The sequence below is a fragment of the Piliocolobus tephrosceles genome, chromosome 2, assembly GCF_002776525.5.
Source record: "Piliocolobus tephrosceles isolate RC106 chromosome 2, ASM277652v3, whole genome shotgun sequence".
NCBI lineage: Eukaryota > Metazoa > Chordata > Mammalia > Primates > Cercopithecidae > Piliocolobus > Piliocolobus tephrosceles.
Genome location: NC_045435.1, coordinates 175,717,099 through 175,861,277, shown reverse-complemented (window position 1 = coordinate 175,861,277; position 144,179 = coordinate 175,717,099). Strand labels below are relative to the sequence as shown.

Here is a 144,179-nt window from a genome sequence, read left to right as displayed (position 1 = left end):
CATGGTGAAACCCCATCTTTACTAAAAAAGAAAAAAAAAATACAAAATTAGCCAGGCATGGTGACGCAAACTCCCAACTACTTGGGAAACTGAGGCAGGAGAATCACTTGAACCCAGGAGGCGGAAGTTGTAATGAGTCGAGATCGTGCCATTGCATTCCGGCCTAGGCAACAAGAGCGAAACACTGTCTCAAAAAAAAAAAAAAAAAAGAATATTTGAGCCAGAGAATATTATTTTGTAAAACCCACAATTTTATTATTTTGTATTATATAAGCTCTGGCTTTCCAGAGAATCACAATACTACAAATCCATAGATTACTGAGCTGTTGAAATTGTTCATATGTGAATATGACATCGTACAATGGGTAACAGCTAAGAAGATTATGATCGACAATTTTTAAGTTGTATTATATCCTTGATTATACCAAAAGTTGTTTTATATCCTTCATTGTTATAGTTAAGGATTCTATCCTTAACGAAACTGAATGTGTAATGAGTATAATATGTTCTTTAAAAAATGTCTAGCGGAAGTGTAATTTAAACTCTTGGGTGATTCTTTCTGAGCAAAGGCAATGAATTCAAGAGTCAGGGTCAGAAATAGTAGCAGACTACAAATAGTAAGCGTACAGAAGAACTCTTCCTCCATGCTTAGGATGGAAAGGACCATCAGTTACTCTTTCAGTTATCACTATCTATAGCCTTTTTCAAATGCAGGGAGCCATATCATAAAAATTTAAGGTAAAATTGTTGCAGTTAACTTTTTTTTAAGCCTAGTCTCCTTTATTCATCACAAAGCTTTTGCATAGACCTTTTAAATATCCAAAACAGTGGCCAGAACTCTGCTTACAGACTACCATCTTTCATTTATCACCATATTACAGTTGACTTTATAAAATTGATTCACACTTAACAATTTCTTTTCTCCACAATGAATTATATTTAACACACTTTTGGGGATAAGGGAGAAAAAGAATGTGAGTTTATGTTTATTTCAGGTAATCGATTTGACCCTCCCACCTTTTACCTCAACTCCCAAACAAAATGAGTATCCATTTCTTAAGTCAAACATAAAGAATTCATAAAAGTGACAAACTCCTTAATTAATCATCCCCAGACCTTAGGAACATAGAGATGTGAAACACATAGCCCATGCTCACTCTCTTTTATATAAATATTATCCCTGTTGCTAACATCGTGTCAGGTCATAGAAAAGAGTAAATATTGTTTAATGGTGAGTTGGTGTCCTTTATTCTCTTTCTTGTAGTCAATCTGGTATTTAGTTGTTTGCTGAAAGTAATTATCAATTGCATTCAACAAATAACATTGTTGATATTGGTATTTTCTAATCAGAACATTACCATTTTCTAAATAGTCCATTAGAGTTGCTTATATTGTTCACAATCAAGGTTATTCAATATAAGCAAACTCTAATGATTTACTAATTATTCAGAAATGGACCAAAAATATATACTTCTTTGATATAAAAATAGAATTACTAAATACGAGACTGATAAGATGCTGTGGTTAAATTGTTAATTGCTTAAAATACTTAAGTAAAAAGTAATTAAAATCTGTAGTTTTGAATTCAAATATATTCAGTTTCAATGTTTACCTTATTATGACAGTGCATCTTAAATGTTTCTTCATAAAAGTAAAAGGAAATGTTAAAAGTGATATTTTAAAATTTGGTGTTTTGTTCCATACTTGGAATTTTTAAACTTTGGTATCTTATTATGTCTCAAGGCTAAAGTTATTTCATTGAAAATTTACATCACAGTATATTCAGATATACTTTCTTAAACAATATCTGTTACTTGGTTAAAAACACAAAGGTTAAAAGCTAGCACTTCCTGGCATGCAGTTTTTTCAAGAATACTACCTTTCTCTGACATCTGTATTTGCTAACAATATGCATATTGTTAAGTAAATATGTATAGACAAGAGGATTTTGAGGTTAAATGGTTTTGGCATCCTATACCCTAAAAAACATTGATTATGTAGTATGAAAGTTTATAAATATGTAGTATGGTCCAGAATTTTCTATTTGGTATGAAACAGGAACTGTGAATCTTCTGAGCTACAAAAATGTAATTCGGATTGGGCAAGTCTACAAATAATAACTATGTTACCACTTACCTATTGGAGATAGAAAGCTCAGAAGCAGGCTGGCAAATCTGTCAACCTTAATTCTTTTTTTTTTTTTTTTTGAGACGGAGTCTGGCACTGTCACCTAGGCTGGAGTGCAGTAGCATGATCTTGGCTCACTGTAACCTCTGCCTCCCGGGTTCACGCGATTCTCCTGCCTTGGCCTCCCGAGTAGCTGGAATTACAGGCGCCCGCCACCGCGCCCGGCTAATTTTTTGTATTTTTAGTAGAGGCGGAGTTTCACTATGTTGGCCAAACTGGTCTCGAACTCCTGATCTCGTGATGCGCCCACCTCAGCCTCCCAAAGTGCTGGGATTACAGGCATGAGCCACCGTGCCCAGCCAAGCTTAATGTTTAATCATAAATTATTGTCTCTTCTTTAAGCCTCTCAACTCTCCATATGAGCATCATATATCTGATGACCAGTATTTGGTTAAAATACTGCATGTATTCACAGGATGTTACTTCTTCTGACTCCTTATATGTATAATCTCAATTTTAAAAATTTTTACAAATTTGTATTTATCTTATACTTGGAAGTAGTTGGATTTATTAAAGGACATTGCTTTGTCCTATCCACTGATGGAGTTCAAAGTGAATGTACTCTATGTTCAAGATGTGGATTAACTTTTTTATTGATGGAAAACATTCTGATTGTAGGAAATAAAACCACCTTGTTAAGCTTTTGGAAACAGTATTCAAGGTTACTACTTAAATACTTAAATATTTGTTTCAGACATACAGTCTGAGGTAGAGTCTTCGCCAAATTGTCACAACTTGACTAGTTAATATTCTCCCACGTATACCTCTCATTCTAAACATATTGTTAATAAAAGTAGCTTGAGAATACGCAGCTAAAATTTAAGTTACTGATTTCTCAAGGTCCCGCTTTATTCTAAGACCCTGAATACCTACTGTGAAATTACCTACTATAATTGTTCTTAGGAATATTTTGATATATAAATTTCTTATAAATGAACTTTGCAAATTATAAGATCATATTTGACAGAATGACACTGTAAGCCTTGAGTTGAAAGGATTACTAAGGTATACTATTCATTTGGGGCATTCTTTGGTTCATGAGGTAAACACCACTGAATTAGGAGCCAGGGAGCACAACATGACTAGGACATGGTTGCTTGGTCAAAAATGCCATACAGTAGCATGTACCCAGAAGATAATGCCTACTTGTGCCAATTAATATTGTAAATATCCACGAAAAAGGAGCAAAATATTTATAAAATATCAGAGGAGCATAATCATTTCCACAGTTCTTTTGATATCAAAGGCTTCTGCCACACCAACACTTTGAACTTCAAGACAATGGAAAAATTGAATTGCTTAATAGAAATGTAATTCATTCTTTAAGTATTTCTTCAGTTTCTACTATAGGCCCAACCCTGTGGGTTCTCGTTTAAATTTTTAGATGTCTTGGCCCCTACCCTCAAGAGCCTTCTTTAAATGTTACATGCATTATTTCTAGTATCAAAACTTGGATCTTCTGTTCTATTTTCCTTATAGACCTCATTGAAACTAGGGAACATTTCTTTACGATCAAGAGAACCATAACCATCTGCTGGCTAAGCTTTTGCCACTACCATGTATAATGGAAGGGAGGAATTTCCCTTAATGAATGAGCCTGCCATGTCAGTTATCTGAGAACCTTTTATCTGAGAACCTTATGTCATAGGTAATGCTCTTTACTTAGAAGCACAAGTATCTTTATTCTTACATAGATGAAAGAGAAGTGTAACTTAGGCAGAATAAGTGTGTGTGTGTGTGTGTGAGAGAGAGAGAGAGAGAACGAGAGAGAGAGAGAGAGTTTTAAAAACATTGTTCTAAAGGAAGACATTAGCAGCCCTTAAACACACGTACGTACGTACATACACTACGTTGAAATCATTCCCAAGTGACCTGGAATCAATCTAAGAGTTAAGACATAAAAGCTTTTGAAGGGGAAGTAGGCAACAATTTATTTTTGCTAGCTCGTGATATATGCTGCAGGTAAGTAATATAGAATAGAAAAAGTATGTTTGAGACCAAAGTTTATCCAGTTTGGTTGTGGTTTGTGTCAGCACTTCTAAAAGAGGTAGTATATAGTCATTATCATAGTAAGTAAAAGTACATTTTTCTTGACCTAAATGAAAATACATCCTCATGGAAAATCTGCAAAGTATGGAAAGTTTGGTAGCAGAAATAATACAACTCATTATTTTGATGTATTTTGTTTCAGATGTCCACATGTGGATTTTTATTTTCCAAAATTTCGACCACACTTTATGGTTAATTATTCAGTGCTTTTCTGCAACATATACCATGAACGTTTTCCTAGTCTTTAGATATTCACTAAAGCGTGACTTTAGAGTCTGCAAAATATTGCATCCTATGAACATACAAAGCATATTTCTCACATAAATGTTTAACAACATTTTCAAATTATTACCTTAGACTCTTTTGTGTACAAGAAATGACTAGCTTGTATAGTATGGGCTTTTTAAAACCTATTTCCAATTTATTTTCCTAGAAGAATGAAATGTTTATTTTCAAAAGAGAACATTATGAATGGGCTAAAATTTTTCATTTGAGAAGAAAAGCCTAGGTTAATTTTAAAAATGTTAAAACAACTCTGTGCTACCATACAGGTTTTTTTAGCTTTGATCAAAGTGAATTCAAACTTGGACAAAAGAAACATTAAAGCCGTATCTCCAAGCAGCTGCTGTTCTGGGTAGACAAGAATTAAATTCACTAGAAATTTCAGCCAGATTTATTCCTGAATGGTTCAGACAGGTGCAAACACCAAACTATAGGCTCACTTTTGTTTAATGCATCTTCCAACAGGCAGTCATTTGTTTATGTCACTCAAAAAAAATAAAATTTTTAGCATTTGCTGAACATATGCATATTCAAATAAACATTTAAATATTCCCCTACCTCTATATAGAGAAAGAAAAACCTGGGCAAATTTTAAATGAGCCATATTTAGTTGATTAATTTTTAGCCCAATTATAATGCAATGAGAAAAATTGATTTACTAAGTTTTGTTTCTGTAGAAAAGTAATAGCTGTTTAGCACTTCCTTATTCAAAGAACAAATTTAGTATTTCTTGAAATACTTTTCTTCATTGTAGTCAAATCACATCCACATATCTAAAGGAAAAGTTGACTGGTTTTCTTAAGTAAGTGTGTATTAATGGAAACAAGCATTTTAGTCTCCATACTTTAACCATACTCTAAGCTGTAAATGTCCAGTGAGTTTGGAGCTCTAAGCAAAAGGACCTCCTTTTGAAATGCCTATTTTAAAACATCAGATGATATGAAATCCTTTAACCTCATGCAGTTATATTTATTATGAAATATTTCAAACATACTGTAAAGGTGTAACAAATGCTTTAGAATAATCTGTTTTTTTGAGGTAGGAGTTAGAAAATGTTCCATAGGTAACTCATTTATGCATCTTAGAACTACTTGAAACTCTGTACCTTCAAATAGAAAGTAGAATGGGGAAGAGGGAGGGAGAGCATTAGGAAAAATGGCTAATGCATACTGGACTTAATATCTAGATGATGGGTTGATAGGTGTAGCAAACCACCATGGCACATGTTCACGTATGTAACAAATCTGCACATCCTGCATATGTACCTTGGAACTTAAAAAAAAAAAAAAAAAAAAAAGGAAAAAGAAAAGATTTTGTGAGGTGGAAAAAAAAAAGTAAAGTGATACATACACCAAATTTTGAATTCTTAATTTTAAAGTAACTTTTGTTCTTCATGATTTGATTTTGGAAAACACATAACAGCTCCCTTTCTGCCTTCTAGTGTGTTAAAACATGAGCTGCTCAGTGTGTACTATTGATCTGTACACACTGAGATTATAAATCAAAATTAATTTATAAATTGTCACAACTTCTTCATAGTGCTCATTGCATATAATTCTGCTAGAAAAGTGATTCTCAAACTTTTAACAGGTAGGAAATCTAGGAATGGTAGTCTTAAATTTCCTTTGCCTCTCAAGACAAAAATTCATATTAAAAATCCTACAAGAGTCTGGTATGTGGCTGGGCACGGTTGCTCACATCTATAATCCCAGCACTTTGGGAGGCTGAAACGGGCAGATTGCTTCAGCCCAGGAGTTCAAGACCAACGTGAACAACATGTCAAAATCCTGTCTCTACAAAAAAAAAAAAAAAAAAAAATTTCCAGGAATGGCTGTGCATGCCTGTAGTCCCAGCTAAGGAGGCTGAAGTGGGAGGATCGATTGAGCTTAGGAGGTCAAGGCTGCAGTGAGCCATGAACATGCCACTGCACTCCAGCTAATAGAATGAAACTCTGTCTCAAAATAATAATAATATTCAATGTAAGAAGCTTAAGGTTACCACTTCATGCTAGTAACAAATTAAAAACTGAACAACCTGAGAAAACAACAACTTTTCTTGTATCTAGCAGAGAAATGAAGTCACAGGGCAAATCTCTGCCCCCATAATTGGAGATAGGCAGATCCAGAGAATCACAACTTAACTGGTACAGAAACCTCCTCGTGAACCAGTGCGAGGGTAGTAGGAAAACCTGACCTGTAGTTGACAAATTACTGGAGACTCAGAGTGGACAAGTGTCAGAGTTAAAAACTCCATGGTCCCCCATAATTTTGTGAGTTTTACCTGCAGGAGCTCTAACACGTTCTCACAGTGAATATTGGAGAAAATCTTCTCATGCTTCCAGCAGAACAGAGGGGGATGGAAAGTAACCATTAAATATGCCAGAGCGTTTTATTTTTCTTAGCAAGGCCTGCAGTCAAGAGAAACTTTTTTACCAAAGCCCAGTCTACCTGGGGGAAGGGAAATACCCAACTCCAGCTTCTCCGGCCATCTGATCACACTGGAGGAGGACTAAGGCACACTGCTGAGGTTTACCACCCAAGGTCAGGCTAAGCAAAAGACTGTGAGTTAATCTTATGCCTACAGAACACTTTGCCTCCCCCAGCACCTTATCACTACATTACTAAAGGTCTATTTACTGCAGTTCCCTTTACCCAGTAAATATGTACTACTTCCAACAAAAGATTATGAGGCATATTAAAAGTCAAAAAAAACAGTTTGAAGAAACTGAACAAGTATCCAAACCATATTTCTAGCAAGGAATATTGGAATTATCAGACCAGGAATGTTTTTAAACTATGATTAATATGCTAAGGGCTTTAATGGGAAAAGCAGACAACATGCCAGAACAGATATAAGCAGAGAAATGGAAATTGTAAAAATAAAATAAAATGCTAGAGACTAAAACCATTGTAACAGAAGTGCAGCGTGTGGTGGCTCTCGGCTGTAATCCCAACACTTTGGGAGGCCAAGGCAGATGGATCACCTGAGTTCAGGAGTTCAAGACCAGCCTAGTCAACATGGCAAAATCCTGTCTCTACTAAAAATACAAAAATTAGCCAGGTCTGGTGGCGCATGCCTGTAATCCCAGCTACTCGGGAGGCTGGGGCAGGAGAATCGCTTGAACCCAAGAGGCAGAGGTTGCAGTGAGCCGAGATCGTGCCATTGCACTCCAGCCTCGGCAACAGAGGGAGACTCTGTGTCCAAAAAAAAAAAAAAGGGTAAAAGAAATGAAGGATTCCTTTTATGGGCTTATCAGTGGACTATGAACAGCTTAGGAGAGAATCTCTGAGCTTGGGCATATGACAGTAGAAACTTCCAAAACTGAAAATCAGAGAGAAAAAAAGACTGAAAAAAACCCCCACAATATCCAAGAACTCTAAGTCAACTACGAAAGGTGTAACAGGTATAATGGGAGTACCAGAGTACAAAGGAACAGGAGCAATATCTGAAGAAATGAAGACTAAGAATTAGCGCCAAATTAATATCATACACCAAACCACAGATCTCAGAAGTTTAGAGAACACCAAGCAGAATAAATGCAAAACAAACAAACAAAAAACAACTAAGCCTAGGCATGTCATATTTAAACTGTAGAAAATCAAAATTAAAGAAGAAATCTTGAAAGAAGCTGGGGGGCGGGGGGGGATTGGAAAAACCTGTAGAAGAACAAAGAAAATAATTATGTCTGACTTCTCTTCAGAAACCATGCAAGCAAGAAGAGAATGGCATGAAATATATAAAGTGTTGAGGGGGAAAAAAAAAACAACCCACTAACCTAGAATTCTGTACCCTGCAAAATTATCCTTTAAAAGTCAAGAAGAAATAGACTTTCTCAGACAAACAAAAATTTGGTGAATTTGTTGACAGTAACCTACCTTGCAAGAAATGTTAAAAGAAGTTCTTCAGAGAAGGAAAATCATACGAGTCAGAAACTCTGATGTACATAAAGAAAGCAAGAGCATCAGAGAATAACTTAAGGTAAAATGAACACGTTTATTTTTCTTATTCCTAATGGATCTAATAGAGAACAGTTTGTTCAAATAATAATAGGCACACACACTTTAATGGATTGAGTGCCAATCGACCTCTTATATTCTTCTTCCCTTTCCCCCAATTGTATCTCCCTTCCGGCCTTAAGCCTGCTTAGTAATTTCCGGCAGCAAAATGTTCTTTTCTCCTTTGTGTTGCTAGTTTAAAGCAGTAGTTGAAAATGGCTGTATATGACAGGGGAAGAACTAATTTGCAGTCACTCCACTCTTCCCCTCACTTCCCTTTTGGATGATAGATTATTGCCCCCAGGTGCTATTTTGCTGCAGGGAATCTGAGAAATAAAGGAACCAACAGAAAGGATAATGTGAGGACACACGGAGATGGTCACCATCTGCAGGTCAAGGAGAGAAGAAGCCTCAAGAGAAACCAACTCTGCTGACACTTTGATCTCAGACTTCCAGCCTCCAGAACTGTGAGACAATAAATGTTGTTTAAAAAAGAAATAAAAGGGAAAGAAACAAAGGGAAGAACAAGAAAATTAGCTAGAGAAGCTAATTTGATAGAAAAAAGATGTAAGTCTATTCGCCCTTATAATGTAAGGAGTTTGGGAAGCATGTAAAAGCAGGAAAGCTACTTAAAAAAAAAAAAAACAAACAAACAAATAAAAGGGCAATACAAGGTCTGAGAGACAGAGACGGAAAATGGAAGTCTCAGATACTGAACCAAACTGTAGGACCAAGTACACATACAGCTACTCCCCCCAATTCATATCTATGGAAGTAGCTTTACTTTTATTCATTTCCTGACATTCATGATTTTATTCTAAATATATTATTTCAAACATTTTATAAAAACTGACACCATGAAAGACAGAAGCTATGCTAACCAAACAGAAGAACCAACACTTAAGGAATCAAAGTTAATGAAACAGAAGATTATAGAAAACAGTGTAATTAAAATCTTGAGGAGACTTTTCATTTCTGCTGTGACCAACAGAGCTCCAACTGGACCAGCTGTCTTGCAGTTAACTTTATAAGCCCAGGATGAAATACAAAAACAACTTACTGGAGAAGACATTAGAGAATGACCAAAAAGCAGATACTTGCTGGAGAGGTCTCAACAGTTGAACAAAAGGAAAGACAAGTCTAGCCTAAAGGCAGGCCCCATCTCTTACGTGTAGAGTGACTAGAACTGTTTGAAGACCTTTAAAGTCTTTTTGACCTAACAACCAAAGACAGAGTTCAGTATAACCACAGTCGCTGGAAAGGGAGGGAGAGGAGTCCCCAGAAGGAGAAAGCCAGAGAACAATGAGCACCAAATACTGTGAATAAATTCTGTACAAATCTCTATCTAAGGCTTAACCACATACACATAAGACAGACTCAGAGCAGTTCAGCTAATAAGGATAAATGAACTAAATGGAGATTTGAGCTACCACACGAGAGACAGAAATTGACCTTTAGGGACAACCAGATTAATTACCTACTTTAAAAAACACTCTGGAGGAATATATCAAAATCCAGACCCTATACAACATAATATCCACAATGTATGGATACAACCCAAAATTACTTAACAGGAAAATGTCACCTATTCTCTAGATAAAAAAATAAGACACTTATCCTGAAAAGACCCATATGTTAGAATTAAAAGACAAGAATTTTAAAGCAGTCGTTACAATTTTGCCCAGTGAAGTAAAGGAAAATATGCTTGCAAGGAATGAAAGGATATTGAATCTCCATAGAGAAAGAGAAAGTGTGTGTGCGTGTGTTTATGTATACTGTTTTAGGTATATACCCCCTTACCCATAGAAAGTCTAACAGGAATATCCAATCTTTTGGCTTCTCTGGACCACATTGGAAGAACTGTCTTGGGCCACACATAAAATACACTAATACTAATGATAGCTAATGAGCTGAAAAACAAAATCTCATAAAGTTTTAAGAAAGTTTATGAATTTGGCTTGGGCCGCATTCAAAGCTGTCCTGGGCTGCATGTGACCCACAGGCCACAGATTAGACAAGCTTGGTCTAGAATAATACAGTATTTGAAAGAGAAAATTCACTGGATAGGCTTAACAGCAAAATGGAGATGACAGGTGAGTCATTAAAATTGAAGATAGATAAATGAAAGTTAATCTGAAAACCAGAAAATAACTGGGGGGAAAACCCTTTAGAAATCTATATGAAAATATTGAAATGTCTAATGTTTGGTGTAATTGGAGAAGAGGGAGAGAAATGGCGTAAAATTAGTTGAAAAATAATAATAGAAATTACCCAATATGGTAAAAGATAAAACTCTCAAGAATTAAGAAGGTGTAAGTAAACCTAAGCTGAATAAATATGAAGAAAACCATGCTTACGTTCATCATAGTCAAACCTCTGAAAGCAAATGATAAAAAGAACAATCTTGAAAACAGTCAGATAAAATGATACATTGACTAGATACAAGAGGAAAACATTTGAATTACCTTTGACTTATCACCAAAAGCAAGAGGCCAGTAGATAAAGCAATAACATCTGCAGAAAGAAAAAACAAAAAACAAAAACTGCCAACCTAGGTTTATCTTGTGAAAATTTCCTTTAAGAATTACGAATGAAATAAAATATTTTCGGGTAAAAGAAAACAGAGAATTTATTGCAATCATATCTACAGAACAAGAAATGTTAAAGTTGTTCTTCAGTGAAGGGAAATTAGATAGCAATTTGGACACTAAAGAAGGAAAGAACAACCTTGAAAATGTTAAATATGTGAATATATGAGAAATATCTTGCCAGGTGTGGTGGCTCACACCTGTAATCCCAGCTCTTTGGGAGGCCAAGATGGGTGAATTGCTTGAGCCCAGGAGTTCAAGACCAGCCTGAGCAACATAGTGGTACCCATCTCTACAAAAAATACAAAAATTAGCCAGGCACAGTCATGCACATCTGTAGTTTCAGCTACTCAGAAGGCTGAGGTGGGAGGATCACTTGAGCCTGGGTGTTTAAGGTTACAGTGAGTCGAGATCATGCCACTGCTCTCCATCCTGGGCGACAGAGCAAGACTCTGCTTCAAAAAAAAAAAGAAAAAAGAAAAAAGAAAAGATCTTGCTGTAGCTCAGATATTTGACCCTCAAAATGTCATGTTGGAATCTGATCCCTAATGTTGGTAGTGGGAGCTAATGAGAAGTGTTTGGGTCATGGGAGGGTGGATCCTTCATTAATAGATTAATGCCCTCCCTGGGCGGTAGGGTGAGGTGGTAAGTGAGTTCTCGCTTTATTGCTTCCCCAGAGAGCTGGTTGTTAAAAAGAGCCTTTCACCTCTCCACCCCTCTCTTGCTTCCACTCTTAACCATGTGATCTCTGCACATACTGGCTCCCCTTCACCTTCCTCCATAAGTGGAAGCATCCTGAAGCTCTCATCAGAAGATGATGCTGGCTCCATGGTTCTTGTCAGTCTTCAGAACCATGACCCAAATAAACCTCTTTTCTTTGTAAATTACGCAGCCTCAGGTATTCCTCTATAACAACACAAAAATTAACTTAAGACATACCTTCAGAGTTGGGAGAGGATAGGGTAGTGCAGCCATTTAACGAAGAACCAGAGATACAGAAAATTAAATTTATTTAGAAAATGAGTTAAGCAGAATGTTCACAAGCAACGAGTAAATTAATAAGCTTGGAAATTGAGCCAGGTTATTTCTTCCAACATTCAACACAGAATCACAGAGGATGAGAAAAATATGCTTAAGAAAAGTTTGACAAGGAAGGCAAACAGATAGAAACAAGGTAATAGTAAATACTCAAGGAAGTAATTTAAGAACAATTTCTAGAATTAATGAAAGACTGAACTGTTTTGGAACTCAGATTGAAAAGAGCAATTTAAGCCAGGCGTGGTGGCTCATGCCTGTAATCCCAACACTTTGGGATGCTGAGATGGGTGGATTGCCTGAGGTCAAGAGTTAGAGACCAGCCAGTCCAACATAGTAAAACCCATCTCTACTAAAAATACAAAAAAAAAAAATTGTATGGCGTGGTGGCAGACGCCTGTAATCCTAGCAACTAGGGAGGCTGAGGCAGGAGAATTGCTTGAACCCAGGAGGCGGAGGTTGCAGTGAGCCAAGATCGTGCCATTGTACTCCAGCCTGAGCAGCAAGAGTGAAACTCCGTCTCAAAAAAAAAAAGAAAAAAAGGGCAATTTGGTGGTTGTTGGGATAATTGTTTTTTAATCTACACTTGGACCCATGAAAATGCAATTTTGATACATTTAAATATATATAAACAAAATAACCATAAAGCATCCAGAGAGTAGATGTCTTAGAAAGAATGAGAACCAGATTGTTATCAGATTTCTGTTCAGCTACACTAGATGTAAGAGGATGATGGAGCAATATTATCAAAATACTGAGAGGAAATAATGGAGATTTATATACCCAAGCAAGCCATTGTTTAAGTTTGAGTATGAAATGAATTTAGACGTAAGATACTAAGAGTTTACTGTGTACAAATTACTAGATGTTAGAATCCAGGAAGGATTATTATTATAAGATACAAGAGGCCAGGCGCGGTGGCTCAAGCCTGTAATCCCAGCACTTTGTGAGGCCGAGACGGGCGGATCACGAGGTCAGGAGATCGAGACCATCCTGGCTAACACGGTGAAACCCCGTCTCTACTAAAAAAATACAAAAAACTAGCCGAGGTGGCTGGCGCCTGTAGTCCCAGCTACTCGGGAGGCTGAGGCAGGAGAATGGCGTAAACCCGGGAGGCGGAGCTTGCAGTGAACTGATATCCGGTCACTGCACTCCAGCCCGGGCGACAGAGCGAGACTCCGTCTCAAAAGAAAAGAAAAAAAAAAGATACAAGAAGCAGTGGCAATTCAGAAGTAAACCATCCTCAACTTTTCTTGATGGAAAGAGACTGAACTCTAGAGCACTATCTCTTCCCCTATTCTTTCAATGGAATTGTTTCTCACCATTTTTCCATTTCTTGGAGCTAGCACAGGACAGATTAAAAACTCCCAAATAGCTCATACCTGAAGTTTTGAACCTGGATGACTTGGAGTATAATGGTTGTGCCTTTAATGGAAATAGAGACATGAAAAGGAAAAGCTGACTAAGGAAAAAATGTGGAACTATAATAAGGTTTCGAGTTACTAGAATGTAAAAAGGCAAATATTTAATCATAGCTTTATCATTATTTGTAATTTATATTCTGAGTACTTTGGAAAGTATACCAACTTCTTGACCAATAGGACATTGAAAATTAGCTTTAGACCTCCAAAGTTCAGGGCTCTATCCCCACTACCTGGAACTGTGCCTTTTACATATGTGTTCATTAAGTGTTCGTTAAATAAAGGAGATAGTTTGCATTAAAACAAGAAGAAATTGAATGCAGATTCCTGACAATATTGTTGAATAGATTGAATGCTTGCTAAAATGGAGATTAATGGGCCATGCTTAGTATATACTGAATCAAAATTCCAGGTGTATGTCTCAGAAATCTGTAATTTTAATAAGTACCTCTAGTGATTTTTTAAGCATGTTCAAGTTGAAGTAGTCCTTAGAGGACAGGGAAGAGAAGAGATAACGGATTAAAACTGGAGAAAGCATGTCTTTAGGGGGCAGTACTTTCAACATTTTAATGTCATTCATTTTTGTACTTGGGGTTCAAGAAGGGACAGACACTGATGGGAGCTTAAGTAACCAGCTCCAGGGCTCAGTCCTCACTGGCTGCCCCAAGGCTGAGAGTATCAACGTTTTGAGACACCAGACACCTATCTGTGACACTCAGAAGCTCTGTAAAGGGCAAGAAGGAAAAGGAACAATTAAGAAGTTTATCAGTCAGAGTTCAAAGTTAGAGATACATCAGAGTTAGAGATACATCAAAGTTAGAGATACATGCTGCTGAAATTCAAGGAGGAAGAGGAATGACCTTTGGGTTTCAGTAGTTGGAAGGTCAAGGGAATCCTTACAGTTTTAATGCACAGGTGAAGGGAAGGAAAAAGGCATCATCACATCATTCTGACTTTCATGCCTCCTTCTTCCAGATTTAAAGGATCTTTAATTAAAGGAGCCCTCCTGGATAATCAAGGCTAATCAAAGTTACCAGAACAACAATCTTAATTACATCTGTAATGTTAATTCCCCCTTACCATGTAATGTAACATATTCACAGGTTCTGGGGATTAGGACATAGACATCTTTAGGGGAACCATTCTGCTTACCACAGATATGTTCCTTAAAAATAACAGTATTTAAAGCAATTTCTAGAAAAACCATCCAGCTCTTACTGCCCAGTCTACATAACATAGTTTCAGAAGTTGGCAGTGCTGTTAAAATAACAGCTTTTTATTAACCTGGCACTATTATGTTGAATGGTATGTCTATGAATGATGATTAAGAGTGATAGCGTGAAGAATACAAGCTTGAATTAGGACAAGTCAAAAAGAGATCTTGAAAGCATCAGCACTTGAAGAAGGATCCACCCCAGTGGCAGCATTCTCTCTATACTAATGGGCTGATTTGTAACTATTATTTCCTGTTGTAATTCAAGGGAATGTTTGAGTTTTTTTCTGAGACTTTTGAAAGATTACAAAATTAAATAAATAATCGGAATTTATGACATCTATGCCAAGGAGAACTGTTTTAATCTAGCGAAGAAAGGCTTCTCATACACGTTACCTCCCTCTTCCCAAAACTTTCCTGATACGCAAGCTATTATCTTTTTTCCTTTAGCACTGAAAAATCTTTAAATAGTCATCTGTATGTGTCTTTTACTTCCTTGTAGCTCATTCACTTATTTCTTTACAAATTTTAAAACAGAATAAATTATGTTGATTATTCTAATGTACCTTCTGAATTTCCTGTCTGAAAGTTTGTTATCTTAATATCATCTGATATCAATATTTGTTTATGGCATGCTGCAAAATATACTGATATTGTTGAACTTAATTTTAATTAAGAATATTATAAACTTGATTATATGTGTCTCTGGTAAGCTAATGAACCCACAAATTTATGTGTGGTAAACAGCTACTAAGATAGCTTCCAGTGATCCCCACTCCCTGGTATTCATGCCTTTGTGTAATCTCCCCTTGAACATGGGCTGGGACTTACTAATTTGTTTCTAATAAACAGAATACAAAAGAAGAGATAAGATGTCACTCCCAAAATTACATTTTTAAAAGAGCATGGCTTGGCCAGGTGCGGTGGCTCATGCCTGTAATCCCAACACTTTGGGAGGTCGAGGCGGGTGGATCACGAGGTCAGAAGATCGAGACCATCCTGGCTAACACAGTGAAACCCTGTCTCTACTAAAAATACAAAAAAATTAGCCAGGCGTGGCGGCGTGTGCCTGTAGTCCCAGCTGCTGGGGACTCTGAGTCAGGAGGATGGCGTGAATCTGGGAGGCAGAGCTTGCAGTGAGCTGAGATCGCGCCACTGCACTCCAGCCTGGGTGACAGAGCAAGACTCTGTCTCTAAATAAATAAATAAATAAATAAATAAATAAATAAAGCAGCATGACTTCTGTCTTAGGTGTTCTCTCACACATGGTGGCTTACGCTGGAGAAAGTTACCATGATGTAAAGCAGCACTGTGGAGAGGTCCACCTGAATGAGCTTAGAAGCACATTTTTGAGACTAGCCAACAGCCGTGTGAAGGAATTTGGAAGTAGATTCTCCACCAGTCAAGACTTGAGATGACTAAAGCTTCAACTGATAACTTCATTGCAGCCTACAGAGAGGTCCTAAGTCAGAACTACCCACCTAAACTGCTCCTGATTCCTAATCAATAGAAATTGTGACATAATAAATGTTGTTTTAAGCTAAGTTACAACAGCAATAGATAACTAATACAAGGATAACACATTTAAAACTGCCCTCATTCTAAGTCATCAGTTTTGGTGGTTTCATCTAAAGACAGGAAAATGAACTACAAATCTACAAAAAGTTTATACATCTGTTTCTGCATCATAAGAAACATATTTATAGATATTTGCAAAATTTTGAGACCACATTCAGGATGGCCTCAATTAAGACATAAGCTTCTATGGCATAAACCTCATTTGAGGGTGTAGTTTCTCAGATATACAGGTGGTCTTACTCTGCAGCAGCTGAAACCGAAGCACAAGAAGCCCTTGGAACTATTGTCAGGACATGTAAGTCCCATGTACTAAAATACTTGGGCCAGAGAAAACCAAGTATAGTTTAAATAGGAGTTTCCCCTCCCCTGAAATCAAAAGTCACTAAGGAAGAACTTCAAGACTGCAGGTATTGGTTGCAGTGGAGATTTTTCTCTGTAGAAAGCACCAAGGTGAGCCTTTAATTAAGAATAGTTAGTAATTTTGCCAAGAAATGGTAGGGGGACTGTCTGATACATAGGATGGTTCAAATTCCATAAACATTATTTATTTATTTATTTTTAATGTTTTTTGTTTGTTTTTTGAGATGGAGTCTCACCCTATTGCCCAGGATGGAGTGCAGTGGTGCGATCTTGGCTCATCACAACCTCTGCCTCCTGGGTTCAAGTGATTCTCCTGCCTCAGCCTCCCGAGTAGCTGGGATTACAGGCACCTGCCACCACACCTAGCTAATTTTTGTACTTTTAGTAGACACGGGGTTTCACCATGTTGGCCAGGCTGGTCTCAAACTCTTGACCTCGTGATCCATCCACCTCGGCCTCCCAAAGTGCTGGGATTATAGGCGTGAGTCACTGCACCCAGCCCTCCATAAACATTTATAATGTATACTGTGTGTCAAGCACAGAGGTTGGTAATATGAATGAAGATACAGTTCCTAGTCTAGAAGAACTTATACTCTAAAACAGGAGTGAGACTTTTGTGTATTTTAAACTTAAAATTTAAGAACTTATATTAGTTTCCTATTGCTGCTATAACAAATTACCACGTATTTAGAAACTTAAAACAACAGATTGTCCTACGGTGAAGATCAGAAGTCCAAAATGGGTTTCCCTGGGCTAAAATCAAGGTGTTGGCAGGGCTACATTCCTTCTGGAGTTTCTAGGGGTGAATCTGTTTCCTTGTCTTTTCTAGCGTCTAGAGACTGCTGTGTTCCTTGGCTTTTGGCCTCTTCCTCCATTTTTAAAGCCAGCAGTGTAACATCTTCTGATTATGACGCTACTATCTCCTTCTCATAAGGATCCTTGTGATTACCTTGGGTCCATTGGGATAATCCAGGATAATCTTCCCCTCTGAAAATCCTTAATCACATTAGCAAAATGTGGTAAAAACTGAAGACCTGACAAAGATTCATGGTTGTTTGGCTGAATACATTCATGTTAAGGAATGAAAAAGGCAAGTCCAAGACTGGGAAAAAATTTAAAACCTGTATCTGATAAAAGTCTGTGTCCAGAATATATAAAGAACTCTTATAACCTGATTTTTAAAAATGGGGAAAGTATTTGAAAAGACAGTTCTATCAAAGAACATATATGAATAACAAATAATACAAAATAAAACCACAATGAGATGTTATCACACTACGACTCAAATGGCTACAGTTAAACATCTGACTATCCCACCTTTCAGCAAGAATGCAGTGCAACTGTAACTCTCAGTTCACAGTTTTTATAAAATTTACATACTCTTCTAATACAAGCCAGCAGTCCTTGCTCTTAGGTGTTTACTTAAGACAAATTATCTATACACAAAGACTAGTACATAAATATTCATAGTAGCTTTATTCATAGTAGCCAAAAACTAAAGACAGTTTTGTGATTATGATATTGATGTATGTATGAACTTAGCAATAAAACTGAATGAACTGAAATAGGGAAAAACATGGATGAATTACAGAAGCATTATGCTAAGGGAAAGAAGCTAGACACAAAAGATGACATACTATGTGATTCCATTATATGAATTCTGAAAAAGACCAAATTATAATGACAGAAAGCCTATTCATGGTAACTGGGGCTCGGAGCAGGTAATTATCTGCAAAGAGATGAGGGAACTTTTTGGAATGATGGAAATGTTCTACATCTTAATTATGGTGGAGGTTATGACTGCACTTTTTAAAATTCATCAAACTGCACAACTAAAATTGGTAAATTTCACTGAATGTAAATTATGCCTAAACAAGGCCAAATGAAAACATCTGTCTATACACACAAGCACAAATCCAGTTAAGCAGTTTGCTAATCTTAAACTCACACTTGGAACAATTATACTTTTTTTAACCTCCAAGGTAATGTATGAGTAAATCTGAGGTCTTTTGGAACAGGTTTATGTATATAAATACTATGAAATTCAGAGGAAAAGCTCTTTCTACTTAGACTTACGAGCAGAAGACAAAATTTTTAAGCTTCTTCTGAGCTGGAGCTGCAAGGAAAATTCCCTTTTTTTGTTTTTTGAGACGGAGTCTGGCTCTGTCACCCAGGCTGGAGTGCAGTGGTGTGATCTTGGCTCACTGCAACTTCTGCCTCCCAGGTTCGAGCGATTCTCCTGCCTCAGCCTCCCGAGTAGCTGGGATTATGGGCATATGCTACCACGCCCAGCTAATTTTTGTGTTTTTAGTAGAGATGGGGTTTTACCATGTTGACCAGGCCGGTCTTGAACTCCTAACCTCAAGCAGTCCACTTGCCTCAGCCTCCCAAAGTGCTGGGATTACAAGCATGTAATCCCACCATGCCTGGCCAAGAAAATTTTTTAAAAAACTTTCTAGCTTCTTTATGATGACATCAGAGGATTGAAATTAGAAGGGGGAAGGGTGACCTAAGAAGAATGTAACTGAAGTGGAGAATCTAAAAGGAGGCCAGACTATTGGAGAGGGGATTCCATTGGACTGCAGGAAAGCATAAGATTGCCTTGGTAAAGTGAGCTTCAATCATGGTGTACCTTAAGTTCTAGAATAAGGAATAAGGAATTGATTAGTGGGTCAGTAACTGTCCAACTGGAACAAAGTTGGAAAACCATTGTGATAAGGTAAAAAAAAAAAAAAAAAAAAAAAAAAAAAAAAAAAAAAAAAAAAAAAACATAGGTTCTTGAATGAGACTTGTGACAAAAGGGTAAACATCAGATTATAGAGTGTTGATACTTATTTTTATGCAGTATGGGATAAAGGTGTGGTTTTTATTATGCTTTAAATGAATTATATTGGATAAAAACAGGTTTTCATTAATTTTATTTATAACTACAGATGTTTCTCAACTTATGAGAAGATTACATTCCAGTGAACCCGTCGCAAATTGAAAATATTATACGTCAAAATGCATTTAATACACTTAACCTACCGAGTATCATCAGAACATATACATTAGTTTACAGTTGGGCAACATCATCTAACATAAAGCCTACTTTATTATAAAGTGTTGAATATCTCATGTAATTTATTGAATACTATACTGAAAGTGAAAACCAGCATGGCTGTATGGATCCTTGAAGTACTGTTTCTACTGAATGTGTAGTGCTTTCATACCACAGTAAAGTCAAAAAACCTTAACTTGAACCATTGTAAGTAGGGAACCATCTAATAGTGGATCTTTATGAGATAATTCTATATCTTGTATCTAACAAACATGTTAGCCCAAAATAATTCTTTGTAGTATTTAACTGGCTACTTACTATTTAAATTCCAACACTGAATCTTTCATGATTATGTATATTTTCAACAGTGAGTCCATTCTTGCACACCAAGAAAATATGCCACAGATGATGAGAAGTTTATCTGAACCCTTTGGAAGAGACTTGCTCAGTATCTCTGATGGTAGAGGGAGAGCTCGTAATCATAGAGGACATAATGATGGTGAAGATTCTTTGACTGTAAGTTCTTTTTTTTAAGACAGTTAGTGAGAAGACCCTGTAGGAATTTGAAGAAAATTATTACAGAAGTATATATCTATAATGATAGGATATGACTAATATTCTTGTTATAGAAATCACTATTATATTAAAGGGGGGAACTTTGGAAAGGTGAATTCTTGAATAGTGACTTGTCAGCTATATAGAATTCCACTGTGCTAACCAAAACTTTTAGGTCCATAGGGTTATATATTAGAAGCAAAACTTAAACCATTATTTTTTTATATTTATGTATATGTTTCTCACCTTGTAATTTCCTCCAGTATCTGAAATGAGAAAAGGCAAGGAAATATCCTTTCTCTCCCATACTCATTGTTTTAATACTTGAAAATCGTATCAAAAGCTACAAAGGATTGTCTTTATTGGACCAGGAAACACTAATCTTCTATAATCTTACCTATGGACCTTCAAAGCTTAGATTAACCTTTAATTGTATCTCGAAAGCCTTACAACTGAAATATATTTTCATATATCTTGCCTTAGAGCAAAGCTAGAGGTTACAAACATACTCAACTAGAAATTTTTAAAAAACAGGATATTTATATATCATAACCGTTTTCTTTTTTCCCTTTTTTATTTCTGTTGCTTTTTCAGCCTCAGGAATAATAGTTCTAAGATAACAAGCCTTCAGGGATTTCTATAAAGATGAATCTCAGCAATTGAAATGTAGATATTTGAAACTCAGTAAACATTTAATTGGTAAATTGAGAAACTTCTGTATAGTAAATGTCATAATCAAAATGAATTGGATATTATTTTTCCAGGCAACGAGTTCTCTTGTACCTTTTGGCAGTTTTGGTGGTATGGTTCGTATCCTAAGACACAAATCATTTTAGCAATATTTTCTGACAAATACTTATTTTTCATTAACTCAAGCTGACTAAATTGGCCTGCAGCCTCACTTTCATAATGGCTTTTTAATATTTGTACTGAAAACCTCTGTTTCAAGTATCAAACTTACCTTAAAAAGTTTAGGCACATGTTTCCTGAAGTAAGTCATTTCAACATATATAAAATTCATCTTCAGAAATAAGAAGTAGATTTTATTGGATGAATATTTGATTTACAAAAGTGATCCTCATAGTTGTGTTTGAAAGTTGGGGACTTCCACATGCTTATGATTACTTTCTAAAAGGTTTTTTAAAAAGTACTAAACTGTAGATAGATAAGCACAACATTTGGAAAAACACAGATTGACTGCTTTCTCTAGGATTTTGTTGCCACCTTGCCTGTGCAGCTTTTTCTTGTCTGTACTTAAGAATGGCTACTCTGCAACCAGCATTTCTGTCACCTGTTTCTTAGGGTTTTTGTGCTGTGTCTGTGATGCTAGCTTCCAACACACTAAAAGCATTCTGGGGAGTAGCAGAAAATAACATGAATTTGGAACATTTGTATCTACAGTCTCATGAAACGAGTTTTTTTTTTTTTTTTTAATTATTATTTTGTGCTACAATGGAATCATTTGTTTCCTTGAAGTTTGACATACAGGTATAACATTCGTCCCTCCTGACCAGTGTACTTAGTAAGACAGATGACAAAAAAAGCAGTTATAACACAGAGTTATGAATAAAATGATCAGGAAGTTCAGCATGCTATGGGAGCACAGATGGTAAAAAGCACCTTTTGAGGTGGGGTGGGTCAGTCGAAGCAGACTTCCTGAACTTTAAGGATTAGTAGAAGTTAGCCTGAAAAGGAGGGAGGGGAAATGAATACTGTTCAACAGAGAGGAAACAGCATGTGCAAAGACCTGGAGGCTAGGGAGCTAAAACATGTTTAGTATCACTTAACCCTGGAGTATGAGTTGAACAGTAGATATTGATGAGGAAGAAGAGGTATCCAGAGACTTCTTTGGGCCATAGTAAGGAGAGTAAACATTATCTTAAGAGCAGAGGAAGCAGTGATGACTTATGACAAAGTGGTAATAGAGTTCAGATTCTTGAAAGATTAGAAGAGACCATAGTGGAGGCAGAGAAGCCAGAAGGCTGTTGAAGCATTCGTGGTAAAGTATTAGTGATGGCTTACTTCTACTAGGTAATGTCTGTGGTGATAAAAATGAATTACTTCATTTGAGAGAGTTAAAAGGGCAAATTGATAGAATTTGGTGATTGATAGGGTTGAAGGAGCAGTAGAGAGGGAGACCGGGAGTATCACACCCATTTTTCTGGCATGAAGATTAAGGTAGATGGGAATGCCACTGAGATAAGGCATTGATTCAGTACAGATATAGGAGTGAGGTGGTCAAAACGATCATTTTAGTTTTGGGTGTTTGGCATTTGAGGCATCTGTGGGTTTTCCAGGTAGATATATCTGGTAAACTGTTGGATATATGGATTTGAGCTGAGCTAGAGATAATTTGTGCATTCATTCATTCCACAAATATTTATTAAACCCTCTTAAGTGCCAGGAATTATTATATATATATTGGGGATATTATAGTGAATAAAATAGACAAAATTGCCCTGCCCTCAGAGAGATTATTTATATAAAGTGGGAAGACAGACAGTAGTACACAACAAAATAATTTCAGATAGTCACAGTACCCTGAAGGAGATGAAACAGGGTAATGATATAGAGGTGGGGTAAAGTGAAGGAGGGATTAGACAGGTGAGTAGCAGTGGCCTTTCTCAGGTGATGATACTTGAATCATGAGAAGGAACTAACTAGGCTAAAAGGAGGAAACATTTAAGGCAGAAAGAGGAGAACGTATACAAAATTTTTGAAGGCCTTAAGGGCCCACTGAAGTCTCCATTTTGTACCCCAACTTTTTGTCACTCCAGTGTGTTGGGTCACCCCAGAGCAAGTGCAGATACATCTTTTGATGGTTGATTTGAACGTGAATTGAGAAGAGGACAGAAATACCCAAATGCCTAATCTTTTCCTCTCTCTCTTTTTCTCCTTCTTTGGGTTAACCCTTCCATATCTCATGATAATAAGAACGGATTCTCAATCTAGTGTTAAAGCAAATATTCAGAATATTTCCTGAATTGCGTTTGCCTCTCTGAAATGCAGAATGAATTCTACTTCAGTCTTTTTTGTACCCAAATATATATTAGTGTTTCCTAAATGTGCCTTTGTTGTTCCCTACTATATTAAGTGCAGGTTCTAAGGAGGAATTTGGTTTTCCCACCTATTTTACATTATTAATATCTGTAAAAATCCAATAGCAATAGAAGGCAGAGACACAAACAGAACTTAGAGGATTCAGAGCTCCGCTTGCTTGAACAGAGAAGTTCATTAAACCAAGCAACTCATTCTGTTTTATAACAGGTGATTTACTGGGTAATACATTGGAATGTGTGCTTGACTTTTATTTTCTGGTGAGTCTTCCAGTGATAAAACCTAAAATCAGTGGTAGATTTTAAGACCTAAAATCAGTGGTAGATTTTCTTAGAGCAAAGTTTCTGAACCTCAGCACTACTGTCATTTTGGGCTGGGTAATTCTTTATTCTGGGAGACTGTCCTATCCATTGTAGGTTGTTAAGCAGCATCCCTGACCTCCACCCACTAGATGCTAGTTATATGCTCTCCTCATCTGTGACAGCCAAAAATGAGTATAGTTATTGCCAAATGTCCCCTGGGAATCAAAATCAATCTTGGTTGAGAAACTACTGTTTACAGGAATTCTTAACTGTTTTTCTGAAGACACATACCTCATACTTCAAGGGTGTAGCCTACTGACCCTTCAGTAGGCAGCAAATTGAAGGCCTATTAGTAAAGTGAATTGACTTCTGTCACCTGGATCCTACTATGATGAGAGGAAGGCTGGCTACTTACTTGAGGGGCAACTTCTATCAGCCATGTGGTACTTCTGGAGGTGACACTGGCATCTTATACCCAAGTTTTATTTATTTGTATGGTGGAGTATTGAGAGATAAAAAAGAGAATTATGAAAACTATCATATGCTAAAGAATATATCACTTAGTATTTAACATACACCAAATTGTGTTTTGAAAAAGTGAGTAATGAGTGATTAGGTGTGTATGTGTATTTATGCATGCACATATATGTGTATATATACACGTGTGTATATATTTATAATGTTACAATTCCCTAATTATTTGTATGCTGTCTCTTTGGGATTTTGTGTATGCTTCAATTTTCTCCTTAACTAATCACTGTTATTATATCCTCTTTAAGTTATCTTTGTCTGGTTGATTACTGCATGAGATTTCACTAAATGAATTGGAAAAAAAAGTTTTAGCTGTTTTGGAAGATATATTTGCATCTTTTGTGTTGTTACTTATAGTTAATAACATACTTTCTGATATTCTGTAGCATACAGATGTCAGCCCTTTTCAGACAGTGGACCAAATGGTGTCAAATATGAGAAACTATATGCAGAAATTAGAAAGAAACTTTGTAAGTACTGAAAACAAAGCATTGAGAACATTGTGTATACTTTGGTATATTCTATTTCATAGTGGCTTTTAAACACATTTTTAACCATAGTGGTTAAAAAAGAGATCTTACATGATTAACCCAGTAAACAATATTTGTATAATTTGTAAATATATTTGAAACACAAGTTTCATGAAGAAATGACTATACTATTTACAGTATATGCAGTTATTTTCTAGTCTATTTCATGTTTTAAAAATCCTGGTTACGACGCACTAAATTGAGTTCATAACCTCCAAGTTTGAAAAATAATAAATTGAGTTCATAATCTCCAAGTTTGAAAAATAATGTTAACTTTCAAAATTTTTTTAAAAATTGGAAAAAAATTGACCTCAAAAACATTGATTCTATTGAAAGTCACTATTGTAAATGAACATTTTAGATGAATTTGCATAATTTTATTAATAAGCTGTCTACTTAAAAGGATTTGTAACATCTAAAGAGTTTTAGGGTTTCATAAACAACTCTGAAAACAGAAATTTTAGGAATGATGTTTAGGTATAGATCCCTAATAGTCCAAATACTTATAAACTAGTACTATAACAGTACTCTCTATATTAACATCAAAACCAGTCACTTGATTTGATCTGAAGAAGACCCATATCATTCTAGTCATCCAGTTTGAATTCTTTGGATCATTTCAGAATGCCCAAATAATCTAGGGCATTATTGGTTTTAGTAATGTAGCAATCTGGTACCTACAGGAGGAGGTATGAAACTTGATGTATAACTAACTGATTGGCTTGACGTTGGCAAGATTACGCACAAGGGTCAACCACTGACTATAGAAGTATCACAGGTTTGGGGGCATAGCATCTTCATTGAAATCTAAGCCACAAGCACCCAAAGACTTAAGGATCTCTGAATTAGTCACTTATTAGTCTTTGTAATAAGAGTGAGATGATGGTACCTAAAATGGACAACCATCAGGACCCTCTAGGGGTGCCTTTTTTTTGGGTGGAGGTAATTTTTCAAGTCACTTCTCACTTGAGAACCTGGATGTGCCCTTTGACTATACTATATTGGTAGTTTAGTATCCTTAGTAGAACTTAGAGCTAGTGTTGAACTCTCTGGCAATAATTATTTATATTTGACTCGACTGAACTTACAATTTGTTTACCTTTAGGGTCAACTTTCACTGGATCCAAATGGACATTCATTTTGTTCTTCCTCAGTTATGACTTATTCCAAAATAGGAGATGAACCGCCAAAGGTTTTTCAGGCTTCAACTCAAACCCGTAGAGCTCCAGGAGGAGTAAGTTTTCTATAAGCATTCCTAGAGCTTTATAAAGTTAGGGGATGATAGACTGTCTAGATCAAATTTTAACTATTCAAATTTAATCTGGTACATGATGGCGGGGGGACAAGAGGGAGGTGTGGGGGTCGGGTGTAAGGTAGTCCTCACTGTGGAAACCATTAAAACTCAACTGTATTTACTCAGTTTGTGGCGATTTTTCGTGCCCTCACCCCCGTGAGGGTGCCTTTTTTCATGTAAATATCTATGGATGTTTATTACCTTTACTTGTTGACAAGGTAAACAAAACATGAAAAGAAGCCTTTGTTTCATGAAATAATGTCTGTCTTTAAGTTTACATTTGAAGTGAACTAATTTTTTAACTCATGAAATATTTGAAATGTACAGAGAGGACATAGAGAATAACATAATAAGTGCCCATATTCCTGCCACCCAGTTTAGTCATATCATAACATTTTTCTCTATTTGCTTCAAATTGTCTCTTGCTTTGTTTTCTTTTTAAGCAAAAATGTACAGAGGCAGTTAAAGCTTCTAATACATTCCTCTGAGGTCTGTTTCCCCTTTCTCCCCTTCTCAGAGATTACCATTTTCCTGTATCTGCAGTTTATCATTTTCATGCATGTTTTTACAATTTTATTACTTATCTTTCTATCATAAAAAAATGGATTATTTTCCAGATTTCCCAACATTACATAAAGGGTATCATATTGCATGTGTCCTCTGCAACTTGTCTTTGCTGAGTAATATGCTTCTGAGATTTATTCAACTTGATACATGTGGCCCTGGTTTCTTTATCTTGTATATAGTATCCAAAATATGAATATACTATGATTAATACGCTTCTGAGATTTATTCTAGTTGATACATGTGGCCCTGTTTTCTTTAACTTCTACGTAGTATCCAAAATATGAATGTACCATTATTTTTAAATCATTTTCTGTCGATAGATATGTAGGTGAGTCTAATCTTTCACTAATTCATCTTTATATACGGCTCCTTATACAAAGAGTCTAGGAGTGGTATTGCTGAGTTGTAGGATATGTGTACTTTCCTCTTTACCTAGCATTTCCAAGCTACTATCCCAGTGATTGAAATTGTTGGCTTCCACAAACTGTGACTTGTGAGTTTCCATTTCTCTCCTTCCTTGTTAGTACTTACAGTAAAAATTTAGGTTTACCAATCTAATGAGTGTGAAGTAGTACATATTTTAGTTCTTACATATAAAGATAAACCTTTTTATGATGCTTTTGCCGTAGTTCTGCTAATTAACCTCAGACATTTTAATTTTAACTTTCTAAAAGTGACAATCTTAAATGTAAACAATATAACTGTAGATGTCCCCCAGTAAATCATGTTAGTAGCTATCATAAATATTCTAGTAACACTTCCATAGAGTTGATAGGCGGGAATGATGAGATTCAAGCCAATCAACATGAAAAATAATCAGTTGCCCTTATTTGTAGGAATGCTATATTACATTGTCTAAAACAGTCTTGAAGGCATTAAACTATAATTGCTACTTTTGTTTTAATATTTGATTGTAATTTGGAAACAGGTTAAATTGTATGGGTTCTGTTTGTTCTAGACATTTTCATTTTAAGGAGTTCAGGAAATATCAGAGACTTATCACCACAGTTTTAGCACAAGTTAATAGTGGAACTGAGTACACATTATTTTTAGAGTGGTAGATCTATGGCCATACCTCAGTAGGTAAGCTGGCCCTGAGAATTTTAGAGTTATATACATTCTATATATATTTAAATAATAATAAAATTTCTTTATTTTTACAGATAAAGGAAACCAGGAAAGCAATGAGAGATTCTGACAGTGGACTAGAAAAAATGGCTATTGGTCATCATATCCATGACCGAGCTCATGTCATTAAAAAGTCAAAGAACAGAAAGACTGGAGATGAAGAGGTCAACCAGGAGTTCATCAATATGAATGAAAGTAAGTTATCACAAAAAAATAGTATCCTTTCTCATAAAGTTAAAATAACGGTTAAAGTTGACTAATATTTTTGTAGAAACATGTTATAAGAGGTAGTTTTTGAATAATGTGTAGAGAATACCTTGTCAAAGTAATAGGATTGTGTGTTCATCCTTTCATAGGAGAGCTCTTTTTTATAGTGATTTTTGGCAACATGGGATATTACTTATTTTTATTTTATCCTTGGAAAGTGGAATCTTTTGAATTGTTATTAATATTATCAGTTGGCAAAATGCTTCTTTAAATATTTTTTCTGATTATCAAGAAAGTACATTTGAAAAGTGTAAAGACAAAAATCATCCACAATCCAAAATCAAAATACTAGTGATGTTTTAATGTATTTCTTCCTAATCATTTTATATATATAAACATGCTTTTTCCTCAAATTATTATTTTACTTTTATATAGTTTATATTGTGCTTATTTTAATTTACCATTATAATTGTAAAGTCACTTATGATGCTATTTTTCAAACACATTTTAAGTGGTTACCTAAAAGTTTTATTGTAAATAAGCCATAATTTTTACTTAAATCATTCTGTACTCTTCAGTACTTAGGCTTTTGTATAGATAAGATTTTAATTTCTGTTGTATGTTGAATTACATGTATGTCTCTCAAGTAAATCTTTTCTTTTTCTAGGTTTTATATTTATTCTTCAATGCATTTACATCCTTCTAGTGTCTTTTCTCCCTGTAGTTTTTAATTATATTACAATTTATTAACAAATTTCATCATTAAATTTAAATTATTTTTATTAATTTTTAAATCAGTATTAAGCTTTTATATTTAATTAATTGTATTAATTCAATAATGAAATTATATTAAAATTTACTTGGATTCATCTCCTAGTTTCAGAAACTAGTTTGAATAATGTTTTTCCATAATAAAGTGTTTAAATTTTAAATTGTTGTATTAAAAAAGAAATTCTGGCCAGGCATGGTGGCTCACGCCTGTAGTCCCGGCACTTTGGGAAGCCGAGGCGGGCAGATCACAAGGTTAGGAGTTCAAGACCAGCCTGACCAGCATGGTGAAACCCCGTCTCTACTAAAAATACAAAAATTAGCCGGGCGTGGTGGCTCATGTGCCTGTAATCCCAGCTACTCATGGGGTTGAGACAGGAGAATCGCTTGAACCAGGAGGCGGAGGTTGCAGTGAGCCGAGATCGAGTCATTACACTCCAGTCTGGGTGACAGAGCAAGACTCCATCTCAAAAAAAATAAATTAAAAAAAATAAATAAAAATGCAAATCTCAGCCAGGCATGGTGGCCCACACCTGTAATCCCAGCTACTTGGGAGGCTGAGGCAGGAGAATCACTTGAACCTGGGAGGCAGAGGTTGCAGTGAGCCAAGATCACACCATTGCACTCCAGCCTGGGCAGCAGAACAAGACTCCGTTTTGGGTTGGGGGGAGGAAGAAATTCTATTAACATTGGGATTTGATAAAATTATTCCTTTTTTTTTTTTTTTTTTTTTTGAGACGGAGTCTCGCTCTCTTGTCCAGGCTGGAGTGCAGTGGTGCAGTGGTGCGATCTCAGCCCACTGCAAGCTCTGCCTCTCGGGTTCATGCCATTCTCCTGCCTCAGCCTCCCGAGTAGCTGGGACTACAGGCAGCCGCCACCATGCCTGGCTAATTTTTTGTATTTTTAGTAGAGACAAGGTTTCACCATGTTAGCCAGGATGGTCTCGATTTCCTGACCTTGTGATCTGCACACCTCGGCCTCCCAAAGTGCTGGGATTACAGGCGTGAGCCATCACGCCCGGCCGGGGTTTGATGAAATTATTCTTATGCAATAAGATAGAAGCCATGATATTGTGACCTGTGTTTAATTGTAACCTCTGTAATTTTATCACATTTATATATATACTGAGTATTTCACAATAATCAACATTTTGATGAAAAATTTAGTGAAGGAACATAATATTTTAAAGCAGTCTTAAAGAAGAAGTACTATCATTCTCTATTGTTGCTACTATGGAAGTTAGATTACTTACTTCATAACAGCATGAATTGACATTCTAGCTGAGTAACCTGTCTTAGGAAATTGACAACAGAAACTTGTGAGGTCAAGTTACATAGAAAGATGGTTAGGTGAATAGAAGTGCTAGTCACAGAAGTATACAGCATACAGGAAGAGCATATTCACTGTGAGATGACCCAGGAAAAAAAAACTGTTAGTTATTATAATTGGGTCAGCTGGTCCATTGGGTAAAATAATATGATATCCAGGCAGGTGAAAAAATAGATCATCAATAACTAGGTCATCAGTAGGAATAGGAGAGGAACAGACAGGAAAAGAAATACTACTCTTATCAAAGATCCTTATATTTGAAGCAGCTTCCTGCCTCTATATTGAGGTTACACTAATGAAAACACCAGACTAGACTGAAATATGTGGGAGCAAGGCAATTACTGACAGTTGACACCTTAATACTTATTCCCATTATTTTTCTATTTAACACAGATGATGCTCATGCTTTTGATGAGGAGTGGCAAAGTGAGGTTTTGAAGTACAAACCAGGACGACACAATCTAGAAAACACTAGAATGAGAAGTGTTGGCCATGAGAATCCTGGCTGCCAAGAACTTAAAAGAAGGTAAAAGTTGTTTCTAAAATAGTTTAGTTTTTAAAGAAGAATTTGAAGTAAAGTTACATATTTTTATTTCTGTTATCAGAAAGTTTTGATGATCATCCAAGTTGTATCCACAGTATCTTTTGTGAAAGATGTAATAATTTTATACTAAAACTGAGTATTCCACACAAATTTAAATTTATATCTAAAAATCAATAATAGTTTAGGATTGTATGGTTAGTAATTCACTAGTAAATTATGCCTCAGAAGACAGAGACCAAAATCCTCTTAAGGAAAACTGATTTGCTATGGAGTATTCTTGTGAAACAGATTCTAATATGGTTATAGAGTCATACATTTCACACTGGTAAAGATACCTAGAGATATGTTAAGGGGAGAGGGACTCTATCTGGAAGACTTAACAACTTCCTTAACAAATCACAATTTATCATTTAATTGTAAATGAAATTTCAGACACGGGTATAATATGTAACAGTACATGCAATACCATATTTGATGTGTTTTAGGTGTTTTGGAAGAATTTTGCAAGAACATTAGCTTATTTTACAATTCCCTTTTAGTATAGCTGAGAAAAATAAATTTGCTGAAACCACATATTAAAGATTATAGAGATTTCTGGCTGGGCATGGTGACTCATGCCTGTAATCCCAGCACTTCGGGAGACCGAGGCAGGTGGATCACTTGAGGTCAGGAGTTTGACACCAGCCTGGCCAACATGGTGAAACCCGGTCTCTACTAAAAATACGAAAATTAGCTAGGTATGGTAGCATACACCTATAATCCCAGCTACCTGGGAGGCTAAGGCAAGAGAATCGCTTGAACCCAGGAGGCGGAGGTTGTGGTGAGCCAAAATCACACCGGTGCACTACAGCCTGAGTGACAGACCAAGACTCCATCTCAAAAATAAACAAACAAATATTATAGAGATTTTAAAATACATTTTGTACATACGCTGGAGCTACAGTTTAATGTGGTTCTCTGGGGGATAATGAATAATAATATCTAATTCCTATGAAGTTACACTAAAGAGAAAGGCCTCACCAGACCTTTAATAGAAATCTGTTCTAAGCTATAAGAAAGTGGAGAATTGCTGCAGAAGGTAGAAGGCTTCACAGAACTAGCAGTGGACAAGTGAGTATCAAGTAAATCAGAAGCTTTATGGAGAATTTCATATGCTAGGATCTTTTCTTCTAAAATACTTGTTTAGGAATTTAGAGCCCTGGTATTTTCTATTGAATTGCTTGAAAACTTGCTCCTATATTAATTACAGATATTTTTCTCATTTGAAAAATGTACTGATTAAAAACCTAGCAGTGCCAAGTTTGAATAGGAAATCCAGGTCCCACTTAGAGAAGGCATGCTCTTTATGGGTGACCTATAAATTTCTGGCCCTAACAGTGGCATTTTCTCTTAACCAGCAGTGTCCAATGGCATTTTCTGAAATGACTTCGGTAATGACAAAAATGCTATATATCTATTCTGTCCTGTGTAGTAATTACTAGCCACATGTGGCTGTTGATTCACATTTGAACCACTGCTGGTAAAACTGAAGTATTGAATTATTTTAGTTTAATTCAAATATAAATGTGGTTAGTGGCTACCATACTGTTAACATTAAACAGTGTTTAAACTATAAACAGTTAAATCTATCTCAGGAAAACAGCTGTTGCTGTTTTAAATTCACTGAAATAGTCTGCCTTGTTTTTCCTGTTTTATTGTTTGTTTGTTTGTTTGTTTGTTTTTGGTTTTTCAGAGGGGGAGACAGTCTGGCTCTGTCACCAGGCTGGAGTGCAGTGGCGCAATCTTGACTCACTGCAACCTCCACCTCCCAGGGTCAGGCAGTCCTCCTGCTTCAGCCTCCTGAGTAGCTGGGACTATAGGTGCACGTCACCACGCCCAGCTAATTTTTTGTATTTTTAGTGGAGATGGGGTTTCACCATGTTCGCCAGAATGGTCTCGATCTCCTGACCTTGTGATCCGCCCACCTCGACCTCCCAAAGTGCTGGGATTACAGGCGTAAGCCACCGGGCCTGGCCAGCCTTGTTTTTCAAAGCTATTAAGGAGCTTTTAAGATAAAACTTTTCTTATGTTACAGTGGTTTTTAACATGTTTATTGATTTATAAACCATTGGCCATTTTATAAATCATATTAATATTCACATGTATATTTCTCAGGGAGAAACCTCAACAAAGTCCAGCCATTGAACGTGGAAGAAGATCAAATGTTTTGGGGGATAAACTCCACATCAGAGGCTCATCTGTGAAAAGCAACAAAAAATAAATAGCCATGCATTTGATTTGCTTAGTTTTGGTTGTTTTAACAGTTAATAATGGTGCTGGGTAATAAGCATAAGACCAATCTCTTGCTGTTAAATCAGTTCTGTCCTTGGCAACTTTCTTCTGATACCTGAATGTTCATGAAGGTCCTAGCTTTGTATTGTCCCTCTTTTAGGAATAAAATTTTGATTGTCAACAATGTGAGTAAATTGTGAAACAGTCTATTTAATATAGAACTCTTTAAAACATACTAATTTTTTAAAGCTGATTTCGCTTCCCCAGCTGTTTTTGTGTTGGCTAGGTATTCTTTTATATTTATCAAGATTGATTGCAGAGCAGTTCTATCACTTATAATTAGTTATAAGAAATTATAATGTTAAAAATTTCTCAGTTTTTACTAACACTGTACTCAGGTGATATTAATAAAGGTTTAAATAATTTATCTCTAATTTTATAATGTGTTTTACAGCCAGCTAGATTAAAACTTTAAAAATAATAAAGCAAAACTACACTGTTACTCTTTTATGAGAAAATAGTTATTATTTTGATAAAGGGCAAGAATAATCAAATAGTTCATTTTCAGAGAAAAATATTTTAAATTGCTAATGTACATGATTGTTTTGGTTATAATTTCTTTATAGAATGTATCTTTTCTATATTACATTCTTAATATTCATCAGATACCATATTGACCATTCTCTTTAACTTCTTAATGTGGCATATTTCTGCTCTCCTTTCCCACAGACAGCTTCATCTATCTCCAAGGCTAACATTCTAGAGCTGGAGAGTCCTTGGAGAAACTCTGCTCAGCTTTTTTGGGACATTTAGAAAAATACATTTGGTATTCTCCAAACCAGAATGATACATTGTCTCAAAATTTGTTAGACAGCTGATGGGTGTTTTTGAGCAACATCTTAATAACTCAGTTGTTTCTGTTTTAATTGTACCATTAAAAATCAGCTTTAGTATTTTTATTCTAGAATTTAAGCATTAATCTGTTTTTATAAAAGTTAGGTTTGAAGTTTATAAGAATATAAAATCTTAACTCACATCTGTTGTTTAATATTTCTATCAAGGAAAAAAGCCGCCAAAATTTGCTATCACTCTATAATCCTAAGTATTTTTCTTTTCAGTTTCACAAGTAAAATTATATGACTATGCTCATATTTCTCTAATTTCTTATATAATATTTTTGTTAATTTTAGTAGTTTATGTTTTATGCCTTTAGTCATTAAAATAAAATGCAAATGTGTTCATTCATTGTTAAATTTGAGCATGTATTAGTTAAAAATTTCCTTTTAGGCATACTTTAGTATACTACTAACATACCATAACACATTGGGAAATTGTCATACGGCACAAATTTTAAATAACATCTTTATATAAATTAACCTAATAGAGCAAAGTCTTAATAAAGTACATACTTTATTTTCCTTTTGCCTAAATCATTACACTGATGTTAAGTTGAATCATTGTAGTCAAATCTAAAAGCACCCTTTAATAAATAATTGTGTTTAACAGTATAATTCCTGTACATCAGATTACAGTTAAGAGATTGTGGTGGCCGGGCGCGGTGGCTCAAGCCTGTAATCCCAGCACTTTGAGAGGCCGAGACGGGCGGATCACGAGGTCAGGAGATGGAGACCATACTGGCTAACCCGGTGAAACCCCGTCTCCACTAAAAAATACAAAAAACTAGCCGGGCGAGGTGGCGGACGCCTGTAGTCCCAGCTACTCGGGAGGCTGAGGCAGGAGAATGGCGTAAACCCGGGAGGCGGAGCTTGCAGTGAGCTGAGATCCGGCCACTGCACTCCAGCCTGGGCGACAGAGAGAGACTCCGTCTCAAAAAAAAAGAGATTGTGGTGAGGCAAAATTTGAGACGGTAGCACTGATAAAAGTTCTGTTTCTTTCTTAAAAGTCAACTCTGTCTTTGCACCATAAAAAAAAAACTGTCAATATCTATATCCCAGAATGATATTTGTTTGCAACAACTTCTTATGATGGGTGTTTAATACTGTTAGTCTGTAAATTTAAACTATTTAAAACTATATACATGCTGGGCACAGTGGCTTATGCCTGTAATCCCAGCACTTTGGGAGGCTGAGTCAGGTGGATTACCTGAGGTCAGTTCAAGACCAGCCTGACCAACATGGCGAAACCCTGTCTGTACTAAATACACAAAAATTAGGCAGGCGTGGTGGTGGGCACCTGTAATCCCAGCTACTCAGGAGACTGAGGCAGGAGAATTGCTGGAACCTGGGAGGCGGAGGTTGTAGTGACCTGAGGTCGCACCACTGCACTCCAGCCTGGGCAACAGAGCAGGACTCCATCTCAAAAAAAAAAAAACATCTGTATACACATACTAGGTAGGATGGTTTATTTTTAAGATTAATATTTTATTTCCACTCCTTTTATGAGCCAATGATTTACGTGAGTTTACAAGGTTTTTTAATAAAATAAATAGAAATTAGAAGCTTGTTTTTCATCTGTATATTCATTATTGTTAATTTCATGAGAATGCCATTTGTTTTTATTCTTGGAAGTCTTCTACAGGAAGAACTATGTTTTTTTTTTTTTCACTGTGCTCTGTTACAGGATGTTTTAAAGTGATTTACCTTGTGCCTACTTTAAAGAGTCTGAAGACTGGGTGCAGTGGCTCAGGCCTGTAATCCCAGCACTGTAATCCCAGGAAGCCGAGTCAGGCAGATTGTCTGAGGTCAAGAGTTCAAGACCAGCCTGGCCAACATGGTGAAACCCCATCTCTACTAAAAATACAAAATTTAGTTGGGCGTGTTGGTGGGCACCTGTAATCCCAGCTACTCAGGAGGCTGAGGCATGAGAATCTCTTGAACCCGAGAGGCAGAGATTGCAGTGAGCCAAGATCACGCCATTGCACTCCACCCCAGATGAAAAGAGCGAAACTCCCATCTCAAAAAAAAAAAGAGTCTGAAAAGTCAATGTGTTTAGATCTATGAAATTACTTTCCACATAATTTGCTGATTGTAAAAAAAAAATCCAGACTTATAAAACATGAATGGCTAATCTTTTGGGAAATGTTAATACTAGTATTAAAATAAGGAACAATAGATATAAATTGGAAGAAGATCATCAGAATTAAAATTTTCTAAGGTCCTTGTAGTCTTAAAGTTCAAGGTAAAAATAAATGATTAATTGATGACTGTGTTAAGAATGCTTGTCAAAATAGGGTAGCCACTGAAAGAATAGACTATCAATAGAGTGTATGCCTTTGAAGGAGATAAAATGAATTCAATCTCAAGGCAAGAAAGGAGGAAAAAGGTAAATACAAAACATAAAAAATTGATGAGAAATAAATGTAAATATGTATATAATTTGTGGCAAAACATTAAAAAGCAAAAATTTTCAGTTCAAATTTTTTAAAACTCCAGCACTATACTGTTTCCAAAAGTCATATTCAAAAGACATTAAAAGGTTGACAGAGGATGGAAAATATTAGCCATAAGAAAATAATAATGGCAAATATTAGCCATAAGAAAATTGGTATGTCTATATTATAATGAAACATTTAAGGCAAAAAGTGACTACTAGATAATAAAGGGGGACCCTGCTAAATAATAAAAGATTTGACTGATCAGGAAGATACATCAATTCTAAGCCTATGTATACCTAATAACATAGCATTAAAATATATGAAGCGATATTTGAGAGAAGTGACTTCTGGTTCTAAACAAATGGAGCATACATATTTTTTCGTATTCTTCCCACTAAGTACAGCTAAAAATTCTGGTAATAATTCTTAAACATTAGAGCAGAGAGAAAAAGACTAGCTAGGGACTTTGGTACTTGAAGAATGATATGGTGTGAAAGGAGTGGAAATAAAATAATCTGAAAAAAAAAAAAGTTACGTTGTGTATATAGTCAAAATAGTTTATAGACTATCATAAACATACATACAAATATGATTGTGGGATATAGACATTATTAATCCTCTTTCTATGGTGCATAGAGTTAATTTTTAAGAAAAAAACAACTTTTCATAATACTCCAGCCTCAAATTTTGCCTCACCAGCATCAGTGTGTTTTCAAGAACTGGAACTTTCTCAGGTTGTTTTCATTCTTTAAAATGATCGACTTTACTATTTGATTACATTTATTATGGAAAATGTAAAGATGCAGAAGAATGCTAAAGTAGAAAATACCCATTATCCCATTATCCCCCAAACAACGAAAGATTTGCATATTCATTTCTAGTCCTTTTATGTGGATATATAGAATTTTAAAAACAAAATACTGTAAAATTATATCCTGATTTTTCACATTTTGGAGTAACCATTCCTTGAGGACAGTAAGTATTCTTTGAAAACATGATCTTCAGTTTCATTGTTTACATCAGAGTCTAATTATAGCTGTACCATACTTTATCTCCAAATATTTGCTATTTCAGATTGTTTTAAATTTTTGCTATTGTAAATTTTTATGAATATAATTTTTATACGTAACTATTGCTAATAATTTAAGATAAATTATGGGAACAGAGTTACCAATTCAAAGAGTATAGCTATTTTTAAATTTTTGATACATTTTAGTAAATTACAGAAAGATTGTACTTATTTATAGTCATACCAATGAATGTCCCAGAAATGTCCATTTTTTTTCATATCCCTTGCCCAAAGAGAATAGTAGATGTTACCTCTCAAACTTTGATTATTACGAATTTTAATAGAGGTAAAATATTATCTCCTTATCTTAATTTTGGACTTTTTCTCTGATAATTAATGAAGTATGATCTTTTTCCATATGTTTGCAGCTGGTTTGCTTTGCTTTTCTGTATATTTTAAGCAGTGCAGATCTTGTAGGAGCTTCCAACATAAGCAATTTCTCGTCATATCATTAGTTCTTCCTAAATGAGCAAGACATGAAACTGTGTGTATTTATCACATTATTTCAAGTTAAGTATCCCAATGTGACTGAAATTATAATATTTTCTCCTGGGCAGCCATGTTATTTTAGTCTTGTAATCTAACAAAATTAGCTCTTATTCTTCACATAATAAAGAGGTTTTGAATATTCCATGAACCCTATATGTGATATGATAGTGAAGAGTAAATTTAAGATCTTACTTGCATTTTCTATCAGGGTCTTTAAAAACTCTATTAACTACATATTCATGCTCCTTATAGCAATCCCTATCTGTAGCCATGGCGATGTTGGTATAGTAAATTCCAGCTTATCACCTTTAGAATTCCACCTCTGGAATTGTAGTCATGTAATATCCACCCCTTCAGCATAGAACAAGAATATTTCTGCTCAGGAGCTAAAACAGAGGCCTGCATTTGTGTCCATTGTCCCCTTTGAGTGACATCACAGTCCTAGCTTCTTGGCAGTTGTAGAGAACCTCTTTAGTTTGGGGGCAGCTTCGTTTAGTCATCGGAATATGTCATAGGAATGGCTCCTGTCATAGAAGATCTGAGAACTTACGATTGTCCTGTCAATGAACTGATCAGTAATGATATCACCAGGCTGAAATTTCTTCTTTTACATATGTATAGAAATCTCCTCCTTCAAAGCCCAGATGTTTGCTTGGATGGTAACCAGGAGACTACACCTGGCTGGCCAACTACAGGGGATTTTAGTTGACAAAGGGGTTGACTGGCTGTGGTCTGATCCATCTCTGCATTTTCTCTGAGAATGGTCTTTCCATGGGCCGCTCCCAGTCAATGACTAAGTCCTGCAGGGATACAGGTCTGTTCCTGAGAGTGTCAGACTCTGATATCTGACTTTGGCTCAAGAACTCCCCAGTGGCCTTGCCAAAACTTCTGGAGAGTGAAAGGCAGTATAGGATGCTTTCACCAACTCTTCTTTCCCTCTCTTTTTCACTCAGGATCAAACTTGTATGACTGGTGGCCCTCTCAACCTTACCTAGCTACCTCCATTTTCTCTCTCAGGTGTTTCTCCTAATAAAATCTTTGATCGTTTAATCCTTTCTTGGCATCTGCTTCTCAGAGAAACCAGACTAATGCAAGTTAGTAGTTGACTTTGAAAAACAAAATGGTTTTCTGCCTCCCATACTTTGCAAGAAGAACGTAATCAACATTTTATATTTTCTCTAAAATTAAGGCACTGGATGGCTTGCCATATGGATGGCCACATATTTTTCAGTTCTTTCTCTAAAGTTTCTGGATCATCCAGGCCCATTCTACCAATTATTTTAGTCCAGGGTCATGGTAGTAACATCTAAGTTACATACAAGAGACAGTAGCTGGGACTAGAGGTGCCACCATGCCTGTTTTTACTATGCACATGGAGGCTGACACTGGGAGAAGGCTGTGGTCAGAGCACAGGGAAAAATGTACAAAAAAGTAGACAGCAGTTGAAAATGCAGTGGGAGGTAAGAAAGGCAAAGTCTAAAGGAGCAAGTTTCTTGTGCCCTGGAATAGCTGGATTGTTTGGTTACATTCAAGTTCATTTTTAAATTTTGACAGTGTGATGTTTTGATACATGTGTACATTGTGTAATGATCAAGACAGGATAATTAGTATACTTATCACCTCAGATACTTATCAATTCTTTGTGGTGAACATTCAAAATCCTCTCTTCTAGTTATTTTGAAATATACAATCTGTTATTGTTAACTATAATCACCATACTGTGCAATAAATAGAACTTCTAACTGTAATTTTGTACATTAACCAACCTGTCCCCATCCCATCTTCCCTACTGTCCCTAGCTTCTGGTGACCCACTATTCTACTCTTTTTTTATATTTGAGATGGAGTCTCATGCAGTGGCACAATCCTGGCTCACTGCAACCTCTGCCTCCAGGGTTCAAGTGATTCTCCTGCCTCAGCCTCTCGAGTAGCTGGGATTGCAGGCATTCACCACCATGCCCAGCTAATTTTTATATTTTTGGTAGACACGGGGTTTCACCATGTTGGCCAGGCTGGTCTGGAACTCCTGACCTCAGGTGATCTGCCCACTTCAACCCCCAAAGTGCTGGGATTACAGGCATCAGCTACTGTGCCTGGCCTGTAATTTTTTTCTATGAACTCATTTTTTTTTCCCTTGGACTTCTATCTGTGGGAATCCTTTTTTTTTTTTTTTTTTTAATTTTTTGTCACCCAGGCTAGAGTGCAACAATTGAACCTCTGCTCACTGCAACCTCTACCTCCTGGATTTAAGTGATTCTCCTATTCTCCTGCCTCAGCGTCCTAGTAGCTGGGACTAGAGGTGCCACTATGCCTGGCTTTTTTTTTTTTTTTTTTTTTTTTTCCCCACATTTTTTGTAAAGACAAGGTTTTGCCATGTTGCCCAGACTGGTCTTGAACTCCTGGGCTCAACTGTTCCACCTGCCTCAGCCTCCCAAAGTGCTAGGATTACAGGTGTGAGCCACTGTGCCCAGCCAATAATTCTTTAGTCCTGTGTTGAAGGTTTTTTTTTTTTTTCTCTCTGTCTCTCTCTCAAAAAGGATCTCTATGTTGTTGTTCTTCTAGCTGCAGTTGCTTGGGGATAGCAGTTGGTCAACATGGATAATCTTAAATTCAATTATCTGCATCCTTTCCAGCACTTGTTACTGTTTGTCTTTTTAATAATAGCCCTCTTAACAGGAGTGAGATGATACTTTATTGTGGTTTTGATTTGCATTTCCCTCATGATGGGTGATGTTGAACTTTTTTTTTTCAAATATTTTTTGGCCATTTGCGTGTTGTCTTTTGAGAAATGTTTGTTCATATTATTTGTCCATTTAAAAATCAGATTGTTTGAGTTTTTTGCTGTTAAAATGTTTGAGTTCCTTATGTATTCTGGATGTTAATCCCTTGTCAGATAAGCAGTTTGCAAACATTTTCTCCTATCCTGTACATTTTCTTTTCAGTCTGTTTCATTTGTTGTGCAGAAAATTTTTAGTTAGATATAATCCCATTTGTTTACTTTTGTTTTTGTTGTCTGTGCTTTTAATGTTTTATTCATAAAATCTTTTCCCATACCAATGTCCTGAAATGTTTCCCCTATTTTTTTTTCTATTAATAATAGTTTTATTATTTAGGGTCTTAACATTTAAGTCTTTCATCTGTTTTGAGTTGATTTTTAAGGTGAGAGGTGGGGGTCTAGTTTCATGCTTCTGCACATGGATATCTGGTTTTCCCAGTACCATTTATTGAAAAGACTGTTCTTTTCCCAATGACTCTTCTTGGCAGCTTTGTCAAAAATCAGCTGGCTGTGGGTATGTGGATTAATTTCTGGATTCTCTATTCTGTTTCACTAGTCTATATTTCTATTTTTATGCCAGTGTCATGCTGTTTTTGTTACTATATCTTGTAGCAAAATTTGAGATCTGGTAGTTTGGCACCTCCAGTTTTATTCTTTTTTCCTCAGAATTGCTTTGGCTGTTCAGGGTCTTTTCTAGTTCCATAATGAATTTTAGAATTTTTTTTCTATTTTTGTTAAGAATGTCATTGGTATTTTAATAAGAATTGCATTGAATCTGTAGGGTACTTTGGGTAGTATTGTCATTTGAACAGTATTAATAATTCCAATCCATAAGCATGGGATGTTTTTTCATTTGTTTGTACCCTCTAATTTTTTTCATCATTGTTTTACAGTTTTTCTTATAGAGGTCTTTTATTCCCTTGGTTAAATTTATTCCTAGGCGCTTTATCTTATTTTTTATATCTAAATGGGGTTGCCTTCTTAATTTATTTTCAGCTTGCTCACTGTTTGTGAATAGAAATGGTACTGATTTTTATATATTAACTTTGTATCCTACAAGTTTACCAAATTCCTTTATTAGTTTTAAGAGTTTTTTTGGTAGAGTCTTTAGGTTTTTCTGTATATATAAGATTATGTCATCTGCAAACAGGGACAATTTGATGCCCTCCTTTCCAATTTGCATGCCCTTTATTTCTTCCTCTTGCCTAATTGCTCCAGCTGGGACATCCAGTACTATGTTGAGTAAAAGTGGTAAGGCTGGGAATCCTTGTTTTTGTTTCAGTTCTTGGAGGAAAAGCTTTGAGGTTTTCCCCATTCAGTAAGATGTTAGCTATGGGTTTGTTGTATATAGCTATTATTACATTAAAGTTCTTTCCTTCTATACCCAATTTGTTAAAAGTTTTTATCATGCAGGGATGTTGAAGTTTTCATCAAAAGCTTTTTCTGCATCTATTTAGATGATCAAATAGTGTTTGTCCTTCATTCTGTTGAAGTGATATATGGCATTTATTAATTTGCAAATGTTGAACCATTCTTGCCTCCCAGTTCAAAGTGATTCTTCTGCCTCAGCCTCCCAAGTAGCTGGGATTACAGGCATGCACCACCATGCCTGGCTAATTTTGTATTTTTAGTGGAGACAGGGTTTCTCCATGTTGGTCAAGCTGGTATCGAACTCCTGACCTCAGGTGATCCATCCGTCTCAGCCTCCGAAAGTGCTGGGATTATAGGTGTGAACTACTGCACCTGGCCCTACTTTTTCTCTTAAAAGGGAGAACTGAGCTGTGGCTTAGGGTTTTGTTGTTGTTGTTGTTGTTTTGAGATGGAGTTTCATTCTTGTTGCCCAGGCTGGAATGCAATGGCTCAATCTCAGCTCACTGCAACCTCTGCCTCCTGGGTTCAAGCAATTCTCCTGCCTCAGCCTCCTGAGTAGCTGGGATTACAGGCATGCACCATCATGCCCGGCTAATTTTGTATTTTTAGTACAGATGGGGTTTCTCCATGTTTGTCAGGCTGGTCTTGAACTCCTGACCTCAGGTGATCCACCTGCTTTGGCCTCCCAAAGTGCTGGGATTACAGGTGTGAACCACCGTGCCTGGCCCTGGATTACAGTTTTTGTGTGGTGGATTAATGTATGCTGCTTATGGGCAGGACTCCACAGTGTGTCACCACTGAGTTGTTTCTACCCCTTATATGTCTCAGTTTCTCTCTCCCGAGGTGAGGGCTCAAAATGTTGGGTGATCAGCCCTTATATGCTTTTCCTGGACAAGTCTTTTTTTTGTCTCTGTCACCCAGGCTGGAGTGCAATGGCATGATCTCAGCTCACTGCAACCTCTGCCTCCCAGGTTCAAGTGATTCCTCTGCCTTATCCTTCCAAATAGCTGGGACTATACAGGTGCATGCCACAATGCCTGACTAATTTTTGGATTTTTTTTTTTTTTTTTTTTTTTTTTTTAGTAGAGAAGGAGTTTCACCATGTTGGCCAGGCTGGTCTCAAACTCCTGACCTCGTGATCCACCCACCTCAGCCTCCCAAATTGCTGGGATTACAGGTGTGAGCCATTGTACCTGGCCGCCTTTTTTAAAATTAATTTTTGTTGTGGATTTCCCTGTAGGGCTACTGCATGTTGTGAGGGGCTGCCATGGACCCTGGTGGACTGAACAAAGGAGGACAAATGCAGGAATAAAGACAAAGACAAAAGTGTATATTTGGAATAAGGGGTCAGGGGGTTTCTTGCTTCTAGTGAATAGGGCCCTGAGCTTCTAGAGCCCTTCATATTTATTGAGTAAAGCAGATAGGGAGAAGGGGGTGGTTGTCAGTCAGCTGCTTTACTTAGGGCAGGCCTGCATGACTGCACTCTTTGAACAGTAGGCTCCAGATATCCCAGTAGATAACCTCAAGAAGCATGGTGCCAGGGAGTGATTGCCCTCAGCATACCTTCTGGCGGCAGGTGCAGATGTGAGTTTGCCCACATCCTGCATTCATGATAAACAGTTTGCTGTTTGATCATATAGCCTCCAGTAGAATGCTGAGCTGGTCACGACCCTCAGGCTTTCAGCTCCCAACAAGGGGCCAACCCCCTAGACACTCCCAGGAGGCCCCCAGTCACCCAGGGGTGCCTTTTGGCTGGGAGGAGCAAAATGCCCTTTCTCTTCTGAGCTGAGAAAACTCAGTGTCTCATTTACCTATGAATTGAACAATAGTTCAGTTACTCATGCAAATGTACACCAACAAGCCAAATCAAGATTGATTTTCAGAGAAAAAGCAATAGAGAAGACCCTTTAGAATGCATCTCTGAACTAGAATTAGGATTGTTAAAGAACAACTTCCTAGGAGGAAACAAAACAAAAAACAGCCAAGACCACTTCCTGTTAACTGTGCACAGCCACCCCAACATTGTAGTTCTCATCTGCCATTACACATGCCAAGGTCAAATCCTCTCACAGTACAAGGTCATCTCTGGTACACCCAAAGCCAAAGAGGTCAGGTCATTCAATACAAGAAAAAAGAGCTTTGGAGCTAAGAAGAGTCTGCTTATGACTCTTGAAACTCCACAAAGAAAACAGAACACACCAAAAAGGGTTAGTGGTGGCTTTGTTCTGAATTCTTTAAAGGGGTTCAAGTTATTAGAAGCCTTCTCTAGATTTTTTTTGGTACTGCAGATGGCAAAGGGGGAAGGAGGTATAGTGTGGAAGAAAAGTAAATAAAAGAACATTTGTTTTTTAGGACAGGAAGCAAACGTGGAAATCAAGTGCATCGTATTTTTTGTTTTGTTGTGCGTGTATGTTTTTTTTTTCCTCTATTGCAGCTGCGAGGAATTTTAGCCAAATTAGAGAGGCTTTGTTACCCATAATTTGGAATTCTTACTCGGATTTAACCAAGTCAGGTAGAGTTGGACAAATCTGACGGGAGAAAGACCAGAACAAACCACAAACCAAAAACCCAACAATATGATCACTGAGCACTCTAATGGTAAGGAGAAATTAAGACCAAGTGCTTTTTAAATTTAGCCAGGACAAAACCCCACTTCAGCTATTTACCTAGGGATGGGTCTCAGGCTGAAGACTGCTTTACTATCCTACAAGCAGGAAAAATCTCAAATTTGTCTTTCTTGTTAGGAGCAAGCTCAAACTCTATTAAAGGAGTTACCTGCCTTCTATCATCATGGAAGCAGGAAATCTTTCTTTCCTTGTTGGAAGCAAGTAAAACTCCAAAAATAGGAGCTGCACAGCAAAATAAACTTTAGATCTTGACCAAATTTTGGGAGATTAGGGATTCTCTGGAGGGGGTGCTCCCAGACCTCAGCAAATTGTCATATTGGTTTGAGCCATAAAATTAGCTCATGCTGGTACCAAGCACTGATAAAAGATTTGTCAGAGATCTGTTGCATATAAAATGCTTGGTGCAGTGAAGTAAAAACAGCACCTAGGCAAAAATTTAATGCTCTCAGCAAGGCAATTTACTTTTGCCAAAGGGTGCCACTGAGGTCAATCAAGATCGCAAGTGCACAGAGAACAAAGGAGACCAGAGGGTTTTTATCCTTAATGCAGTGCCTATCTCTGTGTCACTCCCCCGTGGGCTGGAGTTGTACCACACAATCTGAGCTAACCCAATTGGCTACTTGTACATATTTTCCTAAATAGAGAAGGGAAGGGGGACATGAGGTACAGAGGTGGAGCATGTGAGACGTGCAGTTTCAGGGGAACAGTGGGTACAGGCAACCAAAAGAACAGATGTTAGTTATTGATTAGAGCTGATGGGAAGTGGGTAGGCTGTTTACGGTAACTAGGGGCAAGGAAGAATGAGAGAGTTGAGTTTGAGAACAAAGGATAAGGAAGTTAACAGGCTAATTCCTTTGAAGAGAAACTCAAAGATTTATTGTATCTTACAATTCCTCCCTTTTAATTTTCTTATGATTCTTTCTCTTCAAACTTTTATAACATGTCTTGGATTTGCTGTTTGATTTGATCTTCTAAAAGGAAAAGCTTACTTGAATAAGGTGGAGGAGAACTAAGGGAGGCTTTAGTAAGTGCTGCTTGTACAATTCTTTGTATTAGCCCATGGATGCATGGTATGACACAACACCTGACGGGAATGAGTACACCTATTACAACTGCAAGGGAAATAAGAATTGAGACCATGATTCCTTTCTGTTTACCGAACTACTTTCCTAGCCATCCTGAAATGGGGTCATTGACTCCAGAATTTTTAGCTAATTCATTGGATAAAGCAGTAAGTCCCTGCAAGTCCTTTGTCATGCTCCCATCGAGGGCAGTGTTGTTTGGGATGAATTTACAACATTGGGTTTTAATCATAACACAAACTCCACTTTTTTCGGCTAATAACGTGTCTAGAGCTATTCTGTTTTCCTAAGCCATTTGGCTAGTAGGCCTTACTTGGTCAGCTATTCCTTTGATAGCATCCCTGGTGTAATTAATAAACTGCTGCTGATTATAATAGATGTAATCTCTCCAAGCTATATTTTTATTAATAGTTATTCATGGAAACATGGATTCAAATCCTGCAGCTATTTGGTCTCAGGCTTTGAACCTGTCAGGCACTCCCCAGGGTATTCCAATGGCATCTATGTAAACTTGAGGGTCAAAAGACCCATAAGGGACTTCTCTTATTTTTTTGTGTTGTGGTTTTTCTTTTTCTGGTTGATGAAATGCCAGGGTGAAAGGGATAGCCAACTGGACAAGAGCACAAGTGCTGCTCCAGTTACTTGGCAGAGTATTCAGTAAGGGTCCACTGCAATACCACCATACATACGCTTGAGGATGACTAAGGGGAGACTGATGGGTAAGCTCTTGGAAGGGCTTAAGCTCACCGCATCCTATTAAGCTTCTAAGGAATGCCAATTTTTCCCCGTTGTGAGAGACATGAGGTGAAATTGATGTTGGGAAACGGAAGCTGGATGGCCCTCAGGGACTGACCTACAGGGTGTTGGACTTCAGGATATAGCAGAAAGAGACAGCGTGGCATGATTTGTTGCCCCAGGCTGTGATATCCTGGAAAAGAGCTACTATACAGCCTATGCCTGGTTGATTGAACGACCATCCTAGTGGAAACGGGACAATCTGTGCCTCTGTGCTGCCATGCGCACAAGCATAACAATTGCTTTTGTTTAATGTGCGGTAGGAATATTGAATCCATTTCAACCAGGCATTTAAATCTTGATATCCTGTTTCAATGTTAGGATTTGTCTTAAATCTTTTACTTCTAAAATATTTACTTTAACGTTGTTAGGTAGGGTAGAAGGTTCAGATGGAGAAGAAGAAGGTGGGGGTCAACAAAGCAAATTTTAAAGAAGCCTATATGGTCATATCCATTGACTTCTGCTCCTAAGCCATACAGGCATTCTAAAGGGGACGCAGGGTTGGTGGAGGTAGGGGCATTAATAGAGATAGTTACTGGGTTACAATGGTCAAATTGACAATTAGAGGGGGTGGTTCCTTTCGTAAGGCAGAGGTAAGATTTTAGGTCAGTAGAGCCTTATGGGGAGGTCCCGCTGTGTGCTCTGGTAGTTAGGATGACATCTGCCCATTGAGAACATATCTCCTAACTTGGGGTGCCTTGGTACCCCCGCCACAAGCAAGATGGGGGGGTCAGTGGCTTCTCTGAAGGGGCAGAGGTATTTTTCTTAAGTAGAGACATATCTTTGCCAGTATTCATCCTTTTGACAAGGCATGACAAGGCAAGCATCGAAAGTAATGATTTGGGATGAGTCTGACCTAGTTACGTTCATAACAAGGACAGCAATATAATGAGGAAAGAAGAAAGGGTAATAGAATAGATAAAAGAGAGTTAAACTTTTCTTAACCTTAGTTTGAGGAGGTTTTTCTCTTGGATAATGACCAATGACTTCAGAGATGGCAGTGCTTTCTTGACTCGGGTATGATAGGTCCATCTTTTCTTCCTATTTGGACTATGGTTTCAGTGTGTTAGAAGCACTAGGCTGGCTCCTCAGGCTGGTGTCAGTGTCCTGGAAACTCTAGGGGCAGTGCCTGTACTGGAAAATCATGAGTTCTGAAGGAAGAGAAAGTGGAAGATAAACCAAGTATGTAGGAATGTTGGATTGCTTTGAGAGGTAGTTTGGATTCTTACTAGGGTAATAGGAAGTCAGAGGACATTTGATTTTTGGCAACCAAGTCTCCAGACTTGTTTGGCTAAGGGTATAAATTCCCATACAGGTATAAACTTTGACTATGCTATACATGGCTTGGGGTCTTTAATGGTCCTCTAATGTAGGTGGGATAGGACTTTCTTTATAAAAGGTTTGAATAACATTTCTCTAAGTTCCCTTTAATGCCAACAGGAGAAACGGCAGCTGGTCCAGCTTATCTGATTTGCTAGGTTATTTTCTTGACTTTTGAAAGACAGGCTTTTTGGTGCCTGGGGACATGGACAATAGCTATTTTTTCTTTTCTGGTAACTGAAGGCTGTTCAACACTTGGGTGATTAACTCCTCATGAACAAGGCTTTGACTTTTACTATTAATTCAGTCTGAATTTTTCCAAATGTATGAGCCACCATAAAGGCATATTTAGAATTAGTATAGATGGTTCTCTCTTGATCTTGCAGATACTCTAAAGCTTAACTAAGTGCAGACAGCTTATAAATGTGGATAGACTACTTATTAAACACTTTGATTTTATCTCTCTAGGAACTTTTATTAATCACTGAACACTTGTTGCGTTCTTTTTCCCTTAATCACTTTTGAAGGGGGTTTCTTTTAAGTTTGGCCAGATGTTTGTATGGTAATCAGTTAAATCTAAACATGTGTGCTTTCTTTTTAGATTTGGATCTATCATTAAGAAACTTGCTAGGTTCAGTGAATTGTCCGTAATTAATGTTAAACCATCCTTTATAACAGAATAGCCTCATACTTGTACACATGTAATTCTTTTCTGGTGGCACATTTTAATATAAAATATAAAACCTTAATATATAATATAAAACTTTAAAGAATCAAAGTTCTTTTCAAGTGGATATTTTCACTTTTAACACTGGCCTGACCATAATAAATGCTAGTGGATATATCAGCTGAAAGATTATCTACTACCTCCTCAGGAGACTTAGCTGCAGAGATGACTGGCTGCTAGGAGCTGCGGCTGAGGCCTGTTATTACTTGGCCCTGGCAAAAGCAAGGCAGATGTCCCATAATGTAGTCTGCTCAGGGCATAGACTGGGGCCTGGCCTGTGTGTCTTGCAGAGCTGCCATCAATATGGTGCCGGGACCTTGGACTACCCAGCGGGCAGCATGGACTTTGCCTGCCGCTGGGGTGTACTATGGGCTGGATGATGCCAACAACATGTTGTGGCAGATCATTGATGTTGCCAACCCGGCAAAAGCCACCTGGCGAATTAGGAGCTTGGAGTTCTTTTGGGGAGGAGGACTTAGGCTAGGCCTGAGGGGAAGGGTTGGGTGTGTTAGGTGGGGGACTATGGGTGTTAGGTGGAGGGTGGCCTAGGGGATCCCATGTGCTGTTCTCTTTGCCAGGATCCCCTGAGCCCCTTCCCTCACTGGTTCTACAGTAGGGGCGGTGCGTAAGGGAAAAGGGAGGACAGGTCTTGGCTTCCAACAAAGAGCATAGACCAGTTCTTCTTGAGAAACAGGGCTTTTATTATTTACATGTTGAATTAAAAGTTGACATAGTATATCCTCAGTTGACCCAAACTTTGGCCAGAAGATTGAGGGATTGAGGATAGGTCTTTGAGTCCAAATAGAACAGCAATATTTTATCATTTATTGCTTTTTCTTATGTTTAGTTCTTTCATTATCTTCCCAACCTTTTAGCATGAGACCTAGACGGCTATCAGGTGGTATATCTTTGAGACCTAGGGGACTATCAAGGGGGATATATTTGTTGCTAACTTCATCTTTTTTGCTTGTAATATTTCCCATACTGGGTCCTGGCTAGGCTCAATCGCTCTTATTAGGAATCTCTTGCCTAGCGGGGTCTTGCTGTGGCTCATCCTCTCATATTAGGGATCTCTTGCTTATTTGGGGAGTTCTTTGTGGCTCAACCTCTCATATTAGCAGTCTTTTGCCTATCCTTCAGTGGAAGCTTTGCTAAGGCTTAATTCGCCTATCTCCGCCTGCTGGAGGTCCCTTGCACCCTTGTTTTGCTTCGTCGCTCTGGCCACTTCCCTCACAGGAATGTTTCAGTTCCCTCTTGGCATTGATGGCGGGTCAGTATAAATCCCTGATGGGACCCCCAAAGGGTCGCCCTAAGCCATATAAGGTGACCACGGAACCACAGATTGGACTCACTCACTCTGCACAGCAGTAGTGCTTGTTACCATTCAAGCACTTTCAACCTCCAGAATGCCCCACCACCCCCTCCGACCACCAAAGAAGTACTTTGTCGCCCCTGTGACGTTTCCTACCTTGGTCTGTGCACAGAGTTTACCTGTTCACCGCAGTATTGGCAAGCCTCTCCTCCCCACGTTGCTGAGAGTCTGGATTTATTCGTCACAACGGGTGGGTCTCGATCTCCCGTCCCTGAGGCCACCGCAATGGGGCAGTGGGATGCGTCTTGCCTTGGTAAGGAAGTTCACAGGCTAAACACTTTGAAGAGAACTCAGAAAGATTTATTTTATCTTACAGATCAGCAGTACCTCCACTCAGATTCCCTTCATGGTTACCAAAATGTGAACCCTGAATATCTGAGACAGGTCTCAGTTAATTTACAAGGTTTGTTTTGCCAAAGTTGAGGGCACATGCCTGTGACACAGCCTCAGGGGGTCCTAACAATGTGTGCCCAAGGTGGTCAGAGCACAGCTTGGTTTTATACAGTCGGAGACATAAGACATCAGTCAACATATGTAAGATGAACATTGGTTCTGTCTGGAAAGGTGGGACAACTCAAAGCAAAACCAGGACAGCTCAACGTGGGGAGGGGTCTTCTAGGTCATAGGTAGGCAAGAGACAAATGGTTGTATTCTTTTGAGTTTCTGATTAGCCTTTCCAAATGAGGCAATGATGAGAATTTATGGTTTGTAGGGCATGGGGCATTATGCCCCAGACCCCTTAGATAGGAATCTGGGCAAGATTAAAAAAAAAAAAAATCAGAGTTTAGTCCTCAACAGGTTCAAGACTCCAAAACCTGAAGAACTTGGAATCCTATGCATGAAGGTAGGAAGCATCCAGGATGGGAGAAAGATGGAGGCCAGAAGACTTAGCCAGTCTAGTCCTCCCACGTTCTTCTGCCTGCTTTTAGTCTAGCCACGGTGGCAACTGATTAGATGGTGCCCACCCAGATTGACGGTGGGTCTGCCTTTCCAAGTCCACTGACTCAAATGTTAATCTCCTTTGGTAATACCCTCACAGACACACCCAGGAACAATACTTTGCATCCTTCAATCCAATCAAGTTGACACTCAATACTAACCATCCCAGAGGCCAATGTGGCTTGAGCAAAAGGGGCAGGGAAATAGGAATTCCTTGAGATAACAGCAACAATGAATTCACTGGATGGAGTGTCTTTAGCAGACAAAGGACCTGGTCTGACTTAAAAGTATCCCTTTAGTTACTGTGTTGTGAATTTGAGGCAGAATAAATAAGCTTAGGAGGCCATGCTAAGCAGTTGTACAGGATACCAGCCTGCTTCCCAATGGTTACAAGTTCCTGACACCCAGTACAGCCGGGAAAGGGAACAAAAGCCTTTATTCATATTGTAGCTTCCCCAATTTCCAGCCAATTAGCATCAAAACCCAAGAAGCTATTAGCTACAAATTCCTGCCTTGAGTGAGGGGCAGGGGGAGGGGGACTGGGTGGCTAGAAATTTTTCAGGTTCTGCATGTGTAGCTCGGCTCAAGGTTTAGCTTATAATAGTTTTTTTCCTTATTTTGATAGTAAAAAACACACCACCAGGAAGAGATTTTGTATGCTAATGATACCTGCAATGCCTGTTATAGCAGTGGTCACCAACCTTTCTGGCACGAAGGACTGGTTTCATGGAAGACAACTTTTCTACTGTAGAGAGTTGGGGGATGGTTTCAAGATGATTCAAGCACATTTATTGTGCACTTTATTTCTACAATTTTATCATTTTCAATGTAATATATAATGAAAATTATATATATTACAATGTAATATATAATGAAATAAGTATACAACTCACCATAATATAGAATCAGTGGGAGCCCTGAGCTTGTCTTCCTGCAATTAGACAGTCCCATCTAGGGGTGACAGGAGACAGTGACACTCAAAGTGTGTTGCTTATGTCCAGTCTACTCCATAACTCATTTTGGTTGCTGTCACTGCAGAAAACCCTACTTCACAAAGATAGGGTGTTGGAAATGAAAGCAGGCTTTTCCATGCTTTTTAGGCAATCTCAGGATATTCTGTCTTGACTTTAATCCAGAATGTATGGAGATTTTGAAGTTGTCTCAAACATACTTTTAAGGCCACCATTATTTGTGATCTCAAACTAAGGGAGGAGATCACCCCTCATATTGTCTTATGCCCAATTTCTGCCTCCAAAGAAAGAAGAAGTAAAGACTAAAAGACAGACATGAAATCCACAAGCAGACAGCCTGGCACCACACCCTGGGCCTGGTAGTTAAAGATCGACCCCTGACCTAATTGGTTATTTCCATTAAAAAGGCACTGTGAAGATCCCTGTCCTGTTCGGTTCCTTTCTAATTACCTGTGTATGCACCCCCAGTCACGTACCCCCTGCTTGCTCAATTGAGCATGACCCTCTCACGTGGGCCCCCTTACAGTTGTGAGCCCTTAAAAGGGAGAGGAATTACTCACTCTGGGAGCTCGGCTCTTGAGACAGGAGTCTTGCCAATGCTCCCAGATGAATAAACCCCTTCCTTCTTTAACTTGGTGTCTGAGGGGTTTTGTCTATGGCTCTTCCTGCTACAAAACTATCGATCCTCTTCTAGCACAGACAAAGTTGATTTACAAATAATTTATTCACAAATGGGTCATGGATCAATTCCTTCCCAGTTCAGGGATCTTTTGTGGTTGGGAAGTAATGCTCAAACTCTTCTGAAAGCTAAGATAGGTGATCATGCACCAGTTGGGAGAGAGAAGGCCCTGGCTTAGTCTCTTTCAAAATCTCTGTTAATATTTGAAACATGTTAAAAATCCCAGTGTTAACTCATCACCCCATAATTCCAGTTTGGTTTTGAATGCAGCCACTTTATCTGCCAACTTGAACACAGTTGTCCTTCTCCCCTGAAGTGACAGATTGAGTTCATTGAGCAGGTTAAATATGTCATACGATTGAGCAAGTTTTGTGACCCATTCCGTGTCACTGAAATGTGCTGCCAGTGGTGACTGTTTTTCTAAAAGAAATCTATGGAATGACTCTCATAACTCAAAATCTCCGGCCAGTGATCCACCTTTAAAAATCCATCTCATTTCTGTGCATAAGAAGGTGGATGTGCTCTGTGTGCATCTCCTCACAGAGCTGCGTGAACAGACGTGAGTTAAGGGCGTGTACTTTACTGTGGTTGATAATTTCAATTACATCCTGCAAAACGTTAAGTTCAGGTGATACTTTTCAGCTAGCTAGCATTTCTCTATGGACAACTCGGTGTGTAGACTCACATTCAGAAGCAACCTCTTTGACCCTAGTAGTGAAACAAGAAAGCTGTCCAGTCATGGCAGCTGCTCTGTCTGTGCATATACTGACACAAAATAACCAATTCAGTTTTGCTATGTAATCATTCAAAGACTTGACTAGTTATGCTGCTGTGGTGTTGGTAGGCAACAAACGTGCACATAACACATCCTCCTGCACATCCTCCTGAATCCTTCTTTCCTTCCTTCCTTCCTTCCTTTCTTTCTTTCTTTCTTTCTTTCTTTCTTTCTTTCTTTCTTTCTTTCTTTCTTTCTTTCTTCTCTTTCTTTTTTTCTTTCTTTCAAATGGAATCTCGCTCTGTCACCCAGGCTGGAGTGCAGGGGCATGATCTCGGCTCACAGCAACCTCTGCCTCCCGGGTTCAAGAGATTCTCCTGCCTCTGCCTCCTGAGTAGCTGGGATTACAGGCGCACACGACCATGCCTGGCAAATTTTTGTATTTTTAGTAGAGATGGGGTTTTACCATGTTGGTCAGACTGGTCTTGAACTCCTGACCTTGTGATGTGCCCGCCTTGGCCTCTCAAAGTGCTGGGATTATAGGCATGAGCCACTGCGCCCAGCCCCATTAATCCTTTCTAACAATTGTGCCTCGATATCCTCTGCTATTTCATCATTTCCTCTAATTAGGGTGCTAGCCCAAAGAGGCACACGTGCCACCTTTTGAACTGCAGCATCTCCTAAAAGTTCACGACAAAAGTCCTTAGCAGCAGGCAGGTTCAATTCTTCTCCAATAGTAAAGGGCTTCTTAGCTTTAGCAATGCTGTTAGCCACCAAGAATGATGCTGTCAGTGCAGATGCATTTGATGGAAGTGGTGGCCTTCAATAATTGCTTCTTTCTTCGTGTTCATGTTTTTTCTTTTGAAAAACTCCAAAGGCTTCTCTTTTAATGTAGAGTGCTTGGTCTCCATGTGGTGAAGCAGTTTTGAAGGTTTTCATAGGTTTGTTGGATAGCCGCTTGCCACATATTTTACAAAGCAGGCTTGGAGAATGTGAATCACCTGTTGCAATGAACCTGCAACTTAAGTAGGGCTCTAGGTATTTTCTTTTAAATGCAATTTTCCTTTTATTGTCAGTCTTAGAGTTTTCCATTGTCTCATCATTGAGTCTGTCCCCATTTTCAAAGAAGCTCTCCAGTGACATTTGTTTTTTACTCATTTGGCTAAGGTTGGCTTGTGGGCTTACCAAAACTGTGACTGAGACAAGTGCTCAGTGTGGGAAGGAAGCGTGGACAGATTTGGTAAATAAAATAATAGGCGGGTCACGCATGATTTTAAAGTCTGCCATCAGATGCAGCTGTAAAATTAAAGTACATCAACTCACTTGCCACTATAAAGCTTGCCACCAGTGCAGCTTTTGTCACTTGCCACTCACTGATATGGTTTTGATATGAATTTGCAAGCAATTGATGTGCAGTCAAACCTCTTTGCTAATGTCAATCTGTATTTGCAGCTGTTCCCCAACACTAGCAGCCCCACCTTAGCTCCACCTCAGGTCATCAGGCATTAGATTCTCATAAGGAGTGTGTAACCTAGATCCCTTGAATGCATAGTTCACAATAGGGTTCACACTCCCATGAGAATCTAACGCCACTGCTGATCTGACAGGAGGGAGAGCTCAGGTGGTAAAACAAGTGATAAAGAGAGGGTGTAAATACAGATGAAGCTTCACTTCCTCGCCCACTGCTTACCTCCTACCGTGTGGCCTGGTTCCTAACAGGCCATGGACTGGTACTGGTCCCTGTTCCAGAGGTTGGGTACCCCTGTGTTAGAACAAGTAGCTCCTGAGTACATGTGCCAACCACAGGTCCAGCTTTGCATACTTGAACTTACCAGTATTTTATGAATATGAATGTGCAGCTCCCATGTTACCAGTGAAGGGTCTTGACTATGAGTCATACAGGTTCTTGGTGTTTGAACAAAGAATTGAACAAAACACATAAGCAAAGCAATGAAAGAATGGAGCAATGAAGGCACAGATGTGTTGAAACAAAAGTACACTCCACAGCTCAAGAGCATCTGTTATTCTGGGACTTAAATACTCACTAGAGGGTTTCCATTGGTTACTTGGTTACATCCTATGTAAATGAAGGACTGGCCCACAATCAGCCTGCTTGGTTGCAGGAGATGATCAATCAAAGGCTGAAGTGAAGTTATAAAGTTACACATGAGGACTTCGCTTGCTACCAGTCTGACTGTTTGCCATAGGGGACCAGTCAGAGGTACTTTCCATTTTTTCATCTGCAATGCAATGCATTGGGAGTAGCCTCTGATCCTTTTGTTACTTGGGCATGGAGAGGTGGGGTTTTCCTTTTGATTCAGCTCTAGGAAGCCAGCAGGGCCTTCGGTTCCCTGCCTCCAGACCCTGTTCTCCTGCCTCACCCATAAAGGGAATTCCCTAAAGATACTAAAGGCTGTCTATCTCTTTGTCTCTGAGCAGCCCACTCTGCCTCTCAGAGTGTACTTTTGGTAAACCAAATAAACTTTTTCGCCTACTCTTACTTGTACTTGCTTTCAAATTCTTTCGTGTGGCGAAGTCAAGCACCTGAACCGGCCCACTGACAACAGCAAGGATAGAAGCAGTGCAATCGGTTACGAGGCTATTACGATAGTTTCTTCCAGAAATGGCAGTACTGAGAGGTGGGGAGAAGTAAGTTCCGGATTTTTTTTTTTTTTTTTTGATACAGAGTCTAGCTCTGTCGCCCAGGTTGGAGTGCAGTGGCACGATCTCGGTTCACTGCAAGCTCCGCCTCCCGAGTTCACGACATTCTCCTGCCTCAGCCTCCCAAGTAGCTGGAACTACAGGGGCCTGCCACCACGCCAGGCTAATTTTTTTTGTATTTTTAGTAGAGACGGGTTTTCACCGTGTTAGCCAGATGGTCTCGATCTCCTGACCTCGTGATCCGCCCACCTCAGTCTCCCAAAGTTCTGGGATTACAGGCGTGAGCCACCGCGCCCGGCCAAGTTCTGGATATTTTTCTGAAAGTATAGCTTACAGGATGTGCTGACTGATTAGACCAGAGATGTCACAGCGTGGTGTCAAAGTAACTAACATTTTTGGCTAGAGTCACTAAAGCTTACATTTATGAGTTGGAGAAGACTGTAGAAGGTTTGGGGAAGAAGATCCGAAGCTCAGTTTTGGACCTGTTAAGTTCAACATGCCTCTAACACATCCAAGCAGAATAGTCAAGGATGCAGTCTTCCATATGGACTGGATATCTGACATCGAACAATAACAACATTTTGAAATGTTAGTAGTTGTAATTGGTAGTTCATTCACTATATTTTTTCCACTTTCTTTTTCAGGCCATGTCATATATATATACATATATATATTTGTAATAGATAATTTTGCTTTTTACCTACTTAAATTCTGTTATATACACTTCTCCACATTGCTTTACAGGCGTAACGACCATGTTTAAAGGCTGTATTTTAATACGGAGGTAATATTTGAAAAAGAAGACGAAGACCAAAGAAGGACTCCCTTCCCCCACCCATACACCTGTGTGGTCTTACTGGGATAAACGCAAAGCGATTGCACTTTCTCTTCCAAGTCGATAGACGGCGCGCGAGCAGCGTAGGCACTGCTCCGCCTCCAGTCCAGTTGCTCCTCTTTCATTTCCTCACTTTCTTTTTCCTTACGTCCTTTGCCCCGGAAGTGCTCTTACAACATTGGCCGCCGGCGTGACTTTGACCGATTCCCGGTGAGTTACCGGCAGCTGAACCGACCCGGAGCCACGGGAGTTGTCGCGTGCTCTGTGCTTGCGATGAGACTGCTGGGAGCCGCAGCTGTCGCGGCTCTGGGGCGCGGAAGGGCCCCCGCCTCCCTAGGATGGCAGAGGAAGCAGGTACTGGAGCACAGAGAGGCTGAATCGGGACCATTCCCGAGACCTTGTGGTCCCTTCTGGGCCATGGAAGGCAGTGACACCCCTGAGTCTTCCTGGCTGGCAGCTCCGAATACTGGCGGTCGCGCGTCAGTGCTGAAAAGCCCCTCCATGCCTGCACATTAGCTCGTTAACTTGTTTGTTTTGCTCTCTGGTATCCCTGGGGTTTAATCAGCTAAAAGTACCTGTCACTCAAATACTTTCATATTTTATCCACCTTATCTAAGGTTGTTTTTTGTTTGTTTTTGTTTTTGTTTTTGCCTCTCTTTCCCCATAAATAGTTGTGCATTGTGGAAGTGCAGTCCTATAGGGAAAGGTTTATATTGTATCTTAATTCCATCTAACAGGGATCCCCATCCCCTGCCCCCAGAGTAAAGTTAAAACAAACTTCATGAATTGTTTTTGTTTCGAGGGAATTGTAAATCTTTTGGAGCCATTAGCACCACTGCATAGAGCATGTAAGTTCTCAAACATATTTGTCATCTGTGAACTACAATAAAGGAGAAAGGGAAAAAAATTAAGTTAAATTTAAGCTAAAATTTGTATTTTCTATTAAAGTTTTTTGGAGCTGTCTTTGTGATTTTATCTGCCCCAGTGTGTATTTTCAAATCTGTAGTAAAAATTATCTCCCATTTTAATTAAATTAAATTTATTCATTAATTTAAAAGAATACGTCTTTTCTGTCTTTTGTAGTCTCTCCTCTGATTACAAGAGTTCCAGGCTTAAACGTTTCCCCTGGTGCCTTTCTCAAGCTATCTCATATCCAATGAGATTTCTTGGAGAAATAATGTCCACCATACTCCTTTAATTCTCTGTTCTCTTTTATAAAAGGTGCGTAGAATTGAGCTCTCTTATTTTTTTCAGGTTAATTGGAATGCCTGCCGGTGGTCTTCAACAGGGGTTATTCCTAATGAAAAAATACGAAATATTGGAATCTCAGCTCACATTGATTCTGGGAAAACTACGTTAACAGAACGAGTCCTTTACTACACTGGCAGAATTGCACAGATGCATGAGGTATATATTCATGGTTGATTCCAGATGAATTAGAACCTGATTTTAATTGTTTTGTTGCCATTATTTAATAAAGCTTATAAACCTGAAAGATTAAAACAGTGGTAACAGTGGACCTTTGACAAGCTTATCTGAAAGTTGCTTAAGTATCTGTGTTCTGGTGTTCTTTTAAGTTTTTATAGACGGGGTCTCACTTTGTTGCTCAGGCTGGTCTCAAACTCCTGGGCTCAAATTATCCTCCTGCCTCAGTCTCCCACAATACTGGGATTATAGGCATGAGCTCCTGCACCTGACAACTGTTGCCATTTCAGTTAAGTTTTCTTTCTTTCTTGGAATGCAGGAACAGAGAAAGTCTGAATTGCTGTGCTTGTGTTTAGGTGAAAGGTAAAGATGGAGTTGGTGCTGTCATGGATTCCATGGAACTAGAGAGACAAAGAGGAATCACTATTCAGTCAGCGGCCACTTACACCATGTGGAAAGATGTCAATATTAACATTATAGATACTCCTGGTGAGTTGGATTCTTGGTTTTATTGCAGCTTCTTTTGGCAAAAGCACATTTGGTTCTTTCTGTTACTATGACCCAATTAATTTTTGAGTGTCAAATACTCAAAAGTATAACATTGAATTCCTATTAAAGAAACCTAACTTAGGACCTAGAGCACTTCATCCTTATGTAGTTTTCTTGAAAATTTTGTGCAAGTAAATTGTGAGTAGGCAGATTCTTGCCTTCTACATATTCTTGCTGATTTTAAAGGTGCCTGTGCCCTAGTATCTTCTTGAAGTGGTCTTGCCGGGCCCTCCACTTAAGGGTTGATGAATAGTATTGGTGAGCTCAGGAATCTACATTCTAATTAGAAGACTTTTGTGATGAGCAGAGATACAAAAACTTTTAATAGTGCATATGTTAAAAATTCAGATTGCTCTTTAAGACCCTGTCATACTTCATCTTATTCAGGGCATGTGGACTTCACAATAGAAGTTGAAAGGGCTCTGAGAGTGTTGGATGGTGCAGTCCTTGTTCTCTGTGCTGTTGGAGGGGTACAGTGCCAGACCATGACTGTTAATCGTCAGATGAAGCGCTACAACGTTCCATTTCTAACTTTTATTAACAAATTGGACCGACTGGGCTCCAACCCAGCCAGGGCCCTGCAGCAAATGAGGTAATGAGCCTTAGAATGAACAAAGAGGATGTGATGATCTAGACAGCAAACCTTATATCCAGAAGGATGATTAATTCACTGTCATTAAACTTTATTCTTAAATTTAGCTTTTTTAATGTATTTATGTGAGTCACTTAGTAAATGGAACACTGATTTTAGTAAATTGGCTTGTGGTATGTTCTCATCAGCTACCTTCTCTGTAAAATGGGGACAGTATTACCTAAATTCTAGGGAAATTGAAGATGAATTCAGAAAACAGTCTGTTTACACTGTTTTGCTATTATTAGAGAAGTTACAATCTAGATTCTAAAAATGCCTTGTGTTTTATTTAGACAAAAGATCATCTTTGGTTTTACTTTTTCCTTGAAGCATTTTAATTTATGCCCTTAAATAGCTTGCCATAGAGATGAGATTTTCTTGTTTTCAGATGGAAACATATTTTCTAGGACAACAGTAACACTTCCTTTCTGTACCAGATAGAACCAGTAGTATTTATAGCATTTTAAATTTTACACAATACTGTATATTTCACAAAGCTTTAAAAAGAGTCAGAATTTCACTTTTCACCTTTTGTAGATGTGCACGTGTAGCTGTAGAGTTCATACTTATGTTTCACATGGCACAGTTGATGGATATATAGGTATGAAGTTTATGGTAGTGGACAGGCTGAGAATGGTGTGTCTGATGACAAAAAAATCTGATGGAAGTGATATATTTGATATGAAAATGAACATTTTCTTAGTTGGATATTTATAACTTTTGGTAAAATGGTTTTACTTTTTGTCCTTATGTTACTTATGCTTGGCAATAGATGGACTTTTTTCACCGAATCTTCTGAATTCCAAGGAAACACTGTTTTAGCATTTATTTGATTGCTTCGGTTTATTCTTTTCTCCACTCCCATTTATTTGTTTTCCATTTTGTAACTTCTATAAAGCAGATAAAAATCTGGAACTTCTAGATCTGACCTTCATGTCTTACCTTTTCTATCGTACTTATTCTTTCTGTCTCCTTCTAATTTTGCACTGGGCTTATGAGAGAGTTCTTGAGGTTGATCTTCCAGCTCACTAATTTGGTATTCATTTGTGTCTCTTCAGTTATTTAGCTTGCCTTAAAACTTTTTTTTCAGCAATTATGTACTTAATTTTCATAAACTTTCTCTTTCATTGCAACATTTTTATCAGTAAAGGTAATCGTTTCTCAAGTCTTTACATTTTATTTTCTTTCCTCTGGTAACTCTCTTCTTGGAGATAAGTTTTATTAAGTTCACATTTCTCTTTCAAGCTTTTGGTTTCCTTCAAATATTTGGTGATTCTTAGATCTTTAACCCTAGTTATTGATGGGAGTCTAGAGTCTAGACTAAACAGTGGTAGCTAGAGCATATTCTTTTCCAATGAGAATTTTTGCCAGTGAATGCCGTTTCTAGTCAGTTTTGAGCCTGGGCCGGGCGCGGTGGCTCACGCCTGTAATTCCAGCACTTTGGGAGGCTGAGGCGGGTGGATCACAAGGTCAGGAGTTCAAGACCAGCCTGGCCAACATAGCGAAACCCCATCTCTACTAAAAATACAAAAAATTAGCCGGGCATGGTGGCAGGCGCCTGTAATCCCAGCTACTCAGGAGGCTGAAGCAGGAGAATCGCTTGAACCCGGCAGGCAGAGGTTGCAGTGAGCGGAAATTGCACCATTACACTTCAGCCTTGGCAACAGAGGGAGACTCTCTCAAAAAATAAATAAATAAATAAATAAAAGGTGGGCTCAACTATCCTACTATTTAATTTCCTGGCTAGCCCCCCATTATCTGTTCTTCCCCCTTCTGCTTTTGATCCAGTGTATCTGGGGATCTTATGGTAAAACAGTTATTTTGGAGTTCTTTTTGTTGCCTGAATGGGGTTGTCGCTTCCTGAGCTCCTTGACTTACATTGTCAGTCTGTTCCCAACAGCTTCATATTTTCTGTTCTGACCTGATGGTAACACCCTTCTCAGTTCTCCAGTGTCTGCCATTGATTTTTTTAAAATACTCATTTCAAAGGGATTAGGGGAAAAGAAAAAAGGTAAACAAGTGTACTTTTATTTTTCAGGTCTAAACTAAATCATAATGCAGCGTTTATGCAGATACCCATTGGTTTGGAGGGTAATTTTAAAGGTATTATAGATCTTATTGAGGAACGAGCCATCTATTTTGATGGAGACTTTGGGTAAGTGCTAAAAATACATTATTAAAATTTTAAATTTTGAAAAGCATTAAAAAGAAGGAAAGGATAAGTTCATCAAACCCAGAGTCTTTTTGAAATGTGGCTGGAAGAATACTCTGAGATGGTTTTGTTTTAATGCCTTTAATCCTTGTTGCTCCCCATTTTATTTAGTATTTATTCTGAGAGAGACTGTGTTAGTTTTTGAGTAATAAACTCATATCACATTATGGCACGCGTGGTGTGGTGAAAGGAGGCCTTCAGTTTGGGTTAGTAAATTTGGGTTAGTAAATGTATTATAACTTTTTGCACTTGTTCATTTATTCATTCATTCTGTGGACTTTTATAGAGCACCTGCCAGGTCTGGGGTATTGTGATAAAAATTAGGAAGAAAATAGGGATCATAAATATTTGCTCTTCCTGCTTTATAATTACATGGACAAAAAAGATTGCTAAGTCAAAACAGTTAAAATTGTACAGATGTAGTTTGGGAAATGCAAGAAGTAAATTGGTAACTTTTTGATGTGGTATTTGGTCCATCAGCTTTTGAGTGACCTTTACCTACAAAGTACTGCAATTGCCTGGTGGTTATCAAACCTCAGCATTCATAACAATCTCCTGGAGACTTTGTTAAAAGACATAGTCCTGGCTCTGCCTCCAGAGATACTGATCAGTCCATTGGGGTGGGGCCCGTACTTTGCATTTCTGGAAGTTTCCAGTTGATGCTGCTCTGAGAGGTCTGCAGACCATACTTTGAGTGACATTGATCTAGACAATGTGAGGAGCCATAAATGATCCTTTGTTCTGAGGAGTGACCTCTGGAGCCTGGTAGTTTCTCCACAGGCACTTCCTGAGGGACTTCCTTCCTCTGCTATGGAATTGGGATTGCAGGTCTGGCCGGTGGGTGAATGGCATTGTGATCAGTGAACTGTAGAATTTATCTTCATCAGCCATCTTGTAAGCAGGAAAAGGATGGAGTCTGTCCAGGGGATAAGGTGTTTCTCTACTTTTTATGTGACAACTGAGTAATGACAGCATAGTTTACCTTCCACTCCTTAGGATGTAAGGCCCAATAAGGCAGGATTTGTCATTTTATTTTTTCCTACTTTATTCACTACTATGTCCCAGCCCCTGCAACTGCCTGGTACATAATAGGGACTCAAAAATATTTGTAAATGAATGAATAAATCCGCTTTCCCAGAATTACCAAGGCACATATTTCTGTTGTCAGAAGTAGAGACTCTTAAATTTTGTTGTACATCAGAACCACAGATGCAGCTTCTTAATGTACATGTACCCTTCTCCAGCCCTAGTTTACTGTATGTATATTTGGAAAGGAATCCACAGATGATTCTGACACATGAAAGGCTAAGAAGCAGGGAGCTTGCCAGGAAGGTTGAAATTAAGATCTGAGGCTGTGGGGAGTCTTAGAATATTAAGAGTTACTTTTTATTTCCTTGGAAATGGCTTCTTTTATCTTTATTAAAGTTAGGAATGTATTTTCTGAAATGCTTATTTTTTATATTAATTTCCATTTTAAAAGAAATACCTTGAAAAATTTTCAGACTGCTTTTAAATATCATACCAAGTATATCCATTTTAGCTTTGAACATTTTATTTGTAATTTTATCTGTTCAACCTCTGGAGGAATGGAGAACTGATGTCACAGATGGAAGAGTCTGCCATATTTAGTCACCCTTTAAATTGGGATATTCTTTGTTAAAAAGTGTATGATCTGTTATTAGATGGAAAGGCATAGAGTAAGGTCTTCCTAAGTGCTGCTTGCTAGAGATTGTTATGTTGTGATTAATAAGAATATGATTAATAGAATTTTCAAGAACTCAAATGGGCCCCAGACAGATTGGCTTTGAATCTTACCTCTTCTGTTTACTAGTAGGACAGTGTTGGGCAAATTACTTTGCCTATGTAAGTTAGTTGATCTGAAAATGCAGATAATAAAAGCTACTTCATATGTGAAGATCAAATAAATAGCTTGTCAGATATTTAGTTTAGTGCTTACTGCATTATAAGTATTCAGTAAATGGATGCTATTATTACTTTGCATGCTTGCCAGTTTTAAAATAATTAGAATACAGTAAAAACTACACTGAAGAGTTTAAACTTTGATTTAGTTGATACTTTGTCAAGTCATTGTTTTGAACTTGTGTTTTACTGTATATTGAGTAAGGATAAACCAGGTTGCATTAAATTGGGAAGATTTGGTGTTATGTATTTTATCATTATCGTCTGTAAAACTTGATATGCAGAAAAGTAGAATGTGATGTCTATTATAAAACCAGAGATTTTTTTTTTCTCATGATAGTGGACTGCTTTAGCTCTTCAGTTACTGATAGTGCAACTTTGACTTTAAACTTGCCTGTTACAGTATATTTATCTACTATTCTGTGTGCATTTTAAAGGTATGCATTAGTCTTGTTTGCCATTTGAACACAAATGTATCAGAGCTCTGTCTTACCTAAAAAAATGTTTTAACCCTTAATCGTATCTTTTTCATTAGTCCTTCATATATCAAGGTGAATATCCTTAAAACACCAAAATATTTGTTTTCTTAGTCAGATTGTTCGATATGGTGAGATTCCAGCTGAATTAAGGGCGGCAGCCACTGACCACCGGCAGGAGCTAATTGAATGTGTTGCCAATTCAGATGAACAGCTTGGTGAGATGTTTCTGGAAGAAAAAATCCCCTCGATTTCTGATTTAAAGGCAAGTGCTTTCAAAATAAGTCTTATATTAACAACAAAAAGAAGTTGTTTGTTTTTTATAGGGAGGGGACATGATGCTTTTATATATGGGCTTTATTAATGAAATCTCAGTACATTTATTTAACATAATTGGCTTCCTCAAAAAATATTTGACGTGGTATATTACTTTTTTTAAGTGAGGTATATAATAACTTCAAATGAGAAAAGTTGTTGAGGTCCCTTAAATTATTGGGGACTTGATTTTAGTTTCTATCCAAAGAGTGTCAGGTCATTTTATTCATTTGTTGGTTGTGGCCACAGCACTATTGTTGGCCTCTTCCAGCTGCTAGAGCTAAAGCTCCACTACATATTCTCTAAGGACTGTTCAGCCAGCAGACACATTGATGGTGTTTCACTAAGGGTTGGGGCAGGACCTGGAGCCTGCTACCGTCATGACCTATAATTTATGAGAGATTTGTACTGTTTGGTTTCCTGTGTATATGCTCTTTACAAAGAGAAAAAGATAAATGTTTCTTAATCGAGCATATGTTCATATGGTTTAAATATTTAAAAGGTATACAAAGGTAAACAGTAAACACCCTTTTATTTTATTTTTTTTCCGTCTTCCCAGTTCTCTTCCCCATCCCTGAAACAGGTTACCAGTTAATAGTTTCTGGTATATCTTTCCATAGGCTTTTGGTTTTGCATATATATATTATTTTTTCCTCCATTTTACACAATTGTAGCATACTCTTTGCAGTGTTCTTTTGGTGTGTCTATTTTCTATGTGTATATGTATTTTTTTTTTTAGCAAATTGAAAATTGGTGACAAGTAGTGATTCCAAGAGTGTCGAAAGCAGTTGTGTAGTAAATCACTTTCCCACCCTGAAGGAGAAAGTGATTTTTTTCTTTGTATTTTGACCTTAAGTTCATTGGGGACCTGATTTTAGTCTCCATTAGAATCAGCACTCCGAAGAGTGGAGTATGAGTTCATTTTATTCGTTTGTAATTGACTTGAAGCACAACATGTAATTTTAACATTAACTACCATTAAATTGTTTTCTTTTGTAGATAGCAATTCGAAGAGCTACTCTGAAAAGATCATTTACTCCTGTATTTTTGGGAAGTGCCTTGAAGAACAAAGGAGTTCAGCCTCTTTTAGATGCTGTTTTAGAATACCTCCCAAATCCATCTGAAGTTCAGAACTATGCTATTCTCAATCAGGAGGAGTAAGTCTTGAAAACTGAATCTTAGTTTATGCAGAAATACTTTCATATTTATGCACTGTGAAGGAATTTAAGGATGGTTCTTCTAGTTATGTCTGTGATTTTTTTTCATAATTTACAAATAATCATGGTTTTTATTTGGGTATCAGTTTTGACATATAGAAAAATATTTATTATATCAGTTCCCATATCATATTCTGTTTTGAGTTAAAACTATGATTTGTTTTACTATCTCTCAAGGTTTACATCATTAGAAAATTTTCTCATTTGGGACTAGATGTTTTCAGACATACTGTTAAAAAAAAAAAAAACTTTAAGAAACAAACTTCTGCTGGGCGCAGTGGCTCACGCCTGTAATCCCAGCACTTTGGGAGGCCAAGGCGGGTGGATCACCTGAGGTCGGGAGTTCGAGACCAGCCTGACCAACATGGAGAAATCCCATCTCTACTAAAAAGACAAAAATTAGCTGGGCGTGGTGGTGTGCGCCTGTAATCCCAGCTACCCAGGAGGCTGAGGCAGGATAACCGCTGGAACCCGGAGGGCAGAGGCTGCAGGGAGCCGAGATTGTGCCACTGCACTCCAGCCTGCCTGGGCGACAGAGCAAGACTCTGTCTCAGAAAAAAAACAACAACAACAACAACAAAAAACTTCAAAAAAATAAACTCATTAATTATTTTCTTTTCTTTCCCTATGAGACCATTTCTGTGTTTTTTAGTCTACTCTTGATCTATCACTATGTAGTAACTAAGCTAAGCTCTGAAGACTTTTTTTTTTTTTTTTTTGAGACAAAGTCTTGCTCAGTTGTCTAGGCTGGAGTGCAGTGGTGCAGTAATAGCTCACCACAACCTCAAACTCCTGAGTTCAAGTGATCCTCTCACTTCGGTCTCCCAAAGTGTGGGGATTACAGGCATAGCTATGCCCAGCTGAGAACTTATTTCTATTGATCTTTTTCAGTGAAAGTTTACTTATGTGTGACACCAGTAATATCCCACACACGTGCTTTTTCTCAGATAATACTTCCTGATGAAATAAAGTGATATAAAAGAAATATCAATATTACATCTCATAGATTTATATTTATTTTATTTTAAGTGACTCAAAAGAGAAAACCAAAATCCTAATGAACTCCAGTAGAGACAATTCCCACCCGTTTGTAGGCCTGGCTTTTAAACTGGAGGTAAGTTGCTTTCTAATGTATTTAACTGCTATCTGTAGAATGTTTTTACTTCTACTGCTTTATTCCTATTACAGAATGACTCTGACCTTTATGAAAGATGCATAAAATAGGAAAAGCAGAAGGAGCAGATAGAGAATTTCCAAAGCTCTGACTTGATAGTTCTTTTGTTATTAGGTGCATTTCTTTCTAGTCTCTTCTCTTTGCCTGAAGAGTGTACATTTTTACCTAAATCATACTACCTGTATAGTTTTGTCTTGCTCTTTTTATTTAATGTCACAATAGATAATGGTCCATGTTTCTATAAATAGTTTAAACATTTTAAGTAGTAGCATAACAGTGCATCAAGTAGATACACCAAAATTTGCTTAAAATTTCCTAATTGTTAGATGTTTCCAGGTTTCTACTGTTATACATAACATTGGGTCAATTTCTAGAAATATGTCCTAAGGAACTAATGAAGGGTAGCGAATTAATGTTAGCTTCAGCTCACCTTATAAAACCAAAATCTCACACACAATTGAAAATGCCCAGCCGGTCATGGTAGTTCACACCTGTAATCCCAGCACTTTGGGAGGCCAAGGCAGGCAGATCACAAGGTCAGGAGTGGGAGGCCGAGGCGGGCGGATCACAAGGTCAGGGGTTTGAGACCAGTCTGGTCAACATGGTGAAACCCCGTCTCTACTAAAAATACAAAAATTAGCCAGGTATGGTGGCAGGCACCTGTAATCCCAGCTACTCAGGAGGCTGAGGCAGGAGAATTGCTTGAACCTGGGAGGCAGAGGTTTCAGTGAGCCGAGATCGCACCACTGCACTCCAGCCTGGGCGGCAGAGCAAGACTCCATCTCGAAAAAATAAAATAAAAATAAAAATAAAATGCCCAGTAATTACAATTTGATAAATAAACTGAGGTACATTCTTATAGTGCAACATTATTCAGACTTTAACAGTTACATTGAAATGCTTTTTTTTTTGATATGAAAAGATGTTTGTGATTTAAAAAGAAACAAAATTACTTATTTTAGAATATTTTAAAGAAAAGTTATGAAGATAGTCCACAGAATTCCTATATATCCTGCACCCAGTTTCCTCCATTGTTAATATACACTGTCACAACTAATGGACCAATATTGGTATATTATTATTAACTAAAATCCATACTTCATTTGAATTTCTTTAGTTTTTGTCTAGGTCCTTTTTCCGTCTCACTAGACAAAGACTACAGAAGGCCCATCCAGAGGACCACGTTGTATTTGATTGTCATGTCTCCTCATGCTCTCCTAGGCAGTAACAGTTTCTTAGACTTTCTTGTTTCTCACGAGATTGACATTTTTGGGAAGTATTGGTCAGCTCTTTTGTAGAGTGTCGCTCAATTTGGGTTTATTACTTGATGTTTTTCACGTGATTAGATTGGAGTCTTGTTTTTAGGAGGACTACATCGAGGTAAAGCGTTATTCTTGTCTCATCATATCCAAGGTACAGACTTGCGGCATGATATATCATTGTTAAAGCTAACCTCAATCACCACACCTGGCTGAGAGAGCGTTTGACAGGTTTCTCCGCTATAAAGTTACTGTACTTTTTTTATTCCCCTTTTCATAGTGTACTTTTTAAAAGGAAGTCACTTGACTCAGCCAACACTTAAGGGGTGGGGAATTATGTTCCACCCCCTTGAGGGGCAGTATCTACATAAGTTATTTGGAATTCTTCTGAATGGGAGATTTGTCTTTCTTCCCTGCTCATTTGTTTATTTGGACAATCACTTATTTAATATCAGTATGGACTCATGTATATGTATTTTGAACTTTGAGTTATAATCATGACTATGACTTTGAGTATGTCATTTGTCGTTCAGAGTGACTGGGTTTGGCGATTGGGAACTCCCATTTGGCTCCTGTGTTCCTTTAACATCTTCCAATGTTTTGCCTTTTTGAATACTTCCTTACTTGCCAGCACTACAAGACGCTCCAGGCTTATCTTCTATATTCCGTGTCTTAGCCCTAGAGTCAGCCATTCTCCAAGGAGCACTGGTTCCTTTTTAAGTAAAACAGCATTAGAAACCAAGATTTGGGGACTGGATGGGCTTTTTGTGGAAATGCTGTTCCTTCTGTTCATAATATTTTAAGTGGGGAAAAGTGGTAGATAAGTTGGAAGTGTTAAGAGTGGTTATTTCTGGGATGGGATTATATTTTGGGGGCTTTTTCCTACTTTAAAAATATTTTACAGTGTATTTATTACCTCCAAAATTAGGGGGAAAATTTTTTGATTAAAAAATAGAAACACTACAGTAAAATTTTTTACCTGTAAAGCTTTTAAAAATACATCTATAAGAATATTTTCTTAGGATTCCCAGAATAGTGATTATTGAGTTAAAAGCATAGAATGTTTTCATATTTAATGGTTTATATTGCCAGATTGCATTCGTACTCTCCAAATTAATGTATTGGATTATTTCAAGGAATATCATCATTGAGTATTATTTAAAAATCATTACTGATTTAACAAATGAAAATTTTTATTGTAATCTTTCATCTTGATGAAATACATTTTGGTTTTTAAAAGCAATCAGTGCTTTAAAGTTTATATACTCAAATATGTCAGTCTTTTTCGTTTAGTCATTTTTTATTTTTTAACCTTAGAAACCTTTTATTTGTATATATTTTGTTAATATTTACTTTCGTTCCTTCTACTTTTTTATGTTTTTTTTTCTTTCCCCATCATTAATTCAGCTGGAATTTGGTTTGGTGGGTAGGATCTAAATGTATTTCCTCTGCCTCCAAATAGAGTATCATTTGTCCAGTTAGTACTTTATGCACAATCCTTTTTTTCCTTTTCCATTGATTTGTCATGTTTCCTTACCATCTATTGACCAATATATTTTATACTTTAGATTTTTATACTGTACTCTTTGGGGTGGTTAGTCTAATTTGTGCTGTTTCTGAATTTTGTGAGTTTCAAGCATTTTAATATGTTTTTATATACGTCAGGGTTAGTTTTATCTCATTACCATAGATTTTGAAAAATTTCTGTTTTTACCTATTACCTCTGAATGAATTTTAAAATCACTAATCACATGTTTAAAATTTCCTGTTGGGATTTCGATTGCTACTTTGTTAAGCCTACAGTTAACATGGTAAGAACTGGGAACTTTTAAATATATGTTAATTGGTCACTGCTAGTATATTCAATCACTTCACAGAACTCTTTTTTTTTGGAGACAGAGTCTCACCTACTCTGTCACCCAAGTTGGAGTGCAGTGGTGAGTTCTTGGCTCACTGCAACCTCTGCCTCCCGGGTTTAAGCAATTTTCCTGCCTCAGCTTCCCGAGTAGCTGGGATTATAGGTGCGACACCAACCCCGGCTGATTTTTGTGATTTTAGTGGAGATGGGGTTTTGCCATGTTGGCCTGGTTGGTCTTGAACTCCTGACCTCAGGTGATCCACCTGCCTCTGCCTCCCAAAGTGCTGGGATTACAGGCCTGAGCGACCAGCCCAGCCACAGAACTCTTACTTGCATAATTTTCCACATGATTATCAGAGATTGTATTTTAGATGAATAGCACACACCTACTGTTTCTAATGGTATCTTTGTTGTTTTTCCAATTATACCTTGTTTTGTTTTATATCTTATTGTATTAAACTTACGAAATAATGTTAGAAGGCAAAAGATACTTCCTTATTATGTAAAAAATTTAAAAATTTTGTTCTAATACTAATAGCTTATTTCAAAGGAAACAAATAACTTAGATTGTGATACCAAAAAGATTGATGAATAACAGTCATTATCTGTGTTCAAAGCTAGTATTAGTTTATGACAATAAACTGAATGAAGTATGTAAGATAGATTACTAAAATTGGTAGAGAATACTCGGAGGGACTTATGAAGCTTTCCTCAGTACTTTGATTATTATGTTTCTTTTTATTCTTCCTGCCCCTACCCGATCTTGACTTCTAGGTAGGTCGATTTGGACAATTAACTTACGTTCGCATTTACCAGGGAGAGCTAAAGAAGGGTGACACCATCTATAACACAAGGACAAGAAAGAAAGTACGGTTGCAACGGCTGACTCGCATGCATGCTGACATGATGGAGGCAAGTACAAGGTCATCGTGAGATTAGAAATTCCTCTAATATGGGTGAAATAGACCTTTCTTGGTATCCTGAGCCCCACTAGAAAATTAATTCTGGTTAAATGTATGTTCCTAGTTTCTTCCTTTTTACTTAAATGTGTTGCAGCTCTGATCTAGCACTTTGCTATAGGCTAAATTAGCAGATGTTAACAACTCATTTTTTTTAAATACCACTAGTTGGGAATTAGTTATATTTTCTCAAGGGCCAAGGTTAAGGAAAAGAAATAGTTTCCTAACACTCAGAATACAAGATTCAGCACTTACCTCAAGAACTATCATTACAAAGAATGTAATAGGCATTTAAGACTGTGGAACCGTTATTCTTAAAGATAAGAGAATCATAAATTTACACACTTTTCCACATTGTTTTATTTACTTTCTGAAATACAGCAGGCACAAAAGCCCTGTTTAACCCTGGAGCTTTTTTCCTATTGTAGAACCCACTACAGGACCATATTGGGGCCAGAATTCACCTGAAGATTTAAAGCTTTAGGGGCTGATCTGGGAGATAAACTTTGTCTTACGCCTTAAATTCTTGAATTGGCTCAGAATCTGCTATAGCCTTCTGTAGTAAGGTTAGGTCTTGGAAGGAATACTGAGTGCATGAGTTTGTCCCCTATACCCACCCTCTCCCAATCCAGCTATATATTCCTGGAGAAATTTATCAGTCTAAGCAAAATCTTATGAATTTTTTGGTAGCTATAACTTGTTTCTTCTAGAAGAGGAATTGTCAGTCTCAAAACCTGACAGCATTGCTGTTTTGTGAGATAGGCAGCAGGGGGCAGGCTAAATGATTGTCATAGCTGTTTCATGGACCAGGAGCTGGAAGATTTGTACAGCTGTGTCACCATTAAAGAAAGACATGTTTACTCACAGCTACAGCTGTTGTGAATGAACTGTAAATGTAAAAGGACAAAAACTAGGAAGCTTGGAGGCACCAATGCTTTGTTCTTAGATTTCCTGTGTTTTCTTGACTGCTTTCATCTGTGAGAAATTAAAATTATTTTTAGTACAGTGGGCTCCATTCTCCTACCTTTGTTTTCAAAACTTCCTTTACAGGTTTCCTGGTATATCTCTGTCATACACAATCTCATTGTCTAACTGCGGCAACATGTATAGTACATTTTTTTTTTTTTTTTTGAGATGGTGTTTTGCTCTTGTCTCCCATGCTGGAGTGCAGTGGCGCGATCTTGGCTTGCTGCAACCTCTGCCTCCCAGGTTCAAGTGTTTCTCCTACCTCAGCCTCCCGAGTAGCTGGGATTACAGGCACCCGCCACCATGCCTGGCTAATTTTTTGTATTTTTAGTAGAGACAGGGTTTCGCCATGTTGGGCAGGCTGGTCTCAAACTCCTCATCTCAGGTGATCCACTCGCCTCGACCTCCCAAAGTGCTGGGATTACAGGTGTGAGCCACCATGCCCCGCCAGTACATGCCTTTTAATTCCATAGAAATAACTTTAGAACTTTGAGGCACTGTGTTGTTAGTACTGCAGATCCTTCAAGTAATGAGTTTTCTGTTTAAAGTAAAATCTTGTCTGTTGATATATGGTTTAAATGAAGGCCTTTTAAAAATACGTCTTAGTGTGGTTGATTGTTGTTGTATTGGTTCTAGCTAATTCACTATACAACTCAAGCTGAGAGATTCTACCATGCTTATTTATATACAATGTGTGTACTGTACAGTTACTTTTTAGTTACCACGTCTTTATTTGTATTACTTATATCAAATATCATTTTGTTTTTGTTTTTTTAGGATGTTGAGGAAGTATATGCTGGAGACATCTGTGCGTTGTTTGGCATTGACTGTGCTAGTGGAGACACATTCACAAACAAAGCCAACAGTGACCTTTCCATGGTAAGCCATTTAATTTCAAAGCTACTTATCACTAGAATTTTAAAAGTCTGTTTTTTCATGTAGTGCATTTAATACTTCAGAAAAACAACCACAGAAGTTTTCGTTGAGTACCACAGTCATCAAGTTAGTGGTGGCTCTTTGAATGTTGGTTATAGCTCTTTGAATGTCAATTAGACAACTGCTCTGTAAGCTAACTCACCTGGTTTTTTCATAGTAAAAAGTAGGAAGAGTTTTGACTATAGTAAAAGGGAAAACTTGGAGGATCCACAATCCTCCCAAGTTTAGCAAGAAGGAAAAATCTCCACCAGATGGTACCTGGACAGTGGCTCTGATTCCTCCACCCTGAGACCTGCTTCCACACTCGGGGTGCATTTCTGATTGTTACCACTAGCGTCAAGCTAGTTTCAGTGGAGTGCTACTTCCTTACTAACTCGGTAGCAGGAAAGTGTACTGTTCCCTCAATCCCTTGTGAGACCAGACTGTAACATTTAGACTAGACTTGGGATAACAGAACATAACCAGGCTCAGAAGGCAATATGCAACTACACAGTCTGATTTATAGAAACAGTCCGCCGTTTGGAACTCAGAAGTCCCTTTTTATCATTGAGGGATTCTGAGGGAGGAGCATGCACAGGTAGTTCCTGTCTTTGAATTCCCTTCACTCACTCACCTTTTTTGCCTCTGTAGTAGAGGAAACTCTGTTACATTATGGCCATTTGTTCATAAGAGTGATCTCTTTCATGAATTCAGTAAAGAAAGAGTATGATGAGGACATAGGTAATTTGCAGTGGGTCATTTACATAAGTACTGACCCAACTCTAACAGATTAGCACTGTGGTACTTCCTGCTATCTAATGATGAATTCATGATTTTATAGTTTAGTTTTTTTGTCTATAATATCCTCTAATGTGTGTAGTATTACCTGTTGATTTAGGACACTACAAAAAAGCATAAATCTCTACAATTTTTGTTTGAGATCCAGATAAAAGGAATGTTTTCTAAGTATTATTGATAAGACCTTCTCTAAGTACTTGTCATTAGCGACATGAAGTGATTGGTGGTTGTGGAAAGTGCTTACCAAGGCTTTGAAACAAATAGGCCTTGATTAGAGTCTCACCTTTGCCCTATGCTACCTACTGGCCCTTAGCCAATTTGTTTTACCTTATTTCCAGGGCTTTAGTGACTTTATTTGCAAAATTGGGATAATACCTGCTTCTCAGAGTTGTAATTGATTAAATGAGGTATGATGGGTATGAAGAATGTGGTGCCCTTTCTCTGTTTGCCTTATCAGTAATTGTAGTATATTTTGATTAAATAAAGTAACTTAGAAGATTGCAACAGCCACCAAGCAATAAGAATTTCACATCTCAGTATTTGGATTAGTTGTAGTGATTATGTTAAACAGGTAAATAAATATATTCATTAATTTTATTTTGGGAAGGAGGAACTTATATAAGTAGATAGCTTTATTTATTTATTAATATGTTGTATTAATATATTTATTTAATGCAAAACAGATCAAGATATATATTGTCTAGCCTAAAGACAATGGCTAGTATTTATCCTTTGTTCTGTTGTAAAGTGGCACATTAATCTATCCCTGACCCATGTGGGTCTGTTTTTGAATTCTTCTGTTTTCTTTTAAAAATATTTTAGGAGTCAATTCATGTTCCTGATCCTGTCATTTCAATAGCAATGAAGCCTTCTAACAAGGTAGGAGTTTGATTTAAAGCTCAGTATATCACAATTAAAACTTGAGCTCTTTTTCATCTCTCTCTACCATGCGCTTGATATCTTGTAATAACCAGCAGTCTTATATGGTCTCTATTTCCTCTGTTGGTATTGAGATCTTCTTTTTAAATGTACCAGTCTGTTCCTAATGATAACTCCTCAGTATATTTGAAAAAATGGATGGTGTTAAAATATTCACCTTACTGTACTTTATAACTCTTTACTATATTGTTGGCTTCAGAGCGGTAAGTGTAACTTCCCGGATTCAAATCATAAACAACTGAAAAGGGGGAATCAGGGGCAGTTCTCCTAAGTTGTAGTAAAACCCCGCTATAAAGTACTTTAGAATGTTGAACTGATTAATCGACTCATAGGTTATAATATAGCTCTAGGTTTTGTGTATTTCTGAGGTGTCTGAGTATTGCATGGAAAGCCTGAAAATAAGACTGTGTTTCACTTTGAAATATAATTTTTAAGATAATTTTATACTTTATAGTTTTATAATTGGGTTGATGTAATTTAACTTTTAATAAATCTAAAATTGCCTGGTTAGGTTTTGCATTTTCATTCTTTGCCATGGGAATTTGTCTGATCTTGAACCATAATTTTTTAGTTCTTAAGTTGCCTTGGCATTCATAACAATCATGTTAATGTGGTATATTGAAATTGACTTATTCATACATTGAGTGAACATTTTGTGATTTGTTATACAGAACTTATTACAAAACATACTCTGATGAATTGTCATGTGTGATATATCACTAACAGCTACTACTACATGTATTTTGAGGAATCTTGAGGTTTTCCATACCTTTTCTCAATATAGAAAAGAGAAAATTGAGGTGGCAAGACATATTAAATTACTCCATTTTCTCAGGAACTCGAGGAAAGGTGAACCTTACATCTTAACCTCAGTAGGATGCCATAGTTTATTCCAAGTACGTTGTTAAAATTGCTTGCTTTTCTTTTTGGAAGTATGCAAGGTTAGAACTTATGCTTATGTATTATGCTTCTTCATTCCTAAATTCAGAGTTTATTTAAGACACTTAACTGTTGATAATTTACAATAATGGAGGGAAATCAGTGCTTCAATATCCAGAAGGTTTTTTGGTGTTTTGGGGTTGTGTATGCATTAAAAAGTTTAAAGATGTTTGCTTGCTGGAATAAGTTAATTTAAATCAAATAATGAAGTCTCCATGAGTCTCAATAGTAGGGGCAGGCATGATGTTTCTAAGTTGAGAGTATCTGGCTTGTGCAGGAAAAAGGCAAAAGACCTGGAAAGACTAAACTGGGATTCAGTCCCAGCTTTGCCATGCAATAGCTGTGTGGCCTTGAACAAGTCACTTAAACTCTCTGTACCTCATTTCCTCACCTGTAAAATGTGGATAATTCTGCCTTGCAGCATTGTGGTTGGGATTTGAGAAGACGTATGCAAAACACATACCACAGCTCCAAGTGTGTGGTAAATGATAGCTGTTAATATTGGTGGTACTGGGCATGTAAGTTTTCTGTTGCTGACATAGGAAGTTACCACATGTGGCTTAAAACAACATAACTATATTCTTTTATAGTTCTGTGGATCATAGACTGATAACTGTTCTCAAAGGGCTAAATTAATCAAGATATTGGCAATGCTGTTTTCCTTTCTGAAGGCTCTATGGGATCATTTCTCTCCTTACTCAGGTTATTGGCAGTATTCAATTCCTTGTGGTTGTGGGAAGGGGGTCCCCATTTCTTTGATGATTGTTACCTGAGGGCTGTTCCTAGCTTCTAGAGGCTACCCACCTTCCTTGGCTTGTGGCCCGCTTCCTCCATCTTCAGTGCCAGCAACAGCTGGTTAAGTCCCTTTCATGCTTCAGATATCTCCTGCCACTTCTTCCTTCATGGAATCCTTCTGATCCACCCTTCTGGCTTCCTCCATGTTTTAAAGGCACACATGATTATGTTGTACCCACCTAGATAATTGATAACAATCTCCCCATCTCCAGGTCTGTAACCTTAATTACATTTGCAAAGTCCCCTTTACTATGTAAGGCAGCATATTGACAGATTTGGGAGGATTAGGGTATCTTTGGAGGGCCATCACTTTGCTTACCACATGGGATTACATGGCATCTAAGGAGAAAAAAGGTGCATCATACCACATCCAAGCAGACTGTTTTGAAAGGGACAAGTCTCATTGTGGTATTTGCCTATTTGTTGGTCTTAACTATCTTGCTTGGATCTACAATAGCGTCTTGGTAAACATGCTGATTCCTTTGATTATGTATAGGATTTCTAAAATGTAACACAGTTTCCAATTTTTGCTTTATGGGCAATTTTCACAAAAGGACAGTTTGTCAGTGTAAGAGGAAAGGCCATAGAGTGAAGTCTTGGACTCTTGTTTTCTATCTTGATATGGAAAGAAAATTCTTTTCAGTGAGCTATTCCCTGCTTTCTTGGCTGTGCGGTATCCAAGCTCACATTGTTTTTAAAAATGGAGTAGAACTAGATGTGTGTCATTTTTATTTCTTAACTGCTGATGTATTTTATTTCATTCAGTAAAGTTTTCTCTAAAATCCCATTGCTTATCATGCGCAGTAAAACATACAGTGATTTTCTTCTTCTTTTGAAGAACGATCTGGAAAAATTTTCAAAAGGTATTGGCAGGTTTACAAGAGAAGATCCCACATTTAAAGTACACTTTGACACTGAGAACAAAGAGACAATTGTATCTGGAATGGGAGAATTACACCTGGAAATCTATGCTCAGGTAACGAATAATAAGGAAGTTAAGTTAAAATCAATTTATTACTGTCTGTTTTGTTAAAAGTCAATAATTCTCAATCTAATGTCTCTAACTAACTGGTTTTTCATCTAATGTCTCAATCTAATGTCTCTAACTTCACTCTGGTTTGTATGCAGATGTGGTCTACTGCTTCCGCTACTATGTGTTACAAAATAATTATTTTTGATCTCTAAATCTTTTTATTTGTAAAATGTTCTAGACCCCTAGAATCAAGGCTCAGGGGATTTGCAACAAGAATATCTGTCCGAGACAGGCGGATCACGAGGTCAGGAGATCGAGACCATCCTGGCTAACACGGTGAAACCCCGTCTCTACTAAAAAAAAAAACAAAAATCTAGCCGGGCGAGGTGGCGGGCGCCTGTAGTCCCAGCTACTCAGGAGGCTGAGGCAGGAGAATGGCGGGAACCCGGGAGGTGGAGCTTGCAGTGAGCTGAGATCCGGCCACTGCACTCCAGCTTGGGTGATAGAGCGAGACTCCGTCTCAACAAAAAAAAAAAAAAAAAAAAGAATATCTGTCCATCTCCAGGTCATGGTTAACTGGGTCAGGTAAATCCTGGTTCAAGCCTTAGGGAGACAACCTGCGATTGTACCAACTCTTCAGGCCATTTCTTCTCAAGTCAATAATTGAAGATCATTATAATATAGATGAAAGGAAGGTGGGGCCTATACCTTCCCAGGAAAGGTCTTGTATGTATTGATATATAAGTAAAAAACAAAGATGTGTGATTAGAAATTTTGATGAGATCATATCTTTGAAGTTGAGATAGAAGATCCTGACAACAGATTTATATATTATTCCAATGAATATGTAATATTACGGAACAATGGTGACGTTTTAGTGGGTAGATTAATTGGAGGTAAATATAAATTAACCAATGTAACTTAGAATTCATTTATATAAAATCTGTAAAAGCAGTTTGTATTAAGTGTCACATACCTAATCCTTACAAAATACTAAAATGATTTAAGATTTATCTATTATATTTAAATGAATGCTAGTAAGATATATAAGATGGTCAGGAGTTTTTCTTTCAGTTTATTTTTTTAAATTTGAATAATATTTTCCCCACTCTTTTTAGAGGATGGAAAGAGAATATGGCTGTCCTTGTATCACAGGAAAGCCAAAAGTTGCCTTTCGAGAGACCATTACTGCCCCTGTCCCGTAAGTATGCAACGTAATTAAACATTATGAGGCTGAAATTGAAGCTTTTTATTTTGGATATACATACCACTATTACTGTTATAAAGACATTTTTATATAGGGATACTTTGTATTATGAATCTATAAAGTTCTAAACCATAATCAAGACATTTATATAAAGTGACACTTTGGGATTATTTGGCCTCATAAGCTAGATGCCAGTGAAATTGGCATATACATCATTAATAGACATGTTTACACTTCCAGTGTTAGGGTTTTTGTTTATTCCAGTTGTACTTCCTTTGGCAGACGGCTGTTATGTTTTACTTTAGTGCCATATTGTGGGTGCCAGAGAACTTGCATTTGCCAGGGAATAATCTCCTGCAAGTGAAGAAAATTAATGCCGTGATAAAATTCAGAAAACATTTAGGAAAACGTAGTTGGGTTTATATTTTGTTAGAGATAAAACAGTCTTCGCAAAGAATAGTACTTTTGTTAAATTGCTACAGCTGTAATATACTGAAATATGGTGCCTATCTGGATTTACATGAATTCTGATTTAGAGTCAAAATTAATAAAGCATACTTTGGCAATACAGGGAGTCTCAGTTTTCAGAATGGCATCAAATAAAGGTAAATTATACTTTACCTGAGATCCTATATCATGAAGTAGAATGGTGTAGTGTAATTCAATAAAGTCATCATTTCTTTGCTGTGACAAAAAATAAAAACCTGTTGTTTAAAACTTAATATCATTGGCAAAAAATTACATTTAATTTTGAAAATCATCTTTGATTAGTAGATGAATATAATATTTACATTTAGGTAAAAATAAAAATTGAATGTCAGAATTTCAGTTTAATGTGACAGAAAATCTATTCTCTTACACTAAATAAAGTGTTCTTTCAAGATGCATTTGAAAATCATGATTTTATATTTGTTCCCCAAAAAATGTTTACCTGTTTTTAGTTTCCAAGTTGTGGTAGCTACTTAAGAGAATTACCAAGTGTAGCTTGTTATTTAAGAACCTTCGTGTTTCCATTGTACAGAAAAGCATAATTTATGGGATAAACTGTAGCAATGGGTGTTTACATTGAAATAATACAATTTTATAATAGAAATTCTCTTTTTGAAAACTCAAAAATAAGGCCAGGCACAGTGACTCACATCTGTAATCCCGCACTTCGGGGGGCTGAGGTAGGCAACTTGCCTGAGCCTAGGAGTTTAAGAACAGTCTGAGAAACACAGTGAAACCACGTCTCTATGAGAAGAAACAAAAAATTAACCAGGCATGGCTGTGTGCGCCTGTACTCCCAGCCACCTGGGAGGCTGAGGCGGGAGGACCGCCTGAACGTGGGAAATTGAGACTGCAGCGAGCCATGATCACACTAATACACTCCAGCCTGGGCAACAGAGTGAAACCCTGTCTCAAAAACAGGCAAACAAACAAACGAAACCAGAACACCTGAGAATAATAAAATGTAGTGAGTGTAGTTATGTGATTGTGTAATTAAGCTTTCTTCTGTACTGTACAGTAGAGGAAAAAAACAGTTTCAGTATGGCATGACTATAGTAAATTGAACACAAAACTTAGATTGCTAATGGAAATAGTCTGTATTAAGCTGAGCACAAAAGCTAAATGTCGAATTATAACTCAAGACTTTCCTCTTCTGAAAGCACAGCTTTGCTTGTGACTGTCATAAAAAGTGGCCTTGAGGATCTTTATGGAGCAGATTAAAGGTGAGGAGAGTCATTACAATTGTTCCTTAGTATCCATGGGGGACTGGTTCCAGGATTCCCCTCAGATACCAAAATCCACAGATGCTTAAGTCTCTGACATAAAACAGTGTAGTATTTCCATATAATCTATGCATAGCCTTTCATATACTTTAAATCATCTCTAGATTACTTATAATACTGAATACAATCTAAATGTTATATAAATAGTTGTTATATTACTTAGGGAATCATGACAAGCAAAACTGTGCATGTTCAGTACAGATGCTACCATCCATTTTTTACCCCAAATATTTTTGATTCTCAGTTGTTTGTATCCATGGATGCAGAACCCATGGACAGAGAGACCTGACTATATATTGTGCACCTGGGATTCTATCTTGCTGCTACTAATAAAACTCTCTAAACCTTTTTGTTCTAGAAGAGGGTTTGAGTAAAGTATCATAGTTAAATCTGACTTGACTAACCTGAAAGATTAAGAGCTACAATTACCATGATGCTCTTTGAAAGTGCAGTCTAGATACTTTGTATTAATAGAAAGTGTTTCATTGAAATCCTTGGCTTTGCCTTGCTATTGTTATGCTTCCTAGTCAGTATGTTCCCAGAGAATGCAACTAACCAAGCACAGTTATTAGGCAAGTTTGAGGCAAAGGAGGCCTGTGATTTGCATCTCTCAGCCAAATCAAACAACTTTTTAGACCAGTTACTGTTGCTTTGCACTCTTCCTACAATTCGTCACCTTCTCTAATCTTCATTGTAACTGACCTCCCCTTTGAAATCCCAGGTTTGCTAGTAAATACAAAATGACTATAGGGATACTATTTATCCAATTATGAATTACAATACTTTCGATAAATATTAACCCCATGAATAGTGTATTTTATAGAAACTACTTACCACTTGCTTGACAGTTTGAATTTTTACCATTTTATACCATGTGTCTTCGGTAGAATTTTGCCATATTATGTAACCACAGGCAACCCAGGCTAAATGTAGAAGGAGCGTCATTTCTGGAGATACATTTCCAAAATTGTCTGGTAGGAGAAACATTTATATGATAATTATATATGTAGTATTAACCTTTTAAAACAAAATGTAAATTCTAAATCATGTCTTAGTTTCCTTCAAATGTGTGCAGAAAATAATTTAATTAAGCTAGGGATCTATGAAATTTCTGAGGCCTCTTTTTTGTTGGATTAGATTGGAGATGAGTATTTTTGCAAAAGCGTGCATGTTTCTAACATACTTAGCAACTAACAATTTTAAGCATAGATAATTGAGATTGATTTTAAAGTTGAAACAAACAAATGATTTTCATGCCATATTTATGTATATACCTGGAATATTTTGTGCTTCTAGAGGTTCCTTCATCGACTTGAGTCTTTGATAAAATGTGTTGTCTTCTTCATCTGGATTCTTTCCAGTTTCTCCTTCAAATGTGAAGTTGACTTCTGGTGCAGTTTCTTGTCCCATTAAAGGGTAAAGTACTTCAGCTGTGCAGTTCACCTTAACTTGCTGTTTGAAATTTAGCAAAAGATCCTTATATACAGAAGGCTATTCATTATTAATTATCATCTTTGAGATATGATTTAAAGCATAGGCCCCTAATGGTGTTGTTTTAGACTAGACTTCAGAGTGCATGTTTTCAGAGGTATCTAACTGGGCCTGGCCTATTAATATTCTATACTTATCATGTGAGTACCCTAAAATAGATACCTTATAATGATATGGGTCATAATCTTGTAAAGTCTAGTCTTAAAACTGAATATATCTCAGTATTAATGGGGTGTCTACTTGCAAGGCCAGATTTTAGTCTGACTTTATGTACCAACTCAAGACTCTGGTTACTTTTAAAGTTTTTCCATTACTCTTACTCCTTGCTCCTGAAATAACAGAACTTTTTTCAAATGCAGATGCAGCAGTCTGTGTCTGGATATAAAATTAGAAGATTATAGCATTGGGTTATGCTTTGTAAAGATGGCTGTCTAGCAGCTCAGATGCCTTTTAATGAATCTCCTTATTATGCTCAACAGAAAGGCAAGCTTTTTAAAATTTCAAGATGGCTGTGGTACAGATTGCCATTCCTTTCTTTGAAGTTTGTCTCATTAATAATTTGCCAGTTGTGTATAATCTTTAAAATTTCCCTTCCTCATTACTGGAGGATCTTTATATGAATGGTGGTATCAGCTGGCATTCTATTGCTTGTGAATATCTAAGAGCACATTCTTTCTCTAAAAACCCAATGAAAAACAGAATGAGAAAAGCAGACGTAAGAAAGTGATTGGGGAATAAATTACTTCACTCTTTTATATTAGGCATAAGTGCAGATTGCCCTAAGAGTAAGGAAATTCATTTGAACTGAAGTATATAGTCTTTTTCTGTGTAGGTTGGTAGAAATAATTCACATGCCTAGGAATACCCAACGATAGTAAAGAACTGATCCTTGTAAACTTTGCCCATATGGTAATTTTTAGAGGCAGGGATTTCACAACAACTTTTTAAAAATAGGTAAAACTAATCAGTGTTATGGATTTGATCAGCAAAGATGATCTGGAATATTTAGAATTAAATTTGATTTAATAAGAACATTTTGGCTGGGCATGGTAGCTCGTGCCTGTAATCCTAGCACTTTGGGAAGCAGAGGCAGGAGGATCACAAAAATTAGCCAAGTGTGGTGGCATGCACCTGTGGTCCCAGCTACTCGGGGTGGCTGAGGTAGGAGGATGGCCTGAGCCCAGGAAGTTGAGGCTGCAGTGAGCCATGTTCCGCCACTGCACTTCAGCCTTGGTGATAGAGACGCTGTCTCAAAGAAAAAAGAAAAAAAAATTGACTTACTTTTTGTATAATTTCTTCAACAGCAAATTTAAGGTGATACTTATGTCCTCTTCCTGGAATATCCTAAAATTAAGCAAATGTAATGGAGACAAGAAAATATTATAACAACATTATACTTGCATTGTTAGAAGCATCCATCTCATTTGGTTGGAGGGGCTGGCTGAAGGGGAATGGTGAAAGCCTTAGGTCTTGAAAAAGGCATGTCACCATGAATGTAACATCTAATCTAGCAAGTCCCCTGTCAGGTTTACTTTGGATGAAAACAAAAGGGTAGGATAAAAGCATACAAATTGGGCACAACTCACTTTCAATCATCAAAAGACTTTAACCTCTGAATCTGTGATCTTAAAGTCTCTACATAAGAAATTTTGAAAGTGTTTAATTCTAAAGATGACAAATAGTGTCATCTTTGAAAAGATTTTTCATAAAGCTCAGTGTACCCTCCAAATAATGTTCAATGAACGTGAATTTCATTTTGAGGCAGATTACTGCAAAGCAATTGGATACTTAATACAATTAAGTATTGTTTTTACTTGTATATTAGTGGAACTGCAAAATGATTAACAAATTTTATAAGACTAGTTTTAAATCAAGATACTGGTTGAAAATTTATACCTAATTATGTTATCTGGTCCAGTTTCAAAATAAGATCTACGGTCTGTCACCTCTTAAAGACTGTTAGCAGTGAAAATTCTGTCAGATAAATAAGGGATAATCTGAAATCCAGTGGATTTTAGTAAAATGAAAACAAACCCCGTTAGTGATTGCTGAGGCCTTAAACATTTAATTCAAGCCTTTAGCAGAGGGTGCACATCATTTAAGGCAGTCATGTGGTAGTGGTGTTTGGGTGGCTAAAAACCAGCGTCAGCCCACAGTGCTTTTATTGTTTGACTTTGTCGGTTTCTCTTGCTGTTTGTTTCCCCCTTCATTTTGGTCAAAGGGTCTAATAAGGATTTGTCTTAAAATGTAGGCAATAGTCATTTGGAAGATGGGAGCTTTTGTTGGTCCAGATCAGAGTAGCAGATGAGAAATGTGGCAGCCTTAAGAGTCTTTCGAATGGTTCCTACAGGTTACACTTAAGGAAAGTGCTGCCCCATTACTTAGAGCGTTTTCCCATTTTCCTGTAACTGTGCGTGTAAAAACTTTGTCTCTGCCTTGAGATGAAAACAGCCCCGGGCTGTCTGCAGAGACTGTAGTATAGACATTCCCGCAGAAACCTTAATATCTCAAGACCAGATACCAGCAGTGTGTCCTAAAACAGAAGGTGGGTAGGGGGTGGCACGGAGTATCTGCACACAAAGGCTGAGACCTCGGGTCAGTGGAGGGAGCGCAATCCTGAAGCCCCCGCTGCGCGCCACCCCCCTGCTAAACTCACCTCCATGCTGGCTTGTTTGACCTTCTGCACCTCAAACACCCTGTGGGGGGTCCCCTGCTGGTAGTTGATGTAGTTCTGTGCCACCAAGGCTGCCCTGGAGGCTGGGTAGTTGGTCGGCGGGATTTCCATTCCGTTAGAGCAGTGACTTCAGGGCTTAGGCTGCTGAGGCTTAACGGGACCTGTAGCAGAGCGCCGCCCGTCCTGCTTGCTGCTGGGTCCGGTTGCCGAGGTGAAAAAGTCGCAAGCTCCTTCAGTCTGTCTTCTTCCTCAGCAACTTCCGACTCCGGAAGCTGCTGCTTGGGCTCAGGCTCTCCGTCCCAGCGCCCTGGGCGGGCTGCTTCTGAGGCCCCGCCCCGCTACTGCCAGCAGCCGCCTTCCTTACTCCGCCTGCCGGTTCCTAGTGGAAGAGAGGCCAGCATGCTGTCCGCCACCAGCAGGTGGAGGTGTGGGGAGGGAGTCAGCGGGCTAGGTTCTCTGGGATTGCGTCTTTCCTTTCAATAACCTTTATAGAAGTGCAAGGTGGGGCTTTCTAGCCTTCGCTTATATAGGACGTCTCTGAAGCCTCCAGTTTCCTGTCCATGGGAAAAAAAGTCTGGTTGCTTCGCTTGCATACTGGAGTGCAACTTCCGTATACTCCGCACGCAGTGTCCCTGACAGGGCAAGGTGCACAGGTACTCTAGGTAGTGATTCGATTCCTTCATTTCCCTTCCCCTTGTGAGAGTCCAGGAAGAGGCTTTCTCGTCCTCAGCTCTTTGTGGGTTTTGGACCAGTTCTGCCCAAAGCAAAGTATGAGAATCTGCAAACTATAGTATTAAATTGGGGGATTATGTAATTTGGATCAGGAGAAAAAAAATGCGCCTGTACTCCTCTCCTTTACTAATCTTAAAATGATGAAGTTTTAAGGTAACACTATGCTTCCAATTTGAGTCATTTTGAATATTTTACTTCAAGGATTAAAATAAACTTAAAAACTAAACTTATACAAAGCACTATCTCTGGTATGTGGTCTCCCTCATTGAAATGGGTCTATAAACCTGACTTTGTAGAAGTACAGGTTTATCCTTGGTGGTCTTAGGCTAATTGGGCTAGGATAACTTGGAGATTCTATCAAGGTTTGGCCAAGGTCTTGGCTGCCTGGATTGGGACCTTTTTTTTTTTGAGTCAGAGTTTCGCTCTGGTTGCCCAGGCTGGAGTGCAATGGTGTGATCTCAGCTCACTGCAACCTCTGCTCCTGGGTTCAAGCAGTTGTTCTGCCTCAACCTCCCAAGTAGCTGAAGATTACAGTCATGTGGCACCACGCCCAGCTAATTTTGTATTTTTAGTAGAGACAGGGTTTCTCCATGTTGGTCAAGCTGGTCTCGAACTCCCGACCTCAGGTGATCCACCCGCCTCAGTCTCCCAAAGTGCTGGGATTACAGGCGTGAGCCACCACACCTGGCCTTTTTTTTTTTTCCTGTGTATTATGCTGTTTTAACAGCTTTTTGTGTGTGTGTGAGATGGAGTTTCACTCTTGTTGCCTAGGCTGGAATGCAATGATGCAATTTCAGCTTACTGCAGCCTCCGCCTCCTGGCTTCAAGCGATTCTCCTGCCTCAGCCTCCGGAGTAGCTGGGATTACAGGTGCCCGCCACAATGCCTGGCTAGTTTTTTGTATTTTTAGCAGAGGCAGGGTTTCACCATGTTGGCTAGGCTGGTCTCGAACTCCTGACCTCAGGTGATCCACCTGCCTTGGCCTCCCAAAGCGCTGGGATTACAGGCATGAGCCTCCGCGCCCAGCCAGGACCTTTAACTTGGTAGTAACACACACACCCGAGACTCTTGAGGTCTCTCTTTTTCCAATTATGTAGATTCCGCAGTAAATCTGGATTCTGGACTTGGGCCCCAGTTTCATGCTTATTATTGTCTCCTGGGATTTGGGGGTTCTGATTGACTTTGCCTTTAAATACCATCTGTCTGCTTGCCCATCATCTTACATCAAATGTCTCTCTCTCTCTGTCAAAGCTTAATCCAGAGCAAGGCTCTAACTCTGTTCAATTTTATGAAGGCTGAGAGAGGTGAGAAAGTTGCAGAAGAAAAGTTTGAAGCTAGCAGATGTTGGTTCATGAGGTTTAAGGAAAGAAGCCATCTCTGTAACGTAAAAGTGAAAGGTGAAGCAGCAAGTGCTGATGTGGAAGCTGCAGTAGTGATCAGTGATCTCCTAAGATCGTTGATGATGTTGGCTACACGAAACAACAGATTTTCTTTTTTCCTTTTTTTTTTTTTTTTTTTTTTTTTGTTGATGGAGTTTCACTGTTGCCCAGGATGGATTGCAGTGGCATGATCTCAGCTCACTGTAGTGAGCCTCTGCCTCCTGGGTTCAAGCCGTTCTCCTGCCTCAGCCTCCCGAGTAGCTGGGATTACAGGCATCCGCCACTATGCCCGACTAAGTTTTGTATTTTTAGTAGAGACAGAATTTCACATATTGGTCAGGCTGGTCTCAAACTCCTGACCTCATGATCCACCTGCCTCGGCCTCCCAAAGTGCTGGAATTACAGGCATGAACCACCATGCCCAGTCAAACAACAGAGATTTTCAGTATAGATGAAACATCCTTCTTTTGGAAGAAGATGCCATCTTTGACTTTCATAGCTGTAGAGAAGTTGGTGCCTAGCTTCAAATCTTCAAAGGACGGGCTGTGACTCTCTTCTTAGGGGCTAATGCAGCTGGTGACTAAGTTTGAAGATAGTGCCCCTTTCCCATTGTCAAACTCCTGGGGCCCATAAGAATTATGCTAAATCTACTCTGCCTATATTCTACAAATGGAATAACAAAGCCTGGGTGACAGCACATCTGTTTACAAGCTGTTTACAGCTTACTGAATGTTTAAAATCCATTGCTTAGAAAAAAAAGATTCTTTCAAAAGATTACTGTTCATTGACAATTCACCTGTCACACAAGAAGAGCTCTGATGGAGATGTACAGAGAGATTAATATTGTTTCCGTGCCCGCTAATACAACATTCATTCTGCAACCCCTGGATCAAAGAGTAATTTTGACTTTCAAGTCTTATTATTTAAGAAATACATTTTGTAAGGTGATCGCTGCCATAGGTTGATTCCTCTGATGGATCTGGGCAAAGTAAATTGAAAACCTGGAAAGGGTTCACCATTCTAGATGACATTAAGAACATTTGTGAGTCCTGGGAGGAGGTCAAAATAACATTACCAGGAGTTTGGAATAAGTTGATTCCAACCTTCATGGATGACTTTGAGAGGTTTAAAACTTCAGTGGATGAAGTAACAGTGAATGTATTGGAAATAGCAGGAGAACTAGAATTAGAAGTGGAGCCTGAAGATGTGACTGAAGTCCTACAATTTCATGTTCAAACTTGAGCAGATGAGGAGTTCCTTCTTCTATGGATGAGCAAAGAAAGTAGTTTCTTGAGATGGGATCTACTCCTGTTGAAGACACTGCAAGCATTGTTAAAATTATAACAAAGGGTAAACTTGGTTGATAAAGCAATGGCAAGGTTTGAGATGATTGACTCCAGTTTTGAAAGAAATTCTGCTATGGATATAATCCTTTCAAACAGCATCACATGCTACAGAGAAGTCTTGTGAAAGGGAAAGTCAATCAGTGGGGCCGACTTCATTGTTGTCTTGTCTTAAGAAATTATCATGTGACTGGGTGAAGTGGTTCACACCTTTAATTCCAGCTACTTGGGAGGCTGAGGCAGGAAGATCACTTGAGGCCAGGACTTTGAGACCAGCCCTGGGCAACTAGGGCAATAGAGAGACTCATCTCTAAAAAACATTTTAAAAGAAATTGCCACAGCCACCTCAACCTTCAGCAGCCACCACCTTGATCGGTCAGTAGCCATCAGCATCAAGCTAAGACCCTCTAGGCTCCTAGACCTTCAGTGCCTACTTCTAATTCTGATGCTGAAGTTTCAGATGATTGTTAACATTTTTTAGCAATAAAGTATTTTTTAATTAAGATATGTATGGTGGGATTTTTGTTTAGACATAATGCTATTGCATACTTAATAGACTACAGTATCGTGTAAACATACAGCTTTTGTAATCACTAGGAACACAATTTGTGTGACTTGCTTTATTGTGATATTAGCTTCATTGCTGTGGTCTGTTACTGAACCCACAATGCCTCCAAGATATGCCTGTATGTTGTGATGCTTTGAAAAAGAAAATGAACAAAAATGTATTTGTAATATACTGTCTTCCTCATAAACTTTTAATTTATAAATACAGTGTTTCTTTGGACTACGTAGCTTTTTAAAAAATTAATAGCAATAAAGCATTTCTCATCTTTTCTAGTTATATTAGCCAGCAACTATAAAGTAACTAAAGGATGAAATGATTAGTTCTCCTCTTAAGGCCTTTTCTAAGAAGTTGGAGGAATTTTTTTCTCTTATTTTTTTTTTCCTTTTGATGAGTCATGTATCTGTGAGCCAGCCCCTTAGGTTGTCGTTGTGTGTGTGAGGTTTTTGAATAGGTCCTCTGCTGATAGTGTCCAGGAAAGTGGCTGAGTACATTCTGATAACTCAGAGCTTTTTGCTGATAATGAAATTTTAGGTTTCACGCTAGTTAACATCTCGTGTATTACCACCAGTACTGAGAAATACAGTATGCGAGCTTCCTCAAGTCACCATTTTGAAGTCTTATGAATGCAGTCACCATCTCTGTATATCAAAGCTAGTAACACTGGTTGTGAGATAATAGGCATTTAAAAGTATACATACCAATTTAGGCTCTCTTAAAAACATAATTACTAGAAATGCCCATTGCTTGCAACTTTGTTAGGATTCTGAAGTCAAAACAAATCTGCAAATTTCAGGTAAACAACAAAGCCAACACAATTCTTACATATATATATTTTTTTGTTGTTGAAAACAATGTGGCCCTGACATAATTTGTTTTTTTCGATTAAAAAAATAGATTGAGTGGGTACAGGTGTAGTTTTGTTACATGGATATATTGGGTAGTGGTGAAGTCTGGGGCTTTTGGTGTAACCATCTATCAGATAATATTCACTGTACCCAATAGGTAATTTCTCTTCCCTCAACCCCTCCCCACCCAACAATTCTAATCAACATTCATTTTAATGTGACAGATGATGTTTTGCCAAAATGAAATTGTCTTTCATAATGTGACATTTCTTTCACCTTCAGCATTTCTGTTTAGCTGCCTGTCAGGCAGTCTTAGTTCTTGTACCTTTACTTTTTCTAAACTACTGCAAAATCTGTCTTCTTGTAGCACCGTCTGTTAGCTTTTGAAGTGAATAAACTAACCCCAGCGTTTGTAAGTTAGTTTATATCTTTTTTGTATTAGCCTTCTAGAAGAATGTTTAAGATCCTTGGTTTTAGAGCAAATCCTGACTCTGCCACTTAATGCTCTGTCACATTGGGCAAGTTAGTCTCTCTGTCCCTCAGGTTTCTCATCTGTAAAATGGTGATAAAAATAATACCTACTTCATGGGTTTGTGGTAAAGAACAAGTAAGACAATCCATATAAGGTACTTAACATAAGCCTGGCACAGAAGTATTCTGTTGTTTGGCACTCTCTCGATTATAAATTCAGTTATGGTTCCTGAAACTGTGTGGAGTTACTTGTTTGTGATTTGGTCCTTTAGAGCATTGCTGCCCAGTAGAACTTGGTGCAGTGATGGAAATCTTTTAATTTAAATGTAAACAGCCATGGTTAGTTATTACCATATAGACAACACAGATCTAGAGTACGTTTGTATAGATGTTATATTGTTGACAAATCGAAAACATGATTTAAAATGTCTCATAGAAAACGTTGTGTATACTTGAGAATATGAGAGCGTTCCACAGTTTTGGAAATTTGCCTGTTGTAAGCTGGCATCTCCTAACAGCTTAGAACAGGCAAATATTGATATTTGCTTTTTCCAAACCACTGTAAGATTTGTATGCAGGAATGCACACTCATGAATGTCCATTTTCTTACCTGCTAATAATTTTGAAAGCAGCTGGCCTCTTCCATCGTGTAGTCTTGAGGAAGATTTCAATTTAAAGGAAGAAATGCCTTGCAAACAGTAGATACTCATGAAATGATTTTTCCAGTGAAACAGTAGCCTGTGTTTACATATCTTTAGTATGTATGTAAAGTGCTTATTCTATCATATTAATGTTGCCATTAGTCGTTTGAAGTAAACACTGACCTGTGTTTAAATATGTTTTTGTGTCTTTTGAATGACTGACTTATGTTAGTCTCTATCATTTTGCCACCGATCATTTTCAGGTATTAATTATTTCACTTGGAAATCCCTTTTCTTGTATTGCCTGAGTCTGTGATGCCCAAGGAATAAAATCAAATAGAAACTATCTGAATAAATTAACTTAGCCATCAAAGGTCCTATTTTCAAGTAGATGTCTTTGGTTACAGAGATTTAAAGAAAGAACACTGTGTTCCAGGGAAATGGGCAAGGTCTTCGGAATGTAGGTTATTAAAACAAGAACCGTAGACTGACCTTTTTCTTTTAATGACTCGACTTTTACTTTTTTATTTGTGAAATTCATCTGTGTATTACCTTGGGTAGTATATCCCACCCTCACTTCAAGTAAAAACAGAAAAGAGAGGGTTCTTTTTAAAATCTACAGTAAACTTTTATAAAAAGACCATGATAATAAATAAATAATCAAATGTGTTCTTTTAAATTAATAGGGGTTACTTTATTTTGTAATTACATAATGCTCCTTTTTTTTTTTTTTCTCCTAAATCACTTTCAGGTTTGAGTTTACACATAAAAAACAATCAGGTGGTGCAGGCCAGTATGGAAAAGTAATAGGTGTCCTGGAGCCTCTGGACCCAGAGGACTACACTAAATTGGAGTTTTCAGATGAAACATTCGGATCAAATATTCCAAAGCAGTTTGTGCCTGCTGTAGAAAAGGTAAATTTTTTAAAAAGCGTTTTTGCATTTTTACTTACTAAAAGCAGTTCATCACGTATTAAATCATACTTTATCTTCCATCATGTTGTCTGTCATGGTTTGTTTTAGTTACATTCCTGTTTCTCTGATTATTAGGCTTTCCATCTGATTTAGAATGTCTAGTTCATTAAGTAAAAGAGCTATAAAAATCCATGCTGTGACAGTGATGGGAAATTATTATGTTTCTGAATCATAGTTGTATTTTTCTTAATAAATTGAAACTATTGTAATCAGCAATTAAAATTTGTAGTAGTTCTTAGGGATTTGTAAGAGTGTTATGTGTACTATTGTAGCTGAATGATCATTCTTTAGATTCCCAACACCTGGGTGCTACTGTCTCATTTCTACTACTGATTAATATGCTTTGGCAAATCAGTATTCAGAACAGTTTCTTCATTTGTAAACTGAGAGAAAATACTGAAACCTGCACCCCTCACAAAATTGAGGATCAGATAAGACTATGTGACATTTCCTTGGAGAAGTGCTTTGCACATGTGAGGGGTGTTTTGTTCGCTTTCCAGGTCATTTGCTTTATGACTGTTGTAGGCTGGGCACGATGGTTCATGCCTGTAATCCTAACATTTTGAGATGCTGAGGTGGGCAGAACACTTGAGCCCAGGAATTTGAGACCAACCTGGGCAACATGCTGAAACTCCATCTCTACAGAAAAATGAAAATAGAAAAAAAAATTAGCCTGGTGTAGTGGCACACACCTGTAGTCCCAGCTGCTCTGGAGGCTGAGGTGGGAGGGGAGGATTGCTTGAGCCCAGAAGATAGAGACTGTGGTGAGCTGTGCACCACTGCACTCTAGCCTGGGCGACAGTAAGACCCTGTCTCCAAAATGGAAAAAAAAAAAAAAAAAAAAAAAAAAAACTGTTGTAAACCCTTAATTAATTCACATAGACTGTGTTTTTTTTTTTTTTTTTTGAGACCGAGTCTCGCTCTGTCACCCAGACTGGAGTGCAGTGACGCAATGTCGGCTCACTGGAAGCTCCACCTCCCTGGTTTACGCCATTCTCCTGCCTCAGCCTCCCTAGTAGCTGGGACTACAGGCACGTGCCACCACGCCCGGCTAATCTTTTGTAGTTTTTTAGTAGAGACGGGGTTTCACTGTGTTAGCCAAGATGGTCTCGATCTCCTGACCTCATGATCTGCCCGCCTTGGCCTCCCAAAGTGCTGGGATTACAGGCATGAGCTGCTGTGCCCGACCAGTTTTTGTTATTAACCTTTTAACTTAGAAGATCTTATTAACAGGTTATAGTTTTGATTTCAGTGGTGGAGCATTTTTTTTTTTTTTGTGATTAATGTATTCTATTTCAAGACAATATTTTGTCATTCACACACTTTAAATTCTTACATCCACTAAGATGAATGTAGATGAAGGAGAACTTAGATATTTTACAGCAAATATAACTTACAGTTTTGAAATGTCAAGAAATATTTTGTGCTATCTGTGCAGCCATGTTACTGTGTTGCCAAGAAAAACTAACAAGTGGTAGGAGCTCTACAAGTATTTGTTAAGTGACTGAATTAATAAAAATTGCAAGCTCATCAAATGGTACTCTTTAAATATGTGTAGTTTATTGTATATCAGTTATACTTCAACAAAGCTATTCTTTTTAAAAGAATTAGATTTGAAAAAATCATGAATTACTCTTTAATTCTAGTTTTTACTGACATTTTGTAATACCAGAGCTGTAATGTAGTGATCTACCAATGAGGCAAAGCAGTTAGAGGTATGCAGTATGGGGCTCAAGACACAGCTAGTGAATAAACACCAATTTTGGTGGGGGTTTTCTTTTAGGGAGTTTCTTAGTTTTGCCTTTCCACTGTTTCCTCATTGTAAAATTAAGATCACGCTGTCTCTATGATGTGTTATGAGTAATTGAGTTGAGTAATTCCTGCAGATGAGGTTATGAGAAAGTGACTGTTAGCACTCTAAGGCTTGCTTTCAAACCAGCTTATGCCCTTAACTAATATGCTTTTCCAAGGAATTGTTCATCTAAATACCACAGTAGTAAAACTTAAATAGTAAAGTTGTACTATTTACAATAGCAAAGACATGGAATCAGCCTAAATGCTCATCAGTGATAGACTGGAAAAAGAAAAAGTGGTACATACACACCAATACTATGCAGCCATAAAAAAGAACAATATCATGTCCTTTGCAGGGAGGGGCATGGATGGAGCTAGAGGCCATTATCTTTAGGAAACTAACTCAGGAATAAAAAACCCAACACCACATGTTCTTGCTTATAAATGAGAGCTAAATGATGAGAACACATGGATACATAGAGGGGAACAACACACACTGGAGCCTATTAGAGGGTGAAGGGTGAGAAGGAGAGGATCAGGAAAAAATAACTAATGGGTACCAGGCTTAATACCTGAGAGATGAAATAATCTATACAACAAACCCCATGACACAAGTTTACCTGTGTAACAAACCTATACATGTACCCCTGAACTTAAAAGTTAAAAAACAATAGTAAAGTTGTTAAACATTTTTAAAAAATTCTCCTTTGAGGGGTGAAATACAGCACACATAAAAACGTACACTTCTGAACACAAATATTTTGGGGTTCTTGATAATGTATCTGCAAGTAAAATCCACTGTCTCCAGAAGTTGTGTTCATTCCTTAACAGGGGTTTTTAGATGCCTGCGAGAAGGGCCCTCTTTCTGGTCACAAGCTCTCTGGGCTCCGGTTTGTCCTGCAAGATGGAGCACACCACATGGTTGATTCTAATGAAATCTCTTTCATCCGAGCAGGAGAAGGTGCTCTTAAACAAGGTATGCTGTGCCCGGGTACGTTAACATATCTGTTTTCCTGATAGATCATCATAGCCTCAGAAGGCAACACTATTTTTAGTCTTCTTCACCCAGAGCCCTAGGCACCACAGGGAATATTGTAGGTAGTGGGCAAATCTTTATGGAATTGAGATCAAGGTAGATTATTACGTTCTCTTTCTTGCAAAACTAAAAGACTGCCGTATTCTCTTACACTCTCTGGGGTTTTCTTTCAGGTATTTGAATTCATAGATAGTTTGTAAGTTCTGTTTTTAATAGAGAAGAATGAAATGTCCAGAATTCTTTTTTTTTTTTTTTTTTTTTTTTTTTTTTTTTTTTTTTTTTTTTTGAGACGGAGTCTTGCTCTGTCGCCCGAGCTGGAGTGCAGTGGCCAGATCTCAGCTCACTGCAAGCTCCGCCTCCCGGGTTTACGCCATTCTCCTGCCTCAGCCTCCGGAGTAGCTGGGACTACAGGCGCCCGCCACCTCGCCCGGCTAGTTTTTTGTATTTTTAGTAGAGACGGGGTTTCACCGTGTTAGCCAGGATGGTCTCGATCTCCTGACCTCGTGATCTGCCCGTCTCGGCCTCCCAAAGTGCTGGGATTACAGGCTTGAGCCACCGCGCCCGGCCTGAAATGTCCAGAATTCTAAGAAATTTTTAAAAGATGTCTTTACCACAGTCTTGTTATTTCTAGTGACTTATTCAAATATCAAGAAATCCATAAATTTGTAAGTAATTTCTTCATTATGACATCGTATGCTTTTAGGCATTTTGAGGATGGCAAAGTATTTTGAAAGAATTTGGTAAACCTTATTCACAATGCAGATTTCTTGCAAAACTGCTAAAATTGTCAACATTTCTCACAGAATAATATTTGTATTTAAATGCTGATGAACTAGAACCTTATGCAGTTTCAAACATACCTGATTCTTTGCTTTTAAGAGAAAAAAAGCTAGTGACAACATAACAGTTTCACGTCAGGATTATTCAAGAAAGGAACTTCAAAGCCGTTTCCTGAAGCCAGAAAATTCCATTCTCTTTGTCATCTTTTCCATGTCCTTTATGTGAAAATACATTAGTAATGTCTACAAGTGTCTTTACACAGTAGAATTATGATTTCCAAATCATAAAATATTTCCAAAATATCTTTTATCAAAGAGGATTAAAGTGGACAGTAGAAACTTTAATCATAGTATTTCCTAAACATTCTGTAGATCAGGATTTATTGATTCTGTATGAATTTGAACTTTGTGGTATTTTTGGTCACACTTTGCATCTGTGATCAGGTGTGGGGGGCAGTGGTTGGGGAGAGTTGCTGATTCCTCATTTATGTTTCAGTTTCTCAGTTATGAAAGAGAGGTTTCCTTTATATCAGCTCTCTATTAAAAATGCAGTTGAAATTTATGATGTAGAGATCTTGTCACAGTCTGAAGATTGTGTAAATAGGAAACAGGTAAATAAAATGACAAAATGAGACTTTATTAGGTATGACTCACTTTAAAATAGTTGTGTTTTTACCTCTGTGTGTTTACCACTTTAGTATGCCTTAAACTGACAAATTAGTTATAATCACTTTATATACTTTTTAAAAGTACAGTTAAAACAAATTAGAAAGTACTGATTGTTCTATGGTGGTTCTTTGCTGGAAATTGGTAGCTTTCCTGGAAATAGAGGTTATATAAAGCCAGATAATTGATATGGTTATCAATCAACAAGGAGCCTCATCCTTTTTTACTGATCCTACATTTAAATATAAGTAAATACAGATGTATGTGGCCATGTATATACATATATAAATAAAGTGGCCATATATGTTTTCCTACAGGATATATATGTTATATATCATATATGTATATATATTTGTAGATGTGTTTATATAACATACAAAGTATATATGCATATATACTATATATAAAGTGTATAATATATAACAAAGTATAAAATATATGTAAACTATATAAAGTATATATAAATATATAATATGTATAATGTACTGTGGGAAAAAGATATATAAAAAATACAGATAATATATATAAATATATCCTGTAAAAAATGTATATGGCCACTTTATATATAAAAAATATAAAATATGTGTATATATATAATATTACTTTTAGGAATTGGATGCAATGCACCATCCAAAAATGGCAGGGTGAGTTAGGTTTGGAGCTTTGTTTGTCTCATGGTCTAGGGTTAGAGGAAGGCACATGTAAGGGTAAGATTCATTTGGAGCTAATATATTTATATATATATGTATATATATATTTCCTGTGGAAAAAATATATATGAATATTAACTAAACAGTTGAATATGTACCATTTAGTTTTTTGTTATTTAGGTATAGTATATATATTAAGTATGATTGCCTATTAGATGTACAGGGGGAAAACACTAGATTATAATTGAATTGAGGTTTTTTTTTTTTTGAGACAGAGTCTCACTCTGTTACCCAGGCTGGAGCTGGAGTGCAGTGGTGTGATCTTTGCTCACTGCAACCTCCACCTCACAGTTTCAAGCAATTCTTATGCCTCAGCCTCCCAAGTAGCTGAGATTATAGGCATGCACCACCACGCCCAGCTAATTTTTGTATTTTTAGTAGAGACAGGGTTTCGCCATGTTGGCCAGGGTGGTCTTGAACTCCTGACCTCAAGTAATCTGCCCACCTTGGCCTTCCAAATTTCTGGGATTACTTTTCTATTTTTGAGACAGGGTCTTGCTCTGTCACCCAGGCTGGAGTGCAGCATCACAATCTTGACTTACTGCAACCTCGAACTCCTGGGCTCAAGTGATTCTCCATCTCAGCCTCCTGAGTAGCTGGGAGTACAGGGGCATGCTACCATGCCTGGCTAATTTTTTAAATTGTTATTTTATGTAGAGATGGGTTATTACTTTGTTGCCCAGGCTGGTCTCATAAACTCCTGGGCTCAAGTGATCCTCTTGCCTCAGCTTCCCAAAGTGTTGGGATTATAGTGTGAGCCACCATGGCTGGCTGAGTAGTTTTATTTTTTACAAGATATACTATGCAAACAAGCAGGATGCTAGCATGAGAAATAAGTTACCTTACTGTTTCTTCATCTGATTTTTATTTCTCCATGATTGAAAGACAAAAATCTTGAAAACATCACACTGTATCCCCCAAATATATACAATTATTCTTATTATTACTGTATATTATTATGATTGTATTGTCTGTCGCCCAGACTGGAGTGCAGTTGTGTGGTCTCAGCTCACTGCAACCTCCGCCTCCTGGGTTCAAGTGATTCTCCTGCCTCAGCCTCCCAAGTAGCTGAGATTACAGGTGCATGCCACCACACCCAGCTAATTTTTGTAGTTTTAGTAGAGACAGGGTCTCACCCTGTTGGCCAGGCTGGTCTTGAACTCCTGACCTCAAGTGATCCACCTGCCAGGCGTAAGCCACCACTGCGCTTGGCCTATACAATTATTATTTGTCAATTAAAAATTAAAACTTTTTTAAAAAACATTAGATTTGAAGTAAAAATAAAAATTAGCTTTTTCTATCCTGATAAAAAAAAAAAAGACAAAAATATAAAAGTCAGGTGAAAGGAAGTTCTTGCCACACTCAGCAAGAAAATCAACTTTTTTTTACATACACCTCTGTTGAATGCCATATTAGAGTTTTACAGTGAAAATGTTGGTAAATGAGCTTAATATAAGAATAGCTTATAACTATAAGATATTATAGTTATTATAACAGTATACTATTATTATATGTTATATCTTATCAAAATTGGAAGAACAATAGTTCACATTCTCCCGTATTCTTGATTTTAAAAATGAACACTAGAATTCATTTGAACCTAATTTTAAATATTGTTCATGAGACTGATCAGTGATGTAACCTAAAACTGAAAGGTGAAATTGACTTGACTACAGATCTGCTGGAGGAAAAATTTCTTTTAGGACTTGGATGCAATGTGGCTATTGAAAAATGGCTGGCGAGTTGGCTTTGGAATCTTATCTCATGGTATAGGAGTAGAGGAAGACGTGTGTAAAGATAAGATTCATTTGGAACTAAATCAGGAAGTAGATTTAGAGAGTTAAAAGGAAGGGAGCAGGGTAAGGGGATGTGAAATAGAACCAGAAAGACTGTCCTCAATAATTGAGTGATGGACACCATATACTTGCCTCTTTCCTTCCCTTTACCCTTTCACAATCTAGATGTTTTACATTACTTATCCTGTTGAGAACATTAGATAATGTGTAACTAAATCTAGATATGTCTGCTCACATCTCTCCTTCTGGGCGCTTTTTTTCATATTAATTACATTTCTTTAGACCCAAGGACTCTCTGCTGTTGTAAAGAAGTTATGCAAGGAACAGAACTACAGATGTCCATGTAGGTTTCTGCAGGGCTTAGCCAGTGAAGCATAGGAGTCTGCAGTACCTCTTTGAGTTCAGTTATTTCTCTTTCAGAACAAAATTCACTCATTAGAACTAATTATTTGAGGGTGGGTGTGAGCTAGGATATGATTTAAATTTAAAAATATTTCTAATTATATTCTTGTTGTCATAATTATTGCAGTTAAGCTGTACTGTCTCTAGAAGAAGCACTAAGTGAATATATAAGAAAGATTTTTAGTTTTGGTTTATTATAATCAAATTGATACTTCTGGAAAACCTGTGATTATATTTAAACAAAATATTACCCTTGTCATCATTTCTGTGTTTTGCTGAAAGCCTTTATTTGGAGATAATTTAACAAACCTAAGACTGAAGTATTTGTCACTATCACAACTTCCAAATTAAGTATAAATGTTTGAAGTTTTATTATATTCTCTCCATATTGTTACATTTAAACATTAGCACTTTAACAGAAAGAAGTGTTTTGGTTATATATTAAATGGGATAAAAATAAATACAAACGCACTGAGTTTTCATGTTTAAATGGTCCAATCTAGTCCAGAATCCTTATTTTGTAGATTAAAACATTTGAGACCTGGATAAACTGTGTTTTTCCAAAAGGCATATAACTTATTTGAGGTAGAGCAAAAACTAGAAACTTGGTCTTCTCATTCTCAATCAGGTGTTGAAATTGTTCAGACTAGAAAAGGAAAGACATCATAGGCGTGGCTTGATTCTTGCTTCTGAGTATAGGAAGGGTACCCTCCACGTCCCCTCCTGCCCTGTGACAAAAGTTATTTTCTTATAATTAAAAATAACTGTCTGCGAGGGACTACAAGAAAGAATGGGTTTATCCAGCCTGACCAACATGACGAAAGCCTGTCTCTACTAAAAATATAAAAATTAGTGGTAGCAGACGCCTATAATCCCGGCTACTCAGAGGCTGAGGCAGGAGAATTGCTTGAACCTGGGAGACGGAGGTTGCAGTGAGCCGAGATTGCCTCATTGCACTCTAGCTTGGGTGACAAAGCAAGACTCAAAAAAAAAAAGAAAGGGTTTACCTTGGTCAAATTTGTAACAGTCATTATCTTTACCCCTGACGATTTTCAGAGAGAATACCTAACTGAGTTGGATAATTTAGATGGTAAAGGACTTGATCAGATGTTGTTTTAAGACCTTTTTGTATTATTCTCTATTTAATGAGTTTTAAGGATAATAATATGACAATGGAAATTACAATATTAAAATTAAATGTTGGAATTTCTATTTAGAAGAGTGTTATTACTACAGGAAAATGAGTCTAGGTCAAATATTTTAAGCTTGCTATTTGTGTTTGTACCTTTGGGAAAGTGTCATCTTTCTCCCTTTTTTATATCTGGACAGTTGTAGTTTGTATAAAGACTAATGAACTTTTTTTTTTTAACCCAGCTGTGGCAAATGCAACATTATGTATTCTTGAACCTATTATGGCTGTGGAAATTGTAGCTCCAAATGAATTTCAGGGACAAGTAATTGCAGGAATTAACCGACGCCATGGGGTAATCACTGGGCAAGACGGAGTTGAGGACTATTTTACACTGTATGCAGATGTAAGTACTCTTGGTCATTGACAGTCCTGCTTTCATTAACCATAGAAGGAAATCCACATTAGCTTTTGTTTTTGCAAATGGACGCATTTCCTTGCTGAATTTGTGGCTTTATACATGTGGCATTTTCTGTAACATGCTATTAGAGCAACTCTTAAGTGCAGAAGTTAAATATAAGATTTATTTTATCTTGACCTTTTGTAAATGTGTCATTTTCTTAGATGTATATTATGTATACATCTAAGATGTATTTCTTAGATGTATATATCTCTCTTTCTTGGATAAGCACAGATGGACAAATTAAAAGGAAAAGGAAAAATAAGATGTATATTATCTCTCTAATTTTAGCTTTATTTGCATAGTTATCTTTAATTTATCCCTTTTAATTCCCTTGCCTATACCTTTCTTGACTTAAATCTCAAGGGAGAAAGTGTTTATTCCATTTCATAAGGCCTCCTGGAAAACACTGCTCTCAGCATATCATTAAGGTGTCCAAAGGAAAGTTATATTCACATTTTCTCAGAAGAAACAGTTCTGAGTGCTTGAGCTGGGGCTACAGAGTGGAGTGGGGATGAGGAGGAAAGGCTGTCAATGGTGTTCACTCCATGAAATGGAAAGATTTGGTTTCTGGTTGCAACTGTCAAATGAAATAATTTTCAAATAGGATTTCCACTTGGAATAAAACAAAAATGTTTCTCTTTGGCTTTTGATTATTTTTAACTAAGTGTAGTGAGCAGAAATCTTAATCTAAAGGAATTAAATGGCTAAAGTGCATCTGTATTTTTCTCGAATATTTTCTCAAATACTAAAATATCTACTGTGTTTGTTTTCAGGTCCCTCTAAATGATATGTTTGGTTATTCCACTGAACTTCGGTCATGCACAGAGGTAGGCAAGTTTAAACTTTACTGTAGCACCCTTCAAAAGACCACCCTACACAATGATCATGTTATAAAATCTTGACCTTGCATAACTTTACTTGATAGTTTAAAAAAAAAAAAAATTCTCTCTTTTTAAAATGCTTAGGGAAAGGGAGAATACACAATGGAGTACTGCAGGTATCAGCCATGTTTACCATCCACACAAGAAGACATCATTAATAAGTATTTGGAAGCTACAGGTCAACTTCCTGTTAAAAAAGGAAAAGCCAAGAACTAACTTTGCTTACTGTGAGTTGACTGACTTTAACTGAATTTGTGTGGTCTTGATACTTTGATGGATTCCAGTGGAATAAATTCAGGCTGCTGAAACAAGAAATTCTGAGCCCAGGAAGCGGGCTCTTCTTTCTTCCAAAGAAGCCCTTCTTATTCATATTCAGGAGCTTCTGTTATATTCAAAGGTAATTCTATGTCTATCTCAATTTTATTGATTGGGTTTATAGTTTATTGAAAATCTTCAAATAAAATATAATTATTACTAAAATATGTTTAATATTTATTTAAAGGGAGAAGAGACTAATTTCGGTTATACTTTTAAGCTTAGAATGTATGTTCATTTCCTTTTCAAATTTTGTATCATAGGAGTTTACAACACAGAGAAAAGCTGAAAAAATGCAAAGAACAACTACATACTTTCCATCTACCCTCCTTTGTTTATCATATAATGATTTGTTTTGTCATATTTGCTTTCATTATTATCTGTTTAAGTCTCATACCTCTGTATTTTTAGTTTGCTGAAGACTTGAAAGTGAATCGCATATACCATGATACTTCTTGGAGTGTCATTAATGAGCAGGCTTTTCTGTTGACGAGTGGGTTCCATATGATCTTCACAGAGTTTTTCAGGTTCTTCATTGGGATATTAAAATATTAGCCAAATTTCTCTCTTTTATGTATGTCTGATTATTTCAGTTTGTGGTTTCTGCAAATTTGTAACTGCCTCTGTTTTAGCAGTATAAGTATTACTTCCTTGTGGTCTTTTGTGAAGTGAAAAGTAGACCCTTGCATATACTATTCTTGTTTGTGCTCATCTTAATGTTTTTGTACACCTAAATCAAATGTAATTTATAGTTGGTTTCATCAACCTAATGAATACTAGTTAAATTTGAATTCCTTGGAATTTATCATATATTGTATTCACTGAGATTGCGAAGGAACAAATGGTAATCTTTTGTTTCCAGAAAAAGCTGGGCTTTCCCAAGCAGTTCTGTTACCCAGTTCAGAATTGCTTCATCCAAAAATCATCTGATGGTGTAGATGGATCCTAGTCCTTTCCATTACCTGATGATAGAAATAAAATAATTGATTTTAAATTCCTTTGCTTTTCTTGACTTATAGATGTGGCTTTATACTTGGAGGTTTCTAGGGAAAAAAGATTTTTAGAAAGTATTGAGCACATGTTTCAAGGCATTTGCTACTTTTTTTTTTTTTTTTAAATTTTTATTTTTTTGTGCAGGGTCTCGCTCTGTCCCCCAGGCTGGAATGCAGAGGGACTATCTCTGCTCACTGCAACCTCTGCTTCCTGGGTTCAAGCAATTATCCCATCTCAGCTGCCCAAGTAGCTGAGACTACAGGTGTATGCCACCACTCCCTGCTAATTTTTGCATTTTTTGAAGAGATGGGGTTTTGCCATATTGCCCAGGCTGGTCTCAAACTCCTGGGCTCAAGCTCTCTGCCTGCCCCAGCCTCCGAAAGTCCTGGGATTATGGGTGTGAACCATCATGGCTGGCTGCTAAATACTTTAAATACATTGTACAATTTCATTCGCACAACCCTAGGAGTAAGTACTATTATTATGTCCATTTGGTAATAGAGGAAGCACAGATAAGGTAAATAACTCTAATGAGACCACAAAACCTAAGTTTTTAAATTGATACTTTAATTACAATTATTCACTAAGTGCATTTCCCCCATGAGTGTCTGTTGCTACAGTAGCATCAGGTCTGAAAAAATGTGATTGCTTTGGCATTTCATCAGCATCTTGTGCCATTCACAATAACTTTGAATATTGTTCCTAATGAGGAAATACATTCTGTGTACCTTCATGGAATTTAGCGTGATTCCTATGGCTATCGAGAATAGTCACAACTACTGGAACTAAACTGGATAAATTTGAATAGTAAGTAAAAATTTTACTTATTTTTAATTTGTAAAACATCCTGGTTATAATGTTACAGTGTTAGAAAAGGTCTTAGATATTTAACCCAACACCAGCATTTCATAGGTAATGACTCAGGCCTAGCTGGTGGGAGTAATTAGAATAGGTTCATAAACGGACAGATCAGGACCAGAACCCACATCTCTTTCTAACTCATTAGTTATAGTTGGCAAAGATCACATACCAACCAAAGTCTGTAGCATGGAAAAAAAATTAATGAGAATATTCGTAAGTGAGGGTTGTTTATATTACTATCAAGAAGGATAATTGTTGGCTAATTCGAATATTACATACTTGTGTTGGAGAATAGTAGCAGCACTAGGTAGTACTGTACTGATTCCCAACCCTCATTGCACTTGAAAAATCACTGGGGGAGCCTTAAAAATAAAAACCTAGGCCTACACCCAGATATTTAAATTACTTGACTGGATCAAGATAAAACATTTTTTGGGTGATTCTAATATGCAGACAAAGTTAAAGACCACTGAAATATTGCCTGTACTGCACTTAAGCCCAAGATATGAAATGAAAAATTTGTGACATTCAGAAGTGTCATATTGTATTCCTTTGTATGATATTAGAGTTTGTTTTTTTTGTTTAATAACTGTTTCTCTTTTTAAGAGATGGGGTCTTCTAAGACAAAAACCATCTGACTCAGCAATACCATTACTATATACCTAAAGGAATGTAAATCATTCTGTTATAAAGACACATGCATGCACACATTCATTGCAGAACTATTCACAATAGCAAGACATGGAATCAACCTAAATGCCCATCAATGATAGACTAGATAAAGAAAATGTGGTACATACACATTGTGGAATACTATGCAGTCATAAAAAGGAACGAGATCAAGTCCTTTGCAGGGACATAAATGGAGCTGGAAGCCATTATCCTCATCAAACTAACATAGGAAAAGAAAACCAAATAATGCGTGTTCTCCCTTATAAGTGGGAGCTAAATAATGAGAACACATGGACACACAGAGGGGAGCAACACACTGGGGCCTATTGGAGGGTGGAGGGTGGGTGGAGGGAGAGGATCAGGAAAAACAACTAATGGGTACTAGGCTTAATACCTCGGTGATGAAATAATCTATACATCAAACCCCCACGACACAAGTTTACCTAGGTAACAAGCCTGCACATGAACCCCTGAACTTAAAAGAGATAGGGTCTCGCTATGTTGCCCAGGCTGCTCACAAATTCATGGGCTCAAGCAATTGTCTGGCCTCAGCCTGTAGAGTAGCTGGGACAACAGGCACACACCACCATGCCTTGCTTGATAACTTTACCTTAAAAAAAAAAAAGTGTTCCTGTTTTTTGTTATTTCTTTCCTCTGCTCACTCTCAGATTGTGTAGTTATAAAATCACTAAAATTTAATCAACTCCAAAGTTTAGGATTTTTCATATTTTAATGTTTTTGAAATCTGTGTGAGTCTCAAAATTGACAGTCAACCCAGTAGGAGTAAATCGTGACATGTTGGAATGTATCCCTTTATACGTGATAGCTATTTGCATTGCTAAAACTGTAAATTATTGAACTGGAGCTTTAATTGCCACTGAAAGTATCTTCAAATAACATTGTAGTGCATCATTGAAATAAGTTAATTGTATTCAAGGAAAATTTATTGTGAGCATTCATTCATTTATCCATTCTAGTAGGTCTTAGGCAGCATGTTAGGTGACTATAGTACCTTGAAAACTAGGAAAGATCACAGAACAGGTCAAAATTTTCTAATTTGAGAGAAATTGATGTAATAAACTATGATGTCATGAATGACTAACATTCAAGTGCAAATAAGCTTCCAACTGACTTTCAAAAGAACTTGTTTAACTTCTAAAAATTCATAATTCAGGTAAGAAGAAAATGAAACTATGTATAAAATAAAATGGAATGTAGACAAAATCCCTGGTATTATTTTATGTGTCTTAAAATTCTGAAAGTTCTAAAGGGATAGGAAAATGAATGTGATGCTGTATGTAATTGTAATTAGCTAAGAGTGATTCAGAATAATTTAGTTTCTTAATGAAAAGAGGATGTAGGGAATTTAGTTTTTCATTTTATGCCAAGTGATTTTTCTGTTGTTTATTAGCTAGTGAAACCAATATTGATAAAATTAAGTTAACGATTTTAGAGTTTGTGCTAGAAAAGATGTTCTGAGGCCAGGCATGGTGGCTCACGCCTGTAATCCCAGCACTTTGGGAGGCCGAGGTGGGTGGATCACTTGAGGTCAGGAGTTTGAGACCACCCTGGCCAACATGGTGAAACCCCGTCTCTACTATAAATACAAAAACCATCCGGGCGGGGTGGCACGCGCCTGTAGCCCCAGCTGCTCAGGAGGCTGAGGCAGGAGGGTCACTTGAACCCAGAAGGCGGAGGCTGTAGTGAGCTGAGATGGCACCACTGCACTCCAGCACTCCAGCCTGGGCAACAGAGTGAGACTCTGTCTCAAGAAAAGAAAAGAAAAAATGTTCTGATGATGATAGTGATAACTTTTTAGTTGGTTTAACTTTTAGGTGTTTTGCAAATTAATTAGGTAATTGTGTTTGTAAATTTGTATGTATAGAATTCCCCTTCATAATCTATTGTACAGTAATAAATCTACTAAAGGGTTACCTTAGAATCATTACCTGGTTGGATTATGGACACATTTGTGAGCCTAATCTCACTAATGAAAAATGCCTTTTGTGGCTCATGCCTGTAATCCCCAACACTTTGGGAGGCTGAGGTGGGAGGATCCCTTGAGCCTAGGAGTTTGAGACCAGCCTGGGCAACACAGGGAGATAAATAGCCAACTGGTGTGGGACATCCAGGAATAGATAACCATTTCTTTCCAAAGTCAAGATAGCTACCCAATGAAGACCAAACAAACAAACAAAAAAAGAAAAACAAAAAGAAAAAGAAAAATGCATTTATGGGGATGAGGACTTTGAGAAAGCTCCAACTCTAGAAAGCTGAAACAACAAGTTTCTAGTCCTTAATGTGACACTAAAAGATTGATTAAATATCACAGGACATTGAATGTACTATTATAATGCTCTTGGGACTTTTTTTGAAGATCATTTGGGGAACTTCGGTTACAGAAATTTATCACTTGATTTTGGCATAATTTAATCATTGTGGATTATTTTTGATAATTTAGAGAAAGTATCTCTTCATTATCACATAGGTGGGAGAGCTGATGTGTCCTTTAAATGATTATTTGCAATGCTTCCAAATACTTACAACTCTTTATTTTATATATATATGTATGTATGTTTTAAAATTAAGACTGGATTTCACTATGCTGCCCAGTCTGATCTTGAACTCTTGGGCTTAAGTGATCCTCCTGCCTTTGGCCTCCCAAAATGCTGGGATTACAGGAATGAGCCACCACACCCAGCCACAAATCTTTAAATCATTAAACTTTTTTAAAGAGATGGGGTCTCACTGTGTTGTCCAGGCTAGTCATGAACTCCTGGGCTCAAGTGATCCTCCTACCTCAGCCTCCCAAAGTGCTGAGATTACAGGTGTGAGTCATCACGCCCAGCCCGTTTTTTTTTTTAAATTAAAAAAAATTTTTTTTAAATTATAAATCAGCTGGATTTTGGGAAGAACGCAAAGCATAGGGTTTTAAGTAGAAAAATATATAAACTAGATCAGCTTATTTTATTTTGTATGAGTTCATGCCTTCTTTAGTATAAACTTTTCTGATTGTCTAAAAGTGCATACTTAAAAGTAATATTTTGGTATATTTTAAGGCTGATATTTCCTAATCAATTACTGGCTACAGAACCTGGCTCAAGGTTTTTACACACCGACATAAACATTCCATTAAGTGATACTAATTTTGAGAGGCAAATTATGACAACATTTCCTGGATCAATTCCTCCTGCCTTAAGGAGATACTCCACTGAATTTGATTAGTACATACTGTGTACTACGTATATACTGTGTTTGCTTTTATAAATTACTTAGGCCAACACTCGGTCCAGGTTGTCCTTGTAAATGAAAATGTAAATATTTAGTATACTTTCAGTTACATCAGTGTTCATTTTGATGCATGTTTGCAGACAGCTTTATCTGGTGAGACAGATGTTCTATTATTTGTAAAATTTAAGTTAAGCAATGTTACCATTTCATTTAATTCCAGTTTAGCACAAGTTTTTCCTTTGTATACAAATCTCCACGAGAACATTTAACACATTTCATTATTTAGAAATGTAAACATTTATTTAAAAGTAGGTGGCAAGTTAAAGGAATACTTGCCTGAAATCATAAAATATAATCAAGTTCCTTTTACACAGTTAATTTTTTTCCTATAATTTACTTTCATCGAAAGTATATTATCTTTGTTTACATGCTAGAAGCAATTTAGCAACATAAAATATATTAGCTATAGTATGTTCAAAAGAATGAGAAATGTAAATTCAGAGATGAGACCATCATTTTTTGCAGTTTTAAAAAAATGCTGATCCCGTTGCAATATACACTAATTATCCAGGTTTTACATTTTAGGGCTGAAACCCTGAGGAGCCTGCTGGTGACTGTTTAGCACTGAGCAGGTTCAGTGTGCATGCGCTTCCAGAGTTAAAAGCTAAAGCAGACTGAGAAACAAACAAAAAACCAACATCTTTGAATTTTTGAGTTTTTACTTGTAATCATAGGCTTTCCCAAATTGTTCGAAGATTTATACCTTAGCTATTTTACCAGAAAAATGATTTATGCTAGTATCGTCACTTTTTAAGAAGTTGGAAAATATAATTTTTTCTTTTTTGAAATTACTAAGCTCTGTTGCTACAGCTGATCCTTCTTCAGTTCCAGAGGCTTCTTCTGGTGTCTGTAGCTCTTGACAGTGGTACTTCACTTTAAGTGGTTTGCCAGGGTACCAGACCAAGTGAATACGACAGGGAATTATTTCCTAGGAAATAAGAGTTATAAAATACTATAATCTGCAAAAACTTATGGTGAAAACAATTCTACATACAATTTTATGTTTTACCTGTGTCGATAATTCATGAAGTAGAACAGTATAATCAAAATCAATTGTATCATCATTAGTTTTCTAGAGGGAGAAAAAAGAGTTAGTGTAATAAATATGGTGGTATTTAGTGTGATAACTATACAGTACATTCTTGTTTTGAATGGGTGCCTTGTGTCTCCTACTGCCTTTTAGATTTCAGCCTCAGGGTTTTTGGTAGTATTTTGCTTCAAGATATGGAAGTCAGGGATCCTCATTTTTGTCTTGTCACTGAGTTATGTGAAAGTCTGGTTGAATGTCTTATCACTTTTTTGATGGAGACTGAAGTCTGTGGGAAAAGGGAGATTTTATTTAACAACCTTAATGATCTCGATACTGTATATGCACCTCAAGGTGATATATTAGCCCTGATATGACAGGCAACAAGACAAGGGGAGGGGCAACCAGTAATTCCAGAAGGCCTACTATGGGTCGGGTTCTGTGCTAGGCACCTTCTACATGTTTTCATCTAATTCTCCTTTACGATCTGTGTATTATGAGCCTGGTTTTACAGGAGAGGTAATATGAGGTTACAGCTAGGAAGTGACAAATGGGAATTCCAACCCAGATCTACTGACTCCAACATCCACATTCTTCATATATACCAACATGAAGCTATACCACAGTGTTTCTAAAACCAGCGCATTGGATATTTTTCAGTAGGCAGGCAGTTGTCTTCACCTCTTTTATTCACATCGTTTCCATACATTTTACTAGTGACTAAACCAACTCTGTATTTTCTTTTTGACATTTCCTCTCCCCTGCCTTTTTTTTTTTTTTTTTGCAAGAGTGCTTATCTGTTCACTAGTAAAAATGGAAGAAAGAATATTTTTTAAAAATACCTTAATTTGGATTATAATTTTAGTCTTTTCCTACTATAACTGAGTACTCCATTTTTCTAAGAGAAAGAATGAGTTACTTAAAAAACAATTTGTTTCTTTTCTCTTTCCACCTATTCCCCCTGTTGTCTACTTCCTACTAAGCTCTTTAGAAATGGAATCATAACCTTTACCTTCCCTTTTACCAGACACTCCCTGCATGGCAAGCTTATGTATGTGCTCACTTCAAAGCTCGAGAGCTGGAACTCTCTCCCACCAGGAGAAGGCCTCAAGAGACAACAGTCAATTTACAATCTCAGGCCCACGAGGGAACTCTGTCCAAGTATCTTGAGATAATGGCCATTTTATAATCTAGCTCTGCCCACAATGGCACCAGCTCTAGCACCTGGTAGGTAAGTCACCCAAGAGAGTCACACAGACCCTGCAACTGCTCCCTCCCTCCCCTGCATGCCATTTATGCCAGCTCCCCCTCTAAAAGCCCTTGTTTTTTGTCCCAAAAGGGAAACAGTACCTTAAAGGCAGGAGCCTATACTTCTTCCCCTAAGCTAGCTTTGGAATAAAGTCACCGTCTTTATACCAGACCTCACTCTTGTGAATTGGATTCTGCAAGCAGCAAGTGACTACACTTGCATTTTAGTTACATTACCAGGTTTGTATTAAGACTACTAAAGAATACAAAAAAGCAAACCCCCCCCCCCCCCCCCCCCCCCCCCCCCGAAAAAGTTTTGTCTCCCCTTTGCCTACATTGATGGAGATTTTTACAAGCCATGGAATTTCCAGTAGGTGAGAAAGTCTGGAGGGAAGATACAGGAGAGGGCCTGGATTAATCAGAAATCAACTGCATTTTCTATGGTTTTCTTGGCAGTACTCAGTAAGTTTCCCTCCTGTCTCACAGTGTACCCACAAATGTTCAAAGCAAACATCTGAGGCACAAGCTGCAAAGTCAGAGAATTCATGAGAGAAAATTCAGTGTTTCTTTCATAAGGGAACAGTTACTGGAGGTTCCAGTGATCAGTCTGGCATTGTTGCTTTGAAGGTGTGTTTAACCTTGTTAGACCTTCATTTGGTGGCTGTCTTGACCTTGGAAGGAAATGGTTATCTATCCCAAGATGTCCCACACCAGCTGAATATTTGTCTCAGAATTTCGTGCTGTCTGCACTATTTTTTAAGTCTTGACTGTTTACCATGTATTTTTATAATTTAAAAATTGGTTTTAGGCTGGACATGGGGGCTCACGCCTGTAATCCCAGCACTTTGGGAGGGCAAAATGGGAGGATCATTTGAGCCCAGGAGTTTGAGACCAGCCTGGGCAATATAGTGAGACCTCATCTCTATTAAAATAATAATAATTATATATATATATATATATATATATTGGTTTTACTTATACACTTAAAATGTTTTATTGAGAACAATGCCTTATTCTGCTTTTGAAAATGGCATTTCGGAAGGAAATCATGGCAGTCTCCAGTGAGGCAAAAAAGAGGCAGAGCTTAAAATAAATGTTAGGATTCCTGCCCCATTTGACAGACTATTTTGGTAAAAGTACAAGAAGAGTGTTACCCATTTTTAAATACAAAAATGTGAGTCGTGATAATGCTGGTAAAACCCTATATCATTTGATTGAGAACTTCCTCAATAAAGTTATTGAAACATCCCCTTACATTATGTTTTTATAGATTCCTTCTCCTTTAGGGGGAACCACCTTTAAACCAAACCAAAAGCACAGCTTCTTAAAAAACTGCAGAAGAGGACATTGTACATCCCAGCCTGGCAAAGGATGCCAAGATCGGACTGCCCTCCCATGTCAAGCTCTGCCAAGAAGTCGTTATTTTTAATATTATTCAGAAATTATCTTTTTGGCTTCAATTCAGATCATCACAAGTGCCACATCTTGTGGCCCAAATGGATGATTTGTTGTTACATTTCCTGGTACCTCAGCACTTAATCTTGTTGCAGACAGACTGGAAGTGTTTTGTTTGTTCCCTTTTACTTGGTCATGACCCAGCCCACCCCTTGCCCCTCCACCCTGCTTCCCCCAAAAGGGAGCAAAGGATCTCTAACAGAACCAGGGTGGTTTTAGTAGGAAGAATTAGGCTTAAGTTAGTAATAGAAGTTATCAAAAGTAGATTTCAGCATAATAGATAAGGTAGATAGGATGGTTTCTATATGTAGCTTTGGCTAATGGAGACTTCTACGTAATGTGAAGATGAGCTGACTGATAGTGATGTGCTGCAGGTTAGATAGTTTGGGGTGCTTACAAATCTGGTACTGATTGATAAGAGTTAGAGCAATACTCAGCTTGACTTTTCTCAGTTCATGTTAAAGGCTAAAGGTATGGGCTTATCCATTGTTTTCCCTAGCCAGCAAATATCCCTTGTTCTTGGCACATTCCTCATAGTATTGGGAATGACATCTATTCTTCAGTTCTAAAGAAAGCATCGTGCCAGTAAGATGGGTCTTACTTTATGTTTGCATTTCAGTCCCTTTGTGTTTTTTTTTTGCACTCTTCCCTCAAGCCTTGTTCATGTGGGGCTGTGAGTTTATAAGCTTGTACTTCGTTACACATTGATTAAAAGGTGAAATTAGCCCTGAGTATCAAGATAGTAATTCCCACCCAGAAAGTTTTTGGAAAAATTATCATCTTTATACTTTTTTTGAGCTACCTTGGGCCAAGAGCACCTCCAGTCACTTCCTGCCTCCGTGCCATACTGGCTTTCTCAGCCCTAGTGTCCTGTTACTAGTCTCTCAGAACAGTATTTAGACCTTCTGCTCATAGTGTCTTTTAAAAAATCATTGCTTGTTGCTTGTGTTGCTGCTTTTGGTGAAGGGTTACAGGGGACCTTAGTGGCCACTCAGTGGCAGAATTTGAAAATCTTTGTGCATATGTGCATACTTTTCTTTAAGAGAACTCTAAGCTGAAATGCATATCAACCTTGAAACCAAATATCCTAATTGCTCCAGGGATTTAAATTTGTGTTAGTTTCACTTCAATCCTTTGTGAGTCCTCATTTAATAGGCCCTAAGAGAGAAACGATTTGCCTTGGGTGACCCAGCAAGTCAGCTGCATATTCAGCTATTATTTATCTAACACCCAGACATCACAGGGGGAAAAAAGAAAATCTAAAACTCTAACTCAATGAGCATTCTCCCTCTGCATTTCTGTTTTTGTTTGTTTTGTTTTGTTTTGTTTTTGAGACAGAATCCTGCTCTGTCACCCAGGCTGGAGTGTACTGGCACAATCTCAGCTCACTGCAATCCCTGCCTCCCGGGTTCAAGCAATTCTCCTGCCTCAGCCTCCCAAGTAGCTGGGGCTACAGGTGCCCGCCACCACACCCGGCTAATTTTTGTATTTTTAGTAGAGACAGGGTTTCACCGTGTTAGCCAGGGTGGTCTCCATCTCCTGACCTCATGATCTGCCTGCCTCGGCCTCCCACAGTGCTGGGATTACAGGCGTGAGCCACTGCACCCAGCCTGCATTTCTGCTTTTTAACTGTCTAGTTACACATGTGTCCTCACTCTCCTACTTGCAGTTTGGTTGAGGGATATTAGTGGACAGATGATGGACATGAAAGACTGGTTAAAATGGGAGAGAAATACACCTGCTATTTTTTGTACCCTAGTATGTCCTAGTGGTAAAAATGTGTCATATGCAACTGCAAAAGAAAGGGAAACATGTTATCTCAATGTGTTGCTCTATTCCTATTAAGTTTTCCTCTCGCATTTACTACAATTAGTTCTGTATTATCTTGACACCATTTTCTATGCTTAAAACAACGTCTTCCCCCTAACTTTAAAATCAGGTACAGTAAAAGCCTCTTGTTGAGGGTGTGGTTATCTTGGTAGATAAGAGTGTGTCAGAAATAGATAGAAACTTCCGTAGCAAAAGATAGAAACTTATCTAGCAAAAGAACTGGTACTGTATCTTGACTTGTTATGTGGCAACAATCAATTAGATGGTAATTTCTATTTAAAAGCATTCTATATGGGAAAAGACATGTTCATTTTGATAAGTAAAGACAAAATCTAGGTTTCTAGTTGATGTGTGTTGTACGTGTGGTCTTTGGAAAGCAAACCAAACTTTATTATTGGCATTAAAAATGATGACTTAATGCTGGGTAAATCCTGTACTCAGAAGATATTCACTGATGATCCATCATGGGTGAACCTATGAACAAAACAAATTTTTTAAATTGGGGCTTATGATTAGTTCAGCTTGCCTCTCTGATACTCCCAACACCTTCGCTCTTGTCCTGCTCTCAGCTGATTACTTTGCCTCCTTTTTCACTGAGAAGACAGAAGCAGTTAGAATAGAGCTTCCACAAGATCCCACTTTGATATTTGCCCTCCTAGACTGGGCCACTGTTTCCTGCTTTCCCTCTAGGTTAACTCTCCATGTTTCTAATATCATGTGGATTAATCACATCCTCTCTTGCCTACTCAAAGATAGTAACTCTAACTTTTCCCTTTCTTTCATACAATTCCTACTTTGCCTCTCTCTGCTGGACTTTTCCTCATCAACATATAAACATGCTGTTACGTCTCCCAACCAAAAAAAATACAAAGAAAAAACCCTTTCAGCCCTGTGCCCACCCATTGTCCAGCTATAGTCCTCTTCCTTCCTTTTACTCTCCTTTATTATAGCTAAATTTCTTGAAAGGATGGAATGTCCACTTCCTCTCCTCCCATCCTTTCCTGAACCTACCCCAGTCAGGCTTTTGTCTCCACTATGCCAGTGAGAGGGCTTTTGATAAGCTCTCCATTCGTTGACTTCCAGTTGCTCAGTGAAATGGGCAGTTCTCATCTTACTTGAGTCTCCAGCAGCATTTAATACTACCAGCCAGTCCTCATCCTTGAAATACTTTCTTTTCCCGTATCTCCAACTGCTTAAGTCAGAAGTGTTCCATGATCCAATCCTTTACATAACTTACCTTCTTTGTCTACACTCATTACCTGTGATCTCATCCAGTCTTGTGGCTTTAAATACTATATGGTGACAACTACAGCTGAGACCTCTCCTGTGAACTTTAGACTCTTCTGTCCAGATGATTATATAGATTCTCTGGTTATAGAATTGAGAATGCCCCAAATCAAGATAATTCTCCCTCAATTCTGTTCCTCCTCTAAGCTTCCCCAATCGGTAAATGAAAACTCTGTCCTTCCAGTCAGTTACGCCAAAATCCTAACAGTCATCCTTAATTCCTCTCATTTCTGATATCTATATCCGACCCATGAGCAAATACTGTCAATCTGCCGGAATCCAAACATCTCTCTAGCCTCACTGCCACCACCCTGGTCCAAGCCACCGCCAGGCCTTGCCTAGAATATTGCAATACTTTTTTTTCTTTTTTTTTTTGAGACAGAGTCTTGCTCTATAGCCCAGGCTGGAGTGCAGTGGTGCGATCTTGGCTCACTGCAACCTCCGCCTCCCTGGCTTAAGTGATTATCCTGCCTCAGCCTCCTGAGTAGCTGGGATTACAGGCACCCGCCACCAAGCCCGCCTCATTTTTCTATTTTGAGTAGAGATGGGGTTTCACTGTGTTGGCCAGGCTAGTCTTGAACTCCTGACCTCAAATAATCCTCCCGCCTTGGCCTCCCAAAGTGTTGGGATTACAGGTGTGAGCCACTGTACCTGGCCGAATATTGCAATACTTCACTGGTCTTTCTGTTTCTTCCTTTATCTCCCTGTTGTCTGTTCTTAACATAGCAGCCATAATGATCCTATTGTAAGTCAGATCGTGTCACTCCTCTGGTAAAAACCCTCTAATGGGTAAAAGAGTGAAAGACAAGACTCTTTGAATGGTCTGCAAGGTCTTACATGAACTGATGCTGTCCACTTGCCCCCCTCCATTTGATCTGTCTCCTGGCATGCTCCCCTCATTACTCAGTTCCGGCCACACCAGCCTCACTGCTATTTCTCCTGCTCTCAGCTAATGACTTTGCCTCCTGTTTCATTGAGAAGACAGAGCAGTTAGAATACAACTTCCACAAACTCCCACCTTGATATCCGTCTGCCCTTTTACCAGTATCTGCACCGCTGTTTCCCTCCAGGTGAACCCTCTGTGTTCCTGGGATCATCTGGATTGATCATATCCTTTCCTGCTTACTCAAAGACGTGAATCTTGCAGCCTCAGCTCCTTCCGCCTGACATTCTCTTTCCTTACGGGAGCAGGGCTCAGCTCACCCTCACTTCCCTTTGGCCTCTACTCCAAAGTCACCTCTGCTCAAATTAGCCTTACTTCAGACAAGTAGTAATTCTATCAATACCCTGCATTCCCTGTTCCCTACCTCATTTTTTGGTTTTTCTTTACTTAGAGACAGCATCTCACTCTATTGCCCAGGATGGAGTACAGTAGCGCAATCATAGCTTATTGCAACCTCCAACTCCTGGATCAAGCAATTTTCCCAACTCTGTGTCCTGAGTAGCTGGGACTACAAGCATGTGCCACTACATCTGGCTAATTTTTATTTTCTTTGCAGAGATGGGGCCTTGCTGTGCTGCCCAGGCTAGTCTCAAACTCCTGACCTCAAATGATCCTTCCACTTTGGCTACTTAATTTTTTTTCATAGCATTTACCATCATATGATACATATTTATTTATTAGTTCACTGTCTCTTCTCTCACTAGAATTAATCTCAGTGAGGGCAGCAACGTTGTGTCTTTGTTTGCAACTGTATCCCCAGCCCCTGAAACAATACTTGGCCCATTGCATGAACTCAAATATTTATTGAAATGAATGTGATTAAAACTCTTGATATGAAATTAGAAATTCACATGAATTCAGTCTAAGGAGACTGCGTTGATTGTAACTCTTGCGGCATAATTTTCAGGTTTTTCTTACCCACTGCCTCACACTAGTGAGCTGTGCCAAGTAGTAGTGTGAAACCTGTGTTGTCATTTCCCACATCACATAAGAGCTTCCAAGGAAAGCCAAATCCCAGATGGGTCTCAGAGAGGGATCAATATGTCCATGATTATCTGAAAGAGACAAAAAAAGCACATTTGTATTAATGCATTTTTGAGACAAAATCTCAGAAATTGCAGAAATGAAATAGGGTTTAAACTTAGTCATACCAATCATCTCTCTCACAGCAAGACCTTGAGCCAGATACGTGATTTGTTTGTATCTGTTTCTATGTTAGTATGTAGATTTATATTCTTCAACTTGCCAAACTGAGTAAATCTATTATAAATCAATGGCCATTTGCTGTACTGTATACATGCAAAAATAAGAGCTACGGAGCCTACATTCTATCAAGCCTATGTCCACAAAGTATCTTGGACCCATCTTGTCTTCTCCGAACCCACTGCTACCACCCTTCAGGCCTGGGCTGCTTCTGCCTGAGACCATGGCCACAGTCTGCTACCAAATCTCTCAGATTTCAGTCTTCTCCTTCCAACTGTCTCGCACGTAGCAGCTAAAGTGACTTTTGCATAATCATTACTGAATACTCAAAGATGACATTCAATTTAACTTAGTCTTGTTAGTTAAGAAGCTTTTTTTTTTTAAGAGATAGGGTCTTGCTCTGTTGCACAGGCTAGAATGCAGTGCCACAGTTATACTTCACAGTAGCCTTGAATTCCTGGGCTCAAGTGATCCTCCTGCCATGGCCTCCCAAAGTGTTGAGATTACAGGTGAGGGCCACTGTGCTGGCCAAGAAGGATTTTTAGTTAGGTTGAAAAATCTATCACTGATATTCACTGATACAAACCTTACCTTCTGATTTAGGTCTGCAGTCAGTGTGATGGTGGTCTTTGCTTCCTAGTCTACCAAAATATCTTTGTGCTTCTCTGGTCATTGGCTTTAAAGCTAATCAACGTGTTGGCAGCATCTCTGTCACTCTTGTTTAACACATGAAGAGATCAGGTGGATTTTTTCTGTGGCATTGTTTTCGGACCTAAAATCTTTTAAATTTGGCAAACATCTTTCTTAAAACTTACACAATATTAGACACTGTGAGAGGTTAGGGATACAGTGACTAATAAATTACTGTTTGTGACTTTTAGGAGCTCAAATTTTATGAGATGACTGTTCATGAACCATCGTTTTATGTAGTTTTGCAGGAATACTATATTAAGGCCTAATAATAGCACAATACATGAGGAATACTAACAAGCTTATTAGGAAACTAATCCTTCTGGGTAAAGTAATCCTTAGCATAAATTCTCTTCTGTATTGGTAGAACTTGGCTGGTTTATACCCAGAGGTAATTCAGACAGCATTCATTGATTTCTTGGGATCTGTGAAGGATACCAAGATGGGGCCCCACCCTCCACATGTTGACATGGTGGGGTTATAGTTGATACATTCCTTAAGAAAGGGAGGATCAGAAAGCTGAGGGACAGCAGGGAAGGGACAGGTTTCTTTGGGCTGGAGAGGGCTGGGGGAAACTTCACAGAGATGAGATTTTGGCTGGGCCTTGAATTGCTGTCATGTGTGTGGGGTCTGAATGAGAAAGCAAGCATGTGAAGGTAGGAAGGCACCAGGCAGGGGCAGCCTCAGTGGTCTTGATAGAATATACAGTATGCTGGCAGCAGATTTTGAAAGGCCTTGTTTGCAGAGATGCCAGAGTGGGTATGAACTGCAATTGAGTGGTAAGTGTGGAAGATGGCTTTGACTCCCGGGTGCGGTGGTTTCAGGGAGAAGAAGCCCAGGCATGAAGGATGGTGACAGTGGATTTGGAGATGACAAGATTAGTCCAAAATACTTTGTGAATGCAGGCTTGATAGGAAATGGCAAGTTATTAAATGTTAGGAGATTAGTTGATAACGACCAAAGTTTCTGGATAACTCTAGGAGAATAGTAATACCATTAAATAAATGTAGGACAGAAAGTGGGAACGTTTTGGGTGAAAACAAGTTGAGTTTGTTATTAGTTGTATTAAATACAGTGTCAAGAAAGTCATGACGGTGGATGATGTAAAGTGCTACAGATAGGCCAGGCATGGTGGCTCACGCCTGTAATCCCAGCACTTTGGGAGGCTGAGGTGGATGGATCACCTGAGGTCAGGAGTTGGAGACCAGCCTCGTGAACAACAACATGGTGAAACCCCATCTCTATTAAAAATATAAAAATTAGCTGGGCATGGTGGCACACACCTGTAATCTCAGATACTTGGGAGGCTGAAGCAGGAGAATCGCTTGAACCCAGGAGACAGAGGTTGCAGTGAACCAAGATTGCGCCACCACACACTGGACAGAGGGAGACTCTGTCTCAAAAAAAAAAAGTTCTACAGATAAATCAAGAAGGATAAGAAGCAAGATCTGGTTAGGGTTTTTGGTGATCTGGGTGATCCCTTTATGTACATAGGGTAGGAGCCAAATAGGAAGAATTTGAGGATGTGGCAATGTGTATAGAATCTACTTTTGAAAAGTAGACAGAATAAAGAAAAAGAGGGGGTGATGGGTCAATGAAGAAACTGGTCAACAAAACTCTGATCTTGACGATCTTTGTAGGACAAGAGGAGGAACTGGTTGATGAAGGTTCTAAAGGTGGGAAGGATATTGATGGGGCAAAATTATGAAAGAACCAGAGAAACTAGAACCAAGGGTATAAATAAAAGGAGTCTTAGAATTCAAGAGAGGGTTGGGGAAGATGTAGCAACTTTGTGAGGTGGGAAGAAATGAAAGAATCAAATGTCTCAATCTCAGTAAAGCAGGAGGCAACACTATCTCTTGAAAGTGCATGAGGCCGGGGTGTGGGCCTTGACAAAATGGAAAAGCTTCAACACAGCTGTCTTGTGGAGTGCAGTAAGATGTTAGAAATAAATAGCAGCATTGAGGGCTCAGCACTTGGAGAAACCTTTTAGGAGAAAATACCTGTTGAGAATAAAGCAAAAGGTATTTGTTGCCCTTCATTGTCATCATATAACCTTTATGTGACATACAAGTTTTTTGGTTCCATAATGCTTTCCTGTTAATATCGAAGTGCCTTCAAACTTGGAACTAAGGACTTTTCAGTACTCTTCACTGGCTTTTCTGTATAATTTATTTAACCTGGTAATGTCATTTTTTCGTGTCACCATACGATAAGTAATCAATAGGGAACTGTGACTATTTTTACAGATGTTATTGTAGAAAGCTTGTTTCGGACTTCTACTTCCTGACAAGAATATCAGCATTTCACAAATGAATTTGTTTTTCCTCACTGCTATGAGCAGCTGAACCATTAGAACTTCAGAACATTATGTAATACAAGACTCTGAATTCAACATCTTGGATATAAACTTTTTTGCTTATTTTGCTGTTAAGAGGTTTCCCATCATTCCTGTCTTCATTGACTGAAAACTTCCTTGATCCAACTCATCATCACATGTTCTATCTTATGGTGCTGCTGTGAGTTCAGATTTGTGAAATCAAAACCCATGACCCTAGAAGATAAATCAATTATACTAAATACTGTGAATAGTCAGAACATTTGAAAGGATAAGTGCTGGCAACACTGCTGTAGAATCACTTCGGCAGACACAACTTTAGCTGGTTATTCCTAGGTCTTCAGTCTTGCCCTCTGTATGTAGTATACTTGGATTCATCACTAGGAAGTTTGCAAATTCATTAGAAGTGAAACTTTTACTCATAAAAAGCAGACAACTCAAGGGGGGAAAAAATGTGGAGCAAGGATATTCCAAAATGGATTAGATCTTCTCACTTATCCATTGTACTACAACAGTCCAATGCCTTGGATCAATTAAATACTGAATAGGAATCTGCTGAGATTTTTTTTTTTTTTTTTTTTAAATTTGAGACGCAGTCTTGCTCTGTCGCCCAGGCTGGAGTGCAGTGGTGCAATCTCGGCTCACTGTAACCTCTGCCTCCCGGGTTCAAGCGAGTTCTGCCTCAGCCTCCCAAGTAGCTGGGACTACAGGTGCATGCCACCACGCCTGGCTAATTTTTTGTGTTTTTAGTAGAGACGGGGTTTCACCGTGTTAGCCAGGATGGTCTCAATCTCCTGACCTCGTGATCCGCCCGCCTCAGCCTCCCAAAGTGCTGGGATTACAGGTGTGAGCCACCATGCCCGGCCCCCCTGAGATTTGAACTTGGGAAAATTTACCTTATCTAAAACCAAACCTTTTTGGTTTTAAGTAATTTTACATACACAGACAAGCTATAGATAGCACCATTAAATGTCTCTGCCGAATTTACTATGACAGCAAAACTTACAAGTTTTTTGATGAAAAGTTGCCCTCTATTAAAAAGTTTTTTGAAGTTTCACAGTAGCTACATTAAGTTAGATTATTATAGAATGGCTCCTATGGATATACAGGACTTATTAACCAAACATAATTCAGTTAACCTGCGCTGTTAAAGAGTGTCTAAAATCTCATGATCCTGTGGCAAATATTCAAAGAAAAGATCCAATACAATTTCTAAAATTTGTGTTTGAAGGAGTATAGATAAGCCCTATTTTCCCAACTAAATGAAAACAATCCCTAAATAAGTATAGATTTGTAAGTATCAGTCATCAGCTCATTTATTTCAAGCAATACTAAATATAAACAAATTCTGCTACAACATGAGATTTTAATTGCTCCCCTTGATTCCTAAGCACAGGATTTGATCCGAGTTGTCAGATAACTATCATGTGAGAATCACTCAGGGTTCAGAATTTTAGAAATGCAAGAAGCAGTATTCCACTTGGAGGTTTTTAAGGACATTTCATCTCAGTAAATCGATGGGGAGCAGAGACATTCAGGAATGGAGACTGCAGAGCCTCCAGTGTTGACATGGGTTTGCCACAGAATCTGGGTAAATGAGTGAACTGTGGGAGAGGGTGGGGTGATGAGTGCTGCTGCGGTCAGACATTAAGCTTAATACCCAAGAGCAAGGCCAGAGATGACTTCTGTGGTTTTGAAAATTGGATTTGCCAGTAAATGTGCTGAGTCTCAACTGCTGCCCTCACATTCTGGTGAGGGCAGGAACAAATGAGCTCTGCTTCAGTTCAGCTGAGTCACTTCAGAGGGCAGGGCTCCTTTGTTAGAGACAGCACCACTGCCCATTAACTACTGACCTGAAATGAGATAAACATGACTCCCCTGCAGCATCCCAGAGAGCGCTCACCCGGCCCTAGGGCACAAGGCTGTGATGAGCAGAGTGGAGGCTCTGGAGGCTGTCGTCTAAAGTTTCCAAAGCCACTGCCAAGAACAGAGATGTCACCTCAGCTCCTGGACTCAACCCGGAAAACAGCACCCCTATATGCATATCCTGTTTCAGAATCCTGGACCTCTTACCAGGGGGTTCAGTTCTTACTGTGCCCCTCATTCTGGGATGGAAAATGAGGAGTTTTTTTTTTTTTTTTTTTTTGAGGTGGATTTTTGCTCTTGTTGCCCAGGCTGGAGTGCAGTGGCACAGCCTCAGCTCCCTGCAACCTCCACCTCCTGGGTTCAAGGGATTCTCCTGCCTCAGCCTCCTGAGTAGCTGGGATTACAGCTGTGCGCCACCACGCCTGGCTAATTTTTTATATTTTTAGTAGAGTCGGGGTTTCACCATGTTGGTCAAGCTGGCCTCGAACTCCTGACCTCGTGATCTGCCTGCCTTGGCCTCCCAAAGTGCTGGGATTACAGGTGTGAGCCACCATGCCTGACTCGAAAATGAGGAGATTAAAGGGATACGTACTGTTGGTGGAGTTACTGCATTGGACTAGAGATGAAGAACAGAAAGATGATACCTCTGAGTTTTGTTTAAATTATGAGGGATACCACAATCTTCAGTTGAATGAAAGTGCCACTTTAGGGATAAAAACTTAAATGATCTTTCTATTAAAGATTTAGTTATTATATACATTCCTGAATATAGAAATTCCAAATGCTGATTCATACCAGGTATGCTGACTATCTCCAAGGGGTTTTTCAGTTGCTTCATTTGCTTGTAAAGCAGGTAATCCTCCTGTTGTCTTTTCTTTTTCTCGATGAGCCGTGTACAAGTTACGTTGATGGCTGGTCTGGGTTTCTGATTCTTGAAAAACACTCGAGCAGAGCATTTCCCCAAATGTCCCTCACCTTCCTGAAGTAAAGACTTTGGAATTAAACAGGATACTTTCTTATCACCTCCCACTCACCCCAATGCACACAAGCACACACAAGATTGAGAAGAGTTCATTGTACAAAGCAGGCAGGCTCTGGCATCAATAGATGGTAGTGGGTTTTACTTTATAGAAAGTGGTTTTTGTACTCACAGCTGAATACAACAGTCCTTCTCTTTGCTATCATTTAAACTCTTGTCTTCTGATTGTGACTTTATCAAATGATGTTGGGCATATTTCCAAAGAAATATCATCGACATCCATTGAGCACTGCTTGGCTGAAACCTCTAGGGTAGTGGCCACTTTACTCTCTAATGTGGACCAACATAATGCTTAGGTGGACCTCAAAGTTACTAACGATCTAGATGAAGCTGGCTCCTATTTACAAAAATAACAACAACGTCTTCATGCTGCCTTATGAATTAGGTCCTCTTATTCCAGTTTGAAAGATTAAGATGCTGAAGTTTCAGGAGGAACCTACTCCATGTCTCACAGCTAATGAGCCAGGGCTTGACCCCACCTCTGTCTAACACTGAAACTCAGGCTCTCTGTACTAACTTCATCTCTCAATGCCAAGATCTAATCCAGAAGAAATGGGGGCACCGATCATCCACATGGGATTCATTCAACTACCCGAGTAATGTTTATTTGCATTTATGTTTTTTTTTTTTGTTTGTTTGTTTTTGCGATGGAATCCCACCTGGGTGGGAGTGCAATGGCGTGATCTCGGCTTACTGCGACCTCTGCCTCCTGGGTTCACGTGATTCTGCCTCAGCCTCCTGAGTAGCTGGGATTACAGGTGCCCACTACCACGCCTGGCTAATTGTTTGTATTTTTAATAGAGACGGGGTTTCACTATGTTGGTCAGACTGGTCTCGAACTCCTGACCTTGTGATCCTCCCCCCTTGGCCTCCCAAAGTGCTGGGATTACAGGTATGAGCCACTGCTCCCGGCCTTGCATTCATGTTTCAATGTAGATGTTCTGGATATTCTGGGATCTCCCTCACTTATTTTATAATCCAGAAGCATCTGGAGCTTCAACTAGACATCAGATGTATGACTCATTTCTAGCATAGTGGTTCTTCCCCCTTTTAAGGAATTCTCCAGATTCCATAATCAGATAATAAAAGCCAGGGAACCTATTCCCTGAAAAATGCACATATCAACACTGTGCCTAGAATTTGAGGAAGTTCATAGGCCACTAGTCTTGGCCCTACCCAAATCCAACTCTCGTTGGCTGTTTGTGTAGTTGAGGCAATAATCTTCTTTTTACTTTTGTGATTGTTTAAACTGGGTGAAGTCCCAGTGAAAACAACCACCAAAAATAAAAAGAAAAGAGTCCATGAGGAAACAAATTGTAATGAAAATTCTATCTGCATTTGAGCCCAGAAGTCAAGGTTGCCATGAGCCATGATCGTGCCACTTCACTCCAGCCGGGGAGACCGAGCAAGACCCTGTCTCAAAAAGAATAAATAAATAAAAATTAAAAATTAAAAAATTGGATCTGCTTAATAAGCTTATTTCTAAAACTACCTCAAAAAACTAAGAAACACTTTCCGGTGGGCAACTTTTCCTCCTGTGAGTGCTGGTTTTGAGTGAGAGGGAGTTTCAGCACTGCTTTAAGATGTTAATTATTGGTGCAACATAGAAAAACAGTGAAGGAAGCATTCAGGAAGAGGCTTATGAAAGGGCAGAAGGAGGCTAGTACATGGCCTCCTCTGTTTTCGAAGCCATTTCCAGAGAAGAGAAAAGGAACCAGGTACTGCCCCCTTTCATTTTCCTTTCCATTTCCCCCTCAAAACATCTCCATGGAATCAAAGCCGTTGCCGGAGGATAAAAGAACTGCCCTTCACCCCCTGAAATGAAATGTTTCAATTAGCTGGCTGTGCTCTTAAAGCATCTACAGGATCAAATCCAAGGAAGCATATTGTTGGTGAAAATAATCTAGTAATTGTATTCTCTCTAGCTTTAACACTTTCAGTTTGCAACACTAACAATCAAAGACATCTTTCGTATGCTTTAAGGAAATTTTAATTCGTAGGTTAATAAACAAAGTCAGAACATACTGCTGTCATGTTGGAACTTGTTGGAACTTGAGTACTAGTGAGCATTCTTCCAGAAGCATGGGGTTGGGGAGTCATGCCTTCACTCCTGAAACTCTGCCACCCTGGAACACTTTAATCCTGGATGCTGCCTGCTCCAGGCTGCTTCTCAGCACAAGACAAAGAGCCATTTGGGCTGGTCTCCTCTCCGCCCATGCTCTGATTGCCGCCTTTCAGCTTGACCCAGCACAAGGAAGCTCATCTGGCTCTAATTTCTATATGAGTTTTCTCTTTACTCTCTTCTTGAAAACAGGGAAAAGGAAACTTGGCAAAACATGGTCTGCTTGGCCAAAGCTGTAGTGAGGCTAATAACGGCTGGAGCACGTGCTGGTGTTTTACAGAGTGCCTCTGTGTATGTTAGCTCAGGGGGTTGGTCTCACGCTATGCTGGCAAGAAATGTCACCATCTGACAGGAAGAGAGTAAGTTGGCATTTGAGAGTGAGTCATTCTCAGGACTCTGAGGAGCTAGGAGGGATACCAGAGGGAGTGTGAAATTCTCTTTCAGGGGTCCCAAGGAAGAGGAAGGTGATGGCTTATATGGATTGTTTTAAATGCAACCCTGCGTAAGACCATGAAGTTGAAGTAGTTAAATATTGAGCTCTTGCCTAGTTCCGTTCTTTAGTACTTGATAACAAATAGGAACCAAATCAGGAAAAAACAAAACCAAACCTCCAGATCACTATATATTAAGATTCTCACTATTTTACAAAGACAAATTTATAGCAGTTGCTAATAGGATACTTTGCCAATTGTGGCAGGTTACCTCTGGTTTGTAGCGCTCTGTGCTGAAGACCACGTCAACTTTACATCCCTCTTTTGGATTAATCTGGAACACAGAAACTGAATCTTAGTATAGTAGAAGCTCCCTTAAACATCTTCATATCCAGGAATCACACTTTTAGGATAACATGGCACGCAAATGGTAGCTGTAGCATTTATACCTGAATAAAATTGGTGATTGCTTGGAAGAAAGATCTCAAATTTTATTCTGATTGTGCCATTCTGCTTGCTTGTTTGACACCTATTCACAAAGAGGGAGGTTGAGAAAGGGAAATGGTTGCGTTCCGACTGGAGTGACTTTGTGAGAGCAGTTAAAGGAGAAATGAACAGGTGTGTACAGGGAGCTGAAGGGAATTCCTTCATCCCCAACTCCTCAGTGCCTGCTCCACGCCCTGTTCTGGTGCCACACGAGCGAGCAGGACTGACAAGGACTTGCCCTCCTGCCACCCACAGCCCAATGGGGGATGCTGGCAACAAACACGTTTTAACAAGTAATTTAGATGTTTTCAGGGGCTGATGAGTGAAGAAAGAGAGCAGTGGTATAGGAAGGTGCTTGGCATGAGGTGATCTCAAAGAGGAGACCGGCAGGACAGGAAGGAAGCAGCCATGCCAGATGTACAGGAAGAAGGATGCCCGGTACAGGCAGAGGGGACCCACAAGCGCAGGCGTGAGGTGGAACTTCAGTCTGCGACAGGATGAATCACCAACACTGAAGAAGTCTTCCAATGCTATACTCTTTCTTCCCTTTGTAGTTTTTACAGGTAAGCATAGTTTTAAACTTCCGAAATGTTAATGTGTAGCCTTTTAAAACTGTTGAATTGATTCCAATGCATATTTTGGAATATGCATATCTGTGTCATTATGGCAATTTAAACTGTTTAGAAGAAGTTTATGTTATTTGCCATCTTTTTTTTTCAGAGAGCAAAATGATAAATCAGTAAAAGAAATATTTCCTAGAGAGGAAAGGGAACTTGCTGTTTTATAGAGCTGAAGTTACTTCACATAGCATTGATTAAGGTTAGACTCTGGAAACCCCAGTTTCCTTTGAATCTTAGCGTAGCAATGCAATAACCAAAAACATTATTTTATTTTAAATAGACCGGATAGCATCCATTCCTATTATAGATTCTTAAAAAATGCTGGGAAACTGGAGAAGGGAAGGAAAGGATTCCTTGGCAGTTATTTATGTAGGGAATATTTAAACTTGTACATGTATAGATGTTGCTGGGGAGGGGAGGGAATTCCTGAGAGCACTGCACACAGAGCAGTTTGCTGAGGGCTCCTTGTCGGTCTTCAAATGAGTTCGGTTGTAAGCTGAAGCACTGATTTTGGCTTACACCACGCACACACACGAGTCTGTCTATTCACTCATTCACTGTTCACCACCTACTATGCCAGGCCTTGGGGAGATATAAGGAAATATGACATCCAGCCCGGCCTTCCCAGAAACCTACTTCTATCTTGGAAACAGGTTTGTAGTGTAGCTGATCAGTATGGCTGAGCACAGCCTGCGTGAGGGTGCTGAGTTTAGGAGGCTTTCCAGAGTGGGTGAGGCCTAAGCTAACTCTTGGAGGAGCCAGTGTTAGCCAGACAAAGGTGTGGGAGTGGGATGTAGGAGCTGGAATTCCAGGAGGACAGTGAAGCTGGAGAAAAGGTGTCTGGGGAGGTGGGTGCAAGGGCATGGAAAGCCACACTTTCTTGAAGATGACTTGGAACTTGATCCCAAAGTCTGGAAGAGCAACATTAAACATATCCACAGTACACAGGGTGTTGTGAACAGTAGGATATGGCATAAACAGAGCTTATGACAGTGCCTGGGTCAGGGTAAACTTCAATGTCTGTTCACTATTTTTATTATTACTAAAATAAACAGGCATGAGAGAGCAGAAGAACTGGGCTAAACACAAGAGACTGACCCAAGTTCAAGAATAGGGGACATTATATAACATGGTCTCCCATCAAGGTTGCTCCTGAAACACCCAATGAGTAGTGAAAGACTAGACAAGGCATGCATGACAGTGGCTGGACAAGGCTCCCATGACCTCTATCTCAAAGATTCCTCAAGTTCAGCATCTTTAGTACCTGCCAATGTGGGAGGAACACAAGGCTGAGGCTTGCTGCCTCTCACGCTCCCAGCCACATGGGCACCTGCAAACAACTAACACTCAGAAGGCAACACTTCTGCTTGCCAGTGGGTTCTAAGCCTTGAATGGGTTGGTGCACTAGCCCCGCCCCTGCTACGTGCAGCGCAGCACCTGGGAGTCTGCCTGTCCTGTTGAGTTGGGGTACAGCCTCCTGCAGAGGAGTCAGCGACGCCCTCAGGTTTCTAGCTGTGAGGTGGGCAGGGGTGGGCACGGAGGCCATTCATGAGATGAGGAGTAGGAAGCCGAGTTGGGTGGGTTCAATCTCTGGCACATGGGGACATTTGAGATGTCTCAAAAAATGCTGAGGGTTATAGAAGTAGGATCAGCAGAGGTGGTGGTGAAAGCCATGGAATTTGATGCAACCCCCCAGGGAAGATGTGTAGAATAAGAATCCTGAGGAACATCAGCTTTCACATCAGTGATACATTAGGGCATGGTTATATGCTATGCAAAAAGATTCACTAAAGTCTTCCTTATTCTTGATATAATTGTGCATATTTTAAATACAGGACTTAAGATATGATTTGACGCAACAGTGTTCTGGAAACACATGGAGGCAAAGTGAGAAGGGCTTTGAGCTGCTGTGGAGTCTGTGCTTTTAAAGAGTTTCTTTGCTGATTTGATTTCTTTATTTTGTTTTAAGGAGGCACTTTTTAATTTATTTATTTTATTTTATTTTTTTTTTGTGTGTGGAGGCAGAGTCTCGCTCTGTCACCCAGGCTGGAGTGCAAGTGGCACGATCTCGGCTCACTGCAACCTCCGCCTCCTGGGTTCAAGCAGTTCTCCTGCCTCAGCCTGCTGAGTAGCTGGGACTACAGGTGCACACTGCCACACCCGGCTAATTTTTGGTATTTTAGTAGAGACGGGTTTTCACCGTGTTGCTCAGGCTGGTCTCAAACTCCTCAGCTCAGGCAGTCACCTGCCTCGGCCTCCCAAAGTGCTAGGATTATAGGCGTGACTCACTGCACCCAGTGAACAAGGCCTCTTAAAAGTGTCCACATTTCATCCAAAATAAAATTTTTATATTTTTGGTTGTACTTTATCATGTATCAAGACACAGTGCTTTTATCTCTCACAAAGGCCTCTCCCTTCTCCCTTGCTCTGAGTCACAAGCGCCCCGTGCTGCTTTGCTCTGGTGAGATGAGCCGCGCACAGCCACAGGCCTGTGTGTGGGGTGCGTGGGAGCCAGGGCCACCTTCCTCTGGATGCGGTGTCTCACACTTGCTCTCCAGTGGTTTTAGGATTGTGTTGAACTTTGGCTCTCCTTGATTTAAAATGTTCTGTGGTAAAGGGGTCCTTGTTGTTCAACATCACTCCATGATTTCAGCTTCTGCCTTATTCCAAGTACTGTGCTGGGTGCAGGAAAGATAGAGCAAAACAGCAGCTGCTGCTCTCAAGGCAGCCTAGTGGGAGAGGGCCTTAAATAGAGCATTGTAGGATTGATTATTTGATTGTGGCTGACTTAAGAGCTATGAAAGGATAGCTGGAGAATTAATCTAGTCTAGAGATCAGGGAAGCAACATTTGAGCTGAACTCCAAAGATGAAGAAGGAATTGGTCTTGGTTGGGGGAGGAGAGCTGGCAAGGGTCTGAGGAGCGGCCATGGGGCTTCAGGACAGAAAGACTGGAGCTGGAGCTGGGACGTAAGCGGCTGACTGGGTGGCAAGAGCCACACCTGCAGGCCACAGAGAGGATTTTGTCCTGAGAGAAATGGAAAGCCAGGGACTAGAAGGAGGGATTTTGAAAAGATCCCTCTAGCTGGAGTGTGGAGAATGATGCTGGAGTGAAGAGTTGTGCAGAATGAATGCAGAGAGAGTAGGAGGCTGGCTGGGGGGGGCGGGGGAGAGGGGAGAGGTGAGGACAGTGGAAATGGAGAGAATCATATGGTGGACCAAGTATGCCAGGTTGCCCCCCAGCCAGGCTGCAGCAGGCCACCCTCCCACCAGCCATGTGAGAGTAGTCATAAACCATCAAACCCCAAGTCCTATCAGAAAGTAAAAAAGAAGCAGGTAATTCAAGATCAGAAATCATCACTAGAATACAACATTTTACATTAAGACAATTTTGTTTTTTTTTTTTGAGACAGAGTCTCACTCTGTCGCCCAGATTGGAGCACAGTTGTATGATCTCAGCTCACTGCAACCTCCGCCTCCTGGGTTCAAGAGATTCTGCTGCCTCAGCCTCCCAAGTAGCTGGGACTACAGGCACATGCCACCATGCCTGGCTGACTTTTTGTATTTTTAGTAGAGATGGCGTTTCACCGTGTTAGCCAGGATGGTCTTGATCTTCTAACCTCGTGATCCGCCTGCCTCAGCCTCCCAAAGTGCTGGAATTACAGGCTTGAGCCACTGCGCGCAGCCTTAAAACATTTTTAACATTGTGTCATTTAAAAGATGCTTGTGTGTACAGAATAATGCAAGTAGCCCAATAATTGGGCCACTTGCCTGCTACTGTTCTAAGCACCCTACATGTATTAAGTATGCTGACAAAGTTCTGGAGGCCTACTCAAACTCATTAGTAATTGCAGGAACACAGAAATGCAAATTAAATAAGCAATGAGTTAGTACAGTACCATTAGTAGACTGGCACTCAGAAAGTGGACAGGGCCCATTGCTGGGTGGGGTCTGGGCTTTACGACTGCAGTCTGGCATATGCATTCTGGCACACGTGGTCAAATCAAGTTTATGTGTGAATGCCTTATGACCTAGAAATACCACTCTGGACAAGTATCCCAGAGAAATTGTGATGGAGGTCTGTGAAGAAACTGACTCATACAAGGATGTTCACTGAGGCATCATGTGGGGAGGTGAGGCTTTGGAGGCACCCACCTCATAGAGACCTCTGGTCTTGCCCAGGGATGCTCCCTCTGGGACTTACACAACAGGTTGTTACAGCCACATGGTGTAAAGCTAATCCATTCAATTCAAAGCCATGAGAAAAGTAAGTAGACATTTTTGAAACAGCCAAATCTGACATGAGGCAAAGGTGACCAACAATTCTAGCTTTCCTGAGGAAAGGAGGATTCCTGTAATGTAGATTACGGTGATTTCATTCCTTTCCCCCACATACTGCCAGAACTGTCCATCTGTGAAACAGATCAGGAAACTTGAATCCCTCTCTTTAAACACAGCCAAAGGCAGAGCATATTGTTCCAAGATTTTTCAGAAAAGGGCTATTTAATAAGAAAAAGCAAGCAAATGACCATATGACTGTATAACCTGAAGGAATCAATTATTAGCTCTTCACTGAAGGTTTTTTTAAAAATATGTATAAAAGGGGTCTTGTGTACTACAGCCTGGAACTAAATTCTTCATAATCATGGGCCAATAACAACATGGTTTATGTGCTAATCTTTTTTATTTTTATTTTAATTAATTAATTAATTAATTAATTAATTAATTAATTAATTAATTTTGAGACAGAGTCTCACTCTCTCACCCAGGCTGGAGTGCAATGGTGCAATCTTGGCTCACTGCAACCTCCACCTCCCAGGTTCAAGTGATTGTCCTGCCTCAGCCTCCCAAGTAGCTGGGATTACAGGCATTTGCCACCATACCACCATACCCGGCTAATTTTTGTATTTTTAGCAGATACAGGGTTTTACCATGTTGGCCAGGCTGGTCTCAAACTCCTAACCTCAGGTGATCCACCTGCCTCGGCCTCCAAAAGTGCTGGGATTACAGGCATGAGACACTGCACCTGGCCCTTACTTTTTGTATGTTTATTTAACAGGTGATTTTTGGCCCCACTGGTCAGTAGAAGTGGCAGTCCCATTCCCCTCCCCATATACCTTCCACCTCCTGTTCCTGGTAAGCCATAACACCATGTACTCTTTTTTTGTTGTTTTGTTTTGTTTTGTTTTGTTTTTTGAGACGAAGTCTCTGTCACCCAGGCTGGAGTGCAGTGGCGCGATCTCGGCTCACTGCAAGCTCTGCCTCCCAGGTTCATGCCATTCTCCTGCCTCTGCCTCCCGAGTAGCTGGGACTACAGGCACCTGCCACCACGCCCGGCTAATTTTTTGTATTTTTAGTAGAGACAGGGTTTCACTGTGTTAGCCAGGATGGTCTCGATCTCCTGACCTCGTGATCCGCCCGCCTCTGCCTCCCAAAGTGCTGGGATTACAGCCGTGAGCCACTGCGCCCGGCCTCCACCATGTACTCTTCAGGGACTGATCAGCACTTTGATTTTGGTTTGATTTGCAATCAGTTTGGAGGGAAAAAGGCCACTTTCAAAGACGTATTTGAGAGAGTGTACAATGGAATGCCTTCAAAGACCTGAACTCATCACCCTAGATTTTATTTATTTAGTTTTTGGTAAATGTTCCTCAAATCCTTAGCAAATCAATATTAAGCATTCATTCAGTGCTTACATATGAAGCATCCTGCCACCATCGGAGGGAATCATGATTAAGTGTTGTCCTCTTACTATGTGCCTCACCTGACCCAACATGCTACCCATGTACTAACTTATTATTCACTAAAGCCCTTTAGTAGGTATGATTGTCATCACCATTTTAAGGATGAAGAAATGGAGTCACTTGACCAAAGTTATTGGCCAAAGTCACAACACAGGAAGCAGGAAAACCGGCCTGCAGAGCCCCTGTTCTTCCCGAATACTGCACAGAACTGCCCAGAAAAATAAAGCCCAGCAACCTCTCTAAGAAAAGGAAGAATAAAAGTTGGCTGCTGGAATGTGTGTGTGAGAAAGAGAGAGAGTGCAAGCGCGCTGGGATGCTCTTGGACTGTGCTTGTAACCAAGGTCCCTGTGGACAGGAACCACTCCAAACCTTCCTCTGGAAGGGAGACTGCCAGGCATGGTGTGTGTATTAGTGTGCTAGGGCTGCTATAACAAAGTACCACAAACTAGGTGGCTTAAAACTACGGATATTTATTCTCAGACAGTTCTGGAGGCCAGAAGGTCAATCTCAAGGTGTCAGCAGGGCGATGCTTCCTCTGAGACTCTGGATAGAATCCCTTCTTGCCTCTTTCTAGTTTCAGGTGGTGGTTGTCCATCTTGGTTTTCTTTGTTTTGCAACTGAGTCACTCCAATCTCTGTCTCTATTATTGTTTGTTTGTTTGTTTTTGAGGTGGGTCTTGCTCTGTTCATGCAGGCTGGAGTGCAGTGGTGCAATCATAGCTCACTGCAGCCTCAAACTCCTGGGCTCAAGGGATCCTCCAGGCTGTCTTTATCTTTAAATGATGGTCTTCCCCTGAGTCTGTTTGCATATCCACATGGCCTTAATATTATGTAAGGACACCAGCCACTGGATTTAGGGCCCATTCTAATCCAGTATGACTTCGTCTTAACTTGATTACATCTTCAAAGACTCTGTTTACAACTAAGGTCACATTCCTAGTCACTGAGGATTAGAACTTTTTGGATATAACATTTCCTTTTAGAAGACACACCTCAACCCATAACAGATGGAAGTAAAGGTGATCTGAGACTTTAGAAGGAGCCCCTGGATGCAGACCCTTTCAGACAAGGTATAAATGAAAGCATGACCCAGTGCAGGTGGGGACATCTCCAGGAAGGACTAGGATTAGAAAAGCCAAGAGAGAGGGAGAGGGTGCTCTGGAAAGGTAGCTTGTGTGCCAGGGCATGGAAGCGAGCAGCACAGCCTAGGGCAGTTAGCACATTAAGTCAGGGTAGACTTGGGGTTGAGGTTACAATGGTGGGTGCAGGCCAGATTAGAGATCGTCACTTATAGGGACTTCATTCTAAAGCGGTGAGTCTCAAACCTGAGTGTGCCACGCTAATCCCCTACAGGACTTGCTAAGACCACACCCAGAGTTTTGACTCAGGAGGTGTGGGGTGGGGCCTGAGAAGTTGCATTTTAACAAGTTCCACATGATGCTGATCCTGTTGGTCCAGGGACCACACTTTGAGAACTCTTTAGCTGCTGAGCGGAACCACTGAAGGTCTCAGGGGTGCAGGTAGGAAGTGACATGTAGATCAGATGACAATCACTAGGATACAGCTGACCACTAAATAGGAGATTGATGCCGGGACCATCAATTCTCTCCGAATGCCTGAAAGTCTCATCAGGACCAGATAAAATGGAGCAGTGTTCTTTCGAAGTGTGCTGACTTCAGGAGCCTGGAGTTTCTGGTGAATCAGGTTATGATGATACCTTAGAAAGTGCAGGTGGCAGGTCTACCCTCTGCTTCAGCAGGTGCAACTGATAAACTCCATGGTGACACAGTATGTGCTGTTCTTCAAGAAGGAACACTTGGGCTGGGCGTGGTGGCTCATGCCTGTAATCCCAGCACTCTGGGAGGCCAAGGAGGGCGGATCACCTGAGGTTGAGTGTTCAAGACCAGCCTGACCAACATGGAGAAACCTCGTCTCTACTAAAAATACAAAATTAGCTGGGCGTGGTGGCGCACACCTGTAATTCCAGCTACTCGGGAGGCTAAGGCAGGAGAATTGCTTGAGTCCAGGAGGTGGAGGTTGCAGTAAGCTGAGATCGTGTCATTGCACTCCAGCCTGGGCAACAAGAACGAAACTCAAAAAAAGAAAAAGAGTATCCAGAAGGAACACTTGAAGAAGGCAGTTTGGACTAAAATAATTTTTAAAGAAAATTCCTTCCTTGCTTCCTGTTACATGGATAACTACTTTGTTTTATAATGACATTTATATATGCACCAAGAAGTTAAAACTGCTCATTCTAATAGCAACGCTACAACGTCATGTCCTGTTTTCAGTGAAAGCTGTTTATAGTAAACAACAAAGCTTTGTTTTCATGTTAATGGATCAAAGATTTTTCTTCCAGTAGGTGTCTGTACTATCTTTACATTAGGCACTACCCACTTTTTTTGAATATTGCATAAAATCACCAAAATTGCATAAAGTCAATTTGAAATATTAAAATATTTAAATATTTTCCAATATTTGAAACATTGGGTAAAGTCATTGAAATATTAGGTGTGTTAGAAATGAACCCGAGGAACTTGATGAGGGATAGAGAATAGGTATTTATGTGTTCTAAGAGCACATGTAAAACATCAAACATCCTGGCCGGGCACAGTGGTTCATGCCTGTAATCCCAGCACTTTGGGAGGCTGAGGCGGGTGGATCATGAGGTCAGGAGATCGAGATTGTCCTGGCCAATATGGTGAAACCCTGTCTCTACTAAAAATACAAAAAATTAGCTGGGTGTGGTGGCGGACACCTGTAGTCCTAGCTACTCTGGAGGCTGAGGCAGGAGAATGGCGTGAACCCGGGAGGCAGAGCTTGCAGTGCTCTGCACTGAGAGATCGCGCCACTGCACTCCAGCCTGGGTGACAGAGAGAGACTCTGTCTCAAAAAAGTAAAAATAAAAAAAGATCTAACATCCCCTTTAAACTCTCTCAAAACACCACAAAACTGTGGAGCAAATAAAAGAGCAGGGATGGTATCCTGGAGAAACCTCGCTGTGCACCACCACACAGAGGAGTCTCCACAGACGTGATTCTGCCCAAAGCTCCTCTACAGAAAACACTTTCCATTTATCCTCCTCTCTGCGGTGTCTGTCATTGGTTGCTAAGTGCTGGTCCTTCCTGTTGTGTTAGTGCTGATTGTGACAAGGTTAAATTTCCTGTTCTCAGGCTGGCAGTGCAGGTGGGTGGGGACGAGCTCACAGGTAATTCCAATCTCCCTCCATGCATCTTGGGACTCACTGGTCTAACAGCTCCTAAATGTTGCCTCCAGCATTCACATTTGGTAGAAAACATAAATGTCAGACTATTCCAGTAAAAGCAAACTTCTTCATTTTATAAGGTTACTTTTATGAGTCAGGCTTGCTTGGAGACAAGTAAACAACTTATTTGTGAATAGAAATTGCTGTGCTATCTTATGTTCCAGACGGAGACTGCATCAATATATTATATTATACCCTGGAATCATCTTATTGCATTTTCCTTCTCTCGAGCAAGGCCAGATAAAGCAAATACAGTTTATGGAACAGAAGTCAGTTACCTTCTGATCAGGCCCAGGCAGTAGGTAGGGCCCAAGGAGCCCTTTGCGTGCGAATGCTTTGCTTTCTCAGGCTAGGTAGCAGTGGAGAGGACAGCCAGAATACTGTGTATCCTCTCTCTCAGCCAACCCTGGGTCCCACATTCTTCATTTGGGGTAGGAAGTGAGAGGAAGTGGCCAGAGGCAGCTGCCCCCTCCAGGTCCCCTCTGGCCTCAGGCAGGGATAATCAGTAAAGGCTGGTTGAGAGCGGGACATGAGGCTTCAGGTCTCCTTTTCTCCTGCCTGGAACAATGGGAATGGGCTGGGTCCTGGCCTGTCTCCTTGTTCCAGGTGCCTCAATGATTTCAGCATCCTTCCAGCTACCTTCATTTAATTTAACAAATATCTAATATTTGTCTCTAGCAGGCCGTGTGCTAGTGCCATGAAGGGATAAAGAGACCTTGCGCCCTGTAGAAGCTGACCTTCTCATTTGGGATAGGCAAGCACATGGGCACAGTGGAAAGAAAATTGGCTGTTCAAGAGCTTTGACAAAGCTGCCTATGGTCGAGTACTGAGATCGAGAGGAGAGGGCAGGTGGGTTCACATGTGAGATTAGCAAGGCTGCAGAGGCCGGCAAGACAGGAGGTGGGAGCAAGAGCCGCATTTCCTGGGTACCGGCATATGTCGGGCGGAGTGGTAAATACTTGCAGGAGCTCACAGCCAGCCTGGACACTGGGTGTGGTAGGCTGAGTAATGCCCCCCCACACACCCCGTGCCCAAAGATGTCCACTTCCTAATCCCTGGCATCTGTGAATATGTTATTTTACATGGCAAAAAGGATTTTGCCAATGTGATTAAGGATCTTGAGATGGGGGTATTATCCTGGATTATTCCTGTGGGCATAATGTAATCACAAGGTCCTGTGAGAAGCAGACAGTGGTGTCATAATCAGAAGATGCTATGCTGCTTGCTTTGATGGAGGATGGCGTCATAAGCCAAGGAGCACAGGTGGTCTCTAGAAGCCGGAAATGGATTCTCCCCTAGAGCCTCCAGCAGGAACAAAGCCCTGCAGACGCCTTAATTTGAGCCCAGGGAGACCTATTTCAGGCTTCTACCCTCCAGAACCATAAGTGAGTACGTTTGTGTTGTTTTAGCTCACTAAATCTGAGGTCATTTATTATAGTAGCAGTAGGACACAATAATGATACAGAATTACTGTGATCCTTAATGTCACGTTCTGTGTGGGCATGTGCCCTTGGGATGACCATAGATCGCATACATCCCATACACGGCCATGGTACAAGACTCCCTTTTTTTTTTTTCAGACAGGGTCTCACTCTGTTAGCCCAGCCTGGAAGGCAGTGGTGCAATCAGGGCTCACTGCAGCCTCAACTTTCCTGGGGTCAGGTGATTCTCCCATCTCAATCTTCCAAGTAGCTGGGACTACAAGTATGTGCCACCACACACAGTTAATTTATTTTTTGTAGAGATGGGGTCTCATCACGTTGCCCAGGCTGGTCTTGAACTCCTGGGCTCAAGCAGTCCTCCAATCTCGGCCTCCCAAAGTGCTGGGATTATGTGAGCCAACATGCCCAGCCAAGATTTCCTTTCGTAATTTGACTTTTCTGGCTAGAGACATCCTGAACCACCATGGCAAGTCAGCCAGAGCGGACTTGGTATGGCTACTGTCTCCAACCACTGTGGGACTATCCCTGTGAAACATTCTTCAACTGAGGCACCATCCAAAAAGGCAAATAAATGCTGAGGTTGCATAAGTGTCATACATCTCTGGGGTGATATACTGCTTAACAGCAAGTGAGATCAAGGGTCAGGCTGGATTTGGGTGAGAGAGTGTGTGTGTGTGTGTGTGTGTATGTAACCTTCCACGCCTCATAACGTCAGTCGTTGTGCGCTGATTATTTACATGCAGTCTCCAGCAGAACAACCTAGGTCCTTAAAGGATGAGTCTGCAGCCAAGCCAGACTTCTGGCAGTTAACAATCATGACCCACCACCGCCAGTCCTGATGTGGGACATTACTAATTCTCTGTGATTACATGCATCCTTGGCTATGACTCCACATGTGGAAAGCCAAGTGGAAAATGTGGGCTGGTAAAAAAAATTGTAGTTTAAAAACAATTTATTATAAAAAATGGTAAAACAACATTCCCACTGGCTAGCTCATCCGGGTGCAGTTAGCTTAGGAGATTGGGGCAAAGTGCCAAGGAGGTCAAAGTCAAAGCTTTAACCCCAGGCCTAAGTGGCCTTTCCCACCCCATGCTAGACCCAGACTCTGCAATCGGAGTCTGCGGACTGGGTGGGTGCTGTGGTGGGTGGTGGGGTGGAGACTGTAGGCACATCTGTGCCATTTCAGCATGAACGTTGCCTGGAAGGAGAGATTCCTGCCTGTCCTGTGCTTTCAGTATTGTTATGTTTCATCCTTAGGGCAGTGTGAGGGCACTGAAGAGATCCTAGTATAATCTTGCAAATATCCCCCTCCCTGCCATTCTTTCCTAATGCCTATAAAAGCCCTTGGGAGCTTTCCTTACAGGAAAATTAAGACTAGTTCACTTGAGTATTTTATTACTTCTCTTCTCCCTCTATGTTCATTGCAGCCTTTTTAGTTCTCCAGTTTTTGTTTCTATGGACTATTTAATGTCTTGCTTTCCTAGTCTTCTGAATGATCACCTCTGAATTATTGACATTAATGGAGAGAGAGAGACCTCAAGAGCAGTAATTAGATAAATTATGTTGTATTAACGTGCTTTATAGATTGAGAAGTCACAAAGGAATAAAGTTTTTCTTAGTAGAGTAAGTGCTCTCCTAACTGCCTTGTGGCCTAGAGGACAGGGCTGCATGCTTGCTGTCAGACCCACAGTGGCCTGAACCCCAGGGCATGGGCTCCTGCCTAGTGGCCTGTATGGGCCCAGCCTGATGCTTACCCAAAGCCAGCTGCTTTGCTCCCAAACTTGCATATATCAGATGTACTTAGTACCTAATTACATAAATAAATATTATATAAACTGGTGAACAGCCGGTACAAAGACGTCATGTCCATGAAATCAAGTTAAAAGCTTTAGAAATTTAGCTGTTGAATTGGTGTCAATAAGCCAAGATTAGGCAAGAAAAAGTAAAAGCAGAGGATTGTTCAGCGTATTCTTTGCATGCTCATTCCACTATAAGTAAACAAAAATGCAAACCACAAACGATTCCCCATGGGTGTGTTTTCTTGCTAGAAAGACTGATAATAGTTTGGATGTCTGTCCTCTTCAAGTCTCATGTTGAAATGTGCTTCCCAATTTGTAGATGAGGGGGCCCTGGTGGGAGGTGACTGGATTATGGAGGTGGGTCCCTTATGAATGGTTTAGCACCATCCCCTGGTGATACGTGAATGCTTGCTCTGAGGTCTGGTTGTTTGAGTATGTGGCAGCTCCCCACTTGCTCTCTTGCTCCCGTTCTTGCTATGTGACATGCTGGCTCCCTGTTGCCCTCTGCCATGATTGTAAGCTCCTTGAGGCCTCACCAGAAGCAGATGCCAGCACCACACTTCCTGTGGAGCCTGCAAAACCATGAGCCAATCAAAGCTCTTTTCTTTATAAATTACCCAACCTCAGATATTCCTTTATAACAATGGAAGAAATGACTAAATGGCCTTGGCCCTATATCAAAAGATGGATGATAAATGTACACTTTCAGATTTTATTTTAAATTGAAGCAATTAAGGTATGGGCATAACTCCCCTCTCCCCATATGCTTTGATCAACTGTTTAAAGTATGTTTCCAACCACTGGTCTTGACCTGGTCAGAGGGTGTTTTGTTTAAGTGGCCAACTCCTAAACAACAGCGGATTCCAGAATGGGTTGACTTTCTTATGGAGTGTGTGCACTTAAAGATTCCGGCAAGTCTCTCAAAATGTTAGTGAAAGGCCGACCTCTCACCAAATGCTGCATGCAGAGCCAGTGGTCCCAGAACTTGCTGAGTGGCAAGAGGAGACTTGTCTCCAAGTAAGGGACAGCCTCGAATAGTCAGGAGCAGGGCAAACATCGTGGGGATGATCCAGGCACCCCTGGGAAGCATAAGATCACTCAGCACGATCCAAAATCTCCCACCACTCCAACTGTGGGTCCTGAGGCTATGCCATGTAATATTAGAAAAGTAAAAGCCTCATTGGTTATGGAAAGGTAGTGTAATGCCAGGTAAGAGAGGCATCAGGTGGGGTCAGTGAGGGAACACAAATCGTGGTCTGTGATCTCGCCTACAATTAGCAACAAAACAAAACACTTCCTCCACTCCACTCCACCCGACTCCAGCTAGCACTTAGTTCTTCCTTGAATTTACTACCGTAGCTATTGCTGCATTTCACCACCAGAGGGCAACAGTGTTTTTAAAATGAAAGAGAACTTGACGTGCCAACAGCTCACCGAATCAAAGAATTTCAGAGCGAGAAGAGGTCTTAAACATCATTTAGTCTAAAGGCTTTCAAAACTTTTTAAAGCTGCAACCCACAGCAAGAACTGCATTTCTCATCATGACCTAGGTCATACATATATATCTGAAACACATTTGGAGACACTACTTACCCTTGCTTTTGCAATGCACTCTAATCGTTTGTAGTCTATACCATTTCGTTTAAAAAAAAAAAAAAAAAAAAAAACGGATCCCACACTAAACTGACTTTATAACCCTAGTGAGCTCTTAGTTTGAAAAACCCTGACTTCATCTCAGCCTCTCATCTTACAAAGGAATGCAGTGACCCCTAGAATGGGAGGGACACCCATGAGCTACACTTCTCTCCCCTACCTGGCTGCCTGCTCGCCCCTCAGGGTCAGTTCTGTATGGATGATAGACATTGTGTGGCAGCTGAACACTCAGTCCAACAATGCTGTGGTTGGGTAGAGTGCAAACCTGAGTTTGGAGATCAATCGTGGTTCACTTTTTTTTCTTTTTTTCTTTTTTTTGAGACAGATTCTCGCTCTGTCACCCAGGCTGGAGTGCAGTGGCATGATCTTTGCTCATTGCATCTGCCTCCCAGGTTCAAGAGATTCTCATGCCTCAGCCTCCTGTGTAGCTGGGATTATAGACATGCACCACCATGCGTGGCTAATTTTTGTATTTTTAGTAGAGATGGGGTTTCACCATGTTGGCCAGGCTGGTCTCAAACTCCTGACCTCAAGTGATCTGCTTGCCTCAATCTCCCAACATGCTGAATTACAGGCGTGAGCCACCGCACCTGGCCCATGTTTTACTACTCCCCAATGCTATGACTGCTCTTATAATGGAGGCAGGAATTTCTTATGACTACACTGAAAGCTCCATGTAGGTGTGTCTGCACTCTTCACTCAGGCAGCGGAGTGCTTCAAAACTGAAGGAATCTCAAAGAGGCCTTCCCTAATGACCCTATGTTAAATGTGAATCAGGCCACACTATCTAGCCCAGTTCCTGGCACAGAGTAAGCATTCAATACATAGCTAATGGATGAACAGACTACCCCTGAACTCTCATTTTTATACTTTCTAATTGGCACTCATATTATCTTATATGACTCTTCAGACCACCTGACATCGTTGGCAGAACATGAATCATTTCTATTCCAAACAGGGAAATAGGCAGAAAAGACTTAAATAACCTTCCCCAAAGCCATTGGACTAAATGATGTTTAAGACCTCTTTAAGATTTATATAACTTATATAAAATTCCCAGCCCTTGCGTCCTCATTGGAGCAATGCAGGGGCTGGGAATTTTTACTTCATTCACTCAGGTTTTGAGAGCTAGTTTGATTATTCTATGAAGGATGTCAAGTATCTTATTTTATTTTCAAGGGGTGACTAAGTGCATGATAATGCAAGTTATTTTTATTTATTTATTTATTTTTTGAGATGGAGTCTTGCTTTGTTGCCCAGGCTGGAGTGCATTGGCGCAATCTCGGCTCACTGCAACCTCCGCCTCTGGGGTTCAAGCATTCTCTATCTCAACCTCCCGAGTAGCTGGGATTACAGGCGCCTGCCACCACACCCGGCTAATTTTTTTTTTTTTTGTATTTTTAGTAGAGAAGGGGTTTCACCATCTTGGCCAGGCTGTTCTTGAACTCCTGACCTTGTAATCTGCTCACCTCAGCCTCCCAAAGTCTGAGATTACAGGCGTAAGCCACCGCGCTCGGCCTATTATTCCTTTTTAAAATGGGTTTGGAAGGGGAAAAAAAATCTCTGGGATTGAAAACTGGTGTACGTTAGAAATCTGAGTGAGCGTGGTTTTCCGTAGGTTGCCCCTGGTAACCAGGGAGCAAATCCTCAGAGGCCCCTTCTTTAGGCTCTGGGCATTGGCTACTCTCCTACCTTGATAGAAAATTCTCAAGCTCCATTATCTCACTGCTCTGTTGGACAAGGAAAACTGAACTTTTTTGTATCTCAGACAGCAAGGATTGTTAAGACAGATGACAAGATGGCCGGGCGCGGTGGCTCACGCCTGTAATCCCAGCACTTTGGGAGGCCCAGGCAGGCAGATCACAAGGTCAGGAGTTCGAGAACAGCCTGACCAACATGGTGAAACCCTGTCTCTAGTAAAAATAGAAAAATTAGCCGGGCATGGTGGCAAGTGCCTGTAATCCCAGCTACTCAGAAGGCTGAGGCAGGAGAATCGGCTGAACCTGGTAGTTGGAGGTTGCAGTGAGCCGAGATCGCGCCACTGCGCTCCAGCTCTGGGCAACAGAGCAAGACTCTGTTTCAAAAAAAAAAAGTGACAAGAATAAGTTGCCCCTTCCTTCCTTCCTTCCTTCCTTCCTTCCTTCCTTCCTTCCTTCCTTCCTTCCTTCCTTCCTTCCCTCCCTCCCTCCTTCCTTCCTCTCTCTTTTTCTTTCTCTCTCTCTTTTTTTTCCCCATAGGGTCTCACTCTGTTGCCTAGGCTGGAGGGCAGTGGTGCATTCTCTGCTCACTGCAACCTCCAGGTCTTGGGGTCCTGGGCTCAAGCGATCCTCCCATCCCAGTCTTCTGAGTAGCTGGGACCACAGGCCCACACCACCACATCGGCTAATTTTTTAAACATTTTTAAATGTTTTAATTTTTGGCAGAGACAGTGTTTTGCCATGTTACCCAGACTGGTCTACAACTCCTGAGCTCAAGCGATTTGCCCACCTCGGCCTCCCAAAGTGCTGGGAGTACAGGCGTGAGCTACCATGCCCTGCCAGGTTGCCTTTTTCTTTATTATTTTATTTTATTTATTTTATTTTGAGAGGGTGTTTTGCTCTTGTTACCCAGGCTGGAGTGCAATGGTGCAATCTCGGCTCACCGCAACCTCCGCCTCTCAGGTTCAAGCGATTCTCCTGCCTCAGCCTCCCAAGTAGCTGGGATTACAGGCATGCACTACCACACCCAGCTAATTTTGTATTTTTAGTAGAGACAGGGTTTCTCCATGTTGGTCAGGCTGGTCTCGAACTCCTGACCTCAGGTGATCCACCCGCCTCGGCCTCCCAAAGTGCTGGGATTACAGGTGTGAGCCACTGCGCCTGGCCAGGTTGCCTTTTTCTAGGAACAATTTGATTTAATCATTCAATAAATATAGCCGTGCTGGGTGCAGGAATAAGTTTTGAAGAACCGAGGCTGAGCTTCTTGAAGGACTTTCCAATGGTGTTCAGCACTGTTAAATGAAAATCCTGCTGCTATGCTTTAAAACTCCTCCTATTTATTAAATACATGCGATACTCAATTCCAGATTCTTTGAGGCCGTGTGTCTGCAGGCCTTGTGGAATATCTGGGGGTTGTAGAAGGAGCAACTTCGCTTTTGGGACAGACTTAACGTAGTTCTGTAACTTTTGTAATCTATATGATGAAGAACGCAAAGTAGCTGTACACACACAAGACAATACCTACAGTCAATGCCTTGAAATCAGCAACCAAAGGGTTGCAAAGTTCTCATTCATTCGGTTCATATAGAACACTGACCCCCGATTAACTGACTTCTATTAGATCAAAGGAGACGTTAGCATTAGCAGGTTTCTGCCCAGGCCTACGTGTAAATTCCAACCACATTACCCTGAAGCCCTAGCGTGGTGGCCTGCAATGAACAAGAAACAGTCGACCGCGGTATGGTATGGCTACTGGCTTAGATTTTGGAAATCCCGCCCAAAACGTTGGCTGCAGTCACTAGCAGGGCGCGCGCACAATAAGCACCCCCATAGCAACCAACTCTGGGTACCTCCAGACAAAATTAAATTTTGCCCTTTCAGCCTGTTCCTCAATTTCCCAAAGCATCACTCTCCCAGGTATAGGAGCAGTCAAAAGCGCTGCCCTATGAAAAACCTATGGCCTCATAAATGCTGGAAGGAGCGAGCCAGATTTTTGCGGACGCTGTGCACCGAAGGGCCCCTTCCACGCCCTGGGACACTTCCGGGGCGCCGCCCAGCTGGGATCACCCCTGGCGTTGTGCGCACCGCACCTTCCCCGGCAGATCAGCCGTTGGGCGGGCAGGCGCGGGCACCCAGGTGTCACCGTCCAGCGCCGTGCGTGGACAGCCAGGCGCGTGCCCCGGCGCGTCGCTCCGCACTCACCCACGCGCGGCCCTCCTGCACCTCTGCCAACACTCGCAGCGCGCTGGGCGAGCCGGCCCGGAAGTTGAAGAAGTGAAGCGCCGCGCGCGCCGCCTGTTGCAGGAGCCTGCGCGGGACTCCCGCATCGTGAGGCTGTCCAGGGTCCTCGGCGCCCCTGGACCCCGCGGGCGCCACCACCGGGGCTAGCAACAGTAGCAGCGCGAGCAGCGGGGCGGTGGGGCGCGGGTTCCCGGGCCCGGACCGGGGAGCGGGCGGCGGTTGCCGGCGGGGCTGCATGGACGCGGGCAAGTTGGCGCGGCACCCGACAGACCCGGGCTCGGAGCGGGCGGTGCCGGCGCTCGCGGAAATAAGGCCGTGGTGGGCCCCTCCCCTCCGCCCCCGGGGCGAATATCTGGAGCGAGCTCTGGTCCCCGTGGGGCCACTCCCTTTCCACGCTTCCTGCAGCCCTTGGGGTCTCTCTGCCCCTCCGCACTGCCCCGGCTTGGTGCCAGGATGCGACGTCGCCTCCTCGGCGCGGGGCCGGGTGTCTCTGGCCCAGGCCACGAGGGGAGAGGGACGGGGTTGCAGGGACAGTGGGGACGCCTCCCTCGAGGGATCGCGGCCCGCCCATGCGACCTCGCGCCGCGCCCCTAGCCCAGCTCAGGGATTCGGCGTTTCCCCTGCGGTTTCGCAACCCTGGGGTTTTAAGGGAAACTGCTTGGGTTCTCCAAGCCTTAGGGCTGTGATTTCCCAGCAGGTGAAAGGGGACCAGCGCAGAAAGGGGCAGGTCGCAGCGGGCATTGATGGGGCTCCTCGTGGTGTAGCCGCTGTGGAAGTGGGAGAAGTCGCCAGAGGGCTGGGGCTGGAGAGGAGGCTGAAGGTGGACACCAGCAGGGAGCCCGGGACTACGGAGCCAGTGGCTGGGGACGGGCCTGAGCACCTGCAGGTCCTGCCCAGGAGGAGAGGCGCTGAGGAGGGAGGAGTGGGCAGCAAGGCAGGGTAAGATAAGGCCTGAGAGTC

The 144,179-nt window shown here is 39.3% G+C and overlaps 4 protein-coding genes across 7 annotated transcripts in view; 2 read left to right on the top strand and 2 right to left on the bottom strand.

Moving 5' to 3' along the window:
* Positions 1 to 33,329, top strand: part of MLF1 (myeloid leukemia factor 1) — a 36,634-nt gene extending 3,305 nt beyond the window's left edge. Inside the window, exons 2-7 of one of the 2 annotated variants that reach the window (XM_023223391.2) lie at positions 20,117 to 20,264; positions 24,580 to 24,663; positions 25,829 to 25,957; positions 27,748 to 27,907; positions 30,410 to 30,542; positions 32,715 to 33,329. In XM_023223391.2, coding sequence (XP_023079159.1) covers positions 20,117 to 20,264; positions 24,580 to 24,663; positions 25,829 to 25,957; positions 27,748 to 27,907; positions 30,410 to 30,542; positions 32,715 to 32,820 — 760 coding nt within the window. In that variant the 3' untranslated portion in view covers positions 32,821 to 33,329. Of the gene's footprint in view, positions 1 to 20,116; positions 20,265 to 24,577; positions 24,664 to 25,828; positions 25,958 to 27,747; positions 27,908 to 30,409; positions 30,543 to 32,714 lie in introns of both variants that reach the window. The other variant, XM_031935273.1, reaches the window with a different exon arrangement.
* Positions 33,330 to 56,657: 23,328 nt separating this feature from the next.
* Positions 56,658 to 101,973, top strand: GFM1 (G elongation factor mitochondrial 1). 2 transcript variants are annotated; one of them, XM_023223356.1, is made up of 18 exons: positions 56,658 to 56,946; positions 57,847 to 57,999; positions 58,374 to 58,506; positions 58,954 to 59,158; positions 61,236 to 61,352; positions 63,920 to 64,070; positions 65,120 to 65,277; positions 66,367 to 66,451; positions 70,403 to 70,540; positions 72,331 to 72,432; positions 74,089 to 74,145; positions 76,778 to 76,915; positions 78,031 to 78,113; positions 90,786 to 90,948; positions 93,634 to 93,778; positions 99,566 to 99,726; positions 100,557 to 100,610; positions 100,749 to 101,973. In XM_023223356.1, the coding sequence occupies exons 1-18, from the start codon at positions 56,866 to 56,868 to the stop codon at positions 100,878 to 100,880; spliced, it is 2,256 nt and encodes a 751-aa protein (XP_023079124.1). In that variant the 5' UTR covers positions 56,658 to 56,865; the 3' UTR covers positions 100,881 to 101,973. The 2 variants fall into 2 exon arrangements, with proteins under 2 accessions (XP_023079124.1, XP_023079125.1); XM_023223357.1 differs by having other exon boundaries at positions 56,758 to 56,802.
* Positions 78,141 to 84,380, bottom strand: LXN (latexin). Its single transcript, XM_023223358.2, has 6 exons — positions 84,039 to 84,380; positions 82,664 to 82,726; positions 81,166 to 81,343; positions 80,726 to 80,862; positions 78,741 to 78,803; positions 78,141 to 78,473 (listed from the first exon to the last, which is right to left on the bottom strand). The coding sequence occupies exons 1-6, from the start codon at positions 84,165 to 84,167 to the stop codon at positions 78,375 to 78,377; spliced, it is 669 nt and encodes a 222-aa protein (XP_023079126.1). The 5' UTR covers positions 84,168 to 84,380; the 3' UTR covers positions 78,141 to 78,374.
* A 5,036-nt stretch (positions 101,974 to 107,009) lies between the features above and the next one.
* On the bottom strand, positions 107,010 to 143,521 carry RARRES1 (retinoic acid receptor responder 1). Of its 2 annotated transcripts, XM_023223394.1 has the most exons (6): positions 143,181 to 143,521; positions 124,547 to 124,609; positions 121,479 to 121,662; positions 115,505 to 115,641; positions 107,806 to 107,868; positions 107,010 to 107,724 (listed from the first exon to the last, which is right to left on the bottom strand). In XM_023223394.1, the coding sequence occupies exons 1-6, from the start codon at positions 143,454 to 143,456 to the stop codon at positions 107,494 to 107,496; spliced, it is 954 nt and encodes a 317-aa protein (XP_023079162.1). In that variant the 5' UTR covers positions 143,457 to 143,521; the 3' UTR covers positions 107,010 to 107,493. The 2 variants fall into 2 exon arrangements, with proteins under 2 accessions (XP_023079162.1, XP_023079163.1); XM_023223395.1 differs by lacking the exon at positions 107,806 to 107,868.
* Positions 143,522 to 144,179: the final 658 nt, after the last annotated feature.

Excerpts from the sequence above, each read along its gene's own strand:
- GFM1 (XM_023223356.1), top strand. The coding sequence starts at position 56,866 with ATGAGACTGCTGGGAGCCGCAGCTGTCGCGGCTCTGGGGCGCGGAAGG. Across the intron at positions 58,000-58,373 it reads GAATTGCACAGATGCATGAG|GTGAAAGGTAAAGATGGAGT; the intron begins GTATATATTCAT and ends GCTTGTGTTTAG. Across the intron at positions 100,611-100,748 it reads AACTTCGGTCATGCACAGAG|GGAAAGGGAGAATACACAAT; the intron begins GTAGGCAAGTTT and ends TAAAATGCTTAG.
- LXN (XM_023223358.2), bottom strand. The coding sequence starts at position 84,167 with ATGGAAATCCCGCCGACCAACTACCCAGCCTCCAGGGCAGCCTTGGTG. Across the intron at positions 81,344-82,663 it reads TTGAAGAAATTATACAAAAA|CAAGTTAAGGTGAACTGCAC; the intron begins GTAAGTCAATTT and ends AATTTCAAACAG. Across the intron at positions 78,474-78,740 it reads TTCATGATATAGGATCTCAG|GAGATTATTCCCTGGCAAAT; the intron begins GTAAAGTATAAT and ends CTTCACTTGCAG.
- RARRES1 (XM_023223394.1), bottom strand. The coding sequence starts at position 143,456 with ATGCAGCCCCGCCGGCAACCGCCGCCCGCTCCCCGGTCCGGGCCCGGG. Across the intron at positions 121,663-124,546 it reads CAGAGCGCTACAAACCAGAG|GAAGGTGAGGGACATTTGGG; the intron begins GTAACCTGCCAC and ends TCTTTACTTCAG. Across the intron at positions 115,642-121,478 it reads GGAGATAGTCAGCATACCTG|ATAATCATGGACATATTGAT; the intron begins GTATGAATCAGC and ends TGTCTCTTTCAG.